This window comes from Pelophylax lessonae (genome assembly GCF_965119305.1).
Source record: "Pelophylax lessonae genome assembly, chromosome: 3".
Lineage (NCBI taxonomy): Eukaryota > Metazoa > Chordata > Amphibia > Anura > Ranidae > Pelophylax > Pelophylax lessonae.
The window spans coordinates 615,025,672-615,169,850 of record NC_138770.1 but is presented as its reverse complement, the minus strand read 5'-3'; the positions used below and the strand labels follow the sequence as shown (position 1 = coordinate 615,169,850).

The window sequence follows — 144,179 nt, the reverse complement described above, 5'->3', positions numbered from 1 at the left end:
CAGGAAAACGTAACATATATACTAGGGCTGTCAATCGATTAAAATATTTAATCGCGATTAATCGCATGATTGTCATGAGTTAACTCGCGATTAATCGCACATTTGTATCAGTTCTAAATGTACCTTAAATTAATACTTTTCAAGTTTTGAATACATTAATCAACATGGGAGTGGACAAATAGACGCTTTATGCAAATGCATGTTTATTATTAGTGAAACCATACTTAACATAGGATGAAGACTGGACATCTATCAAAGGGACCATAGTATCAAAAGTCATATGTTTATCAAAGAACTTGTTCATGTCTATTATACACATGAAAAAACAACAACATAGAAATAAACGGTTCCCATTACTTCTCTTTCTTTACTCAATTTACTTACACAAACCTTACATTTTTGCACGATAGGGCAGCTCACTTCTTGTAAACATGCTAAACTAAATGTACATTTATTATTACTGAAATCACCCTAAACAGAGCATAAAGAACATTGACATGTTTTACAAAGAACGTGTTCATGTCTATCAAACAGGTGGGAAAAAGAATATAAAAAACCCACAGGTTCCTCACAGATTATTTCTCTTTCTTTGCACTGAGCCAGTTGCTCAAACAGACGAGCCTGTTTACATTTTCAGATGACAGGGCAGCTCGCTTTTTCTGAACAACATGTCCTGAGAGTGAAAACAATCTTTCACAAGGTACGGATGTGGCAGGTGTTGATAAGTATATGCGTGCAAGGTAGGCCATCTCACTGTGTGCCCCTTCATGATTGGACCTTGGTTGGGACAGCAGAATATGGCTGTATTGCCGTTATTATATAAACGTCGGTTCAGTACCGCATATAAGTGGAAACAGTGCTCCGATGGCTAAAAGCCATTTCTTCACCCCTGTGTGGTGAATGCTTTATTATGTACCTTTCTGCCGATCTGTAGGTCAGTGCGTCTGCTTCCGCTGTCCGCTCTCGTGCTGTCATCAGTCTCCGCTCTTCCTCGTGGTTCCTGGCGTCCGATGCTTGCTTGGAGCGATGAGGGGGTGTGCCGCCAGGCTAACTTGCGTAGCTTCGTCTGGACGTCGTAGGCCACGGGTCAAACAGCAAACAGGTGATGCGCGCTGCATTAATCGCGCGTTAAAAAAATTATCGCCGTTAAAATGAATCTGAGTTAATGCGTTATTAACGCGCTAATTTTGACAGCACTAATATATACACGTCCTTCTTAAGCCGGGTAAGGATCATAGCATTTGCGATAATTATCGTCCGATTTCCTTAATCAACTCTGACCTGAAAATTTTGGCCAAGGTAATGGCAGCAAGACTTTGCTCCTTCTTGCCTACGTACATACACCCTGACCAGGCCGGTTTTGTCCCGGGTCGCCAGACCTCGGACCAGACCAGGTGGGTCCTGGACATTATCTCGGCGGTTCAATCGAACTGGGACGGGGGTGGTCCTCGTAGGGGTATGCTTCTTTCGTTAGATATACACAAAGCCTTTGATTCCCTTTCTTGGGATTACCTGTTCGATGTCCTGGCTCGCTTCGGCTTCGGCCCCCCCTTTCTCACTTTGCTCGGGGCCCTATATAGTACACCTAAGGCGACCCTTAGGCTGAAGGGTTACTCCTCGGGACCTATTCCCATAAGAAGGGGCACCCGTCAGGGTTGCCCCCTGTCCCCCCCCCTCTTTGTTCTAGCGTTAGAACCACTCGCGATCAAAATCCGGGCCTCGCCTGATGTCAGAGGCTTGGTTTGTGGGGGCTCCGTACATAAATGCGTCCTCTTTGCGGACGATCTTTTGGCGGTGGTTTCCTCTCCTCTTACGACTTTGCCCAATTTGTTTGCATTACTAGACTCTTTCTCGGGAATCTCGGGGTTGCGGGTTAATCAGAATAAGTCGCAGGCAATGAATCTTTCTTTGGAGGCTGGGACGGTGGTAACGCTACGAAATTCCTTTAAATTTACATGGTACTCAGACTCTCTCCCTTATTTGGGTATTAATCTAACCCCAACCCTGCACACTTTGTATGCTAAAAATTATCCGCCCTTGTTTGCCCGATTGAGGGAGGACATGGGAAGGTGGTCCTTACATCCCCCTTCATGGTTTGGTAGACTGCATTCGATTAAAATGAACGTCCTCCCGAGGGTACTGTATTTATTTCGCACGCTGCCAGTAGCTCTGCGCAGGACGGATGTGCTCAAGTTTCAGAGCCAAATCCTTTCATTCATCTGGGGGAATAAGAGACCTAGGGTGAACAAGAAAACGCTATATACCCCCAAAACCAGGGGAGGTCTTGGGGTGCCGGACCTGATTAAATATTTCTACGCAGCCCAGGTGGCCCAATTAATACGGTACCACTCCCATCAGTCCCCCATGGCTTGGATGAGCTTAGAAGCTAGTTCCATACCGAATAGGGTGGTCTCCCATGTTATGTGGTTGTCACCTAAAGATCGCCCTCCCATCCTATGTCCGGCTTTATCCCACTCTTTAGCCATCTGGGATCGTTTGTCCAGAACTCATGCATTCCGGTCTCCCCACACCCCCATGGCCCCCATTCTCAATAATAGCGGGTTCCCCCCGGGTCTCTCCCCCAGGTCCTTTCAGTGGTGGACGAACAAGGGTCTCATCCGTATAGCGGATCTGTGCGATCATAGGGGTTTCCTTAAACGACAGCAGCTGGTTGACAAATACGCTCTGCCTCAGTCTGAATATTTTAGGTACACTCAGATTGACCACTATGTATGTACACTGTCTCGCCTCTCAGATCTGACCACAATGACGCCTATAGAGTATCTATGCCGCAACTATGATAAATTACGAAGCTACATTTCCATGGTTTATAACGTGTTAACTGACTCACCTATAAAACTCCCTTATATGCTTCGTTGGGAAACTGACATCCAGGACACCTTTGAATTGGCGGACTGGCATGTCATGGCTCAGGAGGCCTCCAGGTCATTGATCAATACCTCCATCGTAGAAGTGAACTATAAAGTGTTGCTCCGCTGGTACATGGTGCCGGCCAGAATAGCGGCCTTCGTCCAGGGAGCATCTCCTCTGTGCTTTCGGGGTTGCGGCCAGGAGGGTACCATGTTTCACATTTGGTGGCAGTGCCCCAAGGTACGGCGTTTTTGGATTAGGGTGTACAATTTTATTTACACCTTGACACAGGTTAACCTAATTAAATCTCCACAGCAGGCCCTATTGGGTCAGAAGGTGGGTGCGGCCACGAGAGCGCAGAGGCGGCTTATCACTTTTATCTTTACTGCAGCTAAAATTACCATTGCCAGGTCCTGGAGGTCTCCTGTCATACCATTTGAGCAGTTGAAGCATAAGCTATCCTGGATTATGCTGAATGAGCTGCTGTCGGCACAACTGGACGACAAGCTGCGCGGTTTTGATAAGGTGTGGGAGCCATGGCTCAGCTATCTGACGGGGCCGGCTTGAGGGCGGTCCGGGGGGCGGGGGCGGGGCGCGGGGTTGGGTCCATTCTTTCTCCACTCTATTGCTTCTTCCTCCCTTTCTTTTCTCGCGTTTCCTTTCTTTTCACCTTCCTTCTTCGCCTTTTCTGTACTTTTCTGTTTAGCATGGGGCTACCTTAAGGGGGCACGTTGTTATGTACCCTAGCACTTTTAACCTACTCAGGGGATTACGCTTTTGTAGCCTGTTTTATAGACCTCTGTTGAATTGTTATGTGGGGTAAATACTGTTGGTTTAAGGTTTGCCTCGGGGTCTGTTACAGTTTGTCGCAGTATGGGCTTTGCCCCTAAAAGATACTAACTGTCATTGTTCTGATGTTCATGTCAAAATTCTCAATAAACACTATTGAAAATGAAAATTTCAAAGGGTATAAATACTTTTTCAAGGCACTGTGTGTCTTTTTGCTGATGAAACAAAGGTATGTAATAGGGTTGATATCCCTGGAGGTGTCTGTAACAGGGAACATGATTTGGCATTGCTTGAAGATTGGTCAAAGCAGTGGAAACTGCAGTTCAATGTTTCTAAATGTAAAATATTGCACCTAGGGAATAATAATCCCAAGAGCGTACAACCTTGGGGGTACAGTGTTGGCCAGCACTACAGAGGAAAACGATTTGGGGGTACCTATATCAGATGATTGCAAAATGAGCAAACAGTGTGACCAGGCAGTGGGGAAAGCGAAAAGAACTCTGGAATGTATTACTAGAGGGATCACCAGCAGGTGGCAGTGTCAAGGTCTTACCTTGCCCTTCTGTTGGCAGCTATCTTGGACATGTGTAGACTGCTGCCTCTTATAAACTCTGATTGCATCACCACTTGCCTGCTGCCTGGGTGTCGCACACCTGACTATATCTATCACCTGATGGGTTGCAGTCATTGCCCTTGTGTTTGTGCTCCCAAGTGCATCACTTCTAGCAGTCTAACGACTCTCCTGGCTCTTGACCTCACATCAGCAGACGACTCGGCTTTAGCAGACTACCCACTTCTGGACTGGACCCCCGGCTTGGATGACTACCCGCTTCTGGACTTGACCCCGGCTTTTTCCTGCTCTCACTTCCTCACTCCTGCTGTGTGTTTATTGTTGTTTGCTCCAATAAACTGCTTTATTTTACCTGCATCCCTACAGAGAGATATTGATAAAATAGACTGAGTCCAGAGACAGGTAACAAAAATGGTGAAGGGCTTGAGGGATAAAACATATCAAGAGTGACTTCAGGAACTTCATATGTACAGTCTGGAGGAAAGAAGGGAAAGGGGAGACATGATTGAAACCTTTAAATACAAGGGGGGAATAAGGTTCAGTAGTGCAATTTTTACAATATGAAACCAAAATCGAGAACACGGAGACATGACCTCAAACTAATTGGAGGAAAGTTCAAAAAGTTCAAAACTAATCTTAGAAAGTATTATTTTACTGAAAGGGTAGTTGATGCTTGGAATAAACTTCCAGCAGAAGTAGTGAACCAGTTAACAGTAAACGGCTTCAAATATGCTTGGGACAAACATAGATCTATACTCAGATAATAAAGTTAACAAAAAAAACTCTTCTATGTTTCTATCTGCATTCAGAGGAACTCCCCTTAAAGTGGAGTTCCACTCAAAAGTGGAACTTCCAGTTTAAGCACACCACACCCCCTTACATGCCACTTTTGGCATGTAATTTTTTTTGGGGGGGGGAGCAGGTACCTAGTTTTGACAGGTACCCGCTCCCACTTCCGCTCGGGCTGCCTAGGTGGCTCGCAATCTCCTGGGACATGTCACAGGTCCCAGAAGATTGCCCGGCCACTGAAGAAGTGCAGCGTGACTTGCGCATGCGCAATGCACACCCGGCTGTGAAGCCGCAAGCTGTCACAGCCGGGAGCCCACACTTGTGATGCCGGCGCCGGGGAGAGGTGAGAGGGAGGAGCGAGGCTTCGGGCGGCCACATTGCTGGATCTTGGGACAGGTGAGTGTGTGTTTATTAAAAGTCAGCAGCTACACTTTTTGTAGCTGCTGACTTTTAATAAACCTAAAAACGTCTGGAACTCCACTTTACATTATAAATAAATACCCGCTCCTACTGGTATTTTCTTTTTTCTGATCCTCTTCCCTGCTCTCCTTCCCCTCCTCTGTTTTCTTCAACTCCAAATCTGTTTCCAATGTATTACTCTGATCTGTTCTCCTTCCTGGTGTCATCACTGGTCCTAAAAAATCCCCCCTATAATATTAATTTTCATATCTATCTAAGGGGGCATACCTGTTCCATATTGGTACATCTCTTCCTGACCCATTGTTGGACTGATCTTTCCCATAAAAAGGTCACATCATTCTAAATTAGGTACAAATCTGTTTTTATAATATTGAGGTGTGCAGGTATTTCACCTGTTGTGAAGACACAGGGTGTGAAAGTTGGACTATATATTTTTGAATCTTCTATGTTGATATAAGTTTTATATTAGATTGTGAAAAGGTGTTGTGCTACACTGTTTTGGTTATAAAGGCAACTGAACACATTTAAAAATGCTGAACTAAGTAGGGTGAACACTGACATATATTATGGCAATTGCTATACTGCAGTAATGCTAAACCAACTTTAAACAATGCAAACAGGATCAAAAGTACCTGCATAGCTGGACCAAATTAAAGCGGTTGTATCCCGCTTTTTGGCACTTTTACCTACAGGTAAGCCTATAATAAGGCTTACCATCATGGAGGAATCCTCTCTGCTGAGCTATTGTATTCTGACAGAAGGGAGGCTTTCCCTCGTCAGAATATTCTAAGTAGCATTGCCAGCTATAGCCTGCAGGGCTGATCAGACGGGGAAAATCTGACAAGAGACGATTGGTAGATTGGTTTGATCCATGTATGACCAGCTTTAGACTGATTCATTTTTGTCCATTTTAAAAGATTATTTTAGTGTTAGAACTTATCCAAAGTGGTCATCATGGTATCCTATCAGCCCCTCAACATTTTATTCTGTGTACCCAGAGAAGCCCCTGGTCAGTTAGGACCCTAGAGATCCCCCTTTTGCTGTATATTCCTGTAATTTGCCCCTGAACCATACAGAGTAGATTGCAAAACATGGAGTCACATGGCTTTGGTGCAGTAAAAAAAGTAAGGATTATCATAGAAGGAGACGAGCAGCAGCCATTTTGTTGTAGCCCATGTTCCCGAAATTGCCTAAGGATGTAAACCAAGGCAGTATTATGGTCAGGATATATGGGTGACAGAAAGGCCTACAGGGATGGGGCCCCCTGTCTGCATGAGCCAGTTTATGTAAAAGAAACTTAACCTATTTACTAGGTTCACATCCCCGCATGTCAAAATCACGCACTTTCCTAACCAAGAGACGCACTGCACTTTAGCAGACACGCGGAGTTGCCATTAAGAAACACATCTGCAACTGTGGCGCATTTTTGTGCATGCAAAACCACATAGTGCCGCAGCACTACGCATTTCAGTGTACCGCAATTACAACAAAGGGTCGAGGACTTCTTATTCTGCGTTTCTCGCAGGTAGGGCAGCCCAAAGAAATGAATGGATTGCCCTACACACACAATTTAGCCGCACAGATTTGAACTGAGAGTAAATCTTGCAAACCTTCTGTATAAATCTATATTTTCTTCCAAGCCTGTGTAGTACTCCAGTGTGAAATTTTCCCTCTGTGCAGGAGCTTCCTGTAATAAAGACCGGTCACTGCTGCTCTCTCTCCTTGTGAGATATGACTGGCCTTGTCTCCAGACCCTCCTGTCGTTTTCTGCAGGCAGTGTAGTGGGTGGAGCCTGATGGGCCCCTCCCACAGCTCTGCTCTTCACACAGGCTATGTACAGCACAGTAATAACGTCAAAGCTACTTTTACAAGGTAATATCTAGGTTTGTAGGGACATTTGGTGGAAACAAAATAGATGTACATATATCCTTTGTGGTTGTTGAGTGGCTATTCTGTGAAACACCGTTTGTGCCTGGTGTTCAGCTATAAAGTTATACAAAAATCTCATTTTTTTTTTTTTTGTTAAAAATAACAAACATGTTATACTTACCTGCTCTGTGCAGTGGTTTTGCACAGAGCAGTCCCAATCCTCCTCTTCTCAGGTGCCTCCCTCCTGTTGAGTGCCCCCACAGCAAGCAGCTTGCTATGGGGGCACCTGAACATAGGTATGATAGTAGCAGAAATATATTCCTGTAAATGATTTCATTAGCGCAAGCATATATTTCTGCTACTATCACACCTATATATGTCTCAAAAATGCCTTCTATTAAACCGGGAGAGAAGCTAACTACCTGTCCTGAAAGAAAGTGTTCTAATACAAATGATCTTTTTTTTCTGGTTCTGGACATGCTACAGAGCTGAAACTTCACATGCACACTTTTTAGACCCCCCCCCCCCAGATACGAAATCCAAAGTAAAAATCAAAAAATCTCTTTTTTTTTTTTTTCAATAATTGGCTTTTTTATCAAAAATGACAATTTTTAAGAACTTTTTTTTGTGTGATTTTGTGTCTGGGGGGTCTAAAAGGTGTACCTGTGAAGTTTCAGCTCTGTAGCAGAACCAGAACCAGAAAAAAAGATCATATAGGTGTTAAAGTTAAAGGAGGGTCCCGACCCACATCCCTGTTCTACTGAAAAATGATCTTTTTTTTTCATGGTTCTGGACATGCTACAGAGCTGAAACTTCACATGCACACCTTTTAGACCCCCCAGATACGAAATCCAAAGTAAAAATCAAAAAATCTCTCTTTTTTTTTTTTTTTTTTCAATAATTGGCTTTTTTATCAAAAATGACAATTTTTAAGAACTTTTTTTGTGTGATTAATAGTTAATGGGGCATGACCCAGAACCCTGGGCACTTTTTAGGAGCGTTTATTGGGTTTTAGGGCTTAAAAGTGGTGTTTTTTGAGAACCGAAGTTCGGGTCCCATTGATTTCAATGGGGTTCTGAAATCCGGGCCGAACTTTCGGGAAGTTCGGATGTTCTGGCCGAACCGAACTTTTCAAAAGTTCGATCATCCTTATTAGGGAGGCTGCTGCACACAGAAGACTTTTTTTTTCCTAATGCATAGAATGCATTAAGATAAAAAAAACCTTCTGTCTTTACAACCACTTTAACCACTTGCCTACCTGCCGCCATAGTTTTACAGGTACGTTGTTTTGCGGGAGCGCTAGTGGGGATGCGCTCACATGCTGGAGGCATGCGCATGCTCTGATTGGCTACAGGGGGAGCCAATCAGCAAGTCCAGTGGCCTCAATGTCCACCGGGCTCCCACAATCGCTTCCCGTGGAGACAGAACAGCGGTCTGCCGCTGTAAACACAGCAGACCGCTATTTTGTCAGTAATGAACACAGGGATCCTGTGTTCCTCTTTTTTGGCAACACAGGTCTCTGTGTTCATGCAGCAAGCCCATCCCCCACACAGTTAGAAAGCACCCCCTAGGGACACATGTAATCTTTTGATCGCCCCTAGTGTTAACCCCTTCCCTGCCAGTGTCATTATTACAGTAACAGTACATATTTTTAGCACTGATTACTGTAGTAATGTCACTGGTCCCCCCCAAAAGTGTAAAAAATGTCAGTTAGGTGTCCGATCTATCCGCTGCAATGTCGCAGTCCCGCTAAAAATCGCAGATCGCCGCCATTACTAGGAAAAAAAAAAAAAAGAAATTGCATAAATCTTTCCCCTAGTTTGTAGACGCGATAACTTTTGCGAAAACCAATTAATATACGCTTATTGGGATTTTTTTTACCAAAAATATGTAGCAGAATACAAATTGGCCTAAAATTATGAAAAAAATTGGATTTTTTATTTTTTTTTATTGGGAATGTTAAAAAGTAAAGTAAAAAGTAGTAAAAAATATTGTTTTTTGTTTTCAGAATTGTCGCGCTTTTTTGTTTATAGTGCAAAAAATAAAAATTGCAGAGGTGATCAAATACCACCAAAAGAAACCTCTATTTGTGGGGAAAAAAAAGGACATTAATTTTATTTGGGTACTGCGTTGCACGACCACGCAATTGTCAGTTAAAATAAAGCAGTGCCGTATCGCAAAAAATGGCCTGGTCATTAAGGGGGGTAAAACCTTCCGGTCCAGAAGTGGTTAAAGTGATTGTAAAGCTTTAATTTTTTTTTTTTTATCAAAACAATTAACATGTTATACTTACCTGCTCTGTGCAGTTGGTTTTGCACAGGGCAGCCCGGATCCTCCTCTTCTCAGGTCACTTGCCAGCGCTCCTGGCTCCTCCCTCCTGTCGGGTGCCCCCACAGCAAGCAGCTTGCTATGGGGGTACCCGAGCTGCTGCTCTGTGTGTCCATTCACACACAGAGCTGTGACTTGCCCCCCATCTCCTGATTGGCTCACTGGCGATTGACAGCAGTGGGAGCCAATGGCTCTCACTGCTGCATATAACCAATCAGGAGTGTGAGCCCAAAGAGAAACAAGGCTCTCGTGGACATTGCTGAATTGAGAGGGGGCTCAACTAAGTATTAGGGGGTGCCGGGGGGCTGCTGCACACAGAAGTTTTTTTACCTTCATGGATTGAATGCATGAAGATAAAAAACCTTGTGCCTTTACAATCACTTTAAGCAAAATTCATATAAATTTTACCTAAGGAGCTCAATGGTAAAATTCTGATGATGGTGAAATACATTTTGGAAATTACTTTGTTTTTCCCTACATGTTAAGAAAGTGATTTCTGTTAAGCTAATCTCGTATATACCTAGAAAAACACTACAGTTCCTTATAATGGGATTAAGTTGCAGTCATGTGAAAGTTCATCGTCTCTTACGAGGAAAACCACAGTAAATTGTTGGCGGAGATGTCTCGGTGCCTTCTTTAATCCAGCGACATGTAACAACGTGGCAAAAGCATTTGTCAACGAGATGAAGATGAATAAGTGGAGAGGTCTGGGGCATTTTACATTAACATAAGACAAACCGAAAGTGGTTCTGTCAGCTTGATATAGCCCAAGGCACTGGCAGCCGAACTGCTACCCGTCACTTTGATTGACATGTTTAAGAGACGATAACGATTCCATTCAGAACTGCAAGAGAGGAAAACATACATCTGAAGAGGCATATCAAGCAGCACCAGAAGCCATGTTGTTACTCTATAATGAGCGCTGGGCCATCTAATTTACTTTTCATTATACGCGCAGGCTTGCCCAGTCATCTGTAACCATCAGTAGCTCTCCCCTTACAAAAACATCTTTATTTTTAAAGTGGTTAACTTAAAAGAGACCCTGTCACCAGACCATTCATTCATACAACAATCTTCCTACAAGATTATATGTGCATTTAATGTATTTTATGCATGTTATTTACCTGTAAAAGCCTCAGTTGTGCAGATATCCAAAGGCTCTGAGACTGATCCCCGAGCCCTGCTAACTTGGATATATTATCAATGTCAACCGCCACCCGCAGTGCTGTCACCCAAGTGACACTGTACAGTATTTCTCTTCACTCTAACCCCAGCAGATATGTAAAAAGTTATATAGGAGGAGTGTGCATGTGCGACTCATCCAGAATGGCCGCCTAGCCTCTGAGCTCGGCACCGCCTCAGCAGCTTCAGCCCTGGTACAGAGACGGTAACGGCCAGATCCACTCCTGACCACCTCCCACGAATCCCGGAGAGCACCCTGCTCCCCCCCAGATGTCTGGAATCCCGGCCAGAAGGGATCTTATGTCCCAAATAGATTCCTGCTGGCGGACGCCTGGGGGCCAAAATATGGCGGCGCCGGATCCACGAGGTGCGGGACGAGCAGCAACGGTCGGGGCTACGGACTCCATAACAGACCAAGATCAAGCAGATCCACTTCTAAACATTACCAGGGACATCACAGTGAGTACAGGGGAATGCCCTACCCACCCCCAGCATCCACGGAATCCCTAATTGAACGATCTATGGGGGACTTCACACTGACTCCATTAGGGGACTTCACAGCCAGCACTGACTTCCCTGGTGCTGCTGTACAGGAACTCTCTCCCTGCCACTCTAATTTTACCTCATTTTCTAAAATGCTGGCGAGGGGACTTGCACAAACTGCAACCCAGATCACAACCTCTATTTATAAGGATATCCTTCAATTGGGTTCAAGGATTGAACTTATTGAAAATAAGACTGATCAAACCATAGCCCAGATGAATCAGAATACAGTACGTCTCGCATACAGGACTTACAGGACCAATTGGACTATGCCACTTCAAAAATAGACGATCTGGAAAACAGATCAAGAAGGTATAATTTTAGGATTAGGGGGCTTCCAGAGTCAGTTAAAGATGTGCATGCTGCTGTCCGCACGTTTTTTATTAAAGAACTGATCCTGGACATTACAGACAATTGCCTAGAACTAGACAGGGCTGATAGAGCCTGCCAACCTCCATGTGCTGATGGTCTCCCCAGAGATAATATTGTCAAGCCTCATTATTACTCAGTCAAAGAGAAGGTCATGAGACTCACACGCAATCTAGAACAGCTCTCCACCCACAGCTTCCCGATCCAGGTGTTCGCAGACCTCTCCCCCTTTACAATTCAAAAGAGAAGATCCCTGAAACCACTGCTATCGGTGCTTATCCAGAAGAATTTCACCTTCCAATGGTCCTTTCCATTTAGACTTAACTTCTCCTACCGCAACAAATCATACGGATTCTCCTCATTCCTGGAAGGCGAAAAGATTCTTCTACAACTGGGCCTTATCTCTCAAGATCAGCTACCAGCGAGCCAACAGAGAGCCCCCTCCCAGCCCTCTGACCCCTCTTTGGGTAAAGCAGCAATCCAAGCGATCGAGAGACGCACGACCATCCTGATCTGGATCCCACAGGGGGGTCCTCCCTCCTTCACACCTGCTGTTTCCCTGGATTTCTCTTAAGGCCTTTATTTCCGATGTTCTCGGGAACCTGACTCCCCTAAAGTTGATTTTTTGATCCTGACTGTCCATTGTCATCAGACTCAACAACCCCTGCTGCTCCAGGGGACCCATCTGAAGGATCACTTTACTAATACCCCTTACCTACTCTTCCCTCCTCCCACATCCCCCCCCCTCTTATCCCCCCTCCCGGGACTATTCCCATCCCTTCCCCTTCCCACCCCCCCCTTCTTTCCTCCTTCCTCCCCCTCTCCCAGTTGGTTACTAAACTATCCATGGATGTGGGGGCACTGCCCTTGTGCCCATCCTTTTATATTTACAGTTACCTACAGTTTGGATACTTTTCTGTGTGTCTATGTCACTAGTATTGAATCTCAGTGGCCAATGTGTTTACTATCTCCATTACCTGTTTATTGTAACTCATTTCAATGTCTTTTACAGGGCGGCTGAGGCGGCTGCCATGCACCTTGCTCTGTCTTTGAGTAGACCTTGGTTTCTACACTTAGGCAGTTTACTCTCTTCCTCTCAGGGAGCCCTCGATTGGGCCCCCGGCGAGGAGTTGGAGCGACTTTTCTTGCCCGGATGGGCCTGGAAAACTCGGTCTCCTTTTTCATTTTGTACTTTTATTTTTGCCCTTGATTTTAATACCAATTTTTACGTGTTCTCTGTCTTGGTATTTGTGCTCATGCCTTCTGTACTTCCTTTTTCTTACCTTCTCTTTCTTTTCCCACATACCTCTAGCGGCTTTACATTTCTCCGAAGAGATTCCCGCTCAATGCAGTCCCTAAGATTCCTCATGCTAGCAGCACACCAGGCTTCAGCCACCTTGATCGAGACCAGATTCTACTCACTAAAGGTAAGTTCTCTTTTAGGGTGGAGGATAGTACACCTCTCCATACTGAATACAATAACCACACCCTCCCACCTCACTGTAGTGTCACATAGCACCCAGGGCCTAAACTCACCTGTCAAAAGGCGCAAAATTTTCCAACTCTATCACTCCCAGAAAATAGACGTGGCACTCCTTCAGGAAACACACTTTCCCAAAAATTACCAACCCTCTTACCTCCCCCATAAATAGGACAAATTCTTCCTAGCTAATGCAGAAAACAAAACAATAGGGGTAGCTATCTGCTTTGCTAAACAGCTTCGCTTTTCTCGGTCCAAAACCATTACAGATCCTGAAGGACGGTATATTCTCGTCTCAGGAGCAATAGACGGCTCCCTGTATACCTTTGTCTCGTATTACTCCCCAAACAAGGGCCAAGCAAAGTTTTTCATCACTATGCTCCACAAACTTAAGCCCTTCTTTGAGGGATTTGTAGTCTTGGGAGGGGACATGAACATAGCGCTAGACCGCTCTATTGATAACTCCAGACTAGGTACCCCGAAAAACAAACACCTACCCAGACAGAGCACAAAAAAAGCACAATCTATTTTTGCCTCAGACCTCACTGACATTTGGAGGGAACTCAACCCAAGGAGCAAAGATTACACTCATTACTCCGCCCCACATCGAACGTACTCAAAAATAGATCACATCTTTATTAAAACTGCCTCCGTTCCCCTTGCACTGAAATCTAAAATTAGGGATATCACACTCTCGGACCATGCGATGGTCTTGCTAACCATATCCAAAACACAAAGTTCTGCTCATGCCTTTTCGATGGCGCCTCAATGAATCCATCTTAAGTGACCCAGTCCGCTGCACACTTATAGCCAACTCCCTTCGGGAACTTTTCCAAAATAATGACACTGACACTGTCTCCTCCGAAACACTATGGGACGCACACAAACCAACGATCAGGGGGAAGTTCATCCAAATCTCATCTCAACTCAAACGAGAGCATAAACAAATGATCGCTTCTCTGACTACAGACTTCCTAACCTTGTCCAAATGACACAAAGCTAACCCATCTGTAGACACACTTGCTCAACTAGCTTCCTCTCTCTTGGCACTGAATTTAGCGCTAATGACGGAAGCGGAAAAACACCTGAGATGGTCAGGTGCTCATCAGTATCATCAGAGGGACAAAATTGGTTCCAAACTAGCTGCTAAATTGAGCCCCAAGTTTCACGCCACTACTCTCCCTAAGATTTGCACTAAACATGGCGTCCTGACACAACACCCTCAGAAAGTGAAGAAGGCCTTCCAGGAGTTTTATTCCAATCTTTATTCAGCTCCCAATACGTCCCCTAAAATTTTGGAATTGTTTCTTAGTGATATCTATCTCCCCAAATTGTCGATAGAACACTCTAAACTGCTGGAAAAACCGATCTCTGAAGCTGAAATTTGCGAAGTCATCAAATCTCTGAAACTAAATTCAGCCCCTGGCCCGAACGGCTTTTCCAACTCATACTACAAACAATTTAGTACTCTCCTCACCCCCTACATGGCTCGATTTTTCAATTCCCTCCGTAAAGGGCAAGGTCTAGGCAGAGACTTGAACTCCGCCATTATATCCCTGATCCCATATAGTATTGTTCCTGCGAGCTAAACAGGTCTAGCACTTTTCTATGGGAATTGCAGCAGGCACAGCCCTTTCTCTTAAATGTATATGACTATAAAAATAAATAATGCCGCGCAATATTTAGTGCTCCAAATAAATAAATATATATATATATATATATATATATGTGCAAAATACAATCAGTAATAAATGTAAGTAAAATGAATAAACATTTAAACATTTAAATGACAATCAATCATAAGATTTAAGGTGCAATGATCATATCCCCCTTGGAAGGAATGTTGACCCTGTGTCGTAAGCGTAGGGGAGGGGCCCGGACGGTGTCTCTGTCTAAACCATGAAGTGAAGGAGCAGCACACAGAGAATCCCCATTCCCACCCGTTTGCCATCACATATAATCATTAGAGGTTGCTATTGAGGTTGGTTTATGCTTCGTGCACTTAAAGCACCCACTAAATGTGAGTACAATACTTTTTTAATATAATATAAATTTATAAAAAGATATAGGCACTATTGGAGTCCCCCCTTTCTTTTTATATGACACCGTATGGTACTATGAGGGATGTTAATCAGAGTGAAACGCTCTCCTGAGGGGCTGACACACCATCTACTCCAGGAAAGGCGACCCTGAAAGGGTAATCTGTAATATAGGACCTGTGCTTAATTGCTAGGTCACAGGAGTGGAGGTGAAGGTCACCACGGAGGTTGCCACTGGATGCACTATTTTGTCACTTTATAGTGGACTATATATAGAAATCTTTGGGAAGTGCAATTTCCATTACAGAAGATTATTAACTGGCATATCACAATTTTATTCAATACGTTTACACATTTGAACATATTTTTGAATATTTTCACCAATATTTCACTTATTTCTAAGTATTCATAAAATCACTTATTTAATTGTTGACCACAATGGCACGCTTTGCACTTTATATCTGATGATTGATTGTCATTTAAATATTTTGTATTTATTTATATTCATTGCACCTTAAATCTTATGATTGATTGTCATAATGTTTATTAATTTTACTTACATTTATTACTGATTGTATTTTGCACATATATATATATATATATATATATATATATATATATTTATTTGGAGCACTTTATATTGCGCGGCATTATTTATTTTTATATCCCTGATCCCTAAACCAGGGAAAGACTCGAGTGACGTCAACAATTATCGCCCAATATAGTTAATCAATAATGACCTTAAAATTCTGACCAAAGTATTAGCAAACAGACTCTCTTCCTTTATCGCCCGCTATATTCACATAGACCAGGCAGGGTTTATACCGGGCCATCAAGGAAAGGATCAAATACGGAGGGTGATAGACATAATCTCTTTACTCAAATCCTAACCACCCGGATATCAAAGGGGTCTCATGTGGACCTCTAGAACACAAATGCGCTCTTTTCGCAGACGATCTCTTACTATTCGTTACTTCTCCCCTCACCTCTACACCTAATATCCTTAAACTCCTTCACAAATTTGGACAAGTTTCAGGCCTACAAGTTAACGTTTCTAAATCCACAGCATTGAACATTTCGGTTCCTGACCACCTGGAAGACAACCTCTGGTCTTATTTTCACTTCACTTGGAACGCTCCCTATATCCCATACCTCGGTGTCACCCTTCCCAACTCCATCAACAAAATTTACTCCATAAATTATCCTGGCATCTTTAAAAAGCTGGAAGAGGACCTTAACCACTCTACTACCGCTCACAGTAATACTACTGCGGCAGAGTGGCTCGTTCCCGTCCAGTCACGTAGTATTAACGTGACTGGACTCCTCCCCTTCTGGGCGGCGCTTGCGCGCCGCCGGAGGCTCGCTCCCGCTGTTTTCATTCACAGCGGGAGTCGGGCCAGGGGAGGAGCAGCGGCGATCGCCGCTGCTCTTACCCGATCGTCGGGGATCGAGTCTGGAGATCCGCCCGCTGTGTGTAAACACAGCGGGCGGATCTCCATAGTGACAGGGAGTGACAGATCGGACTGTTCAGCATAGCTGGACATCCGATCTGTCCATGAATCACACAGTCACCTCCCCCCCTACACGTCAGTAAGCACCAGGCATACATTAACCCCTCCCTCTCCAATAAAATTAACCCCTTCCCTGCCAGTGTCATTTTTACAGTAACAGTGCATATATATAGCACTGATTACTGCAGTAATGTCACTGGTACCCCCAAAAGTGTCAAAAATGTCAGTCAGGGGTCCGGTCTGTCCGCCGCAATGTCGCAGTCCCGCAAAAAAAATCGCAGATCGCCGCCATTACGCGTTAAAAAAAAAAACACCAAAAATGACAGAAATCTTTCCCTTTGTTAGTAAACACAATAACTTTTGCGCAAACCAATCAAAATACGCTTATTGCGATTTTTTTTACCAAACATATGTAGCATAAAACAAATTGGCCAAAAACTTTTAAAAAAATTGGTTTTTACATCTTTTTTGGGGGGAATTTCATATAAAAAAATGTGAAAAATATTGTTATTTTTTCAAAATAAACGCTATTTTTTTGTTTATAGCGCAAAAAGTAAAAATCGCACAGGTGATCAAATACCACCTAAAGAAAGCTCTGTTTGTGGGAAAAAAAGGACGTAAATTTCGTTTGGGTACGGCGTCGCACGACCGCGCAATTGTCAGTTGAAGTTGCACAGCGCCGAATCGCAAAAAGTGGCCTGGACGGAAGACAGCAAAATCCTCCGGTTGTAAAGTGGTTAAAATCTGGTCCAAATGTTATCTCTCTTGGATAGGGAGGATCAATACCATTAAAATTACCTTACTGCCACGTATTCTCTATCTTTTTAGATCTCTCCCCATCCCTCTCAAAAAATCGCAACTTGACAACCTACAATCTAAAATTGTGCGCTACTCCTGGGGCAATAAGGGCCACTGTTGCGCGAAATCCCCACTTTATAGAAGGAAAGAGGAAGGAGGCTTAGAACTTCCTAACTTATGGTGGTATTACCTAGCGGCGCAGCTTTCCCAGATATCGACGGTTTACTCCAGAGGTCCGAAACCGGACTGGGTCCAAATCGAAAGAGAAGCGGTCCCTCACAATACAATAGACTATCTTCTATGGTGCGACCCCAAACGTAGACCCCTTGTGCTCGCTCCTACTTTATCCCACTCCCTCTCACTGTGTGAAACACTACACAAACGGTCTTCCCTAATATCTGACCTACGGCCCTTAGCTCACTTGTTTAACAATCCTGATTTCCTACCTGGAATGGACATTAGGCCCTTCAAATGGTGGCTGAATAAAGGCTTGTTCAGAATTTGACATTTCTTCTACAGACTAGGTTCCCTTAAACTGTGACATTGCACAAACACTCTTAAAATGCCACATTCAGAAAAACCTAGGTACTTCCAAATATCCCACTTTCTTCACTCGATCTGGTCTTATAAAAATGAACCCCCCAAACTCACTTCATACGAAACCTGGTGCTCCAACATAATGGATCAGAGAGGTGGAATCTCCACCATATATACTTCCCTAGCAGAAGCCAGAGACAAACCTCCCTATGCACAATCTTGGGAATCTGATTTGGGTGAATCATTGTCACTTGAGACTTGATCGCAATGCTTCCGACGCTCTTTCAAAGACATCCTTAACCCCTCCCTGATTGAAGCTAACGTTAAAGTACCAGTTAAAGTTTACCAGATGGCATAGGGTCCCGATCAAGTTAGCTAAAATGATTCCCAACACCTCTCCTTTATGTTTCCGCAACTGTGGAATGACAGGCACGATGTACCATACATGGTGGTCTTGCCCACGCATTAGATCCTATTGGAACAGAATTTTCCATATGCTGCGGAAAGTGTCAGGCCTAGCTATTCCACAGGATCCCAAAGTTGCTCTTCTCAACCTTAGGGTAGAAAAAGCCCCTAAACACATGTCCAAACTTATTTTCTTTATACTATTGGGTCCTATGATGATGATCGCTAAAGCTTGGAAAAAGGAAGGGGTCTTCATCGCTGCAACCAAGCGGACAATATCTTGGATTATGGCTCAAGAAAAACTTGCTAGTACATTAGTTGATAAAGAACACTTATTTCAAACAATTTGGGAACCCTGGGCAATATACATTGAAGGGTAACATATTCCTATCGGTTACCTAATCGCGCCGCCATTATTCATACCCCCTTGGATACTCAGGTAACCGATTTATAGGAATATGTTACCCTTCAATTCCGACATACAATCCATCTCCTATTGACACCAACTAATGGAGATATAAGACCCTACAGAATATTTACGACGCTCACTATTGCTGACCAATGCTTGGGATCCTTGAGGGAACATTTGTTGGATAGGCGCGGCTACCTTGGCTGCTGGGGTCTATTCCTACCTTGTCCTGTCAAAATTACGTTGGGGCTCTGACCTCCCCTAATCTATAACGAATAACAATATAGATAATTACACATTTGGAGGAAAAAAGATACAATCAGAGTCATATAGACATCAGCAGCTGCTCTTGGAAACACAGTTTTCTAATCCGCTTGATTTTAACTCTTACGTGGCCTTCTTCTTCTCCGTCTCACAGAGGATGTTCTCATCTGTGTGAGATTTGTCTTTTTTGGACCATTGAAAAAGGCGATTGACCGAAACGTATCTGGTCTCCTCTGGACATCTCAGCCATTCCCAATACATGAGATGTAACTTATGGCCACCTTTTTTAATGTCATGCTATATTTTTTCCATTTGTTTGTTAATTATATTTTGTATCACATGTGTTGAATAAACCAGTTATACTCATGGTATACTCAAGTCCTAGTCATTGCCTTTAAAGACCCACTCCTTAGGGGAATTTGTCTATGGACAATTCTATAGGTATTTACAGCTTAGGTATGCCCTTAATTCTAAAGCTAGACTTTCCATCCTTAAGTTAATTGAACATCCCCTACTCACAGATGTGTTGTTGGCAAAGGACAAAAAGGGTATGATATCTATGCTATATGCTGGTATATTTAATGCCTTGCAGAGAACGTTTACACTGAAATGTAGGGGGGGCTTGGAGAAGGATCTGGGCTCCATCGATGATGATACATGGGAGTTGTGCCTGTCCTCCATACCTAGGGTTTCTGTGTCAGCATCTCAGAGACTTTCTCAACTGTTTTTGATACATAGAGCTTACAGAACACCAATTCAGCTGCATAAATGGGGAAGTAGGGATACTCCTCTTTGTCCTAAATGCGAACAAGAGCATGGGGACTTGCTACATATGATATGGAGATGTCCCAAGTTATTTCGATATTGGACAGCAGTCATAGATACTATTTCACAGGTATTCAATTTTCAGCTTCCTAGAGATACGGTGGTATGTTTGTTGGGAGTCCTGGAGGAGGAGTTTTTGGGTCCAAAGGCGGTCGTAGCGATAGGTAGGCTGCTATTTATTTCCGTAAATTAACCACCAGTTATTAGTTGTCTTTGCGTGTTCCTACCAAGAGTCAATGGGTGGAGCAGGTGAATGCAGCCCTTGTACGGGAAAAATTTACATATCAGCACCACAATGTGCCCAGGAAATTATTTTCACTGTGGCAGCCATGGTTAGATGTTCCGGGATTGGCACCACATCAATTAATCCTTACTAGGATTCTGGAGAGTTGAGGAGTATTGTACTAAGGTATAATAACTACGGTTGATGAGGAGTTCCCCCCTGATTGTCTATTCATTTTCTTCTTCAGTTGTTTCTTTTTTCTTCCCCCTCCTCTCTTCTCCTTATACTGTTTTTCTTCGCTTTTCACTCTTTATTATACATGCTATGCAGCCTCTAAAGCAGGCATGTCCAACCTGCGGCCCAGAACTGTAGCCAATGCTGCCCACTGCCCCCTGACAATTTTTTAATTTTTTTCTGGGGAAGAAGGAAGTCGAGTCGGGGGCAAGGCCACAGCAGGCTTCCAACTAACTGTAGGCAGAGGCTGCAACTGCATTAGATGGGCACGCACTGGTGAGGCTGCATTGGATGGGTACTGATCAAGCTGCATTGGATGGGCATGCACTGGTCAGGCTGCATTGGATGGGCATGCACTGGTGAAGCTGCATTGGATGGGCACTGTTTAGGCTGCATTGGCTGGGCACGCACTAGGCTGAAAGTGCCGTGCGATTTCCCCGCTGCTGCGGGAGACTTAGGTTGTCTGCAGTCAGTGACAGAGCCGCTGCTTCCTGTATAGTTCCGGCTCTGTCACAGGTGGAGTGATATGAAATTCACTCCGCCTGTGACAGGAGCCATACAGGAAGCAGCGACTCTGCTCTCTACTGCAGCCGTTGCTTCCTCCAGCAGTACCTGCATGACCAGCATTACCCGCCAGCATTACCCGCCAGCAGTAACCGCCAGCATTACCCGCCAGCATTACCTGCCAGCAGTACCCGCCAGCAGTAACCGCACCAGCAGTATCCGCCAGCAGTCTGCAATATACTGTAAGTAGAAATGGTATGTGCATCAGCGTGTGTAAATTGTTGTAATATATTTTTTAATAAGTAGTTGTGTTTTGTCATAATATGTCATGTCCTAGTTCGTGTTTCTGACTCCTACCACCATGACCACTTCAAATCACTGAAGTGGTCATGGCGGTTAGAGTGTTCCTTTAATATCTCTCAGAAGTAAACCTCTGTATACTGATTCCATTTCAATGGTCATCCTCTAAATGTGTTAAATATTAGTGCGGAGGGGGGGGGGGGAGGCGAGGCGGCGCGGGAAGAGCAGGGGAGGACTGGGCCAGGGGGCAGGGGGGCAATTGCCCCCTGGGCCTCTCTGATGCCCCATCCAAAGGCTGCACCACTTCTTCCACAGACATGCCTAAAGGATTCCTGAGTGCGGGTTGAAGACAAGGACAAAGTACAAACCTCCACCCCAGCATGGATGGTGTCAACTGTGTCTGAGCAGAGGTCGGTACCATGCCCCACTGGAGACTCTTCTGCCCTGGCCAGTCCCAACCGAGCTGTCCCAGCTCCCCCCAACCTCCCCCTGCTGGCCAGGTCGGAAACCCAGATTCAGCCAGTAAGTAGAGAGTATCTGGAGCAGGGCTTCAGCTTGGAATGGGGGTTAGGAGGAGGAGTGGGAGGGGGGGGGGGTAAGGGAGAGTGGGAGTGGGGCAAAGTTGCTGCACCATGGGGCTCTGGTCTGTACTTGCCCCCTGGGCTGAAAGTTGCCAGTCTGCCCCTGGGGAAGAGCGTGGCGGCGTTTTATTACTTGAATACTTTACTTATAGTATATATTTTAAATGCGGCCCGAGAAAGTTTCTCTACACTCAATGTGGCCCAGAGAAGCCAAAAGGTTGGACACCCATGCTCTAAAGGGTACCAAGGTTATGCTTTCTACTGTTATGCACGTGACTGTACATTTTGCACGCTGGTACAATACATCACTAAGAGATGTCGAGTGAGACCCTTCTGTGTGAATGTACAGTGGGTACGGAAAGTATTCAGACCCCCTTAAATTTTTCACTCTTTGTTATATTGCAGCCATTTGCTAAAATCATTTAAGTTCATTCTTCTTCCTCATGAATGTACACATAGCACCCCATACTGACAGAAAAACACAGAATTGTTGACATTGTTGCAGATTTATTAAAAAAGAAAAACTGAAATATCACATGGTCCTAAGTATTCAGACCCTTTACTGTGACACTCATATATTTAACTCAGGTGCTTTCCATTTCTTCTGATCATCCTTGAGATGGTTCTACACCTTCATTTGAGTCCAGCTGTGTTTGATTATACTGATTGGACTTGATTAGGAAAGCCACACACCTGTCTATATAAGACCTTCCAGATCACAATGCATGTCAGAGCAAATGAGAATCATGAGGTCAAAGGAACTGCCTGAAGAGCTCAGAGACAGAATTGTGGCAAGGCACAGATCTGGCCAAGGTTACAAAAAGATTTCTGCTGCACTTAAGGTTCCTAAGAGCACAGTGGCCTCCATAATCCTCAAATGGAAGACGTTTGGGACGACCAGAACCCTTCCTAGAGCTGGCCGTCCGGCCAAACTGAGCTATCGGGGGAGAAGAGCCTTGGTGAGAGAGGTAAAGAAGAACCCAAAGATCACTGTGGCTGAGCTCCAGAGATGCAGTCAGGAGATGGGAGAAAGTTGTAGAAAGTCAACCATCACTGCAGCCCTCCACCAGTCGGGGCTTTATGGCAGAGTGGCCCGACGGAAGCCTCTCCTCAGTGTAAGACACATGAAAGCCTGCATGGAGTTTGCTAAAAAACACCTGAAGGACTCCAAGATGGTGAGAAATAAGATTCTCTGGTCTGATGAGACCAAAATAGAACTTTTTGGCCTTAATTCTAAGCGGTATGTGTGGAGAAAACCAGGCACTGCTCATCACCTGTCCAATACAGTCCCAACAGTGAAGCATGGTGGTGGCAGCATCATGCTGTGGGGGTGTTTTTCAGCTGCAGGGACAGGACGACTGGTTGCAATCGAGGGAAAGATGAATGCGGCCAAGTACAGGGATATCCTGGACAAAAACCTTCTCCAGAGTGCTCTGGACCTCAGACTGGGCCGAAGGTTTACCTTCCAACAAGACAATGACCCTAAGCACATAGCTAAAATAACGAAGGAGTGGCTTCACAACAACTCCGTGACTGTTCTTGAATGGCCCAGCCAGAGCCCTGACTTAAACCCAATTGAGCATCTCTGGAGAGACCTAAAAATGGCTGTCCACCAACGTTTACCATCCAACCTGACAACTGGAGAGGATCTGCAAGGAGGAATGGCAGAGGATCCCCAAATCCAGGTGTGAAAGACTTGTTGCATCTTTCCCAAAAAGACTCCTGGCTGTATTAGATCAAAAGGGGGCTTCTACTAAATACTGAGCAAAGGGTCTGAATACTTAGGACCATGTGATATTTCAGTTTTTCTTTTTTAATAAATCTGCAACAATGTCAACAATTCTGTGTTTTTCTGTCAGTATGGGGTGCTATGTGTACATTCATGAGGAAGAAGAATGAACTTAAATGATTTTAGCAAATGGCTGCAATATAACAAAGAGTGAAAAATTGAAGGGGGTCTGAATACTTTCCGTACCCACTGTATATGATTTGTTATGATACCATAAGTTGTAATTGTTGAATCTTGTATAAGATAGTTTTAATCAGGGGCGTAACTACAGGGGTTGCAGGGGTTGCAATTGCAACTGGGCCCCATGCTCCAGGGGGCCTGCGTGGCTCCCCTGTACACCTGGATAGGAGGGGCAGTAGGGGCAGCATGTAGAGAAATCACTGTCCTCCTTTTTCCTCCTGTAGCTGCAGGAGGAGAATGTAGGAGATTGGTTCCTCTGTATGCTGCCCCCGCCACTCCTCCTATCCAGTTCACTTGTGTTCTGCTGTCTTTGCAGGACTTGTGAAAGGGTCCCGCTGCGGGACCGTAATAAAGGGCCCCGCAACGAGAGTAAAGGGTCCAAAGATCAGTGGGAAGAGCCCCAGGCTTGAAGGGAAGGGCCCTGGCCAGGGGTCCGGGGGGCCCTTCATGGTTTCTTGCACCGGCGCCCTGAAGGTTCTAGTTACGCCTCTGGTTTTAATTAATTGAACGTTGTATAATTATTTTATTTTCAATAAAATATTTTCTTGATTAAAAAATCTTGTTTTTTTTCTGTGCTTTAAGCCTTTTTTTTTAAGTTATTGTCAGGATTTCTTTAAAGGGACCTGTTGGAATAGAATGTACAAGGTCTATGGCTACCATCTCTATTAAAGATGAGCAATTATTTGCACCGCCCCCCTACCCCCAAAAAAAAAAAAAAAAAGGAAAAAAAAAATTACAAAATGAACAAATAAAGTTGTGAAAAAAAAATTGGGTTCGCCGACCTCTGTGATGGCACTGGTGGCTAGGGGGGGGGGGGGGGTGGGGTTTACGTCCCAGAAGAGGCGCCGATTGGCTGCCTTCTGGGGGCGTAACCTGGGCACAAGTCATTGCGATTGGACACCCCCACTTTCCTGATATCCTGGCTGTGATTGGTCCAGTCTACAGCCTGGACCAATCATCATCCAGGACATCCCATGGCCCCATACTGACCCCGCTGACGTCACATCGCGTGCGTCAGTCACGCTGCCGCACCGAGTCCGACTGGTGTGGACAGACAACGGCGGGAGATGGGAGTGACGGCGGCACCGGCGGAGAGGAGACCGGAGTCACCGGACCGGAATCGGATCTCCATTCGTCCAGACCACAACCGGTAAGTGACTGCAGTGTGTCAGCAAAACGGCAGAAGCATTTCACATCTCGGGGCTGGAGGAGATACTATGGAGGAGGATGGAGGAAGACCAGAACTGGGCATCTGCTGTAGCTGAAGATTTAAAAAGTGGAGAGAATTTGGAGATCTGATAAATTAGGGGAGATGGACATCTACTAAATGCAGAGGTGGTGGGGGTCCTATGGATAGAGAAAAGCTGGAGATCAGAGGAAATTGGGGAGATGGGCATTTGTTGCATGGAGAGGAGCTGGGGATCATAGGGGTAGGGAGAAGCTGGAAAACTTAGGAATTGGGGAGGATGGACATCTGATGACTGAGGAGGAGCTGGGGATCAAAGGGGTAGAGGGAAGCCAGTGGTCTTAGGAATTTAAGGTAGGGGATGGACATCTGATTAGTGTTGGAGAGCTGGAGATCTAATGACAAGAGGGTAGTTGGAGGTAAGTGGGCGGAGATAGACATCTGAATAGTCAGGAGTTAGAAATGTTGTAGTAAAGAGAAGATTAACATATATATTTTTTGAGCAGAGTTGATCTGGACATGTTACATTTTTTTTTTGGGGGGGGGGGGGGTAAGCTGGTGATCAGATGACAAGAGGGGAGCTGCACTCACTCTACATTGAAGGGGGCACGCTGTGGTCACTCTACATTGAAGGGGGCATGCTGTGGTCACTCTACATTGAAGGGGGCATGCTGTGGTCACTCTACATTGAAGGGGGCATGCTGTGGTCACTCTACATTGAAGGGGGCATGCTGTTGTCACTCTACATTGAAGGGGGCATGCTGTGGTCACTTTACATTGATGGGGGCATGCTGTGGTCATTTTACATTGATGGGGGCACACTGTGGTCACTCTACATTGAAGGGGCATGCTGTGGTCACTCTACATTGAAGGGGGCATGCTGTGGTCACTCTACAATGAAGGGGGCATGCTGTGTTCACTTTAAATTGATGGGGGCATGCTCTGGTCACTTTACATTGATGGGGGCATGCTGTGGTCATTTTACATTGATGGGGGCACGCTGTGGTCACTCTACATTGATGGGGGCACGCTGTGGTCACTCTACATTGATGGGGGCATGCTGTGGTCACTTTACAATAATGGCGCACACTGTGGTCACTTTACATTGATGGGGGCATGCTGTGGTCACTCTACGTTGAAGGGGCATGCTGTGGTCACTTTACATTGATGGGGGCACACTGTGGTCACTTTACATTGATGGGGGCATGCTGCGGTCACTCTACATTGAAGGGGCATGCTGTGGTCACTTTACATTGATGGGGGCACACTGTGGTCACTCTACATTGAAGGGGGCATGCTGTGGTCACTCTACATTGAAGGGGGCATGCTGTGGTCACTTTACATTGAAGGGGGCATGCTGTGGTCACTTTACATTGATCGGGGCATGCTGTGGTCATTTTACATTGATGGGGGCACGATGTGGTCACTCTACATTGATGGGGGCACGCTGTGGTCACTCTACATTGATGGGGGCATACTGTGGTCACTTTACATTAATGGCGCACGCTGTGGTCACTTTACATTGATGGGGGCATGCTGTGGTCACTCTACATTGAAGGGGCACACTGTGGTCACTCTACATTGAAGGGGGCATGCTGTGGTCACTTTACATTGATGGGGGCATGCTGTGGTCACTTTACATTGATGGGGGCATGCTGTGGTCATTTTACATTCATGGGGGCATGCTGTGGTCACTCTACATTGATGGGGGCACGCTGTGGTCACTCTACATTGATGGGGCATGCTGTGGTCACTTTACATTAATGGCGCACGCTGTGGTCACTTTACATTGATGGGGGCATGCTGTGGTCACTCTACATTGAAGGGGGCACGCTGTGGTCACTCTACATTGAAGGGGGCATGCTGTGGTCACTTTACATTGAAGGGGGCATGCTGTGGTCACTTTACATTGAAGGGGGCACGCTGTGGTCACTCTACATTGAAGGGGGCATGCTGTGGTCACTCTACATTGAAGGGGGCATGCTGTTGTCACTCTACATTGAAGGGGGCATGCTGTGGTCACTTTACATTGATGGGGGCATGCTGTGGTCATTTTACATTGATGGGGGCACACTGTGGTCACTCTACATTGAAGGGGCATGCTGTGGTCACTCTACATTGAAGGGGGCATGCTGTGGTCACTCTACAATGGAGGGGGCATGCTGTGGTCACTTTAAATTGATGGGGGCATGCTGTGGTCACTTTACATTGATGGGGGCATGCTGTGGTCATTTTACATTGATGGGGCCACGCTGTGATCACTCTACATTGATGGGGGCACGCTGTGGTCACTCTACATTGATGGGGGCATGCTGTGGTCACTTTACAATAATGGCGCACACTGTGGTCACTTTACATTGATGGGGGCATGCTGTGGTCACTCTACATTGAAGGGGCATGCTGTGGTCACTTTACATTGATGGGGGCACACTGTGGTCACTCTACATTGAAGGGGCATGCTGTGGTCACTCTACATTGAAGGGGGCATGCTGTGGTCACTCTACATTGAAGGGGGCATGCTGTGGTCACTTTACATTGAAGGGGGCATGCTGTGGTCACTTTACATTGATGGGGGCATGCTGTGGTCATTTTACATTGATGGGGGCACGATGTGGTCACTCTACATTGATGGGGGCACGCTGTGGTCACTCTACATTGATGGGGGCATGCTGTGGTCACTTTACATTAATGGCGCACGCTGTGGTCACTTTACATTGATGGGGGCATGCTGTGGTCACTCTACATTGAAGGGGCATGCTGTGGTCACTCTACATTGAAGGGGGCATGCTGTGGTCACTTTACATTGATGGGGGCATGCTGTGGTCACTTTACATTGATGGGGGAATGCTGTGGTCATTTTACATTCATGGGGGCATGCTGTGGTCACTCTACATTGATGGGGGCACGCTGTGGTCACTCTACATTGATGGGGGCATGCCGTGGTCACTTTACATTAATGGCGCACGCTGTGGTCACTTTACATTGATGGGGGCATGCTGTGGTCACTCTACATTGAAGGGGGAACGCTGTGGTCACTCTACACTGAAGGGGGCACGCTGTGGTCACTCTACATTGAAGGGGGCACGCTGTGGTCACTCTACATTGAAGGGGGCACACTGTGGTCACTCTGCATTGATGGGGGCACACTGTACCTTGATTACTGAAGGCCCCTTTCACACTTGTGTGACCTCAATGTCACGCTATTTTTTACCGCGTTTTTTGCCGCGAACCAATGCCTATTACATTTTTCTGTTTGCGCCCCCCCAAAAATTTTGAGCACCAGCCGCCACTGTAGCTGACCAAGCAATCACATGATCGGGAGCATTTTATTTGATTCCTGATTATCAGTGGGTCAGTGATAGCCAGGACTGAGAACCACTAGCTACAGGTTTAATGTTTTTCAAGCTGGGGAGCATAAATATACAGATTGTAGGGAGGCTGTTGAGCAAAATAGATTTTAAAGTCTACAGTCTAGAAGAGCTGAAGTTAGAAATATAGAAGGAATCTTCATTGTTGCTGTCACTAGTTACATCTCTTTTATGTGCAATTTGGAGCATTGGTTTTAGCTTTTTAGGTTCAGTTTTAGCATTATAGATTTTGTCACGTACCTGGAGATAGAGCCTGACTGGAGAGGCAGGAAGCAGGCAGTAGATATAAGGATGGCCAGTCACACAGCAGTGTCAGGAAAGCCAGGTCGGTAACTAGAAGGCACGTCAGGAACAGAGCAGAAGGCAGCAGAGTAGTCAGGTTCAGGCTGGAGGTGGCAACGGCAAACAGGCAGACAGAGGGATTAAGCAGAGACTTGGTCAAAGAGCAAGCTAGGGGTCAGTTCAGGCAGAGTACAAGCGTGGTCAGATGGATCAGGATGGCAACAGAGTTTTAACACCAAGAACAGGTAGCAGGTGGCAGAACGCTGTAGACCATAAGGCAGGGTCCTAGTGCAGCAGAGGTTTTTATATAGCCCATTTGGCTCCACTTAGTGGTGGGCATGAATGCTGAGGTGAACAGGAATTCTCTGTCCATGGGTTTGGCTAATAGGCTTTCTCCGTTGGCTGACAGACATTCTCCGTCTGCACATAACTATGTGCCTGGGCTTACTTCTTCTTACCTGACAGATTTATGGCCTCAGAACTCCTGCTACAGACTACCTCTAAATAACCCAGTATTAAAAATGCAGTCTTTCTGAGGTTGTTCAAGCAAAAGCTTAGCTAAAAAAATTCCTTGCATCGTCCCCCCCTTTGCTGCCATACTTGCCACCTTTCGGGGGGGAGCGGGTACCTGTTTTATGCCCCCCACCCCCTCCTTCCTTCGCCGTTGTACCATTCACAAAGTGCAGCACACTTTGCGCATGCGCAGTAGGGAACTAGCTGTGAATCAAGTTTCCCTCACAAGAAATGGCGGCAGCAGCACCCGAGAGTTGATTGAAAAATCAACTGGGGTGCCGACATCGGTATTTGTAGCTGCTGACTTTTCATTTTTTGGTGCTCTGCTTTAGGCCACATGCCTTACCTGTAATGATGTATGCCCCATATTGTGCAAACAGCTGGATACTTGAGAAATCTTTACTGTAGAGATGCCACGTCCTCTACCTGTCTCTAAGCCTTTGGTGCTGCAATGGTTAATAGCTTCAAGTCTTCAGGAAGAACAGAAGTACAGATTTCCTCCTCCTCCATTGAGAAAAGTTCTTCTACGGATCACATAACTCCCAACTTTCTGAGATGTGAATGAAGGACACCTATTAGCAAATATATGTGTGCATAGGGCTTACCCCCTGCCACGCCCCCTTAAAGGAAAATTGTACAAAAAATGATTGGTTAAATCCACAAGTGTTTTTAATAACTATTTGTCACATGCTTCACGACAAAGCCTGAGGTGTAGAGGGAGACTTCTCGTACAGCCCCGGCTTAAGGGCCACTGGTTAGGCAAGAGTGCCTGCAAAATCTTCAGTTGGTTGCAGAGGTGTGTGGCAGGTGCATCACCAAAGTTGGAGTGGATACCTAAAACAACAGATGGCAGCAGGAACAGCAAATGCAGATGTCCCCAGTCACTATTCAGAGCAGGTCAGCAACCGATGATCAGATATAGGCATAAACAGGGGGCAGAGAATAGTGAAGATGCAGGCTGAGGTTGGCAATAGGATAACAGGCAGATGGGAAGATATAAACAGTCTTAAAGGAGTTGTAAAGTCATAAGGTTTTTTTATCCTAATGCATTTGTAGCACCCTACAGGTAGGTGCTAGGTAACATGTATAGTGGGCCTTGTCTGCCTAACAGCAGGGCTGTGATCTGTTTAGATAGGGTGTCAGGGATTCCAGATGTGCCTACTGAGGGGGGAAGTATCCCCACTGGCTCCTGTGAGAGGCTTCTCATAGGGCAGTGTGGGAAGCCCAATCAGGGGACACATCCCAGCTTGTAACTACCCCAGAAGGCAGATTATGCTGCAAAGGATTCTGGGAGTGGGTATAAGTTTGGGGGGGAAGTTCGTGGCACGGTGTCTTTGGTGGGAGCAGAGTCCCAGGAAGGAGAGTGCGGCTGTCTCTCCTCCTGTCTGAGGAAGGCGGATGTCTCAGGGTGTCGCCTGAGTGTCCAGAGAGTGCTGAGTTGAGCTGAGGGGATCCGGTGTGCCGGGAGCCTGCGGAGAGAGAGAGGGGTCCAGTCCCAGGAAAGCCTATACAAGTCATGAGTACTGAGCATTGCCCCTGGTGGTCTGCCTGAAAATAGAGGGGACCACTCCAGAAGAGGTTCTGGGATCCAGTATCAGCTAACTGTAAAGGGGGTACCTAGGTTGAGGACCCTGGAGCTACAGAGAGGGCACATAGTCAGTGGACCCTGAAGAGTTTGAGGTCAAAGGGAACACCTGCAGTTTGGGCCCTGAATTGTACAGAGCGTGCCAGTTACAGTGACAGTTATACAGAGTTCTACTATATACTACCTCAAGCTGTGCCAGGCGGGGGGGGGGGGGGGGGGCAGTATTCAGTGACTTTCACAGTGCAACAGTGTCTGGAGTTCTACGGTTCTCAGTCTTGGATCTTCTGGACTATAAGTCGAGGATTCAGCACTTCTTCTGTTTTACAGAGTGTTCTCAGTGTCAGTGAGCGTTGGCTGGCGCCAGCTGGTGTCAAGGAAGCGCCAACGGGCATTTCAGAAGTAAAAGTCCCAATTGTAATTAGTTTAAGCCTCAAGGATTATCCCACTCATTCCCTTCTCCCATCCTCTTAATTCCAATAAAACTAGGGTCACGGTTCACATGGCAGACCCACATCAGGCCACAGGCCTGGAAACCGTGCTACATTTGGGGGCTCATCCAGGATTTTGCCATTAGCTACTGGGCCAGTTGCCCTTGGCAACGGCACAAGAAAAAGTCCAAAAAATCAATTTATGTGTCCGGAACTGCTATATCAGCATCATGCTGGGTGTGAGACTGCAACTGGGGGAGGCAGGAAGAGTGGGTTGAGGCTGGAAGCCCACAGAGAGGGATGCTTTTGACAATGCAAATGCTCCAAGAGAGACTGTAAAGTGAACAAGACTCTTCATATGGATTATGAGATGTATTCTGCTGTCAGGATGCGTGAATGCAGTAACTGCCTGATAGCAAGGAGGCCTAGTGTGGACAGTGAAAATGGCGTAAAGGGTCCAGGGAAGGACAGAGAAGTGGATGTGGACAGCGTGGACAGTGAACTTGGAGGCCAGGGGCATGGGAAGAGAGGTGCCAGGGTTCGGGTGGTGGTGCACGCTATGTGGAAGAATGTTGACCGTGCATCTGATAGCGGGACATTTATTCTTCATGGCTGTTGCACACATACTGTGGGGATTGTAGTCGGCCACCCGAGGAGGGCTGCAGGACTGCCCAGAGGGAGGAGTCACCGCCCAAAATGGTGAATGGGTGGGGATAGCGGGAACTTCTGGCCAATCAGGAGCGACCCAGGGGACCCTATTAATATCCCCTCCTCTGGGCACGGCCGTGCGGGAGACACGTGTAGGAGAAGGAGGCATGTTGTTCACCAGAGGAGCGAAGAGCTATGGCTACCACCGTGGCCGATAACCCTGCGGAGAGCCGAGAGCAGATCTACCTGCCCGATCCCCCGCTAGTTTGGGATATCAGTATCCGGATTGTGCAAGACGGCGGACTCACGCTGTGCACCGGAGGTGATCGGGAGTTCCTGGGAGTGGTATGTTCCCAATGTGCCACTGTTACTCTGAGGGTGCAGGCGTGGGTTCAATGTGGGCAAAGCGGTGATTTGCTGCTCAGGGCAGAGAAGAGCGAGGGCTGTCCCAAGAAGCTTACAGTTATGTGGGAGACAGGCCTCACTCAGGATGTGACGGGGAGCGAATAAAAGTTCCTTCGCGGAGCAGGAAGAGGCATCTTCAGGCTGATGATGCAGATGGAGACCCTGCCTGCATTTGGTGGGCTTACAGTCTGCGGGAAGGGGGTTCGGGCGCAGAGCTCCATAGGGAGGGGATCCGTGTCCACCCAAACAGTAGGGACCTGGCCAGAAGCACCGTCGGTCAGGGCCATCACGGAATCCGCCCCTATAAGTATTCCCCAGCCTGTCCAGATAGAAGTTGCCAAGGTATCTTCCTCCACCGTCAGCAGTGAGGTTGAAAATTGCCCAGTTCAAGTGGACTTCCCACCCTTCTAAATGAAGCACGGCTCTTTGGAAGAAGGTATGGATGACTGTGGGTCCATCGAGGAGACCGAAAGGGAATGGGGATCAGAGACTGGAAGCAGCTCCCCAGGTCCCGAAGTTGTTACACCCCTAGAACAGGAAGCAAAGGAGCACGAAATGCAAACAAAATACTACACCAACCTAGATCGATGGGTCAGCGCTCACTGCAACAACATGAATATTGAACCATGCATGGTGAATGCAATAACACAGAGTTAATGAATGAAATCCAAAAACCTGTCCATGGATATGAGACTCCGATGTGACGTCAAAGATGGCTGGATGGGAATGTGATGGTTTCTGATGTAACAGATGTGGGAAGTCCAGGGGATATAGGGTGCAAAGACCGGCAGCTCCTAGGTGAGGTGAGGAATCCCTCCAAACATGTAGATAAAGGAAAAACAAGGGCTTCCAGATGTGCCTGCTAAGGGGGGAAGTATCCCCACTGGCTCCTGTGAGAGGCTTCTCATAGGGCAGTGTGGGAAGCCCAATCAGGGGACACATCCCAGCTTGTAACTACCCCAGAAGGCAGATTGTGCTGCAAAGGATTCTGGGAGTGGGTATAAGTTTGGGGGGGAGGTTTGTGGCACGGTGTCTTTGGCGGGAGCAGAGTCCCAGGAAGGAGAGTGCGGCTGTCTCTCCTCCTGTCTGAGGAAGGCGGATGTCTCAGGGTGTTGCCTGAGTGTCCAGAGAGTTCTGAGTTGAGTTGAGGGGGATCCGGTGTGCCGGGAGCCTGCGGAGAGAGAGAGAGGTCCAGTCCCAGGAAAGCCTACACAGGTTGTGAGTACTGAGGATTGCCCCTGGGGGTCTGCCTGAAGTTAGAGGGGACCACTCCAGAAGAGGTTCTGGGATCCAGTGTCAGCTAACTGGAAAGAGGGTACCTAGGTTGAGGACCCTGAAGCTACAGAGGGGGTACATAGTCAGTGGACCCTGAAGAGTTTCAGGTCAAAGGGAGCTCCTGCAGTTTGGGCTCTCTACAGAGCGTGCCAGTTGCAGTGACAGTTATACAGAGTTCTACTGCTTCAGTTGTCACACCCAGGGTAACAGCTCACATGGGCTGGAGAGATTACCAGTACTAATGGCAAACCCACATCAGGCAATAGGCCTGGAAACCTTACTACACATTCTTTGCATTAAGATAAAAAAGGGTATAGGGGAGAGAGGGGCGGGAGGGATAGGGAGGAGGGGGGGGGGGGATAGGGAGGTAATGTGATAAAAATGAAATTTGATGATGTTTTTTTTTTATATATTTTTGTATTTCTGAAAATTAAGCAATAAAATAAATAAATAAATAAAAAAAAAAGATAAAAAAAACCTTCTGGCTATAGCAACCCCCCTAATACTTACCTGAGGTCCATCTCTGTCCAGCGATGTCCACGAGTCCCTCAGCCATCTGGGACCCTCCCTCTTGATTGGCTGGAACACAGTAGCGGTGCCATTGGCTCCCACCGCTGTCAATAAAAGTCAGTTAGCCATTCAGGAGAGAGGGGGCGGGGCCGAACCCCAGCTCCGTGTCTAAATAGACACATAAATCTACAGCTCGGCTCAGGTGCCCCCATAGCAACCTGTTTGCTGTGAGGGCACTCAACAGGAGAAGGGGCCAGAATTCGAGGATCCAGGCTGCTCTATGCAAAACCAACTGTACAGAGGAGGTAAGTATAATATGTTTGTTATTTAAAAAAAAAAAACAAGACTTTACAGTCGCTTTAAGGCATGCCGAGGTCAGGACAGGTGGGAAGAAAGTGTGGTCAGGATAAGCCGGGTCAAACACAGGAATTATTATACAGAGCACAGAAACACGGGTAAAGATTCATGTAGCACTACCCCCTTGAGGACTGCTGGATTGTTTACCTTGAGATTTCCCTAGGTTACCGATAGCAACTGCAGCATGCACAATTTAACTCTTTACTCTCTGGCTCAGTCAATGAACAGTGTAGGGGATGTAGTTGTTTTTGTGGTTTTATTTAAATTGGGGATGGGAGAAAGGAAAGATTGGAATACTCCAACTTGAACTATTCACAGTAGATGAGGACTCCTGTCTGAAGATGCCGCCAGGCTGCTGATTCACCTTGCCCCTTAGATGATTTTAGGATTAAGCCTCTATGTGGATGACTTGTTAGGATGAATTATCTTCGGGATACACACCTAGTTCCACCTTTCACTCCACCTACTGACACCCGTCCTCTGATTATCCTACACCGGGGTGACCCCCCTCAGGTCAAGCCCCTAGACAGAATCCCCTGTACTCATGATACTGTTTTTCGAGGATCACCAGTGTCTCTACCCCTCCAGTCCGACTGCCTGTGACCATGTGCCACTGCTACAGAGGAGGAAGCAGCCGCCACCCTCCCTCCGGGACTCTGCTCACCAGCCAAAAAAAAACCCCCAGCACATGTGCTCCTTTTTGCCACACCCCACAGTGCACTGAGACAGTCAGTCTGTGCCAATCACTGGGGCTGTATCAAAACCTGTGTACCCAATGGTCAGATTTCCTCCACTGTCCAATATGCCTCCCTATTGGACCAGTGTGAAACACTGCCTAGACCAGATGAATCACACACTGAGCACTATGAGCAGACCTTACTCACAAATCCGGCTCTCTTGTAGGCAGAAAGCGATAAAGATTAAGATAAAGATTTGCCTGCTGCTCCTCTGATAGGCAGACAGAGTCAAAAACTATACTCTCTCACTAGCACCTACCTAGGAGGGGGCTACACTCACCCCCTGCCAAACCGAGCCATGTCCTCACTGGCTCTGGGCAGTCGCCCCTACAAAAATTCTTTCACCAAAAACTTCCTACGGAGTATCCCACAAACCTGGAAAGGGGGAAAAGGAAAATAACAAATGTACAAGGCCATGGGGCATACCCCATATGTGGCTTGTGGACACAATAAATTACATGAAAAAAATATATATATATATCTCTGCTGTACAAATATTCACAAGGCTATTTACGCACAGTAGATGCATTTAAATCATTATCCTGTCTAGCTAACTAAATACATTGCATAAAATGATGGAGGGCCTAGCCAGACCCAGAAATCCCAAGCAAGCCTGCAAAGGAAATTTAGGTTAAGCATGTATTAATGCATTGCTATCTACACCAGTAAAACCGCCCTCTCCTCAGAGGCGACTTTTTCACCACATCATTTTTAACTACACATTCATGTAGAGATCCTCTGCCCCATGGCATACTTGACTCAGCGTCTCACTGTTACTCCTGGAACAGGTAACAATTAAACCCTGCCAACAGTGACGTAGCGTGGGTTGTCAGCACCCGGGGCAAGGCAAGTAATTTGCGCCCCCTAACCTACGGGATTTTAGCACTTGAGTCTCTTCCACTAGATTAGTGAAATAAACCCTTACCCCCTAAGCACTTTAGAGCAGGCCAGGGCCCCCATAGATCCCCTTTAGAGCAGGCCAGGGTCCCCATAGATCCCCTTTTATAGCAGGGTCCCCATAGATCCCCCTTTAGAGAATGGTCCCCATATAATCTATGGGGATATTTCTCTAAAGTGGGGAATCTATGGGGACCCTGCTCTAAAAGGGGATCTATGGGGACCCTGGCCTGCTCTAAAGGGGATCTATGGGGGCCCTGGCCTGCTCTAAAGGGGATCTATGGGGATCCTGCTCTAAAGGGGGGAATCTATGGCATAGATCCCCTTTAGAGCAGGGTCCCTATAGATCCTCCTTTACAGCAGGCCAGGGTGAGGTCCCCCATATAGATCCCCCCTTACAGCAGGCCAGGGTGAGGTGAGGTCCCCCATATAGATCCCCCCTTACAGCAGGCCAGGGTGAGGTGAGGTCCTCCATATAGATCCCCCCTTACAGCAGGCCAGGGTGAGGTGAAGACCCCCATATAGATCCCCCCTTACAGCAGGCCAGGGTGAGGTGAGGTCCTCCATATAGATCCCCCCTTACAGCAGGCCAGGGTGAGGTGAGGTCCCCCATATAGATCCCCCCTTACAGCAGGCCAGGGTGAGGTGAGGTCCTCCATATAGATCCCCCTTACAGCAGGCCAGGGTGAGGTGTGGTCCGGGGTCCCCCATATAGATCACCCCCTTTACAGTAGGCCAGGGTGAGGGGGATCTATATGGGGGACCCCGGACCTCACCTCACCCTGGCCTGCTCTAAGGGGGGATCTATATGGGGGACCTCACCCTGGCCTGCTGTAAGAGGGGATCTATATGGGGGACCTCACCCTGGCCTGCTGTAAGGGGGGATCTATATGGGGGACCTCACCTCACCCTGGCCTGCTGTAAGGGGGGAATCTATATGGGGGACCTCACCTCACCCTGGCCTACTGTAAGGGGGGATCCATATGGGGGACCTCACCTCACCCTGGCCTACTGTAAGGGGGATCCATATGGGGGATCATGTCCCCCATATAGATCCCCCCTTACAGCAGGCCAGGGTGAGGTGAGGTCCCATCCCCCATTTAGATCTCCCCCCTTACAGCAGGCCAGGTTCCCCATAAAATAGATCCCCTCTCTGAGGATCCTCTATGAGTAGCGCTGCCGCTACATAATCATATGGCTCCATTTAAATACATTCTTCTGTGCCTACAGTCCACATATAGTTGCATTATGCATACAGTTATTCAGTGTTCTTCTTCAGTTCTCACACACACTCAGTCAGTCAGACTCAGTCTAGTCACTACTAGCACTGTCTACACAGCCAGCCCACTGGGCCCAGTACTACTCCAGTCACAGTCCTGACTCCTGTCACTCGTGACTCCTACCTTTTTTTTCACCCGATCACGGCAGGCTAGGTCTTCTCCTCCAGGTCCTCCTAGGTTCTCCTCCTGCAGCGTCTGTCACCACTGGCTCTCTCCTCTCTGGCCTGTGTCACCTGCCATCGCTGCCAGCTTCTTCTTGCTGCTGCCTGGGCTGGTCTGGTGTGGCTCTCTCCCGCGCTCAGCGCTGCGCTGGGCGGCCGCTGCAGTGCACTGTCCCTCCCCCAGATGGTCCCTTGCTCTCCGCACACCTGGCACCCCCCCCCCCCCCTCCACAGTGGGCGGCGACCCGGCGGCTCGGATTCGCACAGCCAGCACTGCAGTGAGAGAGAGTGAGTGAGTGAGCCAGGCAGGGGCAGAGAGCTGCGAGTGCAACTGCGCCCCCCCAGATGTTGCGCCCGGTGCGGTCGGCCCCCTCTGCACCCCCCACGCTACGCCACTGCCTGCCAAACTATCTATCTAATCTCTGTGAACCATTTTTTTGGTGACTAAATTATAGGCACAGTTCCTTCTCAGCATTGGGCACTGACTATCCTCCTATCACAGTCAGACCCACAGGTTCAGAAAGAAAACATGCGGAGTCCACCTGACTGGTGTTCACAGTGTCCTTCCCTCCTGTAACACAGAGGCAACATGTCCTCTTCTATGACAAGCGGTTTTGCTGGAGCCTGAGCATGCTTGTCCAACCTGTGACTATTGCAAATCTCTTCAAGGGGCCCTTCACTCTGGCATCCCCTTCTCTGAAGAGACATCAAACCACTACCTACTCTTCCTGAGGTAGCAACTTGCACAAAGTTCCTCCAGCTGGCCCTCTGGCCCAACAGGATCTTTGCAAAGTGTCCTTTGAACAAAGTATCTTTGTGAAGGGGTCCTAATCTTCTGTACTCATTCCTTAGGCCGGATGGCCCAAATTTCTTCGCAAAGTGTCTTTTTGACTATGGGATATTAAAGGATCCTGGCCCGTTGGCCCAAAGGATCTCCATAGAACGTTCAGTAAGAACAACTTCTGGTAGCCACTAAAGGATAGAACTGAGTAACTACTGAAGTCCTTTGAACAGAGAGTCTCTTTTGTAGTCAGAGGGTCGGCCCTCCTTAATGGCACTACCCGATGGTAGCAATTTCACTGATTTCCCGATCCCTTTGGTAAGGATAGAAGGGAGAGGGGTATTTTGGGAATAGGACCTGGCCCTAGTAACAGGCAGCAACAACTCAAACTTTGCATTTAAACTGTGAGCTCTCCTCTTCAGCCCCTCTTCTTTAAGGAACTCTCAGGCCAACTAGCCTTGTAACAGCATCTCTGTTGGAGTGGTACCCTACATCCCTAGCAATAAAAGTCAGGATGAGGGATCAGGACTGACTTCTCTTCAAAGTCTTTAACACAAACAGAACAAGCCTGGCCAGATCCGTTTGGGTGGCGGACCTCCACACAATCTATGTAGATAGCCCGCCCATAGCTCAGGCCTCTCTTTGTTCCGGTATGGTTTGGGAATGTAGAGAAACTCCAAAATCGCATCACAGCACCACTACTCTCTTCTGGCCTCAACCTCCAACATGATCTCCCAATGAGCATAGGGATATCTCCCAAGACCCATACTCCAGGGCCACCTTCCTCTAAATCAGACTCTGGCATCTTGAGAACCTGGGGAGGGTTTGTCTATTTCCTCTTCCAGGTGGGGAGTATAAGGTCTCTTATCTCCTAAAGAGTTTTTCATAGTCCTTGTTTTGATCCCAAGCCCGGGTGTAGGTATGAGGTGGGGACAGATCTGGAACCCATGTAGCATAGGCTTCACAGAACCCCAAATTCCTGGCACACTGAATGCGTACCACCAAATCCCTTGTCCCCTCATCAGGCAAACTGGGATTGTAGAGCTGCTCCTCTCAACTGCTCCCCAATCCCACTCCGTCTCTTCCTCAGACTTCCAGACATCTATTCCCTTCTCCAAGGATCCAAACCGATGCCGAAAGCTGGGGGACCCTGTGTCAATGGCTCTGGCCTCCCCTTCACTCGACACACTGGGAGCCTCTCTCTCTGGAGCCCATTGGTTCCCCTATGCCTTGATAGAAACTGGACTCTGCTCGCACAGGTGTGACTGGCCCTCTTCCTGGCCACGACTCAGCCTGTACCAATTGGGTGCACTTCACCTCGGAGGTGTAAATCTCCCTAGTCTGACATATGGCAGTGTAGGTGTGCACTACTGGCCCTGGCTCCAACAGCGCTCTCAGCACTTCCCTACCTCTGCCTACAGGGATCTTCATGGGCACCAGCAACTCCTGTGTAACTCCAGTCTCCCAACTCACATCGCCTCCTGGGCCGACACCCACTCTGCACCGCCTGTATGAGCATATCACCACAGTGTCCACACTGACTGCAGGCCTGCAGCTGCATAGAAACATTCAAGCACCAGCTACATACCAGCCCGAGGTGCTCTTTGTCCTTCCTGCTGCACAGCGCCAACCTTCTATTGGGCACCAACTGAACACTGGTGCCCTACAGGACCGACTCCGGTGATTCCATCAGTTTCACAGGTTCTCCGCCAACACGTGGCATAGCCCCTGCGCTCCGGCTCAATCCGGCATCCGCCATCATGCTCCTCCACACACGTGTCTGCTCCTTAACTACACCCAAAGGTGGAAGTGATGTTTCAGCTCTCTTCCTCCATTCGGATTGGCAGTCTGTGGGCCCACAACTCCAGATTAGCTGACTCTCTGGCGGTGGCTCCTCCTGTTAGGCAGATCTTTTCAGCGCACGCTTTCCCACGTGGTACAGTAACCTCTTCACTGCTGCTCCTCTGCTCAGCCAGCACAAAGATCACTGCCTGGCAGATTGTGCTCCTCAATCCACACTCATCCGCCACCTCTGTCTGTACTTGGGCCTCAGTTGCTCTTCCATCTCGCCAAGCCAACTGACCTCTCACACTGTTTATGAAAATTGTCCCGCTGTCAGGCATTTCACGGCCGACATTTTTCTCCACAGCACATGTACAGACATGACTTTCCATACTGTTTCAGAAAACTGTCCCGCTGTCATAAATTGCACGGTCAACACTTTTCTTCGCAGTATATGCACAGATATCACTCTCCACACTATCTAGGAAAATTGTCCCGCTGTCATAAATTGCACAGTCAATACTTTTCTTCATATTGCATGTACAAACATGACTCCCGACCAGACTTGTATAAAGTACTCGAAATTTCTACTTGAGTAAAAGTACAAGTGCTCGATCAAAAAATTACTTGAGTAGAAGTGGAAGTGCTCGCAGAAAAAGTTACTTAAGTAGAAGTACTAAAGTATTCAACATTTTTTTTACTTAAGTATTGCAAGTAGTTTTTTCAAAAAATTTGCTACTTAAGTACTAAAAGTAAAAAGTACCAGTAGTTTTGAAAAAAAAATTCTACTCAAGTACTGAAAGTAGAAGTACAAGTACTGTGTTATGTAGTTATTAAAGAAAGAAGTCAAAAGTATGAACATCATACTGTTTTTATTATTTCAAATGATTTATTCAAATGATTAACCTGTGTTTGTTAGTAGTTTCTTGATGCACTTTAAGCGCTGTAGCACCATTTATTTGTTTGTTTCATATTTTCTTTTTATTGGAAAGATTTGGTATAGCAGCTTTTATTATACACAGCCTTTATTTTCGTATGCGCTGATTTACAAATGACATTATACACATTTTTTTGAGCTTTATGCAACCTGCCATCTACTGTTCTGGCAGTGGTAATTTTTTTTAAAAGTAACGAGTAACTATGCAGCACAAAAAAAAAATACTTGAGTAGAAGTATCGAAATCATTGAAAAAATGTAGTGAAGTAAAAGTAGAAGTAGGAGAAAAAAATTCTACTCTAGGAAAGTACAGATACCGCATTTCGGTACTTAAGTACAGTACTTAAGTAGTTCTACTTCGTTACTATACATCTCTGCTCCCGACACACTGATCCCTGTGTCCCGGGTCACCACTTTCTTCATCCGCACTTACTGCAAAACAGACACAGTCCTTTTGTACAATACAGTGCATCTCCTCTTCATCAACTCTCCTACATTTTACTTGTAGAGACAGGCTGTTTCTCTGACAAAAGTCTATCCGTTGCTGTTGGCAACCAATATTGCAAACTTGACTTAGCGTCCCATTCTCCCAAATTCCTGTAGAGCAGACATAACTCTTTCCGCTGGCACTCCAGTACATTTCTTGAGAAAGCATGACGTTACTTTGCAAGATTTTCTGGCCATAAATATTAGCAACCCTTGCAGTAACCCAGAGGCGAATCCCGATTGAGCCCCCAAAATGTAGCATTGCCCCCTTAAGGACTGCTGGATTGTTCACCTTGGGATCCCCCTGGGATACCGATAGCAACTATAGCATGCACAATTTAACTCTTTACTCTCTGGCTCAATCAATGAACAGTCTAGGGGATGTAGTTGTTTTTGTGGTTTTATTTAAATTGGGGATAGAAGGAATTCTTTAAATTTACCTTCAACTATATAGTGCGAGGGCCTGCCTGATTGCATACACATTGAAAGTGTTTAGGATTGACATCATATTGTATGGTTTTGGTAAATCTAAAGGAAATTTGTACTAAGAGAATTGTATAATGAATGGCCAGCCTAAGGGGGGACTCTGATGTAAGGGAGGAATCTGACGTGGACTCAGACAAAAGGAGAGCTCTGATGTAAGGGGGGAATCTGATAAGGATGAAAGGAGAACCCTGCTGGAGACCCTGATTTAAAGTGCACTCTGATGAGAAAGGTGCTGTCAGGGCTCCAGTGGTAGAAGAGGGTCTCTAGGACCCAGCATCAGTCAGGACACTAATGGCAGGAGAAGGGCTCTAGGACCCAGCATCTCAGCCAGCACATCACATGGGCCTTTATAAGGAAGTGTGCCAGTGATTGAAGTTGCTGATTGATCTTCAGCTTGTACCGTGTTTCTGTGATCCTTGTTCCTGAAAGTTCTCTGTTACCGACCCGGCTTGTCCTTACTTTTCTGCTTGTCTCCTGACCCGAACTAAGCTTGTCTTTGGATATTCTCTCCTGTTACCTGTGTCTGATCTCGGCTTCCCTATCTGACATTGCCTGCTCTGGTATCCTCCCAGCTCTGAACTCTGGCTTGAACTGACTTCCCATTGCCTTAGTGCAAACAGACCTGCCACCTCTCACAGGTGCCACCTGGCTGCAGCCACTACTTCGCACATCAGAAACCTTTCTGAGTTCTTCTGCAATCAACATCACAGACGACCTGTGCTACTTTGAGCCTGACTCCTCCTGTTCTCATTTTCAGGGGAGTCTGGAACTTAGCCGCAAGGGAAGCCCTCTCTCCATTGGCCTCCACACCAGGTACGTGATAGTATCAATCAGCCATATGTCTGAGGCCGAGAGAGGTGCTACGGCGATGGAAGCTCTCTGTCAGCAGATGACCACATTTACACAAGCCATCAAGGATTTGCAAGGAGCATACTACCAGCTTGAAGAACGCATGTGCGCTCTTACTACTACAGTGACTTCCACAGAACCTAACCCGGCTATGAGCCCCAACCCTTTAGTGGCTCCTTCCAGTCCTCTGGCTACTGCTCCAGCTGCCATTTTGCTTCCTCCCCCAGAACCCAGAGTTCCCACTCTTGAGCGCTTTTCAGGGGATAGACGAAAGTTCAGGGCCTTCAGAAACGCATGTGAACTTTATTATGCTCTGCAACCAAGGACTTTTGCACTTGAGACTGTCAGAATAGGGTTCATTATTTCTCTATTGTCTGACGAACCGCAATCTTGGGCTCATAACCTATTGGAGCAAAAGAATACAGCACTGAACTCTGTTTCCACATTTTTTGAGGCCATGGCTGTCCTTTACGATGACCCACAGAGAACTGCCACCGCTGAGTCTGCCCTTCATACCCTTGTACAGGGCCAGCGACCTGTGGAAGACTACATTGTGGAGTTCCGTAAGTGGTCAGCTGATACCGGATGGAATGCCGCTGCTTTAAAGTACCAGTTCCGTTTAGGCTTAGCTGAGACCCTTAAGGATGAATTGGCCCTGATCGAGGCTCCTACCTCTCTTGAGAATCTCATTCAAGTCTCCATCCAGTTGGACAAACGGCTACGGGAGAGACGCTCCGAACATACCCAGAGCTTCCAGCCCACTTGGGTGCTACCAAGGGTCCCAGGGTATACCATTCTGCCCGGTTCCTCAACCTTCTAGTTCATCTGATGCTGAACCCGTGCAGATTGGTCTACTCCGACCCGCTCTGACTCCTGAAGAAAAGAAGCACAGATGACAGAACAATCTCTGTCTGTATTGCGGATCCACCGGCCATTTCCTGCGCAATTGTCCCATCCGACCAAGGAAGCCCTGTCAACCATCCTCTTCTTATCTCCAGTTGTCCGGGACTCAATCCTCGCACATCATTCTTCCCATTTCATTGCAGGTGGCTGGAAAGGGAATCAACCTGCGAGCAATAGTTGACTCTGGGGCCTGCAGCTGCTTCATAGACATTAATCTTGCAAAAGACTTGCATATCCCTCTAAAACCTAAAAAGCAAAGACTTGATATACACCTAGCAGATGGCACTACTCCCAGCTCAGGACCTGTTACCCAAGAGACCCTTCCTATCTCAGCAACCACAGATACAGGTCATCAAGAACTCCTCCGGTTCGATGTCATCAGGTCTCCCATATTCCCAGTCATCCTAGGAATACCCTGGTTACAGGCCCATAATCCACAAATTGGCTGGTCCAAGGGAGAAATTACCTTCTCATCTAGTTACTGTCAACAACACTGTGGCATCTCCATGCATGCCGCTCCTCCTGCATGTTTGTCCATCCAGCCCTCAACAGATACCAGTCTTGCTGTCCCACCAGTTTATCACGACTTCCTTGATGTATTCGACAAAAGAAAAGCCGATACTCTACCCCCACACTGATGCTATGATTGTCCAATCGAATTGCTTCCTGGAGCAGAGATACCCTTTGGACGCATCTTTCCACTGTCTGAAACTGAGCTGGAAGTCCTCCGACAGTACCTCGATGAAAAGCCAAGGGATTCATCCGTCCATCTTCCTCACTGGCCGGAGCAGGTATCTTCTTTGTCGAGAAAAAGGATCACTCCCTCAGACCATGCGTTGACTACAGGGAGCTTAACAAGATCACTATCAAGAATAGGTACCCACTTCCTCTTGTTCCAGAATTATTCCAGAGGTTCCGAGCAGCCCGGGTGTTCACGAAGTTGGACTTGAGAGGGGCCTACAACTTAGTCCGCATAAGGGAAGGGGATGAATGGAAGACCGCCTTCCGAACGAGATTCGGTCATTTTGAATATCTTGTGATGCCCTCCGGGCTTTGTAACGCTCCTGCAACGTTCCAGCACTTTGTGAACAACATATTCAGAGAGTACCTTGACCTTTTTCTCATTGTCTACCTGGATGACATACTAATCTTTTCTGCCTCACTCGAGCTCCAACTGGACCATGTCAAAAAGATGTTAAATACCCTTAGAATTCATGGCTTATATGCCAAAGTAGAAAAATGTGAGTTTGAGAGACAGTCTATTCAGTTCTTGGGACTCATAATCTCTACCGAGGGAATTTTCATGGATCCTCAGAAGGTCTCAGCAATTACGGAATGGCCTGCGCCCTCAGACAGGAAGGGAGTCCAAAGATTCATAGGATTCGCTAACTTCTATCTGAAGTTTATCAAGGGTTTCTCAAATATCATTACCCCGATTACTCAGCTTACTCGCTCACATAAACGCTTTCTTTGGAATCAAGAATCCCAAGCAGCCTTTGAACAGTTGAAAGCCCTAATTACCTCTGCCTCTGTGCTACAACACCCAGACCCAGCACTTCCTTTCGTTCTAGAGGTAGATGCCTCCGAAGTAGCAACAGGAGCAGTGCTTTCTCAACGTCAGGGCCCAAAGGCTTTGCTTCACCCGGTAGCTTTTTGTTCCAAGAGAGACTAAACCAAGCCGAAAGGAATTATGATGTGGGTGATAGGGAGCTCCTGGCAATTAAAGTAGCCTTTGAGGAGTGGAGGTACCTGCTGGAGGGGGCTAGTCACCCAATCATGATTTTTACTGATCACAAGAACTTGGAGTACCTGAGATCCGCTTAACGCTTAAGACCTCGTCAGGCTAGATGGGCCTTGTTTTTCTCCAGGTTTAATTTTCATTTGACGTTCTGACCAGGATCCAAGAATGGGAAAGCAGATGCCCTGTCTCGGATGTTCCCTAAATCTTCTGAACCTGCTCCCCCCAGCACCATTCTTTCTGCCCAAACTTTTTTGCTAATTCAGCCTAGTCTGGAATCCTCCATCAGGCAGGCTTCTGCATCATGTCCTGAATCCGAACAAGCTTCACTAAAAGAGAAGGATGGATTGCTGTGGCACCAAGATAAGGTCTTTATACCTCTGGAGGCAAGGCCTCAGGCTCTCAAGAAATTTCATGACCACCAACTAGCCGGACACTTTGGGGCTCGTAAAACTTGCGAGCTCATCCAACGGGCCTTCTGGTGGCCTAACCTTAGCCGGGACTGTAGGGCCTATGTCAATTCCTGTACAGGGTGTCTACACAGCAAAGGCAATAAAGCTAAAGCCTGGGGGTTATTAAGGCCCCTGTCCATTCCTAACCGTCCCTGGGAGATGATCTCCATGGATTTTATCGTTGACCTACCTCCCTCTGAAGGGTTTACTACCATTTTGGTAGTGGTTGATCGGCTGTCCAAAATGGCTCATTTTCTGCCCATGGTTGGTACTCCTTCTGCTACAGAAACTGCCCACATCTTTATCAAGGACATTATCAGACTCCACTGCTTACCCTGTAACATCGTTTCGGATCGAGGGGTACAGTTTACCTCCAGGTTTTGGAGAGCCCTCTGTAATACACTACAAGTGGAACTTTGCCTCTCATCCGCCTACCATCCTCAAAGCAACGGACAGACGGAACGCACAAATCAGACACTGGAGCAATATTTGCGTTGTTTCTCTGCATTCTCTCAAGATGACTGGGCATCCCTGCTCCCACTGGCAGAATTTGCCTACAAAAACTCTTTACATTCAGCAACCAACCAATCTCCATTCTGGGCCAATTACGGATTTCACCCTTCCACCCTGCCAGCAAAAATGTGTGAATCAGCAGTACCAGCAGTGCAAGACAGGCTTACATTTATACAGAGCAACTACCAAACCCTTCAAGACTGCATACAAAAGGCTCAGACAGGCTACAAGAGGTTTTTTGACAGGAAACGAAGAGGCAATCCTCCCCTTAAAGTAGGAGACAAGTTATGGCTGTCAACTGTGAACCTGAAGCTACCGTGCACGTCAAGGAAGTTGGGACCAAGATATATCGGTCCTTTTCAAATCAAACGTGAGATAAACCCAGTGGCATTTGAGCTTTCCCTGCCTGACTCTTACAGGATCCACCCGGTCTTTCATATTTCTCTTCTCAAGCCAGCCATTTCTGACCCATTCCCAGGAAGAGTGGAACCACCTCCACCACCAGTAACTGTTGGATAAGAGACGGAGTATGAAGTAGGGTCAGTTCTGGATTTCAGGAAATGAGGTAGGCAGATCCAATACCTAATTAGATGGAAGGGGTATCCACCCAAAGAAAGCTCCTGGGAACCAGAAGCCAATTTACATGCCTCTAGACTCCTCCGAGAGTTTCGGGCCAAGCACCCAGAGAAAATTGCCCAAATTGCCCACTTTAAGGTTACATGGAGGGTTATGGTTAGGGGGTTACAGAAATTATTACTGTGGGGTGGAACTTTGCTGGAGTATTGGGATGCCTACCTTCACATGCCCATGAACTTCCCAGTCTTAGTCAATAGGGTTCAATATTGAGTTGACCCACCCTTTGCAGCTATAACAGCTTTAACTCTTCTGGGAAAGCTGTCCACAAGGTTTAGGAGTGTGTGTGTGTATGGGAATGTTTGACTATTCTTCCAGAAGAGATTTGTAAGGTCAGTCACTGATGTTGGGCATGAATGCTTGGCTCGTAGTCTCCACTCTCCAATCCGACTTGGGATTCATCCCAAAGGTGTTCTATACTGTTGAGGTCAGGACCCTGTGCAGGCCAGTCAAGTTCCTCCACCCCAAATTCGCTCATCTATGTCTTTATGGACCTTGCTTTTTGCACTGGTGCGCAGTCATGTTGGAACAGGAAGGGGCAATCCCCAAACCGTTCCCTCAAAGTTGGGAGCATGAAATAGTCCATAATGTCGTGGTATGTTGATGCCTTAAGAGTTCCCTTCACTGTAACTAAGGGGCCAAGCCCAACCCCTGAAAAGCAACATGACGCCATAATCCCCCCTCCACCAATTGATTAGGATGGATGGCCTAATATTTTTGGCAATGTAGTGTATGTGAAGTGACAGATTTCCATCCATGAGGCCCAATTTCTCAATGTCAGTTTTAGTGACAATGGTTACAGTGGTGACATTTCACAACACCCTAAATTTCTGCACAGGGCCCTACATAGTCTATATCTTGCCTGCAAACATACATCCTCCTTTCCAATAACCGCCTCATAAGATGGAAAATGCTGAAAGGCTGCAATGCTCACTTCTGCTCCACCGTGACACCCTATGGAAACAAATATGATAATGATAATGGTGATGAATGTGAATGAGTAAACTAGCATGTGTTGCCTGTACTTATTCTGAATCACAGCAGGGAAGCCAAAGTCCAGACTAAGTAAACGAGAAATGAACATGATTATACAGCTGCAGGGCATGCTGGTAACATGTGTCTCGCTTAATAATATGCAGACAAAGAATTATTCAAAACGTTCCCTTTCACTCCGGCGCTCAGTCACACTTTTTAAGGCTGCTTGACCCTAGGCATATTTTCAATAAATTTAGTCCCAATAGTTCAAGCTAATGAGAGCCCGGAGGGGAAACAAATTAAAGTTCTTCATTTGAAATCTGCAGCCTGGTCATTCATCCTCCCGGGTCCCAGGTGAGGGCCCGTCTTTGGCTGAGCAGAAATTTTACCATGGGATAGAGGGGGATGTCCTCTATTTTAAATGGAGGCTTATGATCAATATTTCCTGCTCCAGAGTGCTACTGAGGGGTGCAGGCAAGATTCTCAGTAAGAAAATGTAGAATGGGAACTATTACACAGACAAAGCACCCTGATTTCCTGATCTCCCAGACTCCTCATTTCACAGAATTGGCAGATCTGACATCTCTTACAAAGAGTGGCGTGTGTGTATATACAGTATCTCACAAAAGTTAGTACAACCTTCACATTTTTATAAATATTTTATTATATCTTTACATGTGACAACACTGAAGAAATTACACTTTACTACAAAGTAAAGTAGTGAGTGTACAGCTTGTATAACAGTGTAAATTTGCTGTGCTCTCGGGAAAGGAAAATGGCTAATTGGGCCCAATTTGAAAATTTTCACTTAGGGGTGTACTCACTTTTGTTGCCAGCAGTTTAGGCATTAATGGCTGTGTGTTGAATTATTTTGAGGGGACAGCAAATTGACACTGTTATACAAGCTATACACTCACTACTACATTGTAGCAAAGTGTAATTTCTTCAGTGTTGTCACATGAAAAGATACAAACGAAAATATTTACAAAAATGTGAGGGGTGTACTCACTTTTGTGAGATACTGTACTATTGTGTCACACATAATATATAAGGAATTCATATAGCTATCTGCCTATTGAAGGTGCGTGCATACACATTCATCTTGTGCGAATAAGGTAAAAAAAAATGAAATAACAGGCTATATCCTGTGCTGTTCTAATGTAAATTATTAATTGAAAACAAAGTACTAAATGTGGTCACTAGTTGGAGCTAGGGTTCATAGAAGTTTCTTATAATACTTAGCTTCATCTGGTGGCTAAATGTAATATTTTCCATTTAAATTCCATGGTTTCATTCTGACTGTACAGGATATAGCATAATTACATTTTTTTCCCCCCATTAGCACAAAACGAATGCGCAAACAGGAAAGCAGCCAAGGGAGACAATGCTAGATACATTCTTTGTTTTTGAAACTAATAATCCCATTACCCACCATGTAATGAAGGTGAATAAATGCTGACACGTTTTGTTTCGTTTTTTTAATTCTCTTTTATTAAGTTTTAAAAGTTTGCAGTACAATTACATCAATACAAAAAAAGCAAAAACTACCAGGTAGGCAGCAATCACAAAATGCAAACATGTTTAAAGTCCACCCTGGGTGACAAGCATGACTCCCTCCATAGAAACAGTGGAGAAGTGAGCGTAGCCACTTACAGAATAGAAATGGGCCGAACACCCCCCAGTTCAGTTTGCGCAAGAACATTCAAACATTTCAAAACTTTGGATCCAAACGACGAACTCTATTAAAGTCTATGGGACCCGAACTGGAAAAATACAAAGTGCCCATTTTGAAGGCTTATAAGCAAGTTATTGGGCATACAAAGGGTATGGGGTTCTGGGTACTGCCCTGGTGGACATGTATCAATGCAAATAAAGTTTTTGAATAAGATAATTTTTAAATGAGAGGTGATTTATTGATGCTTAAAGTGAAACAATAAAAATGAAAATATATTGTCAGGGGGAGTCCCTTTAGTCTGCCTGTAAAGTGCGTATCTGTACTGTGTATAGAACCTGCTGCAGCAAAAATTACATTTATAAAAAAAAAAAAAATGACATGATGATTTCCCTTTAAGCTTTATTTATTTTTTAAACTACAGCTTGGGGAGCCAGTCTGTATTATGAGGCCACTATTTAGTGCACTTGAAACAAGATAAGAGATTTTTTGGACTAATTCTGGTGTCGGTTTCGCAGACTTTGGATAGAAGTAACAAATGCGGATTGGGCTTTGGGTGTTGGTGGTGCCTTCCCATCGTAACCCTAACTCTTGATGAAAGCAAGATCTGGCCTTGTTGTAAAAAATTGAAATTATATGCATCTGTCAAACAGGTGCGGAAAAATTGGTCCTTGGGTGTTAAATGTGCCCATGAAACTTATACCAAAAAATGTCTTCCTGATAAAATTAACACCCATAAAGCTAGGCAGCCTAGACAGCCTTGCAATATTCCACATCCAAAAACACCTAATCGGTGACAAAAAACCTTGATCAAATACCACCAAAAGAAAGCTCTATTTCTGGGGAAAAAAAATGACATACATTTGGTTTAGGTACTGTTTTGCATGACCGGGCAATTGTCATTCAAAATGCAACAGTGCTAAAAGCTGAAAATTGGCCTGGGCAGGAAGGGGGTGAAAGTGCCCGGTATTGAAGTGGTTAAATGGTGACAGTACAATGCATGCATGCTTTATCAGCAGCTATTGGAAAAAAACTGCCCTGAGCCCTTTGTTGTGCTATACTAAGACAGGTACTGGTTGACGGTCCTCTGCTGCATTTACAGCCATTGGAGCATTGCCAAAGTTGAGTTCCACCTGATGGGCATGCCACAAATCAGGCGGTTTAAAGGCAGGTGGAATGCCTGCTAAATTTCAGCCAACAGAACACTGGCCTTGTATGACCCCCTGAAATGGCTACAGACACTTCTGGCCTGCTTCAGAAGATCTTGCAACCCTGGGTATCTGTTTAAGAAACGCTACACTACCAAATTGAGGATATGATGTGTCAACTTTCCCTGTCTAAGGGCAGACAGGATGTTAGTGTCATTATCGCACACCACCATTTCTGGCTCAAGCTGGAGTGGCGTGATCCACTTGTGGGCCTTCTGAAAGAATCTCTGCTGTGGTGACGCTTCTGTCCCAAGACAGACCATCTGAAGCATCTTTAGCCTGACTCATTAAATAGCCCCTTGAATGCTTAGGGGGGACTAGTGGTTCATAGGACAATTCATAAGAGGAGAGCATGGAGAAGTAGGAGAAGGGGGTAGAGCTGAAAAATCTCACATCATCATCACCAGCTGTATGGATACATGGCGGCAAAACAAGCTGCAGCACAGAGCCCTGTCCTGCATCCTTCCTAGTTGCAAGCAGAGTTACCCAGTGTATTGTTACGGGTGGGATCTATTGTTGCTGGCGGGGAAATTTGATGTTGCAGGGGGTCAATTGTTGCTGAGAGGGATCTACTGCTGAGGGAGGGGTATAATGTTACTGGCTGCTGGAGGATCTATTGATGCTGGCTGTTTGGAGTCCATTGTTGCTGGGATGGATCTATTGTCGCTGGGGTGTCTATTATTGCTAGATCTACTCTACTGCCTTTCTTGTTATCATTACCAAATTCCATACAAATATATACTTGGTTCTGTATTCTCTAAAAGGTGGTACTGGAAGGTGGGTAAGGGGCGCAATCAAGGAACGGTGCTCAGGGGTGGGCAGGGGGCAGAGTCAAGGGGTGACTCAGAAGGGAGAAGTTCCTGCACCTATTCTCTGAGAGAAAAAGCCCTGTGTATATGTAAAGGTTTACAACCACTTTAACGCCAGATGTGTGAACGCACATGCAAAAATGGCTTTTTCTGTTGCTAAATACCTGTAGGAGAAAAAGGTGTCATAGAGAATACAGTGTGCACATGGCCTAAGGTATGCAGACAACAGGGGTTACAGGTTTATTTACATTTCTATGCAAAACTTTTGGCAGGTAAAACGCTTCCTCCATATGTCTTTCAACCATGCAGTGAGGTGTGTGTGGCTGGAGTCCCTCTTTAAGCCAATGAAGCCAAGCAAAGCGGAGAACATCTTCCTCTGGAAAGCTCCTCTGATTGTCCATTATGGAAACCTTCTGATACATCTGAAACGCCAGTTTCAAGTTTAATCATCCCGGTCCTAAATCAAATCTCCCATTTAAAACAACAAATGAAATTGTCTCCTCGCTTCGCTCAGCGCTGACAAATTAGTAAATGTGAGACTAAATTATGCATATCTTCCCGAGCGGTAATGATATACTGTACACAGCGCCGATAATTTACTTACGCCGAGTCCATCCATTTAATTATGCCTCTAAACTGGATAAGCCAATTGGTCATCGTGAGAGATTCCGGGCAAGCTAATCACAGATATATAGAACATGTCCCTTATTGTCCCCAGCGGCTAAGTGCTAAAATGCTACTTACTGCTCGGAAGGTTAATGACCTGCTTATGTAAATTGTCCAATTTAACATTCAGCGAGCGCGATTATAAATCCTGGCACTGGGGATTTCATTAAACGTATGTTCCAACTAGTTGACCTCAAAGGTTAACAAGCACAAGTTATGCAGGGCGATTATTGAACGGGGCGCTTATCAAGAGGCAGGAGCTTCTGACCGTTTAATAGCGCGCACATACGCGTGACAATCAGAATTCTGGAGAAGCTGGAGGGAAGGTGTCAGGTCACACGTCGCTTCTGAAGCTTGGCAGGTGACAACTGTATCTCCTCACTATACACGTGCAGACAGAGGTGAATGTCACGAAAGGTTCAAAGCGCTGTTTGCAACCATCACAAAACGAAGGGATTGAGTGATTGTGGCTAAATCTATTTAGGTGAAGTGGATTTTAGTACTGGCAAATATTGGCTGAAGTATTGCTCATTGAGCTGCTTAGGTCAGATGTGCTTGGAAAAAAATACTTTTTTTTTCTTTTTTTTTTTTAAAGTCGTTGAACTCCAGGCAAAAAAAAAAAAAGTCTTCCCATGGAGTGGGGCTGTACCCGCACTGCATGGGTTAACTGCTCATTTCGTCTAGAGCCGAAGCAGAAAGCTTATGCTCACCTGATCCTCCACACCAGCAGCAAATGGCTCCCCCCAAGACCCAGCAGTGGACAGTTCCTAACGTCTTCATGCCAAGAGCAGGTCTATGGGATTTATGACATCAGGAACAGTCCATCACACAAGACTGCGGGACCACGATGGGGGCAGGAGCTGCAAGGGGTCTTGTGCGAGGAGGATAAAAGGATTAGGTAAGTATATCTCCCTTCCCCAATCTCCTAGAGAAAAATGCAGTGTTAACCCTTGCAGTGTGGGCACATTCCCACTGCAAGGGAAACGTTTTGTTTGGCCTGGAGTTGGGCTTTAAAGAGGAAGTAAAGCCTGATTTAAAATACATTTATTTTTGGTTATGTAGCACCCTCCTAGGTAGGTGCTAGTAAGAGAGTATAGTTTTTGGCTCTGTCTGCCTATCAGAGGAGCAGCAGGCAAATCTATATTGCTTTCTGTCTAGCAGAGAGCAGGATCTGTGATTGAGGTATGCTCAGTGTGCTCAGCATGTGATTCATTGAGTCTAGAAAAGTGTTTTACACTGGTCCAATAGGGAGGCATGTTGGACAGTGGGAGGAAACCTGACCAATGGATACATAGGCTTTGATACAGTCCTGGTGATTGTAAGAGACAGGCTGTCTCGGTGCATTCTGGGATACTGTGTAAAGCCAGGAGCACATGTTCTGCGGGGTCTTTGGCTAATGGGCAGAGTCCTGGAGGGAGGGTGGCGGCTGCCTCCTCCTCTGTAGCAGTGGCACGTGGCATCAGGAGGTAGTCCTGAGGGCCAGAGAAACAGAGCTGAACCCAGAGGTCCAGGAAAGCTGTCTGAGGGGGAGACACTGGAGACCCTAGATAAACAGTATCATGAGTACAAGGGGTCATGTCAAGGGACCTGCCCTGAGGGGGACCAACCCGGAGTAGGATAGTCAGTGGACAGGTGTAAGTCAAGAAAGAGGATACTAGGAGAGCGTTCTGAAGAGAATTTAGTTCATCAAGTCATCTGGATAGAGACTTAAGCTGGATACACACTATCCAACATTTGTGGTTAGATTTCCTTCAGATTTACCTTTTCTATGTAGTGCAAGGGCCTGCCAGATTGCATACAAATTGAAAGTGTTTAGGTTTGACCTCATATTATATGGTTTTGATAAGTCTAAAGGAAAAAGTCTTCAGAAAATCTTATAGTGTGTATGGCCCATTAATCCAAATTCACCTAGTGGCAGGGTGAATCAGCAGCCTGGCTACATCATCAGACAGGAGTCCTCACATCTTGTGAATAGTTAATTTGGAGTATCCCACTATTCCCTTCTCCCATCCCTATTTAAAATAAAATAACAAAAACAACTACAAACCCCTGAACTGATCATTGAGCCAAGAAGTAAAGTGTTAAATTGTGAATAGCAGAGTTGCCAACGGTAACCCAGGGGGACCGATAGTGTAATGTCCAGCAGTCCTCAAGGGGACAGTGCTACACTTACATGCAAAGTAAATGCATGATGTGCTAGTATGCAACGCATACTAGCACATTATGTGACACTCACCTGCAAACGAAGCCCACATTGTCCCCGCTGGAAGCCGAATCCATCTTTACCTGTCTTCCTTCCAGATCTGCACACACCGGCTCTGCTACTGGCCGGAGCCGCGTGACGTCACTCCCAAGCATGCGCATGGGAGCCACTGGTCACGGCACAGGGCTCTAAATAAATTGCACAGGCGACCGTTCCTTCAGAACAAATGTGCCGATGACATCATCGGCTGCATGCAATGTAAATATCTCCAAACGGTGCAAGTTTAGGAGATATTTACAGTACCTATAGGTAATCCTTGTTATAGGCTTACCTATAGGTACAAACAATACAGGGGGGTATACAACCTCTTTAAAGTGTGCATTTTTTTTTTGTGGAAGGTTAGATTATTTAATTTTTTATTATTTGTATTTGTATTTTTTTCTTTTTTGTTTATTTGATCATTACACTTAGCCTGTATTCTAACTTAGTGTTTCGTAAATGTGCAGAAAAATATGTGATTTCATGCACGTTTACGAAACATTGGAAAAAACGAGCTTCAAGCTTGCATTGCCATTGGTTGTTAATGACAACCCAAATGTGCCCAAAAAAAAAGTGTATATTTCATGCAAGGAAACATGCGTCAAATGTGGCAGAATGCGAGGTTAAAAAAACACGTGAAGCTAAATGCTGAAAAGGTGCTTGAGCTACTTTGCTGCCTTTTTGGTACATGAATTGGCTGTGTGCCTTGCTGCAAAGGTCAGGTATAGATTGGGATGGTTTCTGTTTTTTTTGTACAGTGGGACGGATTTTGTGCAGGGACACACGGGATGCCTTCGCTGCCATTGTGCTCTTGCTGGGTGTCACGTGTGTCCTTGTGCCTTTAAGGAGAGGTGGGCTCCCTCCAGGCATACCTGCCCTAAATCTATCCATTCCTATATGTGCTCCTACTATGGAGGCTCTGGAAATTTTAGGACCACAGTATATACAGATTTACCTTCCCAGATAGCAAGCAATTGTGCTGCAACTTTGAAACTGACTTGCTATGCTAATGGTAGATTTGTCAGGCTTCCCAAGTTTGTTGCACAATTGCAGCAAGTCTGCATTGTGTGACTCCATATTAACTTTCTTTGCAAACATTTTGCAAGTCTTCTGCAAGTTATGGTTTAGTTATGTTGTGCAATAGTCATCACACCATAGGGGTCACTGTGGCTGAATTTTTATGCTGTAGGCACACTAATGCAACTTTGCTCTTGGGCAAACCGACGTAGCTATAGGCTAGGGGGCGAGTGTGCCGCCAGCAAGGGGCATGCTCCCACCCCCGCTCATCAGCGGGGAAGCTGATGCAGCGGGCAGGCAGCTCCAATTGCCGCCTGACACCCACGATCATTCCCCGCTGAGAGAGAACAGTAGGCTGTTGTAAACACAGCTAAACGTTCTTCTCCCTGGAATGATCACAGAGCCCATGTGATCCTTCTATATAGGATCACATGTCTCTATGGTAATTTAAATAGCCACGCCCCCCCCCCCACAGTTAGAATCACTCCCCTAGACTAACATTTAACCCCTTGATCACCCACAATGTTAACCCTTTCCCTGCCAGTGTCATTATTACAGTAACAGTGCATATATTTAGCACTGATTACTGTAGTAATGTCACTGGTCCCCCCAAAAGTGTCAAAAATGTCAGTTAGGGGTCCAATCTGTCTGTTGCAATGTCGCAGTCCCGTAAAAAAATCGCAGATCACTGCCATTACTAGTAAAAAAAACAAAAAAGCAATAAAAATTACATAAATCTTTCCAGTAGTTAGTAGACGCAATAACTTTTGCGCAAAGAAATCCAAATACGCTTATTGAGATTGCTTTTACCAAAAATATGTAGCAGAAAACAAATTGGCCCAAAATGTTAAATTTAGATTTTTACATTTTTTTGGGGAATGTTATATAGCAAAATGTGAAAAATATTGTTTTGTTTTTTTTTTTTTCAGAATTGTTGCTCTTTTTTTGTTTATAGTGCAAAAAATAAAAATCGCACAGGTGATCAAATACCACCAAAAGAAAACTCTATTTGTGGGAAAAAAAGGACATCAATTTGTTTTAGGTACAGTGTCGCACGACCACGCAATTGTCCGTTAAAGTAACGCAGTGATGTGCTGAAGGGACAGGTGTGAACAGTGACAAGGATGGTAAGCACTTGATAGGTTTGTACAGGAGAGTTCAAGATGGTATTTAGGAATGCAGATAGGTTAGTATCGAGTATGCTAACAGGTGGTGAGGACAGCAGATGACAAATACAGGATAGACTAACCCAGTGCAAGGATAGATAGTAGTAGACAGGAGAGCTAGCAATCTATGCAGCAGTGCAGATGATAGATGGTAGTAGACAGGAGAGCTAGCAATCTATGCAACAGTGCAGATGATAGATGGTAGTAGTCTCAAAAGCTAGCAATCTATGTAACAGTGCAGATGATAGGATAGTATGGATAGGTAGTAACAGTCCTTAATGCAATAGTAGTAGTGTAAGTTATGGAGGTTTCCCCTGCGGGGTACTTATCACTATAGTATAGTAGTAGAAGGGTCCGGTGATGAGGAAGTGATCCAGTAGCGAGATACAGGGATCAGTAGCGAGGTTCGGGTCTGAGGAAGTGATCCTGGTAGCGAGATACAGGGATCTGTAGCGAGGTTCCACAGCGAGACACGCTTGTAAGCATAGATGCAAGGCAGGTTGAAGAGTGAAGGGTGAAAGCAGCATGCCGGGAGTGATCGGGTGGCGAGACACAGGATCAGATATGGAACAAGTTCAGGTAGCGAGATACAGGAACGAGTAACATCTGGTATGCTGACTTCAGACAGGGACGATCCAAACATGACGGTTGAACGAACATGTGAGTGAGAACGCCGGCGGTTGAAATAGCCGCTCTGCGGCGCTCAGTGATGACAGCATCGGTCTTAAAGGTGTATGCGCACCTACCAGAAGAGAATGGTGGGACGCATACACGGGAATGGAAAGTGGAATAAGGGTACCAGAGGTACCAGAACATTACAGTACCCCCCCTTAAGGCCGGCTCCAGAAGGCCTCTAGAACTGGTTTTTCCGGGTATTTCGAGTGAAAATTGCGAATCAGTCTAGGGGCATGTATATCAGAGGTATCCAGCCAGGTGTCGTCTTGGGGCCCATAGTTCTTCCATCGTACTAGATATTGGAGTCTTCTTCTGTGGATACGAGAATCCAGAATCTCCTTTATCTCATATTCTTCTCCGCCTTCAACTTGTACAGGAGGTGGAGGTGGGATGGTAGGCCTTATTCCTTGGTTAGGAACATGTGGCTTCAATAGCGACACATGGAAGATGGGGTGGATCTTGAGATCTGCCGGTAAGGTGAGCTGTACTGCAGCTTTTCCAATTAGTTTCCTGATTGGGAAGGGTCCCAAGAATAAAGGCCCAAGCTTTTTGCTAGGGATCTTTAATCTTAAATTTTTTGTTGATAGCCAAACGAGGTCCCCAATAACATACTGAGGAGAAGGTCTTCTACGAAGCTCGTAGTACCTTTTTTGTTGACTATTAGCATGTGATATGGTAGTATTGAGTAAACCCAAGGAGTCTTTTATTTGGGTAAGGTAATCCGAGGCTACTGGGTTACTCGATGGCAGGATGCATGGTGGAAGAAGAGTGGGATGAAACCCATAGTTCAAGTAGAACGGACTTTGCTTCGTAGTACTGTGGGTTGCGTTGTTGTAAGCAAATTCCGCTAGAGGAAGGAGATCCACCCAATCATCCTGCAGGTATGATGTGTAGCAGCGTAGATATTGCTCAATGCACTGGTTGACTCTTTCAGTCTGTCCGTTGGTCTGAGGATGGTAGGGAGAAGTGAGCTTTCGCTCAATGCGTAAAATTTGACAAAGTGCTTGCCAAAATTTAGAGATAAATTGTGAACCATGGTCGGACAAAAGAGTCTTTGGAATTCCATGCAACTTGAACACATTTCATCAGTAGTTCCGCTGTTTGTTTGGATGAAGGTAGTCTACGGATAGCGATGAAATGTGCCATCTTTGTCAAGTGGTCCACTGACACTAGGATGGTATTAAATCCTTTGGAAGGTGGTAGTTCTACTATGAAATCTAAGGACACAACTTCCCATGGAACCTGGGGTATTGGTAGACTACAAAGTAGTCCAGATGGTTTTGTAGTGTCAATTTTGGACCTTGCACAGATGTCACATGAAGAAACAAATTTTTGTACAGACGTCTTCATATCAGGCCACCAAAACTGCCTGGTGAGCAAATTAAAGGTTTTCGTCATACCCATATGTCCTGCCATGGGTACATCATGCGATAACTCCAAGATCTTGGTGCGCATAGTAGGGGGTATGTAAAGTTTGTCATTGTAATAGAGGAAGCCTTCTGCATCAGTACTTAGTTGTGGTGGAGGTGAATCCATTCCTATACTGTGCAAAATCTCTTCCTTCAAGGATCGGACAACACCAATAATGCGTTCATAGGGTATTATGGTAATGGAAGGGATTTCGGCGCAGTTATCTTCGGTTAGTCGTGATAGCGCATCTGCTTTTTTATTTTTGTCTGCAGGCGTATAGGTCACTAAGAAATTAAATCTTAAAAAGAATAATGACCATCGTACCTGTCGGTGGGAAAGAGTCTTGTTAGTCTGGAGGTATTGAAGGTTTTTATGATCTGTATATATGAGTATTGGTAACTGGGTACCTTCGAGCAGATGTCGCCAATTCTCCAGTGCCAATTTTATGGCAAGCAACTCCTTTTCACCCACTGGGTAATTCACCTCTGGGCTGCTTAGTGATTTTGAAAAGAAAGCAACTGGGTGGAGTGATGAAGTGTTTGTTGGTCGTTGGGAGAGAACTGCTCCTACTGCCATATTTGACGCATCTACCTCTAGAATATATTGGAGGGATGGGTCTGGATGGCGTAGTATGGGAGCAGAAGTGAAGCTTGATTTTAACAAGCAGAAAGCTTGATTTGCTTCTTCTGACCATTTGAATGGTTTTTTTATACTTGTCAGTTGTGTGAGAGGTCTCACAATGGCGGAAAAGTTCTTGATGAACTTCCTATAGAAGTTCAAGAATCCTAGGAATTGCTGTAGGGCCTTACGAGTTGTTGGTATAGGCCAGTCTAGAATACAGGATATCTTACTCATATCCATCTTAATTCCAGTTTTGGATATGAAGTATCCTAGAAATAATATTTCTTCTTTATGAAATAGGCATTTTTTTAATTTCACGTATAGACTGTGTGAGAGCAGTCTGGACAACACAAGTCTTACATGTTTTATGTGTTCAGGCATAGATCGAGAATAGATAAGTATATCGTCTAGGTATACTACAACACAGACATCAAGTAAGTCTCTAAAGATGTCGTTTATGAATCTTTGGAAAGCTGCGGGAGCATTACATAGCCCGAATGGCATCACAAGGTATTTGAATAGTCCATATAGTGCTAAAGGTGCATGCAATAAGATATATAAAGTGCTACGTGCTATTTATGGGCTGTGCCTAGTGTGCCTAATGTAAACAGGGCCGCTGATAGGGCAGTACAACCAGCCCTGTTGTACCGGGCCCGGCTTCATCAGCAAGACAGGGGGGGCCCGGGCAGCTTTATGGTTCATTCCTGCCTATAATAATACATTGATTTCTATAGCTCACACTCCTGCTTCTACTTACTACCCAGGGTTAAATTAAGTTTCCCTGGGCCCCATCAGGTCAAATGAGGGTCCCAGGAGGCTGGAGCAGAGCAGGCACTTTTTTTTCATTTTCGGGCGTAGGTACATGAAGTGCAGTTGCTGCACATTATAGATCCGGTCTGCCATCCGCCCGCCTACTGCCTATGCTATGCCCTCCCTGGTGGAGTGATTCTTTGTACCTCCGCTCCCTCAGCACTGTCAGCAGGTGCCGTGGAGTGAGGGAGAAGCTTCTGTGAGTTGGCTGAGAGGGAGCAGATCGGCAATCCCAGAGGTGGGTGTGGCGGTGCACAGGCAAGTGACACAGTCACTGACAGGCAGCATGCCTGAAGGGGGACAATTGGGAGCAGGCAGGAGCAGCACCAGGTGGGTGCTTCAACACCTCCAGAATTTCTCCTACCACCCCCATCTGCAGCCCATAAATGACAAGTGATGCTGGAGTGCAGAGGAGCAGCCCTTTGATTTCACGTACTGTCCTTTTGTGTTCCTTATCTTGTGGGCTGTCTGCTGTCCATGTCCCCGGCTCAGCCACGCCCCCTCCCTGTGTGTAGAAGAGAATGCAGAGCTTGCACTGAAGTTTACAAGGTCTGTTTTCCTGTTTTGTAGTGAAGATGCCTAATGTGAAGGGGATGGGGGGTGGCTGCATAGAATTGTAAGGGGAAGCTGTAGTGATATGGGGTCTGCAGAGGGGAAAACATTACTATTGGGTGACAATGTGAACCCTTACATTGTCAGCTTTATATCTGATAAGAGCAGATAGATCTTATGGGGGATTAGAGGGCTTCAAGATCTGCTTGTCGCTGAACTTTATTTTCAGCAAAGTCTACTGTCCCAACTCAGTGCAAACCTCCAGCATTATGTGTACACAGCCTGTAAGCATGCAATGTTTTCTAAATGAGAGTTCCCCCTGTTAAAGATGCATATAATTTCAGCAGGAAGAGGATACAAATTTTTTTACCAGGCTGTTTTAGCAGGGTATTTGTCCAGCACTTAGGCATGGTTCACACTAGTGTGATGTGTGTTGTGGCGATTTGAGTTGATGGATGAGGTCACCTCTGCCCCTTTGACATCTATAACAAACAGGGTCTGCATTAACTCCCATATGATGGAGCTTGGTAGGAGTATTGTGCACTCTCAAAATTATATAAAGTTGGCATAGTCTCTCATATATACAGTGGGTACGGAAAGTATTCAGACCCCCTTAAATTTTTCACTCTTTGTTATATTGCAGCCATTTGCTAAAATCATTTAAGTTCATTCTTCTTCCTCATGAATGTACACATAGCACCCCATACTGACAGAAAAACACAGAATTGTTGACATTGTTGCAGATTTATTAAAAAAGAAAAACTGAAATATCACATGGTCCTAAGTATTCAGACCCTTTGCTGTGACACTCATATATTTAACTCAGGTGCTTTCCATTTCTTCTGATCATCCTTGAGATGGTTCTACACCTTCATTTGAGTCCAGCTGTGTTTGATTATACTGATTGGACTTGATTAGGAAAGCCACACACCTGTCTATATAAGACCTTCCAGATCACAATGCATGTCAGAGCAAATGAGAATCATGAGGTCAAAGGAACTGCCTGAAGAGCTCAGAGACAGAATTGTGGCAAGGTACAGATCTGGCCAAGGTTACAAAAAGATTTCTGCTGCACTTAAGGTTCCTAAGAGCACAGTGGCCTCCATAATCCTCAAATGGAAGACGTTTGGGATGACCAGAACCCTTCCTAGAGCTGGCCGTCCGGCCAAACTGAGCTATCGGGGGAGAAGAGCCTTGGTGAGAGAGGTAAAGAAGAACCCAAAGATCACTGTGGCTGAGCTCCAGAGATGCAGTCAGGAGATGGGAGAAAGTTGTAGAAAGTCAACCATCACTGCAGCCCTCCACCAGTCGGGGCTTTATGGCAGAGTGAACCGACGGAAGCCTCTCCTCAGTGTAAGACACATGAAAGCCCGCATGGAGTTTGCTAAAAAAACACCTGAAGGACTCCAAGATGGTGAGAAATAAGATTCTCTGGTCTGATGAGACCAAAATAGAACTTTTTGGCCTTAATTCTAAGCGGTATGTGTGGAGAAAACCAGGCACTGCTCATCACCTGTCCAATACAGTCCCAACAGTGAAGCATGGTGGTGGCAGCATCATGCTGTGGGGGTGTTTTTCAGCTGCAGGGACAGGACGACTGGTTGCAATCGAGGGAAAGATGAATGCGGCCAAGTACAGGGATATCCTGGACAAAAACCTTCTCCAGAGTGCTCTGGACCTCAGACTGGGCCGAAGGTTTACCTTCCAACAAGACAATGACCCTAAGCACACAGCTAAAATAACGAAGGAGTGGCTTCACAACAACTCCGTGACTGTTCTTGAATGGCCCAGCCAGAGCCCTGACTTAAACCCAATTGAGCATCTCTGGAGAGACCTAAAAATGGCTGTCCACCAACATTTACCATCCAACCTGACAGAACTGGAGAGGATCTGCAAGGAGGAATGGCAGAGGATCCCCAAATCCAGGTGTGAAAGACTTGTTGCATCTTTCCCAAAAAGACTCCTGGCTGTATTAGATCAAAAGGGGGCTTCTACTAAATACTGAGCAAAGGGTCTGAATACTTAGGACCATGTGATATTTCAGTTTTTCTTTTTTAATAAATCTGCAACAATGTCAACAATTCTGTGTTTTTCTGTCAGTATGGGGTGCTATGTGTACATTCATGAGGAAGAAGAATGAACTTAAATGATTTTAGCAAATGGCTGCAATATAACAAAGAGTGAAAAATTTAAGGGGGTCTGAATACTTTCCGTACCCACTGTACTACAGTGTACTGTACATTTCTATAATGTCACCATCCATATTACCATCTACAACACACGGGCAGCAGTCAGCAGAGGTTCTCTGTCACAGTGTGTCACATAGCATGGCTGGCATTGTTGCAGTGTGTCACATAGAATGGCTGTTGGGTGCTGATTTTGTTAACTCATTGGTCATAAGTTAACAAGGTCAGCACCCAACAGCCATGTCCTGTGACACTGCAACAGTGCCAGCCATGCTATGTGACACACTGTGACAGAGAACCTCTGCTGACTGCTGCCCGTGTGTTGTAGATGGTAATATGGATAGAATGAATAGAAATGTACAGTGCACTGTAGTATATATGAGAGACTATACCAACTTTATATAATTTTGAGAGTGCCAGCCATGATAGAGCACCTGCTGACTGCTGCCTGTGTGTTAAAATTCTGATGATCTTAGCTCCCTGTGTTGATGTTTGTTATCAAGGCTTTCACACAGAGTGGAATCTGTTTGTTCAGAGGGGGATCTGTCCACTGATCGGAGTGGGCAGATGACAGGTCTGTGACCACTCAGCTTATGTATAGTGGACATGGACACAGCCCATTCTGCTCTAAGGATTGCTGGTGTAAAAAAACAGATGTTCGTTTACACCCGACTGCCCCCCCAATTTGATCCGCTAGCGGCTAGACGAAGGGGAACAGATTCCTTTCCATTTTGTTAAGCGGATCGGATTGGAGGTAGGTGGGTTTAAATGGACACAAGTATAGAGGGTCAGATTAGGTCCACCTGTAGAACGGACAGGCGTATCTGATCAGTCCTGTCATGTGGACCCACCCCCCAACCTTTTCCCCCAAACTGCTTGCCGCCCACCCTCAGTCAATTTACTGCAGCAGGTTAGCACAGCAGGCTGGATTGCATACTTGTACTTCATCCAGCCTGTTCCTGCACTTTTCTTCAAGGCGGGGTCTTGGGAGGGGCCAGGGGCGGGGTTGAGGGTGGGACTGAAGGGGGCCCCGTCAGGTAGGCTGTACGGGGCCCCATGATTTCTATCAGCGGCCCTGAATGTAAACATCATATGTTATGCATATACTTATACAAATAAAGTGCCGAGTGCTGATATTGCCAAAACCCCGTGTAGTGATTAAGAAATCAAACAAAGTATGGTGTTGGTAGGTGATTCACCGAAAACACCGCTGCTTACCACACTCTTTTGGCCGATACCTCGACACTTCTTCGGTCACTAAAATAAAGGATAAGCCTCCATTGCGTAGCATATGTTATGTCCAGACAAACAAACGTAGCATCCACTCACAGTTAGGGAGTTCACTATCAGCTTGGAGAGGTGTTCGCCGGACCGCTTCCGCGTTCCACCGGCTCAAACCACCGTTCCCGGAAGTGACGTATTGCGTGAACCACGCCCACGTACGTCAATACGTCACTTCCGGGAACGGTGGTTTGAGCCGGTGGAACGCGGAATCGGTCCGGCGAACACCTCTCCAAGCTGATAGTGAACTCCCTAACTGTGAGTGGATGCTACGTTTGTTTGTCTGGACATAACATATGCTACGCAATGGAGGCTTATCCTTTATTTTAGTGACCGAAGAAGTGTCGAGGTATCGGCCAAAAGAGTGTGGTAAGCAGCGGTATTTTCGGTGAATCACCTACCGACACCATACTTTGTTTGATTTCTTAATCACTACACGGGGTTTTGGCAATATCAGCACTCGGCACTTTATTTGTATAAGTATATGCATAACATATGATGTTTACAGTATGGTACACTAGGCACAGCCCATAAATAGCACGTAGCACTTTATATATCTTATTGCGTGCACCTTTAGCACTATATGCACTTTTCTATTTTGCACATGCACGTTTTATAAGTGGTAGCGCCGGTCCCAACATTTTTGCTATTCTTTCTATTTTACTACCTCAGAGGTAGGTTGGAGGCAGCTTACACCACCTTTTAAACTTTTTAAGCCTGATTCAGTATACGGAAAACTCCATAGCGCTGGTATACATTCCTTTTTTCTATTCGAATAGTCCGTATCTGGTTCTGAATGCTGTTTTCCACTCATCCCCGTCACGGATTCGGATTAGGTTGTATGCCCCTTTCAGGTCTAATTTGGTGAAATAAGTAGCCCCACGCACTTGTTCAATAAGTTCAGGGATAAGCGGCAAAGGATAGCGATCCTTTATCGTAATCGTGTTTAATTGCCTGTAATCGATAATAGGCCTGAGACTGGAATCCTTATTGCGGACAAAGAAAAGTCCTGCAGCAGTGGAAGAAGTAGAGGGTCTAATGAATCCTTTTGTCAAATTCTCATCCAAGTATTCCTTGAGGTGAGAAAGTTCATCCTGTGAAAGGGGATAAACATGACCGAAAGGCAATTTGCTGTTAGGGAGTAGATCGATAGCGCAATCGTAATCCCTATGGGGAGGCAACACTTAAGCATTTTTCTCAAGGAACACTTCGGACAGATCCTGATAGCATAGTGGTGCAATTTCATCTGACACCACAGACAGAATCTTCCCATAAGATGGGAGGTTACACGTATTCTCACAATAGTGAGAAGGGAAAACCAAAGTCCGTTTTTTCCAATCTATGATTGGTTGGTGTGTGTGTAACCAGGGAAGTCCCAAAATAATAGGAAAATGGGGTGAGGATAGTATATCAAAAGTGATGGTCTCCACATGTGACTCGTTGGTAGTGGCAAGGAGTGCCTGTGTCTGGTTGGTGATTGGACCAGAAGACAGTGGAATACCATTAATGAAACTAACAGAAACAGGCTTAGATTTTGAAATAATAGGTATTTTATTTAAGGTAACAAAGCGTGTATCAATATAGTTTCCACAAGATCCAGTGTCGACCATAGCCTTGGTGGTGATCCTAGTTTGGTCCCACTGTAATATTAAATGAACAAAAAGATAGGGGTTAGAAAAGGAAGTCGTTAATCCTCCCAGCAAGACATGTGAACACTCACCCTCTTTTTTGCGAACAAGGGGACAGGTGCTTATCAAATGATCCGGGGATGCGCAATACATGCAGAGATTTCTGGATGTTCTTCTAGCTCGTTCAGTAGTCGTTAAAGGTGGGCGTATGGTTCCTACATCCATGGGAGTAGGGTCAACGGCCGAAATCCAAGAAGGACTAGACAATGGCATTCCCATCTTTTCAGCCCTTCTTTCTCGCAGTCGTCTGTCGATGTTGATACTAAGTTGTATCAAGGCCTCCAAGGTGCCAGGTAAATCCGCTCGGGCGAGCTCGTTTTTAACAGCTTCCGATAACCCGAGTCTGAATTGAGTTCGCAAAGATGTGTCATTCCACCCTGAATCAATGGTCCATCTTTTGAACTCAGTTACAAAGTCTTCTACAGGTCTCCTTCCTTGTTTCAAGGCCCTCAACTGCATATCAGCAGTACTCTGCCTATTGGGGTCATCGTATAAGCTGGTGAGTTCCGCTAGGAATAAAGAATAGGTGTTGAGAATCTGATCATTATTCTCAAAGAGAGAGTCTGCCCAGGCCCGGGGATCACCCGTCAAGTATGAAATAACGGTACAGACTTTTATTTGATCAGTGGGGTATGTACGAGGCTTTAACAAAAAAAGCAATTGACATGCGTTTTTGAATTCCCGAAATTTTTTCCGGTCGCCTGTAAACACTAGAGGGGGGTTTATTTTAGGTTCAGGAGGCTGAACAGCAGTAAGCCGTGAGAGCTGGGTTACCTGCTGTGTTAAAGTCTGATTCTTTTCTTGTACGTCAGTCAGAGCAAGTATTAATGCTTTTACTTGTTGTGTTAATTGTGTCACTTGAGTGGGTAATTCTGCTGAATCCATTTTTAGGGTTCGTTCAATCTGTAACGCTCCTGCGTTTTTGTTATAGGCTGGATTTACAGCTGCAAAATCTCCACTCAGTAGTCATGTAGAGATGTGTTGAATACCAGATCCAACTCTCCAGGACTCATCACCGTGGGCCTGTCAGCTTCAACATACAGATATATACACACTCAATGAGATGTTCCTGGAGTGATAGGATGTATATGATAGTATGAAGGTGATGTGCTGAAGGGACAGGTGTGAACAGTGACAAGGATGGTAAGCACTTGATAGGTTTGTACAGGAGAGTTCAAGATGGTATTTAGGAATGCAGATAGGTTAGTATTGAGTATGCTAACAGGTGGTGAGGACAGCAGATGACAAATACAGGATAGACTAACCCAGTGCAAGGATAGATAGTAGTAGACAGGAGAGCTAGCAATCTATGCAGCAGTGCAGATGATAGATGGTAGTAGACAGGAGAGCTAGCAATCTATGCAACAGTGCAGATGATAGATGGTAGTAGTCTCAAGAGCTAGCAATCTATGTAACAGTGCAGATGATAGGATAGTATGGATAGGTAGTAACAGTCCTTAATGCAATAGTAGTAGTGTAAGTTATGGAGGTTTCCCCTGCGGGGTACTTATCACTATAGTATAGTAGTAGAAGGGTCCGGTGATGAGGAAGTGATCCAGTAGCGAGATACAGGGATCAGTAGCGAGGTTCGGGTCTGAGGAAGTGATCCTGGTAGCGAGATACAGGGATCTGTAGCGAGGTTCCAAAGCGAGACACGATTGTAAGCATAGATGCAAGGCAGGTTGAAGAGTGAAGGGTGAAAGCAGCATGCCGGGAGTGATCGGGTGGCGAGACACAGGATCAGATATGGAACAAGTTCAGGTAGCGAGATACAGGAACGACTAACATCTGGTATGCTGACTTCAGACAGGGACGATCCAACCATGACGGTTGAACGAACATGTGAGTGAGAACGCCGGCGGTTGAAATAGCCGCTCTGCGGCGCTCAGTGATGACAGCATCGGTCTTAAAGGTGTATGCGCACCTACCAGAAGAGAATGGTGTTACGCATACACGGAATGGAAAGTGGAATAAGGGTACCAGAGGTACCAGAACATTACAGGGATATTGGGAATAGGAGTGTATGTTTGAATAGGAGAGAATGCATTAAGATAAAGAAAAACTTAGACTTTAGAACCACTTACATCTCAAGGCTTGGGTGGTACATTGTATGTAAATTGCACATTGCGAGTTATTTTGAACAATTTCAAACAGCTTATAGAGTCCAATACTGTAAATAACCTGCTCCAAAGAAGCAACTGGAACAGTAGGAAATATTTTATGTGTAATTTTTAGGTATGCTGTGTGAATGGGAAGGCATAACAGACATACAATGGGGCTGAAAATCTCCACATTGAAGCAAATTCTACTCTTAGCTGTCCTCAGAACAAGTGTCCCCAGTGGACGATTTTACCTCACCTTTTGTTCTGGGGACCACTCTAACATTTTGGTTTCCCCTCACTGCCTTTCTCAGGTATAATGGTCACATGGGCAAAATGAGTGTGACTCTCCCTACTGTAATCAGTAATTCGATGTAAACACATGAGGAAACAGTGCAATACAAATACAATGCAGTTAACTTAGGTACTTTTAAGAATGAACTGAGCATGTACAGTACTTTAGTGCCAAGTACATGAACAATAGGTCTCTGACTCAGAAATTACATCCCAAGTGACTGTGGAGGGCTAACAATAAGTATGGCAGGCTAGTTCAATTGGTGGGGGGCTCTTAGTCAAGAGGGGCTAGGCTTAGGCCTGAGAATTTGAGATACTACCAGCAACTCAGTTCTGCCCCCAGATAGGCCACAAGATCTGAACAGTTCCTTGATGTTAACTTCTATGGCCTCAGTTGAGGCCCTTGAGTTTTGGTGCAATAAAGTAATGCAATGTTTCTAGTGTGTAGAATTCAGGAACAGTTTAATGAAAGGTAGACTCGGTTAGTGGGTATGCCTCTTTAAAGTAGCTAGGCAATATCAAACACATTTATAGAAAGAGGAGTGCAATGTGGAGAGAGGATAGGAAAGAGTTAATGTTGAGATATGCAACCAATTGTCATACACAAGAAGTAATCAAAGTCAGCAGTCTGGTGTAGTGGCAGCTTTGGTGGTGGTCTTTGGCGTTGCTAGCCTCAACTTTCAGGGGGCCCCCTTAAACAGCAAAGCAGCTGCGGCAATGAAGGTGAACACCACTCAGGCAGCGACTCTCCATGATAGAAGATACCCTTCAGGTTATCTCCGCGGCTCAGCGCCCAGCGCAGCAGTCTGCTCCTCAGGTCTGATGCAGCCCTGTAGAATGCAGTCCAGCCTGGTCTGGTCCTAAACATCACGGCACAGCAAAGTCACACACATCTCTCCAGCTTCCAGGCTCCTTACCGGGCTTTTTATTTTTTATCATCCCTCCCCTTTGCTGGTACTTGTGGGCCTTGTAGTTGTGATCCCAGCTTCACTGTATGTGAGATCCTCCTTCGAGACTACATTTCCCAGATTGCTCTGGGCACTTGTATTAGAGCTATAGCGAGGCAAAGTAGTGAACACTGCCATCTTGTGGGCAAATAGAGTTCTGCATGTTCGGTAACAATGCCCAGTGTTACATTCTCATAGTGGCAGGGCCTGGCACAGTCACAATACGTATACTGTACTAAGGGGGGAGCTTCTAGTGGGGTGGTGTATGGGAACAGCAGATTTAGGAAGGGCTCCAGCATTTGGTGGGTGGTGATTCACATGTCTTCCCCCTCAGGGAGCCCCAGGTTCCGGGACTAGACCAGGTACGTTAGAGGATAGTTCTATGAGTGTATCATGGCTAAGGACACAATTCCAATAATGAGCACACTGGGATGAGTATGATGTAGTGTAGAGTGTACTATATACTCTTGTGGGGTCCTGTGAACAACGCAATGAGGTATAGCGGTATCTTTTCCTGCGTCTCTCAGGGTGTCAGGCAGAGTGTTGAGAATTCCGCTGCTATCTTTTTTTTTTTTCCTCTTTTATTTGTTGAACTAGATGGACCTGTGTCTTTTTTCAACCAGACTAACTATGTACCTATATTAAAGTGTAAGAACTTATTTACACTACACTGGCGGAAGCCCTTCCCATCCCTCTGAAAAGCTCTGCGATTAATCACTTTTTAGAGGGTGGTTAACAGATGGCTGGGAAGTGATTTGGTGCCTACTCACTGCCTGTTTTAACCCTGAAAAACTCTCATCACTGTGCCTCAACTGCATGCATTGCATACAGTTGCAGCGCTGCCCCATTCACTTGACAAATATTATTATTATTCTTATCATTATTATTATTAATATACAGGATTAATAACATCAAACATAATGGGGCATTCTAAGGCATGTGTTCTACCCCCTCCTTCTATTGTACTAGTTTAAAAGGAAGGTTAAACCACCTATTTTTACTGCCCCTGGCCTCATGTATGAAGAAGTCCTAAGAGAATGAAACTGCTCTGTTAACCACTTGCCGACCGCCGCAAGTACAATAACTGCGGCGGTCAGCCCCTCACAGGCAAAGTGACGTATATATACGTCACTAGCCTGTGAGGCTCTGGGGAGCGAGCGCGCGCCGGCGGCGGCGCGCTCCCTCGCGGTCACGGACCCCCCGCGCGTGTGACCGGCGGACCCGATGTCCGCCGGTCACTCGGCGATCGTCGGGGGAGAGGGAGAAAGGCAGGCGGCTAGTGTAAACAAGCCGCCTGTCATTCTCCCCTCTGTAGAAACAATGATCATACGGTTCTACTATGTAGGACCGTTGATCACTGTTCCTACAGCTCAAGCCACAGCCAATCACAGTTAGAATCACGCCCCTAGGGACACACACAGCCCCTCCCTCTCAAATAAAGTTAACCCCTTCACTGCCAGTGTAATTTTACAGTAACAGAGCATATGTATAGCACTGATTACTGTAGAAATGTCACTGGTAACCCCAAAACTGTCAAAAATGTCAGTCAAGGGTCCGATCTGTCCGCCGCAATGTCGCAGTACCGCAAAAAAAAATCGCAGATCGCCGCCATTACGCGTTAAAAAAAAAAAAACAACAAAAAGGACAAAAATCTTTCCCTTTGTTAGTAAACGCGATAACTTTTGCGCAAACCAATCAAAATACGCTTTTTGCGATTTTTTTTTTACCAAACATAGGTAGCATAAAACAAATTGGCCGAAAATTTTAAAAAATTTTGATTTTTACATTTTTTTTTTTGGGAATTTCATATAAAAAAATGTGAAAAATATTGTTATTTTTGCAAAATTGAAAGCTCTGTTTGTGGGAAAAAAAGGACGTCAAATTCGTTTAGGTACAGTGTCGCACGACAGCGCAATTGTCCGTTAAAATCACGCAGTGCCGAATCCCAAAATACCCCCTGGTCTTTCAGCAGCCAAATCCTCCAGGGCTTAAGTGGTTAAAGTGGTAGTATAGTCCACTTTTTAACTTTTTTTATTATAGGCTTACCTGTAGGCAAAATTAATATCTCCTAAACCTGCACGGTTTAGGAGATATTCACCCTGCATGCAGCCTCTGACACCAGCGGTGCATGCGCCTTGAAGGTCCGACCGACCTTCAGAGCTCCTTGCCATCTCCTTGCCAGAAAGTGAACTCCCACACGCATGCGCGGGAGTGATGTCATTGCGGCTTTGGCCACTCACAGCGCCGGAGACACCGAACCCAGAGGAGACGCCGAAGGAACATGACAGCTCCCTTAGCGGTGTCCCGGTGACCGTGCAGGGGCTTCGTTCTAAGGTATTTCATAATGTGTTAGTGTGCGATGCATAAAAGCACATTATGCCATTGTCTTGCAGGGGGTTTTTTTGTACTCAGGGGATACTACCGCTTTAAGAGTTCCCTTTACTGGAACTAAGAGGCCAAGCCCAACCCCTGAAAAACAACCCCACATCATAATCCCCCCTCCACCAAATGATTTGGACCAGTGCACAATGCAAGATCCATAAAGACATGGATGAGTGAGTTTGGGGTGGAGGAACTTGACTGGCCTGCACAGTCCTGACCTCAACCCAATAGAACACCTTTGGGATGAATTAGAGCGCAGACTGTGAGCCAGGCCTTCTCGTCCAACATCAGTGCCTGACCTCACAAATGTGCTTCTGGAAGAATGGTCAAACATTCCCATAGACACACTCCTAAACCTTGTGGACAGCCTTCCCAGAAGAGCTGAAGCTGTTATAGCTGCAAAGGGTCGGCCAACTCAATATTGAACCCTACAGACTAAGACTGGGATGCCATTAAAGTTCATGTGCGAAAGGCAGGCGTCCCAATACTTTTGGTAATATAGTGTCATTTATATTGTATTTATTTTGTATTTATTTCTCAAACAATGAGCCATAATAACTGTGGAATAATTCCTGGTTTTCCAGGAGAACATTATACGCCTTTTACAGCTAATCAGCAAGGAATCCAGTTTTAGTCTGATCCATGCCCGCTATCAGGGACGTTTTCTGGGACATTTTTAAAATGAATTCCCAGAATGTGGAACTTTTCCTGCGAACCGAAGACCAGAGTTTGCAGTGTGTGAGGTGACCGCAGCCTGGCCACCACAAGATGGCGCTGTTGGAAAGAAAAAGAAACAGCTTACCTTTTCAAATATGGCCGTGCGAGCGACAGCGGCGGTCACATGTACCGGATGTATATCAGAGCCTAGCCCCGCCCTTCCCGGAAGTGCTGGAAGACGCACGTGTGCGATGATAGGAAGGATGGAGGTTGCTGAGGAAGGTGTTGCAGGTATGGTGGCCGGGGATCGGGCTATGTGCAGGACCAGCAGGTCTCGTTGGGAGAGATCTGGGGACATGAATCCTGGGTCGGAGGGGGGGGGGGGGGGGGTCTTCATGTAGCTTTCCCTTTATGAAGCTTGCTGGTGTTTGTATGTGAGGTGTACACATGGCTGTGTTATGGAAGTAGATCCCAGAGCCCCTGTTTACTGTCGCACCTCATTCAAAGTCCCAAGGGCAAATCTTTGCAACTTTCTATGTTTACTCAGAGGGGGAGGGAGAGTTACTAAAACTAGTGCATACAGTATATGGTGCAGCTGTGTATAGTAACCAATCAGCTTCTAGGTTTTATTGTCAAAGTTTAATTGAGCAAACTGTAGTTAGAAGCTGATTGGCTACCATTGTGTGTGAACTACTTGTAGTAAATCTCCCTGAAGTGTCATGCAGCCGTACATCTAGAACTGTTATCCCATTACATATTATGTTTTACTTTTCCTAAAGAGACCCTGTTACCAATTCCAAGTGCCCAGCTTGTGGCCGCCAGGCTTCCATATATGTGTGTTTACACTGAGCTCTACTATTCTTTTTGATAGGATGCTTCGTACATATTCCCAACATGCTGATCAAGCTGTCACTGACAGATCCCAGTCTCTGTATATAATGATCACGAGTAGGGATGACACCAGTCTGAATCCACCGTACCTATCCCACCAGGAAGCAGTCAGATCCATCAGTCGGTGAGCAATGCCTCCACGCCCCATGATTGGCTGTCAGCTTCCAGGCAGTATAGCACCGGAGGATTCGGTCTCATGTCTGAACCTGCCTGACCCCCATCGTTTTATGAGCCACTGGGAGGGTCTCCCTATCTTGTGGCAGCCAATCTCCTAATCAGAAATGCTACCCCTCATAGTTAGCCCCCATTCACATCGGTGTGATTTGTAATGCAATTTGAGAGTTCCAAATTGCACAACAAGTCGCACCCTTTTGTTGGCAATGGAACTATTCAAATTGCTGCGACTCATTTAAAAAAAAAGGTTCCTGCACTACTTTTTGCCGAGTTCATTATGAGTTGCCTAGACTTCTGTTGTATAAAGTGGCAAGCCTCAATGAAATTGGCAGCGTAAATCGCACTGATGTGTGGCTATGAAATCACACAGAAGTAGCGCGATTTCAAAGCCACATCGTTGTGAACGGGAGTTTAGTGATTGTATAGTGTTTTTTTTGTTTATATAATAAAAAATATGTCATACTTATCTGCTCTACTGGCTTCCCACTGGCACTGTAAGCTCCTTCCTACTATGGGTGCCCCAGTCAGCAAGCCATGTGCCCAATCCAGGCTGTGTGCATCCATAGACAGACAGTGCAAGCGCCCCCTGTGGGCACACAAGCAGCACAGCTGGCAGCCCACGGTTAAGTTGGCAGCGTCAGGAACATGAAGGCTAGTGAAAAAACAGCCCGGGTGAGGACTGCTCTGGATCCCTGGACAGCCAGTTATTAAAAGTCAGCAGAAACAGGATTTGTAGCTGCTTACTTTATAATTGTTTTTTTTTTTTTCCAGGGTGAAGAACCTCTTTAAAAGGCTGGTGGGAGGCAGCAGCAAGGGCAACGCTTACTTGTTTTCATTTCCATAAATTGTTTCATTGCTTGTAATGTGCCTCTGAACCTGCTAGAAAATGTGACTACTCCAGGAAGAGTCAATGTCATAGCACAGACCCCTCTTTCTATACATGTCATTGTCCTCTTCTCCTCTGGTAGTGTCCAATTACTATCTATGCTGGCCTAGCTCCTTTGCCCCTCCCTTCATATATCCTTTTACAGGTGATCCCCGGGTTGCAAACAAGATAGGGTCTGTAGGTTTGTTCTTAAGTTGAATTTTTAAGTCGGAACAGGTACATTTAAGTGTAGCCCCAGCCAAAATAATTTTTAGTTTTTTGGATAGCATAGGGAATGGTTATCACCCCTGTACCATTTGTTTTGCTGTCTGTACCGGTGTTCATAAGTTATCACATCACTTTCTGTCCCTATGACAACTGGGTTTTGAAAATTTTGGGTTGTTGTGGAGACAAGGATTGGTGATAAAGCTTCAGTGGAGACACCTTTTTCCCATGATAACTCTTCCAGGAGTGAATTTCCTTTCCTGGGGGGAGATTTCTCCTCACTTCCTGTTGTCTCCCCCCATTTGTAAGTAGGAGACTTTTCTAAGTCGGATGTTTGTAACCCGGGGACTGCCTGTATATAGATGCCAGGGAAAGAGTGAAGGGCAATACTATAGAGTGTCACTTGAGTGACAGCTCTGATTTTGCTGGTGCTGTTGACATCACAAATAATATAATGGCATCCACCAGAAGTCTCAGTGCTTCTGGATGCCTACACAAGGGAGGATTTTATAGGTAACTGAGTTTAAACAAATAATGAATACAATGTGTTTAATGCACATATGATTTAACAGGATTGTTGGCCTGGTGACTGGATCTCTTTACTAATCCCTGGACAAGTAATGGACTGTCTTTTGGAGGGCCTACTCTTGGCATGTTTTGAAAATGCTTCAGTTTTGAGTGCGGTTTCTCATGCCGGTAGAGGTCTTCATGACCACACAGCTTAGGGCAGGGTGGTAAAGTGAACCTTTTGCTTTAGCAGCCTCCTAGGATATCTACATTGAATTATAGACAGTGGCTGTCGGGGGGCAGACTTGTTTGCGTGCCATCGGGGAGCCAACTGCAAAGACTGGCAAGACACAGGCTCAGCCAAATCCCAAAGATGTAAGGAAAGAGGATGTTGGCAGGACATCACTGGATGTGTTGGGTGTATGAGTATAATATTTGAACATAAGCCAGTGGTAAAGGTAAGATATGCGCTTTTAAGATGAAGTCCTTGTTGGATTGTTTGCAAAGTTACATTATTCCAGCTCGGACCAATGTAAGTATGTAAGTGTCACAGCTTGCCGATCCCCCATGGAAGCTAGAAATCAGTTTAGTAGGCACTTCTAATGCAGGGATAGCTGCTAGCTTCTGAGTCCATACCAAGTGGCTGCCTTGCTGCTTGGTGAATACAGGAACGTGCCCTCAGCACCGATGCCATTTAGAGATGACTTTGCTTTTTCATTGATGAAGGTAAAGTGTTCTGTGTTAGAACGGCAGGGCGGGGATGTCATCATCTCCACCTCATCCATCTGGAAAATGCTTTGCATACTTTAGCTTGCAAAGTGTTCTCTGAATGGCGCCTATGCGGCTCTTTAGGGAAATAGGCTTAGAGGGAAGATCGCCTTTAAAAAAGTCACTGCAACACATGTCCCAATTAGAAGATACACCCCAGTTGTGAGGACAACTGTAAAATGTTGCTTTTACCCTCACTTTCTGTCCCTGCAACAACAGCGATCATGGAAAATGGTAAGAATAGATTTCCCAAACACAGAAATATAATTCTGCCTCAGCATGAGCAACTTTGACTGGCCACACAAGAACAAACCAATGCTGCAGAACTCTATCACACTCAACTCCATTTTCTCTATCTATGGGATAGATTAAAACACTCTGGAAACCTGCTAGCCCCCCGTTTGCCACACTTCTACACAGATCCGCGGTTCCTACCTACACTTCTACGCACTTCTACAAAAAAGCGTAGCGGAACGGACCTACCATCAGCCTGCTCAGTGGGGATCTGTGGAGAGTTTCCCCGCTCAGCAGGCAGATTCATTGCTGGAGTCTGCCTGTCTGAAAGGGGCCTAAAGGCAAAACTTTTTTCTCTGTCGCTCATTGACAGACGCAGTCCTCTTAATATCAAGTTGGGTTATACTGCCCTCTACAGGAGTAGGACACTAGGCAGAAGGAAAGTGTTCTGGCCACACCTTAAGGGCAGTCCCAGAGGGTATATCCTCTCCCTCTCTGCTACAGGATGTTAGTTTTTTTCTGTCTAGTCAGGAGTAAGGACCTAAGTTCCTTGCTGGGATCTTTGGTCCTGGCAAGATTTTTTTAGAAAATTTTTTTTTTTAGGCAGCTTTTTTCTCCAGTTGTTCCTGTGAGATCTTCAAGCAAGTATGCTGAAACTGGGCGACGGGCTGGATGTTGAGATCCAGTGGTCACCCCAGTCAGCCTACGAGGCCCTAGCTCCGCGCTGGGTCGGCCGCGACATAGTCCCACTGGACGGGGACTGACCCTGCGAGTTTAACGTCTCGCCGGGACGCCGGCGACCAGTTGGAAACTGAGTCACGGCGTCCGTATTGGTCGACAGCCCCCCCACCTCGGTGGAGAGGGGTTCTGTCAGGAGTTGGCGCCCGCCTGTTCCGGTTTGGTGAGTAAAATGTTCCCCCTCTCCCCCTGACGGGTTTGTGGGTGGACGCGGGCCCCTTCCTGGGATGATCGGACCCTCATGATCCTGGATCCCCCCTCTATCCTATAACAGGTGTCACAGATCCTCCTCTTAAGGGTGATTTAGTGAATAAGAACCAGAAGGCTTGGTTTGGGAGCTGACTATCGGAAGTCACTGTATGAGGGGCACTGTAAAGGGACCATGACTGAAGTCAGTGGCTGGCATTACTGATAGGATGGCCATGTAAGAAGATGATAGCATCCTACCTTATACATAAGGTTGCAATACAGGCCGATGCCTGTGCCTGGACTACCGCCATCCTCCCGCAGGCCGCTGCCATCTTTCCACAGGGGCCGCAGGTCACGCGGGGCCGCCATCTTGGCGTAGCCTCGTGTCTCCAGCATGGGGGCCGCCATTTTGGAAGTGACCAGCTACCTCGAGGAGTAGCATGGGAAGGCGTGTAAAGGGGCGGAGCCGCCTCCTTTACCCGGGAAAAGGATCCAAAAGACTTCCTGTCTGTAAGAGACAGCGCTGAGAGCAGGTTGATAGAAACTTCTGTGCATCAGGTGGTGAGCCTTGGGGTCTCTCTCTCTCTCTCTCTCTCTCTCTCTGGGGTCCAAAGCAGGTAAGACTGAGGGGCGCTGTTGCGCTGGGGGATTACAAAAAGAAGAAAAAAAAACATTTTTTTTTCTTTTGCAAATATTTTTTGTTTACTGGCAGGTGTCTTGGATTAATCATGGACCCTGCCACACATGTATCCCCACCTGATCCCCTTGAGGTGGCCGCAGGACCCTCCAGTGCCCCACTTATGATTGATGCATTATCAGCAGTTTTGGAGTCTTTGGTATCCCGGGTGGAGGTGGCCTGTCAGGGACGGGGGGCAAGAAAGCGACCCCCGCCTACCCCTATTTCATCTGACACTTCAGATACGGATTCTGAGCTTGTCACTGCAGCTGCAGGTCCCTCTGCTGTCTTGGGTACGGTCTCCTCAGACAGTGAGGAGGACGTTTCTGCATCCGCCTTTGCGCAAGAAGAAGCGTTGGTGGACGCACTAGTCATGTCTGTCCGGGAAACCTTAAGTCTTGAGGTTACACCGGCAGAAGTAGCTGACACTGAAATTCCCTTTGGTACCAGCAAGCCTACCAAAATGGCGAAGGTTTTTCCCTTGCCCAAATGTTTTGGTAATCTAATTAAAGAAGAATGGGATCGTCCGAAACGAACCCCTGCTATTTCCAAACTCATTGCTAGGCGCTATCCGTTTGAGGAATCCCTCCTTAAAAAATGGACGGTACCACCAGTGGTGGACTCACCGATTTCCAGACTAAATAAAGCCACTGTTATCCCGTTGGAGGACACTCCGTCCTTTAGGGATCCGGTGGATCGAAAAGTGGAAGCGGAATCCCGCTCCATTTTTTCCCTGATAGGGTCAACATTGAGGCCAGTGGTTGCCATTGGTTTAGTTTCACAAACATTGACAGAATGGACCAAATTGTTACGCCGTGACATAAAGGGGAGAAGTATCCCCCCGGCAGTATCAGATTTGCTAGAGCAGATTATACAAGGGCTACAGTTCATCTGTGATGCCGCCCTGGACGCCACTCCCTTACTAGGGCGTGCATCGGTTTCAGCAGTAGTCCTCAGACGTGTGTTGTGGTTAAAGTGCTGGTCAGCGGATCAGGGTTCCAAAAAAGCTTTGGCTAATCTTCCTTTTCAGGGGGATCGCTTGTTTGGGGCCACCTTGGATGAGATTATAAAGGATCTCACTGGGGGCAAGAGCACTTTTTTGCCACAGACTGCTAAGGGTAAAGGACCTCGTAACAGACGAGGACCTTCCTTTTCCGCTCATAAAAAGTTTGTTCGTTCCGCTGGGGCGGGCGATAAGGCGAAGCCCTCCAAAGCCCCTTCAGGGGGTTTCAAAGGGCGCTGGTCGGGTAAACATAAGTCCAGCTCAGCCAAACCTGAAGATAAGACCTATACAGCCTGAAGGTGCGCCCCCACCCATCTCTGGGGTGGGGGGACGTCTTCACCGGGTTCCGGATCCATGGCTTTCCAGAATCCCGGACAAAGGGGTTCGTGAGGTCATACGGTCGGGATACAAGATCGAGTTTCGATCACTTGTACGGGTGCGATTCTTCCCTTCCAACATTCGACTATCTCCGGATCACTTAAGAGCTTTGCGGGGGGCAGTAATGGACTTGATGCAACAGGGAGCGGTAGTTCCCGTTCCTTGAGCAGAACGTTTTCAGGGGTTCTATTCGAACCTATTCACTATACCCAGAGAGGAGGGCAAGGTGCGTCCAATTCTGGACTTAAGAGCACTCAATCATTTTGTACGGGGACAAGAATTCAAGATGGAGTCCATCTGAACATATCTGGGCCTAACTTTGGAGACATCCTTGACAAGGGTGTGTCTCCTTACGGAGACGCTCCGGAAGAGTCAGTGAACGATTCGGATGTTACTGTCCGTCAACTGGCCTTCCCTTCGGATAAGGATTCTGGGACTGATGGTGGCCTTCTTAGAGGCAGTACCGTATGCCCAGTCTCATACCCGAATTCTCCAAAAGGAGATTCTTTTCAAATGGAATCGGAATCCCGATTCTCTGGACAATCGGATCCGGTGGAGCGAGCGGACCAGGGAGTTTCTGGTTTGGTGGCTTCGGTCTCCGATGCTCAACCAGGGGAAGTCATTTCCTCCGATAGAATCCAGGTTACCGATAAATGTATTGGAACTGAGAGCGATGAGACTTTGTCTGATTTACTGGACCGAGCAGCTTCAGGGCAGCCCGGTTTGGGTCCAGTTGGACAAGGCCACGGCCGTGGCTTATGTCAATCACCAAGGGGGCACCAAGAGTGCCCTGGCGGCCATAGAAGTGGCCAGCTTTCTTCATTGGGCGGAACGGTTTGTTCCGGGTCGCTCCGCGGTATTCACTCCGGGGGTGGAAGATCGGCAGGCAGATTAGCTCAGCCATCAGATTCTGGATCAAGGGGTTTGGCCTCTTCATCCAGAGGTATTTCACCAGCTGTGCCTTCATTAGGGCACCCCGGAGGTGGATCTGTTGGCAGCTCGGCTCAACAGGAAGGTGCGGAGGTTTGTAGCCCGCTCCCGAGATCCTCGAGCGAACGCAGCAGACACGCTGGTCGCCCTGTGGGGACAGTATCAGCTACTGTATGTCTTCCCTCCTCTCAAGTTGCTGCCGAAACTTCTTCGCAGGATAGAGGTGGAGGGAATTCCAGTTATCCTGGTAGCTCCGGACTGGCCTAGTCGACCCGGGTAAGACGACTTGGGCAGGCTGGTCGCGGACGCTCCTTGGAGACTTCCTCTCAGGGAGGATCTGTGGTCTCAGGGACCAATCTTCCATCCTGCTTTACAATCGCTGGCTTTAACGGCCTGGCTATTGAGACTCGGGTGCTGAAGGACAAAGGATTGTTAACTTCAGCTATTCCTACTTTAATTAAAGCAAGGAAAGCGACTTCCAGAAAAGTCTATCATCGCACATGGAGGTCTTATATTGCGTGGGGTGAATCCCTTGGATTTCCTCCACGTGCCTATTCGGTGACCCGAATCTTGGCTTTTCTGCAACAGGGGGTTGAGCAGAAGCTGGCCTTGAGTACTATCAAGGGTCAGGTTTCAGCATTGGCAATCTTCTTTCAGAAGCCTTTGGCTACCTATTCCTTGGTGCGGAATTTCATCCAGGGGGTGCGGCACCTGGCTCCGCCAGTGCACGCGCCTTTACCGCCCTGGGATCTTAATTTGGTGTTGTCGGTTCTTCAGAAACCTCCCTTTGAAAATATTAGGGAGATTCCCTTGCTTACGTTATCCCAGAAGGTGGCCTTCTTGGTGGCTATCACTTCTGCACGCAGGGTGTCAGAACTGGCCGCATTATCCTGTCGTTCCCCATATCTGGTAAATTAATAGGGATAAGGTGGTTCTTCGTCCGAATCCATCCTTCCTTCCTAAAGTGGTTTCAGAGTTTCATCTGAAGATATTGTGTTACCTTCCCTGTGTCCTAAGCCCAGTCATCCTCGGGAGTTTGCGTTACATTCCTTGGATGTGGTTCGGGCAATCAGGGTATACTTGAAAACTATGGACTCGTTTCGTAAGACGGATTCACTTTTTGTGATCACGGATGGCCCCAAAAAGGGGTTGCCTGCATCTGCCGCGACTATCTCCAAATGGATCAGACAGACGGTGGTACAGGCTTATTCGATTAAGGGTCGGAATCCTCCGTTCCCTGTTAAGGCGCACTCCACTCGGGCGCTTAGTGCTTCCTGGGCCTTCCGCCATCAGGCGTCAGTGGTCCAGGTGTGCAAGGCGGTCACCTGGTCGTCGGTTCATACCTTTACAAAATTTTATAAAGTTGATGTGTTGGCATCGGCGGATGCCTCTTTTGGCCGCAAGGTTTTGCAGGCCGCAATTTGAGGAGACCGTTGGGTCTACCTCGAGGGTTTTTTTCTGTTGGATTTTCAGTTGAGTCTCATCCTTTTGTCTGATGAGCCTTTAAAACTTCTAGTTGGCATCGGTTGGGCCTTCTAGATTGGATTTTGATTTCTGTTATCCCACCCCTCATTTGTGGCACTGCTTTGGGACGTCCCAATTTGATATTAATCAAGAGGACTGCGTCTGTCAATGAGCGACAGAGAAAAATGGATTTTTGTAAAATCTTACCGTAAAATCCTTTTCTCTTAAGCTCATTGACAGACGCAGTACCTGCCCCTCTACTTTTGAGTTGGGTTGGGTTAAATTCTCTGACACTGCTTTGTGACATAACTAACATCCTGTAGCAGAGAGGGAGAGGATATACCCTCTGGGACTGCCCCTAAGGTGTGGCCAGAACGTTTTCCTTCTGCCTAGTGTCCTACTCCTGTAGAGGGCAGTATAACCCAATTTGATATTAATCAAGAGGACTGCGTCTGTCAATGAGCTTGAGAGAAAAGGATTTTACGGTAAGATTTTACAAAAATCCATTTTTTTTTTTTTTTTTTTTTCATTTCCCATGGAGTATGGGAGAGTTATAACTAGAGGTGCACCAAATGGAAATTTTGGTACTGAAACCGAAATTGCACGTTGCACAAAAACTGAAAATTTGATTTAAAAAAAAAATGTATATTTTTATATAGAATTGTTTTTTTGACTGAAAATTGCACAGTCATGCAACGCTGTACCTAAAATGTATGTTTTTTTCCCCCCACAAATAGAGCTTTCTTTTGGTGGTATTTTATCACTTCTGTGGTTTTTATTTTTTTGCGCTATAAACAAAAAAATGCTGACATTTTTAAAAAAATATATATATTTTTTACTTTCTGCTATAAAACATCCAATATAAAAATGTAAAAAATGAAATTGCTTAATTAAATTAGGCCGGTATGTATTCTGCTACATGTTTTTGGTAAAAAAAAAATCCCAATAAGCGTATATTTTTTTTTTTTTTTTTTTTTACTAGTAATGGTGGTGATCAGGGACTTATAGTGGAGCTGTGATATTGCGGCGAACTGTCAGGACACTTGACACTTTTTTGGGGACCAGTGACACTAATGCAGTGATCAGTGCAAAAAAATATGCACTGTCACTGTACTAATGACACTGGCAAGGAAGGGCTTAACATCAGGGGTGATCAAAGGTTTAAAGGTGTGCCTGACATGTGCTTTACTACTGTGGAGGAGGTGTTTGTAATAGGAGAAGGCATTGATCGGTGCCTCGGCATAGCAGACTCACAATATCCATGGCTTCTGTAGTGACAGAACAGCGATCTTCCTTGTTTACATTGGCAGACCGCCGTTCTCTCATTGTATCGAAGCATCGACTCGGAGTGGACCACTGGCGTCATGTGTGTGCACTTAAACCTGGAAGTGCAGGATCACATACTAGTTACATGATCCTACGCTGGAGCACTGCCTTCCCGCCGTATATCTACAGTTTACGGTTGGCAAGCGGTTAAAAAAAAACACACATCCCCGTTGAAAGCGCATCAATAACGCACTTGTGTTACATTTTTGATGCGGTTTTTGAGTCACATGACCCATGAAAAACGAACCAAAAGCACAAAAAAATCACTGCAGAATTTCTCTTATGGGCAAAATGCTGATAACCATTTTCAGCTGATATGTTTCGGCCTCCGAAATTTCGGTGCATCTCTAGTTATAACCCCTGTCAGGTTTATTTTTGCCATCTGTGGCCCCATTCTGGAGATTTCCCTTCACTTCCTGTCCCATACTCAAATCAGAAAGTTGGGAGTTAATCCCTGGTTGTCCCCACTGAAATATTTTATGACCACTAAATTACAGGGCCATTGAGTAGTGGAGACGTATGGATTATTTTTGGAGAATAAGGATATGGATATTGTTTTGTGTCACTTTAAAAACTTTATTGCTAAGTGTTAATGAGGGGGAAAAGAGGAACCAGGGAGGACAGAAGATAATCAGATAAAATGTCACCGATAATTCTCAAGCCATGGACAATACTGCTTTCCTTTCCATCTTTAGAAGTGGGTCACACACGATATGGATAAGTTATATAATAGAATAGTAGATTTGGTGGTTATTTGGCGCGGTTCCTTCACAGAACATACTTGAGCCTTTACATAAGCGCTATGTTTCACTGCAAAGTACGGTCTGTGCTTTAACCCTTTCACATTTGTTGGTGTGTAGTAGGGCTGCAACTAACGATTAATTTGTCTGTCGACTAATCTATCGATTATTTTTACGATTAGTCAACTAATCGAACGATTATTTTTATTTTATTTTTTTTTGCTTAATTTAGTGTTTTTCTGATTAGCTAATTAATCCTGTAATTGATACAGACCCCTCAGTAAGCCCCCTCCCAGTACAGACCCCACAGTAAGCCCTCCCACCTAGTACAGACCACTTAGTAAGCCCCCCCTCCCAGTGCAGACCCCTCAGTAAGCCCACCCACCTAGTACAGACCACTTAGTAAGCCCCCCTCCCAGTACACTAGTACAGACCCCTCAGTAAGCCCTCCAACCAAGTACAAACCCCTTAGTAAGCCCCCCCTCCCAGTGCAGACCCCTCAGTAAGCCCTCCCACCTAGTACAGACTGTACTAGGTGGGAGGGCTTACTGGGGGGTCTGTACTGGGAGGGGGGGCTTACTAAGGGGTCTGTACTAGGTGGGAGGGCTTACTGGGGGGTCTGTACTGGGAGGGGGGGCTTACTAAGGGGTCTGTACTAGGTGGGAGGGCTTACTGGGGGGTCTGTACTGGGAGGGGGGCTTACTAAGTGGTCTGTACTGTACAGACCACTTAGTAAGCCCCCCCCCCCTCCCAGTACAGACCCCCCAGTAAGCCCTCCCACCTAGTACAGGCCATTACAAGCCGGTGTAGCACCGCACATGTGACATCTCTAAATAGCTGGGTGATCGGGGAGGATGGCGAATGTGTTGCGGCAGAAGCTGTGGCAGTACAGGGAGTACAGGGGTGCTGGAGACGGTCAGCGCTCACCTCTTGTCTCAGACATCGGTGTGGACGGAGCCCGGCGGGGGAATTTCACCCGGCCGGCAATGTTTGTTTTCTGTGTCCCCTTTTTTCTGACTTCTCAATTTATTGCGCTGCAGATAAAGATGTGGCTGTTAACACATTATGGCTAAGGCACCTTTCACATGATCGGACCGATCGTGTCAGTTTTTTAGGTGCACCCGATCGGGCCACCCATTGACCTCTATGGGAGGCAGATGTCAGCGGATGTGTCTGCTGGCATTCAATCCGAAGAAATCTGTTGAAAGCAGACTGAGGTTACGTTCGCCATCCTTCCAGCGGGTCACGTCAGATGAAAACAAACAGGCGGTCCGCTTTCATCCGATCTCCCCATAGAGGAGAGCAGGACTCTGACAGGTCCGTCTCTGCACAGTGAGTGTGTTGGACTCGGACCTGTCATCCGCCTGCTCAGTGGGGATCAACTGAGCCATCCCCACTAAGCAAGCCGAGTCCATCCAAACGCATCCGCCCCATGTAAAAGGGGCCTTAAACTTGTTCTCTTTTATTTTTTGTTTTTTTACAAATACTGTACTCGGTTAATTTTTAATTGCTGAATGTAATTTGCTTTACCTGCAAAACATGATTCTTTTCAGCCCCTCTCGTTATACCCCTGCAGCATAGCCAGGTACATGAAGCCACCTGGTCCCCTGCTGCACTCCCATCGTCCTATGCATCCTTATAGGACACAGTGGCTGCAAAAGGGACAACAAAGTGCAGCGTGGGACCAAGATTTTACCACTCCTGGTGGGAATTAATGCTTGTGATTCTATAGCCGCAGACATTGGTGTCATGACAGGTAGGCATAGTTACTCCTGTCCTCATCGGGACCTTTTTCTTTAATATAAATATACTATAAAAAATGAAATCTAAGCACCAGAGTCCCTTATCCACTCACATTTTTTTATATGGGTTGTACAGTTAAATTTGAACGCCCAAAAGCAAATATCAGAATACAACAGGGGCATGTGTGTTCTTATTTTCATCTTGGCATATTTTGTGTATATCTTCCAGATCTGTACAATAATCCAGTGTGAAACTTTGCCTCTGTGTAGGAGCTTCTTCTGTAATAAAGACCGGTCACTGCTGCTCCCTCTCCTTCTGCAGGCTGACTGGTCTTGTCTCCGCCCCTTCCTGTAGTTTTCTGTAGGCAGCCTGTAATGAGTGGGGCTTGCTGTTCCCCTCCCACATCTCCGCTCTCTGTACAGCACAGTGACAACATCACACTGCTTTTACAAGGAAATAACTGAGTTTGCGAAGGCCTTTGGTAACCACTTAGTGGATTGATAATATTTGTAGCTGTTGAAGATTATTTTTAATTGAAAATGTTTTTGCCGGAGTTAAAGCAGAGCTTCACCCAAGCTGCTTTAAGTCGTCCTCACTCCTCCTCTGCCACATTTGGCACGTAATTTTCAATTTTTTTGGGGGTGGGGGTACCTTGTCTTGACAGGTATCCACTCCCACTTCTGCTTGGATTGCCTAGGTTCTCCTCTCCCCCTCTTTTCCAGCAGTTTTCTGGGAGAAGACAGACGGATCATTCACAAAGTGCACCAAGGCTCGCAGTTGCGCAGTGGGCAGCCAACAGTGTGAAGCCGCAAGCATCACAGCTGGCTGCCCCCAGTTAGATGCTGGCATCAGGTACCCCAAGGCTAGTGAAAAACTAGTCTCTGTGATGAAGGCGCTGGATATCTGGACAGGTAAGTATCCTGTTATTACAAGTCAACACCTACAGGATTTGTAGCTGCTGACTTTTCATTTTTTTTTTTTTTTTTTTCCCAGAGTGTAGAACTGCTTTCAAGTCTTACTAAACTCTCAACAGTAAAATCAGCCTGTAAATACAGTAACACATGCTTATTACTCGCAGTGAAACCTAAAGGGTTAATCCTGCACATTGTGTAAAAGGGCTGTTTGATCCTGTCTTCTCTGATCCACCCCTTCTTTTACTGTCCCTAATCCATCTCTTGATAGTACGGAGCCTTGGAGGCACTCTGCACATGCTCAGTTTGGTGTGTATTGCTAGAGGTTTTTTGTTTGCTTTTTTTTTTGGGAAGGGTGCATGTGGTCAGCATGGGGCCAATCTGCACTGTCCAGAAAGAGGGTCAGGGTCAGAGGAGAATGAAAACTCCTACAAGCTTTAACCAGTGCTCAGCTGGATACTGATAGAAGTCATAAGACTATCTACTGCTGATGAGAAAAGGTATTAAGCAGTTTATATTTACTAAATTGCATTTCCATGTTTTGTGGGGGACCAGATATGATGAGTGATTTTAAAGTCTTGTTTTTTTTTTCTCCAAAACAGTGAGTTTTATTAAGGTTGCAGAACAATACAAAGAAAACAAAAAGTAAAAGAACTGCAAGTACAGAGTAGCGTTAAGCATTACAGACGTCAATAGGGTGCGTGGGTAAACAACCAGACCAGTACATTCAGGGTTCAATAAATAGGGAATGGAATGGGTCACGACAAAGCACAATAGCATTTCTACAGACACGTGTCCGGGCTTTGTACCCATCTGTCCCAGACCTTATCAAACTTAAGGGGACAACCCCTGTGCTTATATAGTAAGGTCTTGTTGTTTTTAAATAAAAAAAAAAAAAAATCTTCATACTTACCTGCTCTGTGCAGTTGGGTTTTGCACAGGGCGGCCCCGATCCTCCTCCTTTGGTCTCTCTTCAGTGCTCCAGCAGAGTGCCCCCACAGTAAGCAGTTTGCTATGGGGGCACCTGAGCCGAGCCGCTGCTGTGTCCTTTCAGACATTTGGCCCCACCCCCTCTCTATCCTCATTGGCTCACTGACTTTGATAACATTGTGAGCCAATGACGCCTGCTGCTCTGTCTCAGCCAATCAGGTAAAGTCCGGACAGCCGAGGCTCTCGTGCAACATCATTGGATCCAGATGGGGCTGCTGCACACAGAAGGTTTCTTTTATCATAATGCATAGACTGTATTATGATAAAAAAAAAAAAAAACCTTTTGCCTTTAGAACCACTTTAGGCTGTAATATAAACCTACCAGTATAATAAATGTACAGAACAGGATACAACAACACAATGCCGGCAACTAGTGGTGCTTGCATATAGTTGTGGATGTCTTCACCATTGCCCCAGCTTCCCCAAACCCAGGAGTTACTGTATTAGAATTCTGACACTTTGATTCTGTCAAGATCTGACCTGCTTCCTCCTGTCCCCTCCCCTCCCTCCTCCTGTCCCCTCCCCTCCCTATTTGACAGCCAGGCTGCACAATAAAGTGAATGACAAGTATTGATAGATTTTCTATATTATGGAGAAAAGAAATGTAAAATTAAAGCCATTTGTTTCAGTCAAAAAGTTCTGGTTTGGTAAACTAAATAGGTTTTAATTATCCGTTCGAAGTTCACTTCCTTGCAGGTACATAACGTGTATCTTTGCTTATATTTTTGCTTGAGCTTTTGCATATGTTATGCAATTTCACATGCATTTCTCTTTTTTGTTTTTGTGTAGAGTTGTAATATAGTTGTGGGTCTTCCTTCTCGGGGTAGTATAATGATGTGCTATCGAGTAAATCTGTGGGCCCTTGTAAGGAGAGTGTACTGTAGGAGAATGAAGTAATACTAAAGTGCTGCATGGTGGTCATGAAAGGTCTTTTGTGGCTGCCTCTGCCTTTTTTTATTTTTTATTTAAACTTTTTGGCACTGTCTTCTGCTGTAATTCCTTTCCACCACTAGATGTCAGCATGGAGCTGTACACTGTAATGATGCAGAGAGCGATGCTGACTTCATAAGGTTAGCGCTGCTCTGTGCATCGAGAAATGCCCACCACAGGAGAAAATCTGAAGAGGGGCTTACATGTAACCTGACCACCCTAAGATGTAGACTAAATGTAAATATTAAAAATAAAAAAAAAAAAATAAGTTGGTGGAAGTGCCACTGCTTTAATCAAAGTGCTTTTGCTTCCTGTAAACAAAAAAGTTTAGTTTGACTTTAAAGTAATACTAAAGCTTTTATTTTTTGGTTTATAACAAACATGTTATACTTACCTGCTCTGTGCAGTGGGTTTTGCACAGAGCTTCCTGGATCCTCCTCTTCTCAGGTCCCTCGTCGATGCTCCTCACTCCTTCCGCGTGCCCCCACAGCAAGCAGCTTGCTGTGGGGGCACTCAAGCAGACAGGCTCCCGTCCCGCGGCTCTGCGTCCATTCACACGGTTTGGCCACGCCCCCTCTATTTCCTGATTGGCTCTCTGGCTGCGATTGGCAGCACCAGGGCCAATGGCACCCGCTGCTGCCAAAAGCCAATCAGGAGTGCGAGACCCCGGAGAGGCAAGGCTCTCGTGGACATTGGTGGATTTAGAGGGGGCTCAGGTAAGTAATAGGATGATCTAGGGGGGCTCCTGCACACAGGTTTTTTACCTTCATGCATAGAAGTTAAAAAACCCTGTGCCTTTACAACCAGCCCGGGTTCACACTTCTGCGGTGCGAGACACTGCATGTAATTCACAACAGTAATTGCAGCACATTCCTGTGCGTATTACGTGCCGTGTCTTTGGGGTGCGATTTGAGCCATGGATTTGTATAGCTTAAATTCCACTGCATTCACTGGTGCAGTACCTTTTTTTTATTTTTTTTTTTTCTTGTCCGCACCAGAATCCGATTGCATGGGTGTTGACAACCATGCAGGTTCAATTCTGGAAATCACAATGCGTTTTACAAACTGATTGCAGGGTGTCGTTAACATACACTCCACAGTCGGTTTGCAAGGATGGCTTGCGATTTAAATGGCGTGCCGAATTTGCTGTGCATTCGCACCGCATCTAGTGTGAACTAAGGCTAAACGCCGCTAGTGTACGTACATGAGTTTGACTTGGTATTGGCCTCCTGCAAAATTGAGGGGCAGGACTGGGAACCAGTCAGGTGCTTTGCATGCTGATAGGAGGAGAAAGCAGAGTGAGCGGAATGATGGTCCCATCAATTTTCTTCTGCTTATTTGATGCCCAGGCAGTCTCCGAATGAAAAGGGGATGCTTCATATTCCTTTTACAGTCTACAACTGTAAGAATGTGCCTTCATTCACCTAGCAGGGCTGTGTAAATGTCAGTATTGTATAGGTAGAATTACAAATCCTGAGACAGTAAAAAAAATGGCATCTGTATTTAGCGGTTGCCTGGAGTTGAGCTTTTAGGATTACAGAATCTGCCCAGATTCCTAGCTGCAGCTATCTGAGGGAAGCTCTTCCTTTCCTGAGACCACCTAGTGTTTTTACATGTCGATGAAAGGGAACGGTGACAGGTCCTCGCTCATTTTCCACAAAGATCTGCTTTCTATTATCGACTTAAGACAGACCACATGCAGTACTGGAAAACAATATCCCAAGAGTAAGCGAACGCTTCCTGCCATCTTCAGAGCAAATATTTTCACTCTTATCTGTATCTCCGGTGTGGGGATACATATTGGTTTTGGTAATCTAGGTCTTCCTAAAGTGGGCCTCCAATGTTCTGCATCTTTAGTCATCTTTTATATATACAAGGGGGTCTTCAAAAAGGTTCCGCACTTTTTTTATACTGGAGTTAAAAATAAGTGCGGAAACTTTTTGAAGAGCCCTCGTGTGTGTATATATATATCTCTAACGTAACGTATGTTCCAAAGGATTGAAAAACGTAAAACTTTTTTTCATTTGCTGTAGGTTCGGAAGGGAGTTCTGATTTTGCCGATGATAGTTTCTCATCTGATGAAGATGTTGGTGAGCCCGATGCCACCAAGAATGAGTCGGAGGACAATGATGAACCTGATGGAGATCCGAACAAGGGCTGGGCTGATGCCATGGCCAAAATTCTTAACAAAAAGATGCCGGACAAAGCCGGCACTATACTGGTGAAGAGCAAAGCCCTGGAGAAAGAGAAGGAACGGGAAAGGCTCGAAAAGTTGGAAAAGAGGAAAGAGGTGAGGCCTTAACTTGGAGACTGGACCCTGTGTTGGATGAGGACAAGCTGGCTCATTTTCCAGTGCTTAGTTGTAAAGTAAATGTTATTTTTATATTTTAGTTAAAGATCGAACCTAGTGGGTTCGATCTGCTTACCTTTTGAGTTTACACCTAGTTGGGTTAAAGAAAACTGGACATACAAACATTTAAGCCAACTGCTTCTCAAATGGGTCAGTAGATCTCGTTTTCTTGGTAGTTATATGCAAAAATCCTGCCTTTTTTTTAAAGTAGATGTTGAAACCTCTCTCTCCAGCCTATGTAGCCTATTTGTCCCTAATGTGATGGGTAACCTTTTGCCTATTTAGTGAATATAGTTTAGAACAGTGGTCTCTAAACTGCGGGCCGAGGGCCATGTGTTGCCATTTGCTTGCCTTTATCTGACCCTTGAGGCACTATTCCATTAAATGATACCAGTGATGGGACACCATTCCTCCCACTGACATCATCAATGGCACTATTCTTCTCACTGATGCCAACAATGGGGCTGCCTTCTTGTCATGAAAACCAGTGATGATTCATTGTTTATGGTCACTAAAGTTGGGATTTTCTGCTCCCGCTAGCCATTCTGGCCCCCACTAAAGCCTGGAGGACAGTAAACTGGTTTGGAACAGATTTCTTTTACCTCGTGTGCTTCCTTGTGGAAGATTGACAGTTGTCAGCTGTCATTAAAGCCTCTTAATATGCAGAAATGCATCAGTATGATTGTCCAGAGTGGTTTGCTTGCTTTTCATTTCAGAGAGATTTCCCATGTAATTGGTATATAAAGAATTTAGTAATGCAATATTCATCTACCCAGAATTCACTTTTGAAACTAATAGACAGCACCTAACTAAATCAAACAAACGTGTGCATAAACAATGTGTCAAAGGTTTCTATCAATCAAAATCCAATGTCCACAAAAGAAACAAACGAATACTATTTCAATCTGATATCCATGTATAATTTTATCAATTGGTGGCTTCAGTGAAGGAAGATTTAAAGCGGAACCAAACCCTCCTATCTTTTACAGCCAAGGAAGCTGCCATCTTAGCCTCTGTCTGATCTGCTATTCCCATGGTTCTGCACATGTGATCAGTTATGACACCAGCCATTGATAGTTTGCTTAAGAGCACAAGCATCTGTTACCTTTATCATTCACATCATGCTTTGAATGTAACTTCAGTAATAAAACTGTAACGCAGAATGTGAATTCAGTGAAAACACACATTGAGTGCACCAATGGCACTAATTTCAAGCACATTTACAGGATAAACCTTTTGTAACACACTACATCCATATTCAGGGCGTAGCATGTAATTTGTTATGGATGCACCAGCCTCTGCAACCCCCCCACCCCCGATCCCCTGTTTTGACAGCAAGTGGGGGTGATCTTCTCCCCCTGGTCACTTACACAATCTATGACGCTGGGCCGCGTCCTTCATTCAATGTTCTGTGAATGTGAAAACTACAAATACTGGCAGCCTTTGAGGCTGTCGGCTTGTAGTTCTCAATTACCAGGGTGCTGTTGAGCGCTCTAGGTAGTTCAATGTTTCTTTCGGTCATTGTGTAACTGCCTGTCCGTATGATGATCGAGCAGACAGCTACACAGATCTGCTGATCGTGGGTGCAATGCTTTGCAGGCTCATACTAAAGGGGGAAAAAAGAATAAATGATGATTTTTTTTTTTACCTACAAAAAGATGCGCTTTTATTTTTTTACAAAGGTGAACTTATTCTTTAAATATTTTACATATGACAACATCAGCTGGACAATCAGGTTGGATAATGTCAACATCAAACGGATATTGGAATGACACAAGGTAGATCCTGCCCACGACACACATTTCTCTTCTTGGAAGCATTGCAACCATATTGTTTTTCTGTAGACAGGATGCAACAGAATCTTCATCCTTCTGTATTTTGCTCCCTGCCTCCCAACAAAGATGCGTATGTTAAAGGCATACTGCACTGGGAGTTTAAAGCGGAGTTCCGACCAAAAGTGGAACTTCCGCTCATTTGCTTCCCTCCCTCCGGTGCCACATTTGGCACCTTTCATGGGGAGGGGGGGGGGGGGAACGGGTACCTGTTTTTGACAGTTACCGTTCCCCACTTCCAGGAGAGGGCGCCACGGTGCTGTCCCTCGGAAGTTTGGCCCCCTCCTCCTTCCCTCACCGCCGAGCATCGCGCATGCGCATTAGGGACCCGCCCGTGAAGCCGTAAGGCTTCACTGCCGGGTTCCCCCACCGGCAGCACCCGACAGCCAATGGAAGCATCGGCTGCGGTGCTGACATCGCTGGACTCCAGGACAGGTAAGTGCCCTATATTCATTTTGTGCAACAGAAGCACTGATATCTAGTAAACTGTTGGAAAGTAAAGCCCCGTACACATAGGCTGAATATCAGGCTGAAGCCGGTCCAACGCAAGCCGGCTGAACGTCTTCTGTCGGAAAGGCATGACTGAAAATGTCTGCCGATTGGCATCTGATCAGTTCAGCGGTGTATTCTGGTGGGTGGGCCGTCCCCTTGTCAGAACACATTAGCTCAGTGGGGGAGATCGCTGTACTAAAATCCGATTTGTTAGTACAGGATCTCCCCCCGAGCTCTTCTGGTTTTTTTTTTCCTGTTTAGCCTGCTTGGTTGAATGAAAAAAAAAAAAAAATAAACTGATAGTGTACCAGGCTTAATATGTGGCAGCAGCAGCATGGCGGTAGGCTTTTGTGTGACAGCCAGCCACAGAGATCACATGACTGGGACGCCAAGGAGACGACTCTGGTGTTTATATTTAATTGGCTAACTCCTAATGACTGGAAAGGGTTAAAGAGAGATAATAGAACTCTTTCTTATATCTTCTCATACTGCTCTTATGCTATGTTGTATGTCCCCTGACATCTCTTGTCCATTGCAGATTGATAAGAAGCGACAGTGGGAGATGATGTGCCGAGTGAAACCAGATGTGGTCAGAGACAAAGAGGTGGAGAGGAATCTACAGAGAATCGCCACCAGGTACAAAACAAGAATGCGGAGAGAGTTTTTTTTTTTTTCTGTATCTTGCTTTTTTATCTGTTTTTCTGAACATTCACTTTTGCATGACAGCTTCAGTTCTCTGGAGTTTGGACTTACCTCCACTATTAACCCCCAATCTGTGTATGTTGAAAGATGAAACTGCAATAAGGTACAGATATAATGTGAGATAGCTAGGTGTCAGTTTTAATAGACAATAGAGAACTCATTATGGTGATGGTGATACCATCATTTGGTTTTCTCAAGGCTAAGTTTGCCTTTGTGAACATATTACATCTGTATTTAGATTGTAACATGTTCAGCATCCTCGCACCAAAAGGTTAGGGGTGTCATTCCAGGCTCCGGTATGTCCAAGTACAGTGATTCCTGCTGAGGGTGAAGGGAAGAGCCTGTCTCGGATTCATGGATGCAAATGTGAAGAAAGAACACTCCCAAGTGCTGCACATTCAGCAAAACTCAACAGTAGTAAAATCAGCCTCAGCCCAGGCTCTCTCCAGACCACTACCCTAATGTGTTTTGCCCCATCCACAGGGCTTTGTCATGGAGGTACCCTGGCGGGCAGGGCGAAACACATCAGGGGCATGGCCTGGACAGAGCACGGGCTGAGGGTGCTTTTACTACAGGGACCTGTTGGGTTTTACTGGATATGCGGCAGTTGGGGTGTTCTATTTTTTTTTTTTTTTTTTTTTTTCTGTTTTTCTACTAAGATAAAGTCATCTTTATTTAAAAAAAAAAAAAAAAAAAAACATCCCACATAAGGTGAGCCTATGACACTGGTTTGGCAGAGATTTTTTTCTTTGTCAGTCTCTTTACTGGCTTCCAGTAGCCCAATGTATCAATTCCAATCTTTGGCTGTACTTCTGCCGTGGATTACAGGAGTGCAGTTTGTTCCGTGACCCACTGTCAGTTGACTTTAGAGCCAGTCCAGACTCTGAAAATATCCAGACCATATGGTTGGGATCCACCCAGAAGCCTGGACCGACACCTTGCTCAGCCTTTCGGTGATCCGCTGGGAGCCTAATCCAGCCCCTCCCGTCCCCTCCACAGCCCAGCACTCCAGTGAGAACTGGAGGGGCAGAGCAGAAAGCCGGTGACTGACTGTCTTGGCTCTCTACTTAGGGGAGAACTGAGCAATCAGTGGTGTTTGATCGCTCAGTTCTCACTACAGAGCTGGTGGGGAGCAAATACAGCATGGGATTGGTGCTGCATCCACCTAGGTAAGTATGTTTTTTTTTTTTTTTTTAATTTAGAAAGCCATACTTCTCTTTAATTTTCCTGTAAATTTCAGCTTGAGCTATTGAGCTCTTTGCATTGTCTGCGAATTGGATAAGAATTGAAGTGTCTTTAGAGGTTTGGCTGGCTTGCCATTGGTAGAACTTTTTATATAAACTTATCAGTGGCCTTTTCTGACCGTTACATTTTATCCCTTCCCCCGCAGAGGTGTCGTTCAGTTATTCAATGCCGTCAGAACTCATCAGGGTAAAGTAAACGACAAGCTGAAAGAAGCTGGAGGCTCTGAAAGAAAAAGAAGTAAACTGATGTCATCCGTGTCGAAGAAAGATTTCATTGATGTTCTGCGAGGGAAAGAAAGTAAAAGTGAACAAAAAGGGAAAAAAGAATCTAAGAAGGTAGGTCAGAGGCAGTCACCTTGCGTCTTGTCATTCTTACTAAGCTGAACTCCTGGCAAGCTGGAACGCAAATTAAATGCATATGAGGGCGCTGCTTTTTTTTTTTTTTCCCTTCCTTTTTCTTCCCTTATTCAAAGGATTTCTATTACAGCCCATCCAGTCCTTAGATTTACACATCTCTTCCAGAACTCAGCCCTGTCTTGTAGGGTAGGAGACCTGATTTATTTATTTTTTTTCCTGCTGCATTAAAGTAGCTTACTGATCATGTCTCTCCCCCAGCCTGTGATTGGACAGTGAAAAGAAAAGCAGCAGATCCATAAGCTCATCTCTGTCACTCTGCTCTCTCCTTCACTCAGTAGGTTCTTGATAACACAAGTACACTGCACAACTGATTGGCTGCTTTTTCCACTCCCAATTTGAGTTCTGCAATAAGGGGGGCTGGGAGAAGCTGATACTGGTTCAGCTTTTAGATACGTACACGGCTTACATTTGATGTATTAATAAATACAGAATTAGATTGTATCTTCCAAAAAAAGTAAATGCACTTGAAGTGAAAGTTTCAGGCTAGATTGGTGGTGGCCCTTGCCATAATGCACCGGTATGCACAGAATTCTTGCAAGGTTTAGCAGACTTACCTACTCTTCTCCAGCAGTGGTAGTAGAGCAAAAAGGAGGAGGTTTTTGGCCAATAAGAGATGTGCAAATTCTCTTCTACCTTTTTTTTTTTCATTTAGAGGAACTAAACTGGTGGCTGTGCCAAAATAATGCAGACAAAGGGCAATTTATTAGTCCCCAGTATTTTCTGTGGTCTCCCTGCAGCTGGTTTTTCCCAATTGCTGACTCGCCCCATGCCTTGTTCTGCACGGTCTCTGTGTGACATCACCTAATCTCCTGAGACTAGCGGTCAGTGGCAGCATTGCTTTAAATCTCACACAGAAATTTCACAGTTATGAGGGTAAAGTCAAAGGGTTGCCTAGGGACCTTCACATACCAGGAAGTGCACTGATATTTCAGGAGGAATTTCAGAGTCCTGCACAAATATGTTCATATTCAAGTCCACTATTGCATTTTAAGGTGCATTAGGCAATCAAAAACAAGTAGAAGGGTTAGTGTTAGTCGGTTCACACTGAGGCGACACGACTCCTTACTTCTTCGGGGGCGACTTGTGCATTACATTGCACCGCGACTTGCAGGGACTTCACATAATGGAAGTCTATGCAAGTCGCTCCGAGGTCGCCCCGAAATGGTACAGGACCCTTTTTCTAAGTCTGAGCGACTTGTCGCTCCTATTAGAATGGGTCCTGTAGCGGTCAATGGACTGCGAGGGAGCGCGACTTGTCAGCCTTGTGAACCGGCTCTAAGTAAACTCTGTTTTTTTAGTTGTACCTATAGTCAAGCTTACAATAAGCTTAAAAAAATATAAAAATATCTGCGCTGAAGTATTTGAATCTATGCGATAAAGCAGCCACTTGTGCAATCGTGACACCAATCACAAAACATACAAAATTATCAAAAAGCAACGCTAAATCACAGTATAAAATATCATCAACTTATAAATCAGTGTATATAAAATATCACCAAAATAAATGTGAAAAAAAAATGTACAATGCAAAGAAAATGTTTCAATCCCTGTATTAATAAAAACCCCAAAATGTGAAAAATTGTAAAAAACAAAAAAGTCCCAAAAGGTGAAAAACCCATATAAAATCAAAATAAAGTTCTTTCACGGTCCATAGAATTCTGCAAGTGTCCCCAAGCTCCAACTTCCTGTGAAGAAGTAAGTTACACTGTTTTTAGGGATCCTTTTACTAGATAATGATATCCTTTAATCATGATCCTCCAGATGGAAAGCATCGGGATTTCTCCACCAGCAGAAATCAGAAATTTTGCCAAAAGGCTTACTCCAAACTGCAATCAATGGGTGGCATGGAGCAGGACCAAAAAAGAAGAAAGCTCTTTGCATTATACATTTTTTCACATTTATTTGTGAGATATTATTTATATACACTGGATTACTTATACTAGCATTTAGTGCTACTTTTTGATGATTTTTTTGTGTTTTACAATAAGCTTACTTGTAGGTACAATGAATATATCCTAAACGTGCGCCAATTAGGGGATATTCAGAATTTCAGTAGCTGATCATGTCACCGGAACGTGAACACTGCACTCTGTATTGAGAGCTCACTGAGTGTCTCGTCAATTCAGATCATTGTGCCACGACGGTCACCCTTTTGTGCAGGAGGGATATCATTGGGTCTCTGTAATTTAAACAGCTGAGTACACGAACCTGGAAGGAATACCAGGGGAAGATGGAAGTTCCTGCAGCGGTGACAGCGTGCTGCTGTAGCGCCTTGTATGAAAGGAATGCGATACATAAGAGCACATTATGGCGTTAACATGCCATTGTTCTTCTCACAATGGCTGTCATTCACAGCTTATCTCCCCGCTGAATTGGCAGCACACATTCACCGGAGTTCCCTGTGTAGCAATCCATACTATGCCAGGAAGATATAGCATTACCATGGCAATGTTTACAGAGGTAAGGCCTTATTGCAGTACTAAGTGTCATGCTGCGCATGTGCAAGAATTTGTTAGACTGCTGATGCAGCTCCCTGGGAAAGAAGATGGGGGACTTATTAAAGGTAGCGCTAGTTTCAAAAACAAGGCTTGACAATTTGCAGTATTGCAATTTTTCAAATAGAACCTGAAAGTTTGATTATAGGCGGTATTTTACAATTCTATATACAGGCGGTCCCCGGGTTACAAACATCCGACTTACAAATGGAGAGAGAGGACAGGAAGTGAGGGGAAATCTCCCCCTAGGAAGGGAAATTTACTCCTGTAAGAGTTCTCATAGGAAAAAGGTGTCTCCACTGAAGCTTTATCACCAATCCTTGTTTCCACAACAACCCAAAATTTTCAAAACCCAATTGTCATAGGGACAGAAAGTGAGGTGAAATCTTCTGAACAGGGGTACAGACAGCAAAACAAATGGTACAGGGGTGATAACCATTCCCTATGCTATCCAAAAAACTAAAAGAAACTTAAAAATGATTCTTTTGGCTGGAGCTAAGATTAAAAAATTTGCCTGTTCCGACTTGCAAACAAATTTGACTTGAGAACAAACCTACAGTCCCTATCTTGTTTGTAACCCGGGGACCTCCTGTAATGGGTAATAAGTAGTATTGAAAATTTGTGTCTAGGTTTAGTTGTTCTTTAACCTGGTGTAACCCTTGTAATCAGAGTGGTTAAGGGACCCACCCCAAATCACTGAGGGGAGCTTTGTGACACTTTTTGTTAGATGTGTGTGCATTACTAGCTAGCAACCTGCAGGTGTCACTGTTGCCTTTTTAAATTGTACTGCTCAGTTGATGTGTATGTAAACCCGAACAATGAACGTTTCTGAATTGTTCCATTTAGGTCCGTTGAATATACTATTGAAAACTTTTTTTTTTTTTTTTGCTTTCAGTGTTATATTTAATCCTTTAAATAGTTTAAGTAGACGTTGAAACCTCATGCATGGTCTCCTTTGTTAGTTTACTTGGAAAACAAAAATAGACTTGTAGAGGAGGAAAAAACCTGGTGGTGAACTTGCCTTTCCCCCTAATTCCATAATGCAGGGGGCGAGTATCTTATCGATTTGTTCTTGATTTGCTCACGCAAATACTGCCGGCCAGTAACTCTCCTGATCCATCATTTCGCTTCCCTACACAGATTAACACAGGAAAGCTATATTTTGAGTCCATTCATAGATCTGAAATGGGGGGGGGGGGTTCTCTGAACCCTGAAATGCAAGGGCAGTTTTATATTTTGAACTAATAGTTTAATTTAGACTCACTTATACTTTGGTCCAGGGCTCCATCCTTTAGTGCATGTTCTGCACTACATGGAGCAGATTGAGGTTAAAGTGGTTGTAAACCTCAGACATGAAATATGAGAATGTATATCCCTCTATAGTGTGTCCTTGTCTCAATCCAGAGCACTAGGTGTAATTTCTGTTTGCTACTTCGCTCCTCTATCTGCATAAATCACTTCTGACAAGATTTCCTGACACCAAGAGAAAAAAGATGACTGGAGGGAGCTCCAGCACACAGCCTGAGCTCTGCAGAGTGTCATTTCAGCTCTCCGCCCCCTATTTTCCCAAAACTCAGTCAGTTGTATAAATTCTGCACTTAAAAGGAAAAGATAAGAGAAGATTGCAGATAAACAGGTACAACTTGTATAGGGGGATTTTTTTTTTTTCATCTGTGTATCACCTCAGGTCAGTCACTTCACTGGGTATACAGTATCTCACAAAAGTGAGTACACCCCTCACTTTTTTGGAAATATTTTATTATATCTTTTCATGTGACAACACTGAAGAAATTACACTTTGCTACAATGTAAAGTAGTGAGTGTACAGCTTGTATAACAGTGTAAATTTGCTGTCCCCTCAAAATAACTCAACACACAGCCATTAATGTCTAAACTGCTAGCAACAAAAGTGAGTACACCCCTAAGTGAAAATGTCCAAATTGGGCCAAATTAGCCATTTTTCCTCCCCGGTGTCATGTGACTCGTTAGTGTTGCAAGGTCTCAGGTGTGAATGAGGAGCAGGTGTGCTAAAATTGGTGTTGTCGCTCTCACTCTCGTACTGGTCACTGGAAGTTCAACATGGCACCTCATGGCAAAGAACTCTGAGGTTCTGAAAAAAAATTGTTGTATTACATAAGACTGCCTAGGCTATAAGATGATTGCCAAGACCCTGAAACTGAGCTGCAGCACTGTGGCCAAGACCATACAGCAGTTTAACAGGACAGGTTCCACTCCGAACAGGACTCGCCATGGTTGATCAAAGCAGTTGAGTTCACGTGCTCAGTGTCATATCCAGAGCTTGTCTTTGGGAAATAGACGTATGAGTGCTGCCAGCATTGCTGTAGAGATTGAAGGGGTGGAGGGGTCAGCCTGTCAGTAAATGAGGAAAGTGAGAAAGGTTGGTAATGGCGCAAATGGAGCATCCCACCCCCCACACACACCTGTACTCTATCAGAGTCCACCATCAAGTAGATACAGGAAGAGTCCTTTGTATTGCATTAGCACATCCATCCCAGCTAGGAGTGTTGTCTCCAAGGGTTGGAGAGGCTGCATTCACCCCTTTTCTATGGATAGTGTAGGACCCACTGATAATGGGGTACTTTGACGCAGTGGTGGGCTTGAGCACGATATGGCCATATGGTGGGACTAAACCCCCATTTTTATTTATGGATTGTCTCCATATTGAATAGTCATTTCTTTTGCATGGTTGCGCTATTCTTTTTTAATGGTAATGGCGCTAACCTGATTTTTGTGTATATTGCAAAAGATCCCGTATATAAATGTGAGTAGTGATTACCATAACAGGTAAAGAAAATAATTTATGATAAAAAATCAAGGTGATCATAAAAGTGCAAGTGTCAAAGTTCAGGATCTATATATTGGGCTTTGTAATGTATGCCCCAAACAAGTGCTTTAGTGGTGGATATAAATGTGCAAACATCCAATATAAGTGCGTTTTATTATTGACAAATAGATAGTGCAGGTATTAATAATAAAAGTAATAGAGTAAAAAAGTTTTTGTCCATAAAACTTCAAAACTAAATTGTGCCAAAGTGGTGCTAGTGCAAGAATTGGTGATAAAGATCACTGAAGCTGTGATCTAAGAATGGCTGTGCATATAAAAGGACACTAGGTGTCGCAATCACCCCTTTAGATGGCACACTACAAAAGCAGGCTGTATTATTCACAGATACACCAAGTAGAGGCAAAATGGTAGTCTTAGGATGGGCAAACCTCAGGGGATCCTCCAGGTGTGGGTCCGATCTAGGTGCTCAAGGACAAAAAAGGCCTCATGGTGTAGTATATCTCATACATATCAAGGCAAGTGTAGTCAGACTCCCGTTTTGGGCTGATCAGATTCAGTATCGGATGCAGATGCCGGACGCTGAAGCTCCTTCCGCGTTCCACGGCTCCAAACTTCAAAAACCGGAAGTGACATTGACGTACAGACTCCGTCCTACGCGTTTCATCATCAGACGTCTACTGGAGCGGCGTCAGCCTGTCAGTGCTCAGACCATACACTGCACACTGCATCAAATTGGTCTGCATGGCTTTCGTCCCAGAAGGAAGCCTCTTCTAAAGATGATGCGCAAGAGGGGGGGTTCAGGTTTACAAGGTTAGTTCACCTTTTCATGTTTTCATAAAGGTGATCTTACATTTGCATGCATTTCTACTATAGTTGGGATTGGAAAGCACATTGCATATTTTTTTCTACTTATAGCACAGCCATAATGCTTTCACTTTAAGGTGATTTCTACATTCTCCCCCCCCCCCCCCCCCCCCCCTAGAGTTCTGATTAAAGTGATCTTCTTATGTCAATGGCCTTTCCAGCTGTAAACAACACACAGGCAGACCCATGCAGGCGCTGCGAGCCATGTGCATCAAACAGAACGTGCTGTGAATGTCCTCTTAAAAAGTGCACATTAGGTAAATGGGTTTCGGTTTAGCTGGTTTGGCACAGGGAGAGCCCCCCCCCCCCATGAGCTCATGCTTCTAATAATGGACCCGTATATTCTCTTAGCTCCTGCTAATCTCCGTCCAAGCTTTCCCCCTGGAAGACGTTTGTGTGGTTTCTCTTCAGTAATAGATGAGATTTAAACAAAATAAATGTTCTCCTGATGGGCGGCGGTTACGGCGCGTCCAGAGCCCGCGGTATCTGTGTGCCGGTGCTTGCAGTTTGATGTGAGCGCACAGAGGCGGAAAGCACTTGGCCCAGTTTCTACCTTTTTGCAATTTTTTTTTGTTTCCCTCCTCCTTCAGCTTAAGTGCTTTTGCTGTGCCAGCACACTGCGTTTGATCCAATTACCACATAAACATTGTGTCATATGGTTTTTGTTTGTGTGTATTCTGGCCACGGTGAAACTTACTTCATTGGTGAATGTCTTGTACCTTTCGCTAAAAGAACTCCGGACTACATACAGCTTTGTACAGACTCCAGAGAGGGGACTGTTGCAGTGATTGAATACAGTAGTCTATGCAGCCTTTTTTTTGCATCCTTGAAAACTGCTGATTATACAGTGCCTCGAAAAAGTATTCATACCCCTTGAAACTTTCCACATTTTGTCATGTTACAACCAAAAACGTAAATGTGTTTGTTGGGGTTTTATGTGATAGACCAACACAAAGTGGCACATAGTTAAGTGGAAGAAAAATGATGAATGGTTTTCAAAATGATTTTACAAATATCTGAAAAGTGTGGCGTGCATTTGTATTCAGCCCCCTTTACTCTGAAACCCCTAACTAAAATCTAGTGGAACCAATTGCCTTCAGAAGTCACCTAGATAGTAAATAGAGTCCACTTGTGTGTAATTCTCAATGTAAATGCAGCTGTCCTGTGAAGCCCTCAGAGGTTTGTTAGGGAACCTTAGTAAACAAATGAAGGCCAAAGAACACACCAGACAGGCCAGGGATAAAGTTGTGGAGAAGGTTAAAGCAGGGTTAGTTTTATAAAAAAAAATATCCCAAGCTTTCAACATCTCACAGAGCACTGTTCAATTAATCTAAAAATGGAAAGAGTATGGCACAACTGCAAACATACCAAGACATGGCCGTCCACCTAAACCGACAGGCCGGGCAAGGAGAGCATTAATCAGAGAAGCAGCCAAGAGGCCCATGGTAACTGGAGGAGTTGCAGAGAGCCACAGCTCAGGTGGGAAATACTTTCCACAGGACATAGGACAAATAGTTGTGCACTCCACAAATCTGCCCTTTTTGGAAGAGTGGCAAGAAGAAAAAATTTAACTTTTTATCCTAAAAACAAAACGCTATTTGTGGCTGAAAACTAACACTGCACATCACCCTGAACACACCATCCCCACCGTGAAACATGGTGGTGGCAGCATCATCATGTTGTAGGAATGCTTTTCTTCAGCACGGACATGAAAAGCTGGTCAGAGTTGATGGGAAGATGGATGGTGCCAAATACAGGGCAATCTTAGAAGAAAACCTGTTAGAGTCTGCAAAAGACTTGAGACTGGGGCAGAGGTTCACCTTCCAGCAGGACAACGACCCTAAACATACAGCCAGAGCTACAATGGAATGGTTTAGAGCAAAGCATATTCATGTGTTAGAATGGCCAATCAAAGTCCAGACCTGTTCTTCACTTCTCATCCCCACACACTACCATTCTGTCACAAATGGCCAGTTTATGAAAGTCTGGAGAGCTCACTGGTGGATACACTGAAATATCTCCGTCCCAGATTCTCCAGCTCAGGTGGAGAACCTGGGGGAGAAGCCTGTGCCATTAGAGGAAGAAGACTAATATAAATTTTATATATTCTAATAAAATATTGCAAAATTACAGGCAGCGCACCTCCTCTGGGAACTGAAGTTCTTGGCCTCATAAACAGGCTGCAAAGGAGATAATATTCTGCTGAGAACGTCTGTTTAATAAATGTACACCTTTTATAAAGAATTGCCTCCAGGTTTATCTACAAATTGAAGATAATTCTTTTGATTAAGATCAACTCTAAGGCATGGCATAGACAGTTAATTTTCTGCTGATTCCGCCATCCACACATGGGTCAATGGAGGAACCCGCTCCACTGTGCCATCGTATTCTGAAAGTGGGACTCCTCTACTGTCAGAGTTTATTGATCATTGGATCAACTTCTGTTGTGCGGGAAGAGCCATAGATTGTTGGAAATTTGTCCTGTCCCTGCTGAACTGGCCACATTTTTACCCATCTATGGGCAGTTTATCTTGGTGAACAGCTTATCTTGGTGTGACAGGTAGAGTACCCGTGTCTGTATGCTATGTAACCTGTCACTGGTTATCAAGGATGCTAGCAGCTTATAGCAACCAGTGACCCTGACAGTGGGTGGAGCCTAAGGGCTTGTTCATATGGAATGGTCTGGTGGTGGTAAAAGCATAGTTAAGCTGCGATTTTGCCACCCCACTTCCCTTGACTACCAACCTAAATATAAATGTGCACTCTAGGCTGTACACTTGCCACAAAGTACATATTAAACTCAGTGAATGTGACTGCACTGCAATTGCCCATCAACTGTGTGCAATGTATGCCAACCCAGCACGCCACATTTGCATTTTGAGGATTACATCAGGTGGTGAGAACCTATTGCCTCCTCACTGCCTGTCAAATGTCCTCTAAAAAAATGATCCAACACAGATCGCTTTTGAGGGGTGGCAATAATAGCTGCACCTCTGAACGAGCCCTAATTATTAACCTGGGGACTGATTTCCTATCAGGTCCACTCTCCCCTTGTAATTCAATTGTCAATAGCATGCGGTCTAATTGGCTAAGGAATCTGCCTGCTGTCAGCCACAAAGGGAGTGGACTGAATGGGGAACTAGTATATGAATTCCCCAAAGGGAGTGGACTGAATAGGGAACTAGTATATGAATTCCCCATCAGATTCATCTGAGGATAGAGTTGCCCATATGAACACACCGGCCTTAGCGTGTCTCCAATGTCGTTGCCCCAAATTCATGTACCGAGTTCCAACCAATGCAAATCTGTTGCCTGCCCTAACATTTGTCATTTGGAGGCATGGTGAAAGAGAGTCATCGACATGTATTAATTCCCTTGATTGGGTCACCTACAGTATAAAGCTGCAAACAAAATTGAAATTATTTGGATTTAGAATTTTGATCACAGTATAAGAAAGATCCCAACTAGGCCTTTCTGAGTTCAGTTCATGTATAATAATCTCCTTTTAGTTTTTTCATTGATGCCCCTGCTCCCCATCTGAAAAAAGCCAGCAATGAGACTGATAGGAGACCCATTCCATCGCCGGTGATCCTTTTCATTCACATAGTAATAATGTGAACAGTTAGGGACAGATGCTGTGGGTGTAATCGACTGTCAGACCATAGTCACAGAATAATTCAGGAGCCTGACACCAGAACCAGTGAGGTGCAGAGGAAGTTTTAGGAATAGCTCCAATGCCCCAGCCCAGCTGAGGCCAGCAGAGACCTGACATTGAAGTTTACAGGGCTTGGTGGCTACAGCTATGCGCTCACAGTTAGCAGAAACCGCAGCAGGAGTCAGCAGATTCCTACAACCGCTATTTGCACCAATGCTGGTCTCTCGTGCAAATGCTGCCTTAATGTGAACCTGTTGCTTTGCCCAGCATAGACAACAAGCACATGCCTGCTTTGAATTTTTTAAACAAAGAAAATTGTGATCAAAAGTAAAAAAATAAAAATGCATGCAGAAGGTCTCGATACTTCCCGCAGTATAGACAGCTGAGGTGGTATGCAAAATGTCCAGAAGAACCTGTCCCAACTCTTCCTGAGCCTTCACATTGGCCTCTCGTCTGTGAAATATGCAGTATAACACCATGCATATTCTGTGCCTTATTTGGTTAAAAGACAAAAACGATTGGCCAGCGATCTGAAACGATGGTGAGAAATCGGTGAGCGCTCTTGAAATAAAGCCCAACTATAGGCAAAGAAAACGTTTTCACATACAGTGGGGCTGTGCCCGTACTGCACAGGTTAAATACTTGTTTTGTCTAGGGGTGAGGAGAGAGCCTATACTCACCTGATCCTTTGTTCCACCAGAAAACCGCACTCCCCCATGGTCCAGTGGTGGACTGTTCCTGGTCTGTAGAGCCTACTAGGGCTTGATGATGTCAGGAACAGTCCACAACTCAATACTGGTGGGACACGGGGGGTGCCTGGACCAGTCCTTTGCCTGGAGAATTGGAGATTTAGGTAAGTAAATCTCCTTTCTCCTTTACTCTAGACAAAAACAAGCAGTTAACCTGCGCAGTGCGGGCACAGCCCCACTCTATGGGAAAACTTTTTTTATATTTTTTTTATTTTGCCCGGAGATGGGCTTTTACATAGTATTGTACGTTACACATTTACACAGCCTGGTTAAAGCTGGTGCACGCAATATGTGTTCCTATGACCAGGCTTTCTTTTTCTCCACACATTTTCAGGCTACTAAACCCCCCCCCCCCCCCATTTTACATTAAAATGTATTATATATATTTTTTTTTTTTTTCACATACCAAAAATTGGCCTTTCATGGAGCCCTCATCTTTGCATCTTTTTAGCTTGGAGATGGATGTTTGCACTCATAGTATTTTTCTAAAATGCTGTTTACACGCTGTTCATATTTTTTTAGCACAAGCCATAAGCTTGTGATGAATATTTGCTTTATGTTCCCCGAACCCCCCCCCCCCCCTGCTCCTGGTGAAATGGAGAAGGTTTGTGTGCCCATATGGAATTCATTATATTTGGGCTAAAAGCCAGCACAGTTCCCTTTCATATCTCCCACTGTTTATCAAGGTATTGCTTTATCCTTGTTCAACCCACTGATATATATTTTTTTTTTTGTCATTGTGTTTTTTTTTTTTTTTTTACCCTCGTTCTGGTTCCCGGGGCAGCGACGCTTAATTTACTGCCGGTCCTCGGGGAGATGTAGACCAGATCAAACACATACGTTTTTGCTGGCCAGCGTCCTGAGCTCTGAAAATCAAATTTGTGGCTTTATGAAGTCACTTCCAAAGAGAAGAGTTATAGATCTACCTAAACAACGAGGGTTTTTCGTGTCATGCGATGGTTGTGTTTGAAACGAGGCCCAGGTCTCCTGTTGCTCATTTAGTTGATGTTTTGGTTTGTAGCTACCGAGAAACATGTCATCAGATTAAGTTTTCTGTTTATCTGAATTGGAGCAGAATGTGGGTCGCCCCAACCCCCCCCCAGCTCTGTTTGTTAGGTTCCACATCGGCAGATGGTTTTAAAGGACCACTCCAGATTGTAAAATCATTAGGCCTTCTTCACTTCCACCTTTGTAAAGAGGATGCACCCCAAATTACAAGGTCCAGGCCATTCAGGCTTCCAGTGCTGCATCATGGAAGGAAGCAAAGGGGGGGAAGAGTAGAAGGAAGAACTGGGCGGGCCACTGTGCTCTGGCTGGGTGCTTAAAGAGCCGTATCCCAGATGGTAAAAGCAAAACCTCAATTCTGTAAAGCAAGTGTCTCCAAACTGCAGCCTGCGAGCCGGATGTGGCCTTTTGCTTGCCTTTTTCTGGTCCTTGAGGGAGCCTTCTATTCTCTAACACTGATGATGGGGCACTATTTTTTATTTTTTTTGCTGAACAGGCATTTTTAACTGCAAGCAAACTGCAAGTTTTGCTCATGATTGCAAGGATGTCCAATTGGCTTCAAAAAAGCGATTTTTGACAGTTGGTGCTGCCTGGCAACTCAATAAGACGCATTAAATTGGCTGTGATACTAAGCACCACAGCATGTGTACAGCCCCTTCCAGCTGTATGGTAGGTTTTAGATGGGTATTTAAGGGGGGGGGGGTCAGTAAAATGGTGGCTCAACTGCTTGTTTTCTTGCCTTGCTATGAGGGCACTTGTGCGTGCTCAGCCCCGCCCCTGCTCTCTTCACAGGCTGCCTATCTCTCCAATGAGAGGAGAGAGACCTGGATTGAGATGAGGGCTCAGGTAAATATTTAGGGGGTGCTTGGGGGGAGCTACATGCAGAAGGTTTTTTCTCTTAATGCGGAGAATGCATTAAGATAAAAAAAACTTCTGCCTTTAGAACCATTATAAAGGATGAGTGCACTTTTTTCCTATTGCCCCTTTATCGTGACCAAACTAATACATACATGCCTCAATCTGATGGTCGTGGTCGGTATTTGTTTACATCTATTGCTGCAATTCTTGCTGTCTTGGCCCTGCCTGCACACTACTGCCCCATACACTACTGTGGGGTGGGGTTGTGTCCTGAGATGAAGGGACTGTAATACGCAGACAAGACTAGGATAAAAACCGACCTTGAAAGCCACCGATGTTGGCTCGAGGCAAGTATGCATCTGTGGAGGGGAATAAAAACAGAAAAAATTCCCTGCTCAATTCACCAACCAGTTTGCTTACCAACCAAATTAATCTGTCTTAACAGTGTGCCTTAAAAACGGGTTTAGTTAGCACACATTTGCAAACGCATGTGTAAGCTGCAAGGCCACTTCACTGCATGTGATGGGATCGGTTAGGTCAAGGTAAAGGGGTATAAAGGGAGAACACGCTTTGTTTTAAAGTGAACTTATTCTTTAAAGTGACCATGTCAGCTCAGGGTCACTTTGTATGTACAGGTACTATATATATATATATATATAGAAGAGGCTGTGTATACTTTTATTGAACAAAATCTTGAAGCAACCATGGTGGCCCTTTGCTTGCCCTTTTCTGGCCATTAAAGGAAGCATTCCATCCACTGACACAAATGCTGGGGCACTATTTCTCCCACTAAAACCATTGATGGGCCATTGTTTTCTCCCACTGACACCAGGGTGTATTCTAATTCCACTGGCCACAGTCCAGCCCCCCTAAAGACTGGAGGACAGTTAATTGGCCCTTTTGTTTAGAAAGTTTGGAGACCCCCCTGCTATAAAGCAAAGTCATATTTGACTTACTTGGAATTAAGGCTGTTGGGATTGTAGCAGTAATTAAAGTTGAATGCAGTTCACTAAAGCTTTCATGTAAAAGAAAAAATGTAACAAATTAAAAAAATTACCTTGTAAAAGTGGCAATGATCTCATTATAACCTGTGCAGAGCTATAGGAGGGATCCAGCAGGCCCCATCCACTACAGGCTGTCTGCAGAAAGCTACAGGAGGGGGCGGAGACCAGACCAGTCACCCTGCGCAAGGAGAGAGAGCAGCACTGAGCGGTCTTTATTACAGGAAGCTCCTACATAGTTTCATGCTGGATTACTGCACAGATCTGGAAAAAATACACAGCATAAGCACGTCTGCTGCATTTGGACAATAATTGCATTTAGGGCTAGGTTCACACTAGAATGGATTACAATCTGTGCATGTTTCCCGTAAAGCATTTAAAACACGATCTGCAGCGTGTGTCAGTGTTAAATTGACACCCCAAATGCAGGTTGCAAATGCAGTACTTTTGCCTGCAATGGATCACATGGTATAAATGGAAAAAAAAAAAACCCTGTAAGACAAAGGCATAATGAGTTAGTATGCATTGCATACTAACTGCTTATGAAATACTTACCTTAGAACGAAGCCCCGACATGGACCTCCGGACACCGGTGTGGGAGCGGACATGCTCCCTCAGCGTCTCTTCCGGGTACGGCGGCTCCGGCGCTGTGAGTGGCCGGAGCCGCAATGACCTCATTCCCGTGCATGCGCACGGGAGTGTCACGTTCCCGGCAAGGAACTCTGAAGGTCCGCCGGACCTTCAGAGCACATGCGCCGCTAGCATCAGCGGCTGCATGCAGGGCAAATATCTCCTAAACCGTACAGGTTTAGGAGATATTAATTGTACCTACAAGTAAGCCTTATTATAGGCTTACCTGTAGATAAGTCACAAAAATAAGTATACTACCGCTGTAACACTTCCCCACTTTATAAAAGAAAAAAAAGGTTTTTTTTGTCTCTACATACACCTGAAGTGGTTATAAAGTTTTTTCCCTAAAATAAAAAGTTATACTTCCCTGCTCTGTGTAATAGTAATGGGATCCCCCACTAGCAATCTTAGCTCCCTCTTTGTGTGAGTGCCCTCATAGCAAGCTAGGTGCTATGGGGGCACTCATGCAGGCATGCTACCAAGCTGGGCTGTGTGCGTCTATAGACACAGCGCAGCTCAGTCTCGCCCCTGCTCTCTCCTCTTATGATTTAATTGACAGCATCAGGAGCCAATGGCTTCCGCTGCTGCCCCTGTGTCCTGTGGGAAGAGGAAAAAGGGAGAACCCAGGTATGTTTTTGGCGATACAACTACTGGGACATTTTTTATCCTAATGCAGGGAATGCATTAAGGTAAAAAATATCTGGCCTTTAGGCCTGGTTCACACCTATGCAGTTTGCGTTTGATCGAATTATTTTTGTCTTTTGTGGCGCATTTTGCGTGTCTGCACGCGCGTTTTTTTAAGGCTTTTTTTTTGCAGCGTCTCCATTGAAGTGTTATGCACCGTTTTACATTTAAGAAAAGTCCCTGACCATTTCCAAAAACACAGCAGCAGAAAAAAAGCATAGATTTGAATGTGTCCCATAGGAAACTATGTTAAATGGACTTGTAGTGCATTTCTGCAAAAAGCACCAAAAGACACACAGGTGTGAACCAGGCCTTGGAACCGCTTTATTCTTGCTGATGGTTAAAAAAAAAAATAAAAAAACAATTTGCATCTCCATTTATTTAAGCCTCGGTCAGGGCACTGTGCCTGATCATGTCCATGGGTGGTCTTTCAATAATTGTTTTCAGTACTGGTAGGTAAATAGGATTATATTGGAGACGAGCGCGGCGGTCCTTAACATTCCACGGACACTAAGGATGTTCTTGACCCAGTGCTGTGAATAGGCAAGGATTATATTGATGATCCCGGTTATTTACACACTGCTTGTATGTGAATCCCATAAATAGACCTTTCAGCCTGACACAGCTAAACAAATACACTTCATTGTATTGTGTGGTCTGCCCAGACTATTCCCCTCCTTAAAGAAGAACTCCAGCTTAATTATAAATAGGGTTTTGTTTGGTTGTTTTTAGTGGTTCAATACAATGAAAGGAACGTTCACCAAATAAAAAAAAAATCAATTATTGGCAAGCTTCGTGAGTGATTTGCAAATCTTTATATTGGAGAGGGAAAAAAAGTAAAATGGCGAGTTTAAAAGCATTTTCTGTTAGCAATATTTCCAAGAGCCAGTCAGTTACTGAATATGGCCACATGGTGGTGCTGTTGTACTCCATATGATCTCTTTATAACACCATATTAGCTGAACAGCTCTGGCACGCTGTGTATATTTTGTAGATGGACAGTCTAATATGGGACTAGATGGGATTTGCAGATGGCATGTTTCACTGGCCATGCTGTACAACCTGGGTGTATTCAGACACCCAAGTACAGATCTCCTTTAAGGAAGTGTGGTGTTCTTTCAATACTTTCTTCATCATCTTAGGGCACTTTTCTGTTCTATCACTGCACAGTACTGGGCACTCAATGTATATTGTGTTAAAACAGGCCAGCCAGCCAATGTGCCACAACAGATGAAAATAATTCACCTGCATCATGTATCTATGTAGTGTGTGGTGTGTTGCCAGCTACTGTGGATTAGGGTCCCCACTTCACACTTGGATCAGTTTCTAAAAAACAATCTTGCAGGGGGTTGCTTTTCAGAGTTGCTATCAGATTTTCAAGAATTTTTTAATTTTTTTTTTTTTGGCTGAACATCAAAGCAAGCCATGGGTTTTGCTTGTGAATGCGGAGAGGTCCTATTGGCTTGAATAGACAAGTTTGACAGGTGGTGCTGCCTGTTGACTTGATAAGCCACATTAAATTGGCAGATTGTGGCTCAGCAAATTGTTCCCTCTGTCCAATGAGGAGAGAGAGCCACTGCTCTCATGCAGATCACTGGATCGAGATGGGGCTCAGGTACATATTGAGGGGGAACGGGGGGGGGGCTACATGCAGAAGGTTTTTTAGCCTAATGCAGAACATTAAGGTAAAAAAAAAAAACCTTTGCCTTTAGAACCATTGTAAAGGATAAATGCACTTTAAAACAGTGCACTTATTCCTTTTGCCCCTTTATCCTGACCTAAACTAATACATACATGCCTCAATCTGACGGTCGTGGTCGGTATTTGTTTACATCCATTGCTGCAAGCCTTGCTGTCTTGGCCGCGCCTGCACACTACTCCCCCATACACTACTGTAGGGTCGTGTCCTGAGATAAAGGGGACTGTAATATGCATGCAAGACCAGGATGTAAACAGACATTGGAAGCCACCACTGTTGGATTGAGGTAAGTATGCATCTGTGGAGGGGGAGATGAGGGCACTTTGTTTTAAAGTGAACTTATTCTTTAACCACTTCTGGACTGGAAGGTTAACCCCCCCCCCCCAACCTTTTAAGACCAGGCCATTTTCTCTTTCGTTCATTGACAGACACAGCTCCTGGTATTCAGAATCATTGGGTTATACTGCCCCCTACAGGAGTAGGACACTAGGCAGGAAAGAATTCTGGATGCACCCATGGGCAGTCCCAGGGGGAATACTTTCTCTTTCTGCTATAGCCTTTCAGTTTTTTTTTTTTTCTGTCTAGTCAGGAGTAAGGACCTAGTTCCTTGCTGGGATCTCTGGTCCTGGCAATTTTTTTCTTTTTAGATAAATGTTTCTCCTGGATTTTTCTTTCCTGTGAGATCTACAATCAATTGCCAGACTGGGCAACGGGCTGGATAATTTAGATCGAGTAGTCACCCCAGTCTGGCCAGCGCACGCAGACCTCAGCTCTGTGCTAGGTCGGCTGCGATATAGCCCCACTGGACAGGGCTGGCCTGTGAGTTAAACGCAAGGTCACATACGACCGGGTCACGGCCCGAGTCGCAGCATTCCTCCTGGCAGACAGCCCCCCCATTTTGATTCAGAGGAGTTCTTTCTGGAGTGGTGCCCACCTGGTTCCTGGTATGATGAGTAGTTGTCCCCCTGGAGGGTTTTGGGGTGGACGTGGGCCCCTCCTTGGGACAGTCAGACCCCTGGGTTCCCCTCCTTCTTGCCGAGTCCCTCCCCCTTGCCGAGTCCCTCCCCCCTCATCTGCCCCCTCCCCTCCACATATGTTGGGGCTGTTTTTGGGTGGACTGGCCACTGTTCCTGGGGTGGGGGCAGGGCACTTACTAGCAAAGGGGACCGGGGGGGGGTGTGCCGCTGGTGACCGAATGATCGACTGCAGGGGGGGGGGTTGTACCTGGTGGGGGCTTCTGCCAGGCCCACCCCCAATCCTGCCTGAATCTGTCTGAGGCCTGGTCTACCTCCCGGGTCCCTGTATGCCTCATGTTGCCGCCCTTTTGTTGTAGCCTTTGTATTCCTATATACTGCGGCCATGTTTATGTAGTCAGGCGGCCATTTTGCTGTGGTTTGCCTTTGAAAATAGAGACGGCCATGACAGTGGAGCCCTGTGGGCGGTCATTTTGACGGTGGGAGCCCTTCCCCCTCTCCATCCCATGGTGCTGACTCCTGGATCATTTTGCTTCCTGATCACCACATGTGTAGTGCATTATCCTGGTGTTTCTGCGGGTGGTGAGTCCTCCCTCTCTGCTGAGGATCGCCTGGGGCCTTGTGCCTGGCGACCGGGTGGTGCTGCCAGCAGGGTGGGGGATGTCCCTTTAGCAATTTTTTTTACACTTTTTGTGGGGTCCATTTGGTGACTCAATTGAGTCTTGAAGCATATTTTCCCACCTGAACCCCTCTCTGAGGCTCCGGGTCCTAACCATCCATCCATGCACTGACGGCGGTCCTGGAGTCCCTTGCGTCCCGGGTAGAGGTGGATTTTTTGGCGACGGGCTAGAAAAAAAGCGCCCCCCCCCCCTGCTTTCCCCTGCCCCCTCTGTCTCATCAAATCCTGAATCTGATTTGGCCGCTGTGGATGTGGGTCACCCGGCTGGGTCTGCAACCACGCGTCGGGAATTCTCTGATAGGATGATTCCTCCACGTCTGTGACCGCGCACAAAAAGGCCCCGGTGAATGCACTGATTGTATCTGTGTGTGAGACCCTAAAGATGGAGGATGAAGCTGCGGTGGAGGCGCAGGTACACTTTGGCACTTACAAGCTATCTAGAGCTGCAAAGGGTTTCTTTTCCCTGCCTATTTTTACAGAATTGTTGCAAAAGAGTGGGGACGATCAAAGCGTCCCAGTGGGGTTCCTAAATGCTTTACTAGGCGTTACCCCGATGAGGAGTCTCTTCCTAAAAAGTGGACTGTGCCACCGGTGGTGGACCCTGATTCCTGATTGAACAAGGCAACCATGATTCTGGTTGAAGAGTCCCCGGCTTTTAGGGATCCGGCTGACCTTAAGGCGAGGTCCGCAATATGTACACTCTGGCTAATTTGGCAATGAGGCAGTATTCACCATTTCTCTAGTGTTGCAAACTCTGAGTGGACTAAGCTCTTATGCCGTGACCTGGAAGGGGAACAGCTCCCCTCTGCCTTTGCCGAGCTGGTGGACCAGCTGGTCCAGGGGCTGCAGTTTATCTGTGACGCCTCTTTGAATGTGGCTCCCCTGATGACTCGCCTCTCTGTTTTGGCGGTGGTCCGTCGGCATATCTTTGACTAAGTGCTGGTCTGCTGACTCTTCTCTGCTTCTAAGAAGTTTTTCCGTCCCTTGGGGGTCGTAGTTTTTGCGCAATAGCGCCTCTTTGCCGTAGTATATACACGGCGGCTGGTCGGCAAGAAGTAAGGTGACCATGTCAGCTCAGTCACTTTATGTACAGGTACATTTCAAGGGTTTAACAGGTTGGTTGGGTCAAAAACTTGTTTCCCCCACTACACACAGTGGTTCCTCCCACTGGGCTTGTATGGGGTGACGTTGCAAATCTAAGCTGTGACACCACCAGCACTGGGGATTTGGGTTGTGGCGGCAGAGAGGCAATTGAGAGTTAAAAATGTGTTCTCTTATCTTTGCTTTAATTTTTACCGTGCATTGAATACCATTCTGGACTTTTTTTTTTAATAGTGGTGCAGGTTTCCAAACAGCTGGGGTCATGGGGCCAGCAGGGAGCAAATAAGCACTACTAACTTTATTAGGTTTAGTAAGAATGTGTTTAGGTAGTCAGCTTTTTTTTGAGTGTGGGGTGCCCCTAAAGTTGAACTCCTAGGAACATTTAAATGATCCCTAGCAAAGTGGCTGCACCCCCACACTGGAAGGGCTAATTGCTCATTTTTTGGGAGGGTTTTTTCTAGGGGAGAGGAGAAACAGTTTTCATACACCTGATTCTTCACTCCTCCGGCAGACAGCGCACCACCACAATCAGCCAGTGAACTGTCCTGCAATGTCTTCGCTTTCAGTGCAGGGCTAGGTCTCCTGCTCTGGTCTTGATGACATCAGGACTCTAAACTAGGGGTGCAAATGCTGCAAGGACTGCTCTACCAGTGGGGATGAGTAGACAGTTGGGTAAGTAAATCTCCTTTTCTTGTTCCTTTAGACCAGGGGTCTACAAACTTTCTAAACAAAGGGCCAATTGTTCTATCCTTTAGACTTTATATTGGCTGTACTGTGGCCAGTGAGAGTAGAAAATGTCCTGGTGTCAGTAACCGTGCCCCATTGTTGGGGCTCACGGGGAGGAATAGTGCCCTATTGTTGGGGGCCACTGGGAGGAATAGTGCCCCATTGTTGGGGGCCACTGGGAGGAATAGTGCCCCATTGTTGGGGGCCACTGGGAGGAATAGTGCCCCATTGTTGGGGACCGCTGGGAGGAAAAGTGCCCCATTGCTTGGGGACCGCTGGGAGGAAAAGTGCCCCATTGCTTGGAGACCACTGGCAGGAATAGTGCCCCATTGTTGGAGGGTCACTGGCAGGAATAGTGTCCAATCGTTAAAGGCAGTCAGAGGTATAGTTCCCCGATAAAGGCAAGCAAAGAGCCGCAGTGGGCACTGACGGGCATCACTAATGGGAACCGATTGGGCACGTTTTTTTTTTCTATGTTGTACTTTGCTGTAATCAGAGCACTGATGATCTGTGCCCTGATTACCTTTCCTGGACTTCCCTCTGAGGAGGAGCCGCCGATCGGCTCTCCTCACCACACACTCTGACAGTGTGAGGTGAGGCGCGCTGATAAATGGCATTTCCTCATTTACATGTGACCGGCTGTGATTGGACACAGTGGATCACATGGGTAAAGAGCCACGTCATTGGCTCTCTACCAAAATCAAGGCCGCGCCGCTTCCTAAGAACACGCGGGTGTGCGAGACCAGCTGTTCTGGGGCGCCGTCATATGATGATGTCCCAGAACGAGAGCCGCACCGCTCCGCCGTCTTTTGAGGTAACTCCACTTTCGTGGGGAGAGAAAATCTGCAAATAAAGAAAAAACAATATAGCATATACAATTGCAACACAAATCATATTATGATTGAATGTTATTAAAAATGACCTTTCCTTTTCAATCTGCAGCTGTTGTAATTTTCTGAAAATGCAATACGATATGGCAGCCTGGAGCTGTTCTGTACACAGAATGTATACTGACCATACCCCAGAAACATAATTTCCTGCTTGTGTGATTGGCTCACCAATTTCCCCAGAAGTCTGCCTAAGATAGAAGTCAGATTTCTAGCATCCCCTGAAACAAAAATGTCATTTTTGGTGGGATACTCCCAACAGGACCAGCATCTAAAGGGATGCAGGCCCAGCAGCTTTCCTCATTAGAGCCCTGCAGTTGCCACAGCTGCTAGATAATTATGAAACCACTCCAATTTGACCCACTCAGCACAGAGGAACAAACGATGATTTCTTCAGAATACCAAAAAGTAGAAATCTGCAACAAAGTTTGTTAAAATCCCTGCATTGTACAGAGATCACCCAGAGGGGAATGATTTTTTTCTCAACAAAAGTGGAGTTACTCTTTAATGAAATGCATAGGCAGCCATTGTGTGTTTTGTTCTATTACTTCAGTATTTCCAAGCCATTGATATAAAAGAAGCATGCACAGCATGTAGCTAGCTCAGTTGTCATTTAATATTGTGTCCTTGCCATATTGCGGTCGTAATATTTATCTCTGATGTTTGTTGTTCTTTAACAGAGTTAGTTTCTGTAATATTTATTCCTTAAATTTCTCTTTGCTTTATTTTCTCCAGAATTTTGTGAAATCAGAAGACACTTCAGAATGGAACATCCTGCGGGACGACTTTATGATGGGGGCATCCATGAAGGACTGGGACAAGAACAGCGAGGATGACGAGGCGGGCGCACAGGCCGGCGCGGGGGAGGAATATAGCGGAAGCGATTCAGATAGATAACGAAGTTCTGCGGAAGGGCTAAAGATAATTCCTTATCTGTGGAGCTGACTGGGATAAAGTCTTCATTCTGAGAATGCATGGCATTTTTCACATTTCACAAATACCATTTTTATATATTTATATGTAAAGAAACCAAACAAAAAAAAAAAAGATGGGAACTTTCATTCTCCTGGCCTTGGGAAGCCTTTAATCCTGAAATATTTTCCAAAATGTCTAATTTTTCAACTTATTTTTCCAAAACATCTTGTGCAGTCAAAACAGTGGCACCTGCCCAGTTCGGCGAAGGGAAGCGCCAGAGGTCACAAACTTTGCGTCCGTCACCCTGATGGATATCCTGGCTCAAAAGGCTTTGCCCGCGTTCTATTTCTCAGCCCCCTGCGCCTGACAGGAGCGTGGCCGTCTCTTCCGGCCCGTCACCTTGTGTGGTGTTTAGAATCTCTCCTCTTGCTGGCAGAGACGAGAGGCCCTGGCTGAGCTTGAAACAGATTCCAGCCCTGCTTTTGAAACCATTTCTGCTCGAAAATAACTACTTGGCTTTCATTAATGTCTCTCCAAGGTTAGCAAGAGCAGAAAACAGTTTAAGTATTCTTTATCAAAGGGTGCAGCGCAGCCCCTTCCAAAAAATATACCTTTCGGGGAGGTTGTAGGGGGGAGGTCAGTCTGTACATGTACAGTTGTCAGCTCAAATAAAAGACACGGCTACTGTGGATGGCAGAGGAATATGTCCATGTGTTTGTTGTGTGTTGGAGAGGGGCGAGTATAAAAGCAGCTACTGCTAGCGTTTGATATTAAATGCTGCTGAAACCCGCCTTGTTTTTCTGTATTTCTTTGAAGTTTTCATATTGAAATGGTTTGACCTATTTTCCTGATCGTTTAACATTCTTAAAGCGGAACTCTAGGTAGATATAAGACACAATTTAATGCAGCACTGTTGTCATTGGTACATCATTAAATGTATTTTTAAAATGCTAGCTAGCAGTGTAAGTGGCTGAATGTGACCTATTGTCCATGTACAGCCGGGCTGTGAGCATGAAAAAGCAGAACAAGAAGCCAGTCAGTTCATGTGCTGATAAGGGGGAGAATGCTGATAAAAGGAAAAAAAGAGTGACAGATAAGCTCATCATTGTTCTGCTTCTCCTTTCACTGTCCAGTTATCGGCTTTTGGTGAGTCCAGAATTATCTATACTAGGGATCAATCGATATTGTTTTTTTGTTGCCGATACCGATATTTTGCCCATCACATATCGGTATCAGCTGATATTTTGTACATCATATGTCAGGGTCTGAGACTGGTCTTCTCCTCCTCCAACGATTAGGTGGTGATGCTCATGTAAGCGTAAAATGATGTCACATAGCATACTTCTGTTTACAAATGTTATTGAATATGCCACTCACATATGTACAAATTAAAGATATAGGCAATTCCACGTTAGCAGATCTGTTGGCAGAACGGTATCTCTTACCTGCTTAACGTAAGTGACACCTGGGTGGTTCCGCTCCGTCCGGCATACGATCTCGGAGGTCACGTGCATGGTCATGCCCGGCGTGACCTCCAAGATCGTCATCGTATGCTGGATTGAGCGGTATCACCCGGGTGTCACTTACGGCAAGCGGCTGACGGATACTGATCAGCTAATGTGGAATTGATATACCTGTATCTTTAATTTGTACATATGTGAGTGGCATTTTCAATAACATTTGGAAACTGAATTATGCTCTGTGACATCATTTTACGCTTACATGAGCAATGTCGGCCACTTCCGGGGCCGATACAGATATATCGGCAAAAGTCAATATCACCCTTGCTGATAATCAGTCGATCCCTAATCTATACTCAGAGTGTGTGGAATTATTCTGGATAGGAAATTCCGCTAAAAAAAAAACAAAAGTACATCAGTGGAAATCTGGTTTAAAAATAAATATTTATGCAAAAGCTGGTTTTGTTGTGTTTTTTATTTATTTATTGAGGTTAGAAAAATATCAAAATGCTGGACTACTCACAAACTCAACTCCTCCTACACCACTCAACATCACCAGGACAACCATATCTCAGATCCTTAACCATGCATATGGTGAATGCAGCTAAGCTTTGTATCCCCTGTCATTGGTGAGCACCTGACCCCCCATTTATAAAAGAATGGCTACAACAGAATTAAAAGAATCGCCGAAATGGAAGAACTCATCCACCAAACCAGAGACACTCCCCAGAAATGTAACTTAACTTGGGCTACCTGGCAATACTTTACCACAGCACACTTATAACTTAACTCAGCATGCCCCCTAACTTCCAGCATGTGATGGAGGAGAAGGGTCACCCCCTACTTTTTCTCCCCCCACCTTCCCACTTATACCATCCAAACCCATTCTTATTCATACATTTTCTTTCCCCTTTTTTGTTTTCCCCTCCTCTTCTTTCTTCTTTTATCGCTACCCATATGTACATCACTTACATTTACCTAATTGCTCCTCGTAAAGGAATGGTGGAGAATCCCTGCAAATCACTATAACACACAAGGCAAAGGTTATGCACCCCTCTTCTGACCTAAACACCATAGAGGTGGGCATGGACTACCTCCGTTTCCAGAGACAGATCCCTTGGGGGTGTCCTCTAGGGAGACACATCGTCCAAATACCTTTCAGCACAACACAAGTAACCGAGGGATGATAGTGTACACCATGATACAGCCCAACTCAACTGTTGCTAATGATGTCTTGCACCGTCTTATGGTCGACTTACAACCTCCTAAAGGATGGCTCACTAACCTTTGTCATTGTAACATAAAAGGTTTATACTCGTTAGTTCTGTTAATACTATGTAACTTTCTTATTGTTAACAATCCTTGTTTGACTTTGATATAGACTGTATGTTTACTAAAATCTCAAATATGTTGAAATAAAAGTATCAAAATGAACAAAGATACAGAGAGTGCACCAACTGGCACTTGTCCATTACAAGGTTATGCACAAATGGTAAGAAGAAAGATATGCATATATATGACACAATATTATCGAACATAACTTTGACTATAACAAAAATGAGTACACAGTCATTGTATCAATATTGAGCCTTTAGAATGAGAAAAGAATAAGGGCACTGGGATTGGTCATACCATTTGTTCCATTTCTTGGTTTTTATATTTTAAAGTGCTATTAAACCTAAAAAAAAAAAAGTAATACTGTAATGAAGTGGGGGCTCCCCTTGAAATACGTCAGCTATAATAGACCCAAGTGGCTTTTTCCTTTGTAAGAAAATATGTGCATTGGACCTCACTTCTCTGGATTTGGGATTTGTTGATGAGCATACTTAAAACAGAAATATGGGAATCTGAGGTTTTGTAGAATATACAATATGATCTAAAAGAAGGGATGGGTCTCAACATATCATGGTTCAGGCGCTCAGCCCTCGTTAAAATTATCGTACTTCCCAGAATTCTTTATTTATTACTAACTATCCCTATTAACCTGCCAAATTCTTTTTTCTCCACGTACAAACGTGCTTGTTCGATATTTATTTGGAAAAATTCCACACCCCGCATCAAATATACCCGACTCACTCTTTCCAAACTGAAAGGAGAAGTTGGGTTACCTAATCTTTACAAATATTATCTGGCATGTCATTTAACTCGCATTGTAGATGAAAATGTCCATCACCAGAGGAAAGCATGGGTGGCACTAGAAAATGCCCAGTCTCCCATATCACTTCACGTATCGCCCTGGCTCCCACTTCAACGCCTTCCAAAACAACTTAAAGAAAACCCACTAATATGCCCATCACTACTATGTTTTCAAATCGCTTGCAAATTGATGACCTTTTCATCCTTAACCACAGTGAGCCGCAATCTGAATTTCCCTCCGGGCTTGACACATACATCTCTGTTAAGGGAATGGCCCCATAATGATGTTTTAGCATACCATTTCTTCAATAAGGGGAAATTCCTTTCATTATCCCAACTTGAATCTGTTTCCGCTACAGGTTCCTTTCCCTGGTGGAAATATAGGCAAATCAAGCACTTTTTTGATTCTCTGCTGTCTTGACATCAAGACTGCTTATGCATTTCAAAACTTTATGTACTAAAACCATGCCTCAATGCCACTTGATATCAATAATATACTCTCTCCTCACAGAAGCACCATACCATTGACACAGCAAGAAAAGCTTGGAAAAAGCTTCAGATCACCCTTTCTGATGATGATTGGGAAACTATTAATGAATATGCCCTCAAATGCTCTTTAAATAGCAATACAGGAAAATTCTTATAAAATGATATCCAGATGGTACAGAACCCAAAGCCCGGTACATACGTTTTATCGAACCTGCTCCAATCTATGCTGAAGATTTGGTCATGAAATAGGTACCATGCTACACATTTGGTGGAGCTGTGAACTTTTGCAACCATACTGGAGATCTATCCATGATATCATATCCCAAGTCACATCATACTCTCTTGACTATTCCCCAGCTCAATATTTGTTACATCACACCACCCTCCCTAAGCGAGAATACCTTAACCACCTCCCATCCGTGCTGTAGCCGAAGTACGGCTGCAGCGCGGACTCACATTTTCGGGAGGCCGTCTTTAAACAGCCTCCCAGACACGGGCTCCCTGCGCACTCCCGCGAGCGCGCATCGGGGAAAATCTGTGTCGGCCGTGTCTCTTGGACACAGCCGATCACAGATCGTGGTGAATGGCCAATCACAGCAGCCATTCACCACGTGATCGGACCGTTTACATTGTGATGTAAACATATGAGATCATCTCTCATCGCCAGCGCTCCTTCCTCACACAGACACTGCAATCAGTGCCGCCTCTCAGTGCCCAGCAGTGCCGCCTATCAGTGCGGCATATTAGTACCTCCTCATCAGTGCCCATAAGTGCCACCCCATCAGTGCACATCAGTGAAGGAAAAAAATGTATTTATTTTCAAAATTTACTCGCAGAAAATAAGAAAAACATTTTTTTTCAAAATTTGTAAAAAATAAAAAACCCAGAGATGATTAAATACCACCAGAAGAAAGCTCTATTTGTGTGAAAAAAAATGATAAAAATTTCATATGGGTACAGTGTAGCATGACCGCGCAATTGTCATTCAAAGTGTGAGAGCGCTGAAAGCTAAAAATTGGTCTGGATGGGAAGGGGGTTTAAGTGCACAGAAGGCAAGTGGTTAAATCACTCGCAATGCATATGGTAAATGCAGCACGCCTCTGTATCCCAATCTACAAGCTCTCAATGCGTACCCCAACAATAGTGGAATGGCTTGGGAGACAGAACAAAATTGAAGAGATGGAGGAGCTAATACATATTACACATAAGAGACAACATAAATCCACAGTTACATGGTCATGTTGGTCTCATTTCAAGAACACGGAGCAATACAGAGAATATGGGTAATCCATTTAATATTGGTTCTGAGTGCCGAGAAAATTCCAAGCCTATTAACTGCCACTTCCCCCTTTTTTTTTTTTCTTTCCCCATCCTTCTCCTCCATCCCCTCTCCACCACAGTGTTAATTTCGTCGACTAAAAGCGACTAAAACGTTTTCGTCGACTGACACAATTCAGATGACTAAAATACGACTAAAACTAAAATGGCATTTTAGTCTTAAGACTAAAATACGACTAAAACTAAAATGGCATTTTAGTCAAAAGACTATAACTAAAACTAAATTGAAATTTGCTGCCAAAAATTAACACTGGTGCATGCTCAAAGCATAAATAATAACATATTAGATTTTTCACTCCAGGACCAGCAGTAGTATATAATGAGTTTGGAAATTGTAGAGAAATGCTTAAATAATGCATTACAAATTACAATTGAACTACACCCATTTGATTATAGATGACTAAAATGAGTTTTAGTCGACTAAAATGTAGGGCGTTTTAGTCGACTAAAATGTAGGGCGTTTTAGTCGACTAAAATATACTGGAGTTTTAGTCGACTAAATAGGACTAAAACTAAAACACTTGCAGAAGACTAAAATAGGACTAAAACTAAAATGCCATTTTAGTCCTAAGACTAAAACTAAATTGAAATTTGCTGCCAAAATTAACACTGCTCCACCAACCCTTCTTTTCTCCATATTTGCTCTTTCCTTTATACACCTCGTTACCTAAATGTTTAACCTCTAACTCAGAGTGACCGAAAGACAAGTTCGAGGCTACTCGTGCAGATATTTTTGGCATAAGAGAAATGTTGATGATTAATAAATGGTTTACAAAGATACTGCACTAGGCTGGTGCATCCCTCTTTTTGTAAAAATGTTTTTAATATGTGAGAAAAGTTATTTTATGATAATTAAGCTCTCTGTCCCAGGGTAAAAGCAACATTCATTTTGCAAATCTCATTTGTGCTTATGTGGTCAAATCAAATGAAATTAGAATGTGTTAAAGAGGTTGTAAACTCTGTAAAAATTTTTTTTTTTTTACAAGCTGAAAGATAAACACATAATGAGCTAGTATGCATCGCATACTAGCTCATTATGAAATACTTACCTTAGAACGAGCCCCCGTTGTGCCGTCTGCTCACCTCTATGACGGGCGACATGTCCAGTCGCCTGTCTTCCGGGATCGCGGCATCCGGCCATCTGATTGGCTGGAGCCGCAGTGACGTCACGCACGCGCGCGGGAGCCGACGTTCACGGCACGGGTCGCTGAAGAAACGGCACCAGCGGCCGTTCCTTCAGAGCGCATGCGCCAGTGACGTCACTGGCTGCATGTAAGGTAAATATCTCCTAAACAGTACATGTTTAGGAGATATTTACAAGACCTATAGGTAAGCCTTATCATAGGCTTACCTATAGGTAAAAGTGTCAGAGGAGGGTTTACTTCCTCTTTAACCAGAATACTTGCATAGATTTCTCTGTCAATTCTAAACCGTATTGGATGCAACATTTTAGCTCAAAGGGAAAACTCCCTTAGAAAGTTCGATCCAAAAGGGAAAACACCCTAAGAACTTTCAGTCCGAAGACAAAACGCCCCAAGAACATTCATATTTCCACCACTTGCAGAACTAATGAGCAGATGCTGATGAATTATCACACAACCAGAGTATATGATATTTTACTGGATGAATAGCTATGCTAACTTTTTATAAATAGACCCCTATGTGCCCTGCCGGAGTTGCCTAGTGTTTGGCATAGGTCCGGTAAGCTAGGAGTCGGCACGGTGCACTTTTGTTTGTTTTTTTTTTAAGTAGCTGCCTGGGATGACTGATTCATTGACAGAATGGAGTCGTTTTGGAGTAGGAAAAGGGCTTCTCTGAATGTCTTTATGTAAGATGAAGTAATCTCCCTATAGGCAGAGTGTATAGTGTGGAATAGCAGTGTAGTATGCATAGAATCTAACTCAGGGGCTTTTCTAGCTTGGATTCATTTTGGAGACAAGCGATCTGTCCTCAAACCCTTAACCTCCCTGGCGGTATGATTCTTTTGGATTTTAGGTGCTGAAAGCGGTACCATTATTTTGCATGTAATTCTTGTGAATGAGCAGCCCAAACCAACTGTATACATTTATTATATATATTATATATATATATATATATATGTATGTATACATATATTATGTATACATATATTATATATATATATATATATACGTATATAATGTATACAGTTGGTTTGGGCTGCTCATTCACAAGAATTACGTATATATATATATATATATATATATATACATATATATATGTATATATATATATATATATATATACATATATTTACATAAAAAGTACAGTAAAACTGCAGGAAAGGGCACTGGGGGGCAATGTAATGTGATTTTATTTTATTTTGAACGGTATCAGTGTGTTTGGTGCATTTTACATTTGAATTTGCCGCCGGTTCCACCCCCCGGCGGACGTCACGTCGCCGGAGACGGAAGCCGGGGCTCGCAGACGATCGGGAGGAAGCTCCGCCGCCGCACACCGCTCGCAGTCTTCGCTGGATCCCGGAGAAAAGGTAAGTAAAACCTCCTCCAGCATCCAGCGATCTTCTTAGCGCTACCCCGAGTGTGACTCGGGGTTACCGCTTTTGGCACTAAAATCTTACCCCGAGTCACACTCGGGAATACCGCTAGGAAGGTTAATAAGGACAGAGAGTAGCATTTTCATTCTGAGTCTGTAACATTTTAAGAAAAAGACACTATTTGATGCAGCTGCCAACTGTACACTGCAGATATACATATAAGTGCCCTTTCTCTGACATCTGTCACCTACTTGCACCCCTGGATGACACCTGTCATAGTTGGATCCCAGTGTGTCATTTGCTGCCTGTGTACCCCCTGTTGCCTTTCCTACTTTAAAAAGTACTAAAGAGGGCACGCCAACCTTGCGCATTACCCAAGTGGTGTTTTATTGATAAAAGAGAAAAGGAATATACTCACAAGCACAAAAGTCTTAAAAGCGTTTCCAGTCCACAATGGACACAAGGCAACCAGGTCACCGGAACAATGTCCAGCATGCCAGAGGACCTTCCAAATGGCTAATTTGAGCAGTCAATGTAAGTGCAACTTTTGTGCATCTTTTCTCTTATTTCATGAGAGAATTAACTCAGTCTCCCCACCTTCAATGGTTGAATTTGGGTTGGATAGCCTCGCCTGCCCTTTTGTGGCCAGGGTAAAGTTTTGAGCACATTAACAATTAAATACAATTTTTGCATTCATATTTTAATGTTTACATTCTTCTACCATTTTTTCCCCTTTAGGGTGCACTGATATGAGTTCTTCACCATTGTATGCACATCCATTTTTTTTGTCATTAGATAATTTGTCTTTTTGCAACCACACTGTTTATCCAATGACCCAGTCACAGTGGTGTTGCCTTTCAGGTAATATTATTTATTGATCATTTCATCATCATTCAGTATAGCAGTACCTTTCCATCATTTGCGATCACCTCCCTTCTTCCCTTTTCTTTGATAGACTTTGACCACCCTCAGTGCACTCCCTATGCCACTCTGCTAAAATATCTACTTTTTTATATTGATTTACATCTCTTTTTGGGGAATTTCACTGCAGGTGTGCCTTCCTCCTACCTATAGGATGCCTCAAGTATGATTTCTCATAAGCCAGCTCTCCCTATGATTCAGTCCTGGGGGTTTCAGGAACAACCTGGGGAATAATCTGGATCAAGAGCCTCTGGTCGCAGGATTGTCTTCCACCCACTAGCGGTAAATGTACCTGCTGTGTCCATATGGATGACTATATATGGTGTAGATACCATAAATCCCCTGAAGAAGACCACGATTGTATTGGGTTAAAACGCATTGGGGCACACGTTTTGGGCAGTACTACTGTACCAACTGAGTTGTTCTACTCTCTATTGTTATGTTGGATGGATTATGTTGGATGGATTATGTTTTAAATCTTGTAACCATAGCTCTTTTTTTTTTTTTAATCCTTTGTAGAACAATCTTTTCAATAAATTGTTTAATAAAATAATATATTTTTTACAATGCATTTGATTGCACAATTACTTGCTGCTAAAAAAAAAACCCTGGGGGGACCATTCCAAATTTTAAGGATTAACCCCTTAGGTGAGTGAGTATAACAAGCATGCTTTTCTGCATATACAGACTGATTTTATTGTTGTGGCTTTAGTAACACTTTTACTGTAGCTTCACCTACATACAGTGTTCCAGCAGCAGGATGGGAACTTTCCATCCCTCTCCTGGAAAAAATCAAGATGGGTCGAGTGCTTCTCAGCCATTCCCAGCATGCATTGTATTTTAGGAATGAATACAAAGCTTCCTCTGACTCAATCGGGAAGGTGGACTGATGACATCACGATCTCTGACTCACCCATTCAGAGGCAGCTTTGTATTTATTCATAGAATGCAAAGGTCTCTGGGAAGGACTGAGCAACACTAAGCCTGACTGTTTTGTTCCGGGAAAGGGACAGGAAGTTCTTGTATCCCTGCTGGAACACAGTGCTGTATACTGTATGTAGCTGAGAGTGCATACAGTTAATACACCGCACACACAGCTGGCACATACTAAAGGTAATTGCTCATTTGGGCCAGCTTGGTGCAAATGAACTATTAAAACTTAACAAGAGGCTGAAGATAAGCTTTAGCAGTATACTTTCCCAGCCTGTTCTCACCTTCATCGGCCCCCCAACCCCTGCTCTTACCACTGCCCTACCCCTCCCCGCCTGCTCTCCCTACAGCACCTGCATGCCCACCCCTCTCTTACCACCACATTTGCTGGCATTTCCCTTGCTTATATTACCTCCCTCACTCTTTCCTTTCCCTCTGCATTTTACCACTGTGCCTGCATCATGCTTCGCCTCTACATCTGGTGTCTCCAATCATTTGAGTGCGAAGGCCACATCTCAAATTTTACAAATTATAGTTGTATAAATCAATGAATAATAATGCATAGTTTATTTTGGATTCAGTCTGATATGATTTAAAGAGAGAACGTAACCACTTGTGAACCGCCTACCCCCAATGTACTGCAAACAGGTGCCTGTACAGGCAAATCGATGTACTGGTGCTTCACTGCCTGTTTCCGGGCTGCGTCCCCCTTCAGCACCCACTTTGATTGTACACAGCAGGGGTCTCCAGCAGGTCCTAGCTAATTATTCATGCCGGGACCTGCTGATCAGCTGTGTCCAATTACAGCCCAGAGCCCTGTGCATAGGTGTGCGCAGCCTATTGCATTAGAGTGTGCACCCCAAAGTTTAAATACACATGCATGTGTGTGCCTACATGTATATGGCCCGGTACATTACTCTTCCTGCTGGCAGAGTGAAATAGAAGTGCGTAGGCACTTCTCTTATGGCAGAGCAAGTCAGAGGGAGATCTTTCCTATCTCCTCACTGGCAAACAGAGCGATAATGCTAATGTGGCCTAGGTGATTAGGCCCAGGCACCCTATGGCCCTGTGTTAATAATACATAATAAAAAAAGGGATCTTTAGCAAAAAACAGTACACATTATTAGGCATACATTTAACCCCTTGATTACCCGCTATGTTAACCACTTCCCAGCCAGTGTCATTAGTACAGAGACTATGTATAGTATTGGCCCTGGTCATTGTATTAGTGTCACTGGTGATGTCAGTTCCCATTAAGTGTCAGATTGCCTGCCGCATTATCGCAGGCCCATTATAAGTTGCTGATCACTACCATTAGTAGTATATAAAAAAATATTCAGGAAAAATCCCATAGTTTGTAGATGTTATCATTTTACAAAAACAATTATTTTACACTTATTGGTATTTTTTTTTTTTTTTTACCAAACACAACAGAATATAATTTTGGCCTTAATGTATTAAGAAATATGTTTTTTTTTTTTTTTTTTTTTTTTTTAATATGTTTTATAGCAGAGCGTAAAAATCATTTGTTTTTTGTTTTTTTCAAAATTTTCAGCCTTTTTTCATTTATATAATAAAAAACCCATTGGTAATCAAATACTACCAAAAGAAAGTTCTATTTGTGTGAAAATTTTTTATACATTTAGTTTTGGTACAGTGTTGCGTGACCGTGCAATTACCAGGTAAAGTGCAGTGCTAAATAGCAAAATATGGCCTGGTCATGAAGGGCGTAAAACCTTCCGGAGTTGAGGTGGTTAGGTAAAACAAAGCAAAGTCCCTCTTAAATCAGCATCTCCATCAGAGCCCCTCTTACATCTGAGTCTGGCTTAGAAGTTTCCCCTACATCTGAGTCCTCATCTGACTCCCCCTACATTAGGGTCCCCTTCAGCAAAGACCAACTGATCTGGATCCTGAGTCTGTTCACATCAGCTATGCACCGGATAAAATTTTGTAGCAGCATGATGTGGTCCGTAGGCCATAGTTGTGGAGATCCCTGTTCTACCTAAAATCAATGTAAAGCTTTAATTTTCTTTATTCATTAAAATAATAAATATGTCATACCTGCTCTGTGCAGTGGTTTTACACAAGGCCTAGATCTTCCTCTTCTCGGATCCCTCTCCTGGCTCCTCCCTCCTCTCGGGTGCCCCTGCAGTAAGCAGCTAGCTATGGGGGCAGCAGAGCTTCTGCTCTGTGTGTCCATTCACCCTTTTGACCCTGCCCCCTCCGTCTCCTGATTGGCTCACTGGCTGCTGCCAATAGCCAATAAGGAGTGCGAGTCTTGTGGACATCGCTGGATGAAGAGGAGTCTCATTTAAGTATTTGGGGGGGGGGGGTTGCTGCACACAGAAGGTTTTTTTCCTTTATGCATGAAGGTAAAAAACCTTGTGCCTTTACAACCACTTTAAATATAAATGCTAGCAGTGACATTCTTGCTTAAACATCTGCCGCCCGCACACTGTCCAATGACGGCGGAGTGGTGCGGCTCTCGTTCTGGGATGATGTCATATGACGGCGCCCCAGAACGGCCTTTCTCGTGCGCCCGCGGGGTGCGCAGTGCGGATATCGTGGCCGTGCCGTGTTGCTAGGACATGGCACGACCTCAATCTTGGTAAAGAGCCAATGACATGGCTCTTTACCCATGTGATCGGCTATGTCCAATCACAGCCGGTCACATGTAAATGAGGAAGTGCCGTTTATCGGCTCTCACAATGTCAGAGTGTGTGGCGAGGAGAGCCGATCAGTGGCTCCTCCTCAAAGGGGAGCCTAGAACAGGTAATCAGGGCCCTGATCATCAGTGCCCTGATTACTGTAAAGAAAAAAACCAGTGCCCATAAGTCACTCCAACCAATGCCCATTAGTGCCCGCAATCAGTGCAGCCTATCAGTGCCACCTCATCAGTGCACATCAGTGAAGGAGAAAAGTTACTTATTTTCAAAATAAGAACATTTTTTTTTTTTTAATTTTCTGTCTTTTTTCTTTTTTTTTTTTTTTAGTAAGAAATAAAAAAACCAGCAGTGATTAAATAGCACCAAAAGAAAGCTCTATTTGTGTGAAAAAATGATAATAATTTCATATGGGTACAGTGTAGCATGAGTGTGCAATTGTCATTCAAAGTGTGACAGCACTGAAAGCTGAAAATTGGCCTGGGCAGGAAGGGGGTGAAAGTGGCCGGTATTGAAGTGGTTAAAGGAGTTGTAAAGTCAGAAAGATTTTTTACCCTAATGCATTCTATGCATTAAGATAAAAAGCCTTCTGTGTGCAGCAGTCTCCCCAGCATCCCCTAATACTTACCTGAGCCCCATTTCTATTCAGCGATATCCATGAGTCCCTTGGCCGTCCGGGAATCTCCCTCCTGATTGGCTGAGACACAGCAGCGGCGCCATTGGGCCCCGCTGCTGTCAATCAAAGTAAGTTAGCCAATCAGGAAAGAGAGGGGATGGGGCTGATTTGCTGCTCCATTTCTAAACAGACACACAAAGCTGCAGCTCGGCTCGGATGCCCCCATAGCAAGCTGCTTGCTGTGGGGGTACTCAACAAGAGGGAGGGGCCAGGATCACCAAAGAGGGACCCAAAAAGAGGAGGATCCGGGCTGCCCTGGGCTAAACCAACTGCACAGAGGAGGTAATTATAATACAGTCAGGTCCATAAATATTGGGACATCGACACAATTCTAGTCTTTTTGGCTCTATACACCACCACAAAGGATTTGACATGAAACAAACAAGATGTGCTTTAACTGCAGATTTTAAGCTTTAATTTGAGGGTATTTACATCCAAATCAGGTGAACGGTGTAGGAATTACAACAGTTTGTATATGTGCCTCCCACTTTTTTAGGGACCAAAAGTAATGGGACAATTGGTTGCTCAGCTGTTCCATGGCCAGGTGTGTGTTATTCCCTCATTATCCCATATACAATGAGCAGATAAAAGGTCCAGAGTTCATTTCAAGTGTGCTATTTGCATTTGGAAACTGTTGCTGTCAACTCTCAATATGAGATCCAAAGAGCTGTCACTATCAGTGAAGCAAGCCATCATTAGGCTGAAAAAACAAAACAAACCCATCAGAGAGATAGCAACAACATTAGGAGTGGCCAAATCAACTGTTTGAAACATCCTTAAAAAGAAAGAACGCATCGGTGAGCTCAGCAACACCGAAAGACCACGGAAAACAACTGTGGTGGATGACCGAAGAATTCTTTCCCTGGTGAAGAAAACACCCTTCACAACAGTTGGCCAGATCAAGAACACTCTCCAGGAGGTAGGTGTATGTGTGTCAAAGTCAACAATCAAGAGAAGACTTCACCAGAGTGAATACAGAGGGTTCACCACAAGATGTAAACCATTGGTGAGCTTCAAAAACAGGAAGGCCAGATTAGAGTTTGCCAAACAACATCTTAAAAAGCCTTCACAGTTCTGGAACAACATCCTATGGACAGATGAGACAAAGATCAACTTGTACCAGAGTGATGGGAAGAGAAGAGTATGGAGAAGGAAAGGAACTGCTCATGATCCAAAGCATACCACCTCATCAGTGAAGCATGGTGGTGGTAGTGTCATGGCGTGGGCATGTATGGCTGCCAATGGAACTGGTTCTCTTGTATTTATTGATGATGTGACTGCTGACAAAAGCAGCAGGATGAATTCTGAAGTGTTTCGGGCAATATTATCTGCTCATATTCAGTCAAATGCTTCAGAACTCATTGGGCAGCGCTTCACAGTGCAGATGGACAATGACCCTAAGCATACTGCGAAAGCAACCAAAGAGTTTTTTAAGGGAAAGAAGTGGAATGTTATGCAATGGCCAAGTCAATCACCTGACCTGAATTTGATTGAGCATGCGTTTCACTTACTGAAGACAAAACTGACGGGAAAATGCCCCAAGAACAAGCAGGAACTGAAGACAGTTGCAGTAGAGGCCTGGCAGAGCATCACCAGGGATGAAACCCAGCGTGTGGTGATGTCAATGCGCTCCAGGCTGTAATTGACTGCAAAGGATTTGTAACCAAGCATTAAAAAGTGAAAGTTTTTGATTTATGATTGTTAATCTGTCCCATTACTTTTGGGCCCTTAAAAAGTGGGAGGCACATGTACAAACTGTTGTAATTCCTACTCCGTTCACCTGATTTGGATGTAAATACCCTCAAATTAAAGCTGAAAGTCTGCAGTTAAAGCACAAATCCATTGTGGTGGTGTATAGAGCCAAAAAGATTAGAATTGTGTCAATGTCCCAATATTTATGGACATGACTGTATATTTCAAAAAAAACACGAGACTTTACAATCACTTTAAGTCATCGGGTGGTATGTGGCCCTGTTGGCACTTTGTTTGGAATGCAATCTCCTGATGTATCCTATCCAGTGTCTGCTCTTCACTGTGATTATACATTTGGTGGCTTCCCGTTCTTGGGTTATCGGGTGGTTTAACATGACCTCACATGATGTTGGAGTGTGAAGTGAAGAGAGAGGCTTCTCGGAGATTAGGGTGGAAGGAAGGTCCTTAGGAGAGGATTACCTCGTCTTTCCAAGTGTCAACTGGAAGTCTAGTGCTTAGGCAATAAATGGCATTGTATTCCCGGCTGAGGACCTGGGCTTTTATAGCGATAAAATGTGATGACAAAATAGAAACTAAGCAGGCTGATAACAATGCCGGTTTAGGTCTTTTGAAACCTTTATAGACAGACTGGTTTCTTTGTGACAATAATGTGTAAGAGCAGATCTACCAAACCCACTGCATTTATGAACTTGCTTGTAATTTTCATTATCGATTACATTGGTGTATATGCAGACAGTGAAAACTTCCTTCTGTGGCAGAAAGGGAGAGATACTTAGGAGGGATGAAATGAATCCTGCGATCCCAGCTAAATTATGTGCAGATTTGCAGCAATAGTGTCATTGTTATTGGAAGCTGCTGGAGGGACAGATACTGCAGAACTGCATAGAGGAAACTGCAATGCTAGTTAAGGAACTTTACTTTAGCTATTTGACCTCTGGAAGATTTACCCCCCTTCTTGACCAGGCCATTTTTGGAGATACGGCACTGCGTTGTTTTAACTGACAATTGTGCGGTCGTGCAACACTGTACCCAAACTAAATGTATGTCCTTTTTTTCCTCCCAAATAGAGCTTTCTTTTTTGTGGTATTTATTCACCTCTTCAGTTTTTATTTTTTACGCTATAAACAAAAAAAAAGACCGACACTTTTTTCCATAAAACATGTTAAAAAAAAAATTTAGAAAATCAAATTTCATCATCAATTTAAGCCAAAATGTATTCTGCCACATATTTTTGGTTAAAAAAATCCCCAAAAAGCGTATATTGATTGGTTTGGGTAAAAGTTGTAGCGTCCACAAACTATGGGATATTCTTTCTTTTCTTTTCTTATTTTTTTTTTTTTTTTACTAATAATGTAAATCAGTGACTTATATCAGGACTGCAATATTGCGGTAAACAGTCGGACACTAACAGACACTTTTTGGTGACCAGAGACACTAATACAGTGATCAGTGCTAAAAATATACACTGTCACTGTACTAATGACACTGTCAGGGAAGGGGTTAACATCAGCGGCGATCAAAGAGTTAAATGTGTTCCTAGCCAGTGTTTTTTTTACTGTGGGGGAGGTGCTTTTACTCGGGAAGGCATGGATCCATGTTTCTGCTTTGCAGGAACACAGGATCCATGCCTTCCCTACTGCACTGTTCTGCCTTTTGTGCTGGATGATCGGCGGGTAGCGGTGGACATCAAGCCCCCGACCTGAAAGTTTCTGATCACGTACTAGGTATGTGATCCAGCGCAGCAGTGCCACTTTGACACTGTAAATTTAAGTTAAAAGGTCGGCAAGTGAGCAAGTGGTTCAATCGTATTGCTTACTTTGTTTTTTTTGTTCAATTAACCCTTTTTCTGTTTTTTTTTTGTTTTTATTTTTGGGGACTTTTTATTTTATATTGATAGGGCTTTTATTAAAATTTGGGGTGCTTAAAGTACAACTAAAGGCTCTTGCATGACAGTCTAATGCCTTTTCCAACCAGGGTGCCTTCAGGTTTCTTCAGCGTTACCTTGGCAAGATGCCTAAAAATTGCCCATAAATTGTATACAATCCAGCGGGTGGATCAAGCCTGCCTTTTAGTTACACAAAGACATGAGTTTTCATTGTGCACCATTACAACCTTCCAGCCACTGGCGTATTAACAGCCAATTATGTCATCAATTAATTAGAATGATGTTGGGTGTATGCACATCATCCTTGTTTGTATTTGATCAATAAAAATAAAATTTCTTCATCAATTTAGGCCAATATGTATTCTGTTATATATTTCTGGTTAAAAAAATCCCAATAAGCATCTATTGATTGATTTGCAGAAAAGTTATAGAGTCTAAAAATTATGGGATAATTTTAATTAATTTTTTTTTATTTTTTACTAGTAATGGTGGTGATCAGTGACTGATAGTGGAACTGCGATATTGTGGTGAACAATCAGAAACTAACTGACAATTTTTTGGGACCAGTGACACTAATACAGTGATCAGTGCTAAAAATATGCACTGTCACTGTACTAATGACACTGGCTAGCAAGGGGTAAACATCACGGGCAATCAAAGGGTTAACTATGTGCCTAGCTAGTGTGTTTGTGTACTGTGTGGGAGGTGCTTTCACTAGTGGTAGGCACGGATCCATGTTCCTGCATTGCAGAGACACAGGATCCATGCCTGTACTGACAGAAGGGTAATCTGTCTTGTTTACATAGGCAGATCGCCTTTCTGGCTCTCTTGCCTAATGATCAGTGGTTGCCGGCAAACATCGAGTTCATGGTACCTAAAGATTATCTCCTGCTATATATAATCACAGCGGGAGTAGGTCGCCGGCGGCACACGTGCGCACCCCAGGCCCGGAAGTGTTGGATCATGTACTAGGTATGTAATCTGGTGCAGCAGTGCCACCTTTGCTATACTGGCGGCAAGTGGGTAAAGTATGCCTTGGCTGAAAAAAGGTTGAGAAACACTGATCTAAACAAGTGCCAGATCCAATTACTATGTGGTCCACAATCCTTATAATGTAAATTTCCTTTGCTTCCTCTGACAGAGCCAAAGCCTCCTTCATTTGTGTCTCACATGCTTCCCCTCCCAGACACTGCAGGTTAGTGTGGGAGGCAATGCAGGGATAAGGTCATCTAGAGCCCAGGGCTAACATGTCATGCCCCCCCCCCCCAAGATGTATGGTTCCCTCAATGAACTGTAGCTCTCCAGTGCCGGGAGCACTCATGCAGCCCCAGACCATGATACTCCCACCACCATGCTTGACTGTAGGCAAGACACATTTGTCTTTGTACTCCTCACCCGGTTGCTTCCACACTTGCTTGACATCATCTGAACCAAAAAGGTTTATCTTGGTCTCATCAGACCACAGGACATGGTTCCAGTAATCCATGTACTTAGTCTGCTTGTCTTCAGCAAACTGTTTGCGGGCTTTCTAGTGCATCATCTTTAGAAGAGGCTTCCTTCTGGGACGACAGCCATTCAGACCGATTTGATGCAGTGTGCGGTGTATGGTCTGAGCACTGACAGGCTGACCCCCACCCCTTCAACCTCTGCAGCAATGCTGACAGCACTCATACGTCTATTTCCCAAAGACAGCCTCTGGATATAACGCTTAGCACGTGCACTCAACTTCTTTGGTCGAACATGACAAGGCCTGTTCTGAGTGGAACCTGTCCTGATAAATCACTGTATGGTCTTGGCCACCGTGCTTCAGCTCAGTTTCAGGGTTTTGGCAATGTTCTTATAGCCTAGGCCATCTTTGAGTAGAGCAACATTTCTTTTTGTTCAGATCCTCAGAGAGTTCCTTGCCATAAGGTGCCATGTTGAACTTCCAGTGACCAGTATGAGAGAGTGAGAGCGATAACACCAAATTTAACACACCTGCTCCCCATTCACACCTGAGACCTTGTAACATTGTAACACTAACAAGTCACATGACACCAGGGAGGGAAAATGGCTAATTGAGCCCAATTTGGACATTGTCCATTAGGGGTGTACTCACTTTTGTTGCCAGCGGTTTAGACTATAATGGCTGTGTGTTGAGTTATTTTGAGGGGACAGCAAATTTACACTGTTTTACAAGCTGTACGCTCACTACTTTACATTGTAGCAAAGTTTAATTTCTTCAGTGTTGTCACATGCAAAGATAGAATAAAATATTTACAAAAATGTGAGGGGTGTACTCACTTTTGTGAGATACTGTATGTACAATACTGGCAATAGGACATATATGGTGTATTTTTAATAAAACATTTTTAATTGATTATTGGTACATTTACATCGGTCTCTGTCCTCAAGGAGCAAGAATCTAAGGTCCCTAACTCACATTCATACATACATATATTAGGGCCAATTTTAGACAGGAGCCAATGAACTTACCAGCATGTCTTTTGAGTGTGGGAGGAAGCCAGAGTAACCCACACAGGCACCGGGGGAACATGCAAACTTCAGGCAGGTAGTGCTGTGTTTGGGATACTAACCATTTTTTTAATACTATAATTGTATGATACAATTACACTATTAAACCGAGGCACACTGCTGACTACAGTCTGCATTGGCCTCTACAATACTAAGTCAATTTGTCTTTAATCTTACACTGGATCCCCTTCCTCATCCCCGCCGCTCCCGTTGACGTGGAATCTCACAATCACCTGCTGTGAGACATCTGGTCGCCACTTTCCCGGTCCAGGGATTTGAAATCCCTGCGGCTTTCTCTCTTCTTCTCCAGCGCTGACAGGATGGGCTAGGCTGGTTTTGATTGGTCAGCACCGTCCATGTGACAGTGCCGACCAATTACAATGCCTCCTATATGTACATGCAGCGAGGTACGTTTAGGAGATTAAGCCGCAGAGATTTCAAATCCCAGGACCAGTGAAGCGGCGACCCAATGTCTCACAGCTTTTCTGTAAAGGTGAACTTACCCTTTAGGTTCTCATCTAAAGATGGCTTCAATATACATTATTTTACTTACCCGAAACAAGCATGCTGCCAAGTTAGAACTCCTGGTCAGTATCTTAGAATATGTAGCAGCCAGTGCCATCTTAAGAGCATTAAGGGGCCCTGGGCAATGCAGTGCACCCGGGGCCCTGCCTACACAATCAAAGACGAGAATAAAAATGCAAATTATCAATAAAGCAATATTTATTGGTACAGCAGTGCCAGGCTTATGACAGCTTCCAAGTTCGGCGGCTGGGTCTGGTGAACACACACATGGACGGGAGTCAGACTTGACTGTCCTGGGTGTGCCTGTTCCCATGGAGGCAGACAGGCATTCCTGCAGCTGTGGGCTCCCCCTCCGCGGCCCAAGTGGCCTGACAGTAGCACAGGGCCGACAGGCGCTTGCCACCCGCTAAGTTTGGTGACGGGATGCACACAGGAATCAGGACTAATGCTTGGCTGGGCCTAGGTCACTGGGCAGGTGGGGCCCCCCCGGGCAAGTGGGGCCCCCGGGCAACTGCCCAGAGTGCCCATTCGGTAAGATGGCCTGGTAGCAGCCGCTGGATTAATATAATATTCAGGATAGATCAGAAATGGCAGATTACATATTTTAATGTCTTTTTAGGTAAAAAAAAAATGACCACATCCTCACACCAGCTAGTGAGCACTAGAGGGGACATTCAAAAAGCTGCGTGTGAAATATAACAATCAAAATATGTAACAGCAAGCAAGTCAAAGGTGAAAGTCAAGCCAAAAATGACTTGCTGGTTAATGTTCCAGTAACAACTCAAAAACATGCTCTTTAGTATCTCCTCACCATCGAGGCTCTCAGGTGGAACTAGAGCAGATAAATATTCACGCATGTGTAGCTAAGGGTCCGTATAGATTATTGTGACATGGTAATACTGCAGTAGGTTATGGTGCCATTCATTGTGGCACACAGTACAGTAGCTGCCAACACATGACAATGTACCACAACATTCATGCAGTGCGTTTAGGTTTGGTACAATGAGTATGGGAAAAGGCATATAGTATACGTTAATTTTTCCGTTAAAATATGCTGAGGGTCTATTTGTAATAAATGGGTTGCTATAAAACAAAACACGTTAGCACACCACAACAGATTAATCTAAATGGCCCCTAAGAGGTGTCATTATCGGCCCACAGACACCAATCAGATAAAGCCTTCCCAGCTCCAAGTGAACTTCTCCCAGGATAGGCATGTGTCCTATTGGTGGATGTAAAGAATAAGGAAACCTTTTGGTACACGAACATGACTGTAGAAGAGGCAGCATCGTAACTGGGCTGAAATCACTCTCGTCAAATGCAAATGAATAAATCAATTTTTTCATTTGCCAACTGTATTTCATTTTCCACGCCGTGCTACAGATGTGCATTTTGTGGAACAAGCAATTTTTGAGGGTAGATGAGGACATATGACTGCACAACGTTCTATCCCTACTCTATTTTTAAGTGACCTGAGTCTGCAACTAAAGGATTTCATTGGCACCTAATCTGCTGCAAATACAATAATTTGGGGCTTTCTGTTTTTTTTTTTCTATCCAAAGTAACCATGGAGTAGCTTGCTAACATTAGTCTCTGTTGTGTTTCTTGGTTTTGCCACTGCTCAGGGACTATAAACACACTTACAGAAATAAAAATGCAGCCAAGATCACTGTACCTGTGCTAATTTTTTAGTGACAGTTTCACAATATTTGACAAACAAGGGGCCACACTAGTATCGCACTTCCTCCGGCAAAATTGGACAAGACAGCACATCTTGTACGACTCCAATTAAGGACCTCCCTTAACATGTTTGACCCTTCCGTGCTTAGTTGTAAGGCTGGGGAGGAGGGGGTCAAGGGGAGGATGTGTACAATAAATCATTAAAGGGATTAAAACTTCGAAGACTTAAAGCGTAACTCCACTTTTGTTGAGAAAAAAACAGTGATCTCTGTACATTACAAGGATTTTTACAAACTGTTGCAGATTCCTACTTTTTGTTATTCTGAAGAAATCATTGTTTGTTCCTCTGTGCTGAGTGGGTCAAATGGGAGTGGTTTCATAATTATCTGTCAGCTGTGGCAGCTGCAGGGCTCTAATGAGGAAAGCTGCTGGGCCTGCATCCCTTTAGATGTGTTCCTATTGGGAGTATCTAACCAAAAATGACATTTTTGTTGCAGGGGATGCCTGAAATCTGACTTGTATCTTAGGCAGACTGCTGGGAAAATTGGTGAGCCAATCACACAAGCAGGAAATGATGTTTCTGGGGGTGTGGTCAGTATACATTCTGTGTACAGAACACCTCCAGGTAGCCATATTGCATTGCATTTTCAGAAAATTACAACACATGCAGATTGAAAAGGAAAGGTAATTTTTAATAAGATTCAATTACAATATGATGTGTCGCAATTGTATACGCTATGTTTTTTTTTTATTTGCTATTTTGTTTCCCACGAAAGTGGAGTTACCCTTTAAGAGAAATAAAGAAATGTGGAATTACTATACATCAGACTCACTATGCATGATGTATAAAGGGCTAACTATATGCACATCCATAAGAATTTAAGTATATAACAGTTCTATTTTCAATTACTATATCCTAAATATTAAATAAGAGAAAAATACAGTTTTTTGTCTCTCTTTTAATCAGATAAAACATCCTCCCTCCAGAACGGATATACAGACCAACCTTTTTTTCCCCATCTATTAAAATAATTTGCCCATAATGTAATCCCTACCTATAAAAAGTCCCTAATCCAAGACTAGTAAAAGAAAAGGAGATGAGGAGAAAATTGAACAAAATTTAAGATGCCTTGTCTATCATGGTTGTATAGGTAAAAGGTGTTTTAGCTGCATTAAAGGTACAAAAAAAAAAAAAAAAAATTTTAATACTAGCTCCTCTGCGCCCCCCCCCCCCCCTAAATACAGGAAAGTTGGTGGGAAATCCCCAGAAAAGGAGGATTGCACAAAGCAGGTAAGTATAACATGTTTTTTATTTTAATTAAAAAACCAAACATTTAGGCCCCTTTCACACGTGCGGACCGTTTGTCAGTTTTTCATCCATCTGTTGAAAGATGAAAAATGGACATCAATGCAACTCTATTGAAAAACTGATGTAAATGGAGGATTTCGTCAACATCCGTTTTTTTGGAAAAGATCAAAGCCCTGTTTTTCTTTCATTAAAAAAACAGATCAGATGAAAAACTGATATCAATCCACAAAAGGTCTGTTTTTACATGAAAAAATGGCTCCAGGACTCAAGCGGTTAATGACTCTTGGCTGGTAAAACTGATGGAAAAACGAATGTAAGCGCCATCCGTTTTTTCTTCGAAAAAACGTAACTGAACCGATCAAACGAATGGTCCGCATGTGTGAAAGGGGCCTTACAGTCACTTTAAGAGGTGGGAAAGGAGGGTGATGGGTGGGTGAGGAGATAAGGGGAAGGAAAGGATAGGTTTTAGAGGTCAAACAAGAGAGTGTGGGGGGGGGGGGGTGAAAAGAGAAATTAGGAAAGGGAGGAAAGGAGGGGGCTGGGTGGGGGTGGGTAGGAAAAGAGGGGGAAAGAAGGAAGCGGGGGGGGGGGGAAGGTTTGGTAGGTGTGAAGGAAAAAAGGAAAAGATGAGGGTGGGGTGGAGGGCTGAAAGAAGGAAGAGAGAAAGCGAAGAAGGACAGGGCAAAGGAGATGGTTGGGGGAATGTGGGGGGCTGGGAAAGGGGGGAGGAGAAAGGGGGTGTGTGTGGGGGAAGGAGACGGGGGGCAAGAAAGGAGGGGAACGAAGGAAGAGGGGATGGAGGGAAATACCAGGATACAATAGGCACAAGGAGAGATTCATCCATCTGCACTGTATATGGTGGATGGAGAAATCTGTCAGATTTTTTTCTGTTTTCAGCCCACATGAGTTTGTTAGGCCCCTGAAACAGGTTGGCTGTTTTATGTTATTCTTTTGTAAGCCATTATTATCATTAATAGATTTTGGATTCTTGGAATTTCTGTCATTAGACTGTACATATGTGGATTCCCAATTCAAGGTGCTGTTTCTAATGAGCGTCCTGTTTTATGGAGAACAGTCTTCCCGGACCACTGTGCCATGTTTTATTCAGACAGCTATCTCCCCTCTTATCTTTCATGGAAAAATTTGGTCCATCCTTAGCACACAACTTGATTTCAAATGCTCCTGTTTATCGCTTCTTCTATAGTAAGACAGTAGCATGGGCGTCCACAAGGGGGGGGGGGGAGTCTCAACTTCCTCTTTAAAGTGGTTGTTAAGTCACTTTATACCATCCTGTCTGGTCTGTTTAATAATCCTGTGTGCCCCTGTGTCTGTGTAGTTTAAAAAAATAAGCCATTCTTTACCTGTTTTCAGAGCGCCGAGCGTCGCTCACATCGCCCGCTGGTTCTCTCCTCTTCCGATCTAACAGCAGCCTGCAGTGGGCGAGGCCGAGGATTCCTTGCTGACGTCAGACAGGAGGGGAGGAGGAGAGGCCTGAGAGGAGGAGAGAGGCGGCCGGTCAGGTAAGTGGCGATCGGCGCTCTGAAAATATGGTACAGAATGGCTTATTTTTATAAAACACAGACAAAGGGGCACACAGGGTTATTAAACAGACTGTAGACAGGATATGAAACTACAGCAGTAGGAGGGAAGGGGGGGCAGGAACTGACACAGGAGCAGACAGGCAGGGAGGGAGGGGGGAGTGAGGACAGAGGACGGCAGGAGGGCTGTGGATGATGGAGGCACGTAGACTGACCACGATGTCAGGGCTCAGCAGCCATGGTATACCGTGGTCAGTTTACAGAGAGGAGGACATAACCAGGCTGGATCAGCCAGGTATTTTAGGTGATAGAAGGGGCCAAATTACACAGAACAAGCACTGTGCTGTATAACATGCTTTAAGGGAAAAGGATCCATTTTTTTTTTTGTTTGTTTTTTTTTTTAGATTAACAAACGCTTTAAAAATAAATTCTGCCTTTTCCCCTTCACGGCTCGCATGGTGACTGAGGTCGCCTTCATGACATTGCGGAAAAGGGGCAGAGCATGGGTGACCCTTAAAAAAATTATGCCCCCCCCGAAAAAAGTTCTGTGGACGCCCATGGACAATAGCATACGTAATCTAGTATTGTAGCACTGTTCTTCAAGCAGAGGTTGCAATAAGTGCATACTCCTAAGTAAACTAAAAAAAAAGAAAACATTTATAACTGTTTAGGAATCAAAATCCCGATCCGCAGGCTCATTAAACCTCCAATTATCATGAGTTTGCCGTGCTGAGCCGCGGCTCGCCTCCAAGCCTTTACACGCACGTCTCCTTGCAGCGCCCGGCTTGTGAAATCTGGCTACCCGTTTAATGATCTGGTCAGCAATTTTAGAAAGATTACTTCCTTTGTGTTAAGCAAAGCTTATCCGCGTAGCAGCAGCGAAAGGCAATCTCAAAAGCGACCACAAATTATAAAAAAAAAAAAAATACTCCAACTGCATAATATGTAACATTAAACAGGAAATGTGAAACCATGAAGGATGGTGAAGTAACTTTCCAGGTGCGTCTGATTTTGTAAAAGAATATTTTTCCTTTTGTTTTTTTAAATTAAAGAGGAAGCAGCAGCCTGTATGGAACTACAGCAGTTTATTAAAGGGGGTTTCCGCTTTAAGTGTAAAAGACTACAACTGGACAAAGCCCAGTGGAATGATTACTCCAGCAGCTTGGACTCCTGTAAACTATAAAAAATGTTTGCAAGGTGATGTGGCTAAGCCTATTGCTGACATTCTTCCCAAAATGATAGCTAATTGACCGCTGACTTAAAGTGGACCTATCATCAGAAATATTTCTTCATGTTATGTGCACATACTGTATGCTAAGCAATATGTAAGTGTAACATTTCTAAGTATTTATTACCTCTCACAGAGATCACAGTACTCCCTTTGACAATGCATTCATCTGCTTTTTCCTATAGAAAGATGGAGCTATCTTTGGTCACGCATCATCTAGTGTCCATATCTACAGTACTTCCTGGACTGGGATGCCATCTTATTGAAGACCAAATCATATACAATCTTGACATAATCCTGGTTTCTGTGAAGGTCTTGGCTGAGTTTGAAATTGTCTGGGAAAGATGAGCCCTTGCTTCAGCCTTCCAATTTTCTACAAACTGGGTTGCCTTCTGGGTTCTTCAGGGATGCCTTGGCCTAAAAATTGCCCACAAATTGTGCACAAGCCAGCAGGTGGATCAGACCCGTTTTTTGTTACACAAAGGATATGTTTTCATTGTGCAACATTACAACCTCGAGCAATGTGCAGGCCAGCCACCAGCGTCCTAACAACCTCTAACATCATTGGTTAATGTGGAGGACATTGGGCACCTTCACGGCATCCTTATTTGCCCCCTACCCCCCCCCCCCCAACTGATTTAATGCAAGGTAGAGGGAACTATATAGAGTTGCTGTGTATTGAGATATGTCAGATATGTATTATTTGTGTAATTCAGAATTGTAAGATTGCTGAAAGGTCAACTTTAAATACTTTCTGAGTTAGAACTGAAAAAAATTTCAGAGAAAGTAAAGTCAATACTCTTGATGCTTGTTTCAGGACAGTAATGGCTCATCAGGAACAGCCAAGCAACTAGCATTTAAAGATGAATTCCAGGTATGGTATGTTTTACAGTTACATAGGTTCATACCTGTGGGATCCCCGTGAAAGCTGGAAATCACTGTTGTAGACACTTCTCCTATAAGGTTCTCCACTAGCTTTCAGGTCATGTGCTGAGTGGTTGCCCGACTGCTTTGTGAACACAGGAAGAAGCTTGGCTGCTCGGAAAAGGTGCCATTCAGGAAAAACTTCTGCTTACTACTGTGGTGTACAGCTTCCATAGGATCCCACAGGTATGGCACATACATACAGTACTTATATTGGTCCAAGCTGGACCAATGTACTGCAACTATGTATACATTGCCATACCCAAACTTCAGCTTTAAGGAGAAGGGTATCCAACTCTGTTGACCCATAAACAAAACATTTTTCAACCAACAAAAAACACCATTCTCCAGTTGCATGGAATAATCCTAAGCCCCCGTTCACATTAGGTCGCTCCGCTTTCGGGGGCGACCTGTGAAGTCGCGTGCACCGCGACTTCGGTGCGCGACTTGCACGGACTTCATATAATGAATGTCTATGCAAGTTGCCTCCAGGTCGCCCCGAAGTAGTACAGGACCCTTTTTCTAAGTCCGAGCGACTTGTGTCGCTCCTATTAGAACCGGTCCTGTACTACTCAATGGACCCGACGGTGCGCGACTTGCCAGGCTGACCAAGTCGTCTGGCAAGTCGTAATAGTGTGAACCGACTCTAAAAAGCTAACCTATCACAACTAGCTTATGCAAGCATATAAATATTTATCCTTAAATCAGCATAAATTCGCAGGATTCATTAAAAAGATTTATATTTGCTGCCCTATTTAGCATTTCTATATTTGAGCTTGATTCTGTAAATTGAGAATGAGATTTGCTGCCCTGTCTGACATAATAGAAAAATAACACATTTTCCAGCTCCTGAGTCTGCATAAGAGGCACCTACTGCTCAGCAACTATTAGGGATTTGTACAGTACCTTGTGCTTGTTGTTACAATTTAA

General features: G+C 44.9%; 1 protein-coding gene across 1 annotated transcript; it reads left to right on the top strand.

Moving 5' to 3' along the window:
* The first annotated feature begins 72,575 nt into the window (after positions 1-72,575).
* RRP15 (ribosomal RNA processing 15 homolog) lies at positions 72,576-117,758 on the top strand. Its single transcript, XM_082252626.1, has 5 exons — positions 72,576-72,649; positions 90,074-90,330; positions 93,253-93,350; positions 94,807-94,996; positions 116,626-117,758. Exons 1-5 carry the CDS (start codon positions 72,610-72,612, stop codon positions 116,785-116,787), a joined length of 747 nt encoding a protein of 248 aa, XP_082108752.1. The 5' UTR covers positions 72,576-72,609; the 3' UTR covers positions 116,788-117,758.
* Positions 117,759-144,179: the final 26,421 nt, after the last annotated feature.

Bases quoted from the DNA above. Each gene is read 5' to 3' on its own strand.
- RRP15 (XM_082252626.1), top strand. From the start codon at position 72,610: ATGATAGGAAGGATGGAGGTTGCTGAGGAAGGTGTTGCAG. The intron at 93,351-94,806 runs GTACAAAACAAG...CTTCCCCCGCAG, and splicing joins CTACAGAGAATCGCCACCAG to AGGTGTCGTTCAGTTATTCA. The intron at 94,997-116,625 runs GTAGGTCAGAGG...TATTTTCTCCAG, and splicing joins GGAAAAAAGAATCTAAGAAG to AATTTTGTGAAATCAGAAGA.